Source organism: Sebastes umbrosus, chromosome 19, assembly GCF_015220745.1.
Source record: "Sebastes umbrosus isolate fSebUmb1 chromosome 19, fSebUmb1.pri, whole genome shotgun sequence".
In the NCBI taxonomy this organism is placed as follows: Eukaryota; Metazoa; Chordata; class Actinopteri; order Perciformes; family Sebastidae; genus Sebastes; species Sebastes umbrosus.
Window position 1 is genome coordinate 12,509,784 of NC_051287.1, and position 144,179 is coordinate 12,653,962.

At 41.1% G+C, this 144,179-nt stretch overlaps 1 protein-coding gene and 2 long non-coding RNA genes across 13 annotated transcripts; 2 read left to right on the top strand and 1 right to left on the bottom strand.

Annotated features, from left to right (window-relative positions):
• Positions 1–4,540: 4,540 nt before the first annotated feature.
• Positions 4,541–6,869, top strand: LOC119478798. The gene is made up of 3 exons (XR_005204504.1): positions 4,541–4,682; positions 4,837–4,950; positions 5,958–6,869. It is a non-coding gene; the product is annotated as an uncharacterized LOC119478798 (long non-coding RNA).
• Positions 6,870–26,038: 19,169 nt separating this feature from the next.
• Positions 26,039–99,835, bottom strand: LOC119478139 (netrin-G2). Of its 11 annotated transcripts, XM_037752615.1 has the most exons (20): positions 99,083–99,831; positions 96,978–97,592; positions 79,993–80,636; positions 54,007–54,179; positions 51,600–51,629; positions 50,528–50,677; positions 45,059–45,145; positions 42,929–43,333; positions 39,952–40,047; positions 38,926–38,997; positions 38,690–38,806; positions 38,360–38,479; positions 37,404–38,168; positions 36,891–37,174; positions 35,546–35,630; positions 34,741–34,845; positions 33,673–33,747; positions 31,707–31,874; positions 29,623–29,757; positions 26,039–27,975 (listed from the first exon to the last, which is right to left on the bottom strand). In XM_037752615.1, the coding sequence occupies exons 2-20, from the start codon at positions 97,257–97,259 to the stop codon at positions 27,752–27,754; spliced, it is 4,017 nt and encodes a 1,338-aa protein (XP_037608543.1). In that variant the 5' UTR covers positions 97,260–97,592; positions 99,083–99,831; the 3' UTR covers positions 26,039–27,751. The 11 variants fall into 11 exon arrangements, with proteins under 11 accessions (XP_037608543.1, XP_037608535.1, XP_037608534.1 ...); XM_037752607.1 differs by having other exon boundaries at positions 35,546–37,174; positions 50,528–50,653; positions 99,083–99,834; XM_037752606.1 differs by having other exon boundaries at positions 35,546–37,174; positions 99,083–99,834.
• LOC119478141 lies at positions 77,193–88,710 on the top strand. The gene is made up of 3 exons (XR_005204391.1): positions 77,193–77,454; positions 81,750–81,752; positions 88,673–88,710. It is a non-coding gene; the product is annotated as an uncharacterized LOC119478141 (long non-coding RNA).
• Positions 99,836–144,179: the final 44,344 nt, after the last annotated feature.

Here is a 144,179-nt window from a genome sequence, read left to right on the forward strand (position 1 = left end):
GATAATTCTCCTCTGATATTTGAGCCTGGTTGTTGTACTTACCCCGTCTTTTACTGGTACTCCCTCCATCTCATGTACTTTTTAAGTTTTTTTTACCTTCTTGTTCTCTCTCTGTCCTCCCCCCCTTTTCCAATTCTTTTCAGCTGTTTTCTCCGACCACACACTTACCTCCCAGCAGCCCCGGGCCGTCACTTTCTTTCACCGCCTAACCAGTTATTTCTCCACTGTCTCTCAGCTTTCTCTCTCCTCTTTTCATTGATGCCTTTTCCACATCACACGGTGATGCCCAGTTTCTTGTAAAGAAATCCTATTTTTTTTGCCACGGGGCAGAAATACGGTGTTAAAAGAGCCAGATAACGAAAATGTCTGGACTGAAATGTTATATCATCTCCCTTAAAAAAGCAGAGTAGGATAGTTTGCACCTTAAAGAATAGCATATTAATAACTCAATACATTCACTTGTGCTTTTGCTTCCTCTGATCATATTCATAAGTGAAAAGATGATAACACCCGCATTCCCAAAATAATATAAATCCCTCAATAAATATAAATACAGACGTAAGACCTTTTGGATGAACAAAGCTGAATGAACACATACAAACACGTGTTTTTAGCCAGGATAGTGTGTCGGTCTGTCAATAGGTCTACCACTTTGGCTCAGACTGAAATATCTCAACAACTATTGGATGGATTGACGTGAAAGTTTGTACAGACATTCACAGTCCCCAGAGGATGAATGCTAAAGACTTTGGTTATCCCCTGACCTCCAACACCCCTGGCATGTTGACATTCCTGATTTTTAGACAAATGTTTCAACAACAATTGGATGTATTTGCCATTAAAGAGGACCTATCGTGCTCATTTTCAGGTGCATACTTGTATTTTGGGTTTTTACTAGAACATGTTTACATGCTTTAATGTTCAAAAAACACTTTACTTTTCTCACACCGGCTGTGCTGCAGCACCTCTTTTCTTCTAAAACAAATGTGTTACTTGGTGACATCACCACGTTACATAAGAAAAGGCAGGACTTCAATCAAGGTGTTTCAGGTAGTTCAGGAGCAGTGTTTCTGTGGGGGAGAGTAACTCACTTAGGCGTGGACTTTGGGCTTTTGCAGAACTTTTACATACAAAAAAACTATATAACACACTAAAGGAAAGGGAAAAAGAACAAAAGCATAAAAGGTCCTCTTTAAATTTGGTAAGTATAATAACTTTCGTGATCCCTCACAGTAACGTTTCGTCTAGTGCCATTATCAGGTCGAAATATTGTTCAGTTTGGTTTATGACCAACTACTTGAAAAACTAATGACTACTGATTACTCTCTTATTTTTGTATTATTATTGTTTTTTTTGTTGTTGTTTTGTGTGTGTTTTTTTTGTGTGTTTTTTTAACTCTATTCTTTCTTTTTATCATTATTATTATCATTATTATTATCATTATTATTATTATTATTATTATTATTATTATTATTATTATTATTATTATTATTATTATTTCTTTTCTTAATTTTATTTAAATTTTGAATGTTGAAGTTGTTTTCTCTAGTGTACTTAATGAGTTTGTCTATAAGCTCAACTACTTAAAAATTAGTTTATAAACTATTGTAATTACGAACTGTAAATTGCATATATGAAAACAACCTCGAAAAAATAAAGTATTAAAAAAAAAAGACAAACTAATGACAGTCCCATCAGCGTCAGCTTTACTAGGTATTTGGTGCTAATCAGCAAATGTTACCATGGTAACACGCTAATGGTGAACATGGTAAACATTATATCTGTAAAATATCATCAAGTCTTTTCATGCTTTTTTATGCTTTTATTCTCTACTGAGTTGTTTTTGTACGTTTTCCTCGTGTTACTGACTAAACTCAACTCAAGTCTCCTGCACCACGAGGAGATGAGGCTCAGAGCCAGGAGCTGCAGGTGTTCCTGGGCCTCCCTTATCTTTATAATCCTCACAGTCTGAATGAAAAGCTTGTGATCCTCCTTAATGTTCTTGTGTGTTGTCATCTGTTTATACTTCTGCTCCGTCTTAATGGGGATGCTGATGTCTCCCCTTATATAGCTTCTTATTAACGTGCTGGTTTTTGTAAGGACCGAACAGGATGCTGTCTGACACTATAATGCTTGACTTGGGGTGTGATGCTGTTTCCTGTTTTTACACTAAAAATATCAGTTTGCTAGAAGTTTTCGGTTAATCAGACCACAGTCTTTTGCGTCATGCACTTAGAATCTTTCACTGCCTTTTTGCAAACTCCAGGCTGCTGTCTTCTGCCATCTGGCCACTCTCCCACACAGTCCAGCTTTGTGAAGTGATGCACTGACTTTTGTCTTTCCAGAAAAATCTCTTGTAGCCGCCAAGGAACGCTGTAGTTTAGTTAGACAGGTTCTTGGATCTTAGTCACCTCCAAAACCGGGGATCATTGTTGCCTGTCGCTGGATTTGAGGCTGGACTTCCAGCTCCGGGAAGGAAGGAAGCTTTACTTTGGCCACTTCGAATAGGGCTGTCAATCGATTCAAATATTTAATCACAATTAATTGCATTATTGTCCACAGTTAATTGCGATTAATTGCAACTTAATCACACCTTTTTATCTGTTGAAAATGTACCTTAAAGGGATATTTGTCATGTATTTAATGCTCTTATCAACATGAGCGTGGACAAATATGCTGCTTTGTGCAAATGTATGTATATTTTTTTTATTATTGGAAATCAATTAACAACACAAAACTATGACAAATATTGTCCAGAAACCCTCACAGGTGTTGTATTTAGCATAAAAAAATATGCTCAAATCATAGCATAACTTTAAACAAATTTGCTTTAACGCGTTAATATCGCGTTAACTTTGACAGCTCTAGTAAATGCACAATACAGACATAGTATGTGTCTTGTGCAGTTGGGTTTTCTCTCATTGTATGCAGTGCTTCTGAATGCTGCACTGAGTTAAACAGAAAGTTATTCATGCGGAGCTCCTTGTCATGCTTTGTGTTTAACTGATGGAACGTGTCATCAAGTGTGCACTGATGGACAGCAGGGATCCATTGGAGCGCTGCGGGGAGCTGAGGCCACATGCCTTTCTGATTTCCTCAACATTCTGACAGCATCATGAATATTTGCTCATACTGACAACCTTCGCTGCTGCGACATGTTTTTCTTTTGTTTTTTTTCATTTTGAATGTTTCCTGACTCTCATTAAAATCTAAAAAGCCCCACAGGGTGTGTAGCTTTCAAGCAAGATATTTGAGCAACAGTAGGCCAGCTATTAATATGTTCCAATAATAATCAAAGCAGCATTTAATCCTCATGGTCTCATCTTTGTTAAACATCTGTCATATAAAAAAGATTTTCTCAATCACATTTTTCTATTACTGTATAGCCCAAATGTCCACTTACTCCATCATCTCAAATTTTACATCTTAAAAAACTCTATATAAAACATAACAAAAGCTGGAAAATACATATTTGTTGTAATAACAGACCTTTCACACAGCAGCAGGTTTAACAAACAGCATTAGGGATGGCTCTGGTCCATTAAGGTGTGTCAGTAAGCAGTAAGAACTGGCACAGCTCAATGAAATATAGCCATTATGATTAGTTACACCTGTCACCTGATAAGTGCTATTTATTCACACTGTAGAGCCCGATAAGGTTGTTGTGTGTATATTTTATTGTTTATTAGGGCTGTCAGTCGATTAAAATATTTAATCGTGATTAATCGCATGATTGTCCATAGTTAATCACGATTAAACACAAATTAATCACACATTTTTTTATCTGTTCAAACTATGACTTGTCCCAAACTGCATGTAATTATCATAAAGTGGGCATGTCGGTAAAGGGGAGACTCGTGGGTACCCATAGAACCCATTTTCATTCACATATCTTGAGGTCAGAGGTCAAGGGACCCCTTTGAAAATAACATGACCGTTTTTCTTCGCCAAAATTTAACATAAATTTGGAGCGTTATTTAGCCTCCATCGTGACAAGCTAGTATGATATGGTTGGTACCAATGGATTCCTTAGGTTTTCTAGTTTCACATGACACCAGTATCTTCACTATCTACCTTTAAAACTGAGCCCGCTACAACCTAAAAATCGCAAGTTGCGTTAATGCGTTAAAGAAATTAGTGGCGTTACAAAAATAATTTGCGTTTTTATCACATTAACTTTAACAGCCCTAATGTTTATCCATTATATTTGTCCTTAAGTCATTTATTTGCTTCACATTTATCTTTCGTATTATAGTTTATATTAGCACATTATCATTTTTTATACTGTTATTTTCACAGTTACTGACCTTAATTAGTTATTAATCTTTTCTTGCCTTATAGCCAGCATATGTGTGAGTCAGTTTCACTACATGTTTACATACATTTTGAAATGTTCATGTCTTATTAGTGATTCTCATGGGAGTCATATGACTCAGATCACATGACCTCTTGATGAGTTTTTACATTTGAACACCTGTCCTCTTTACCCTTCACACCCTGGTGGAGACTTGTTGAGCCGAAATGTGTTGGTGGTTATCGGATGTTTTCCAGACTGCCATCTAACACCAAGGACTTCCTTTAAAAGTAAACTGGACAGTCATTGTTCTTCTGATTTTCTACTTGTGTCTGACAAGTCAATGTGTCCACATCGGTCCACATAAACAAACCTATACAGTTCTAAAGTAAGTGCCTTTTTCCATGTCTTCTTTTTTGTTTTTGTGCTTTTAAAATATTTATTTAATCTTTTCATCAATGACACAGATTATTGGTGGAAATGGTCATTTTTACTGTTAATATACGGTATATATGTCTTGCATTTTGCACACTGCATTGCAGATCTAATAACATTTGGCAGAGCTTCAGCTCTCCAGTCCTTTGGGAACCTCCTGGCACCGCCTCATCAATACCACGGCGTGGTGGCAGGCTCAAAAAAACAATGTGTACTGTACTGTATGTTGTATACTGTGACTTGATACTGCATGTTTCTTTTATGTGTTTTAAATGTTTTAAATGTTTGCGTATATCTTGTCTGAAACACTCGATTGCTGCTGACGTGGTCAAGTCTCTCTTGAAAAATAGATTTTCTAATCTCAATGAGACTTAACTGGTTAAATAAAGGTTTACTAAAAAATAAACATAAACAGCAACAGAAGAGATATGTACAGGGAGTGGTACACATTATTCAGCATAGAAAATTCTGTATACTGTTGTATTCCATCTTATATCACTCTCAAGGTCAAAGGTTCAGCCTCAGTGTCATTATACAGTACAATATAGGATTTGCACAGTAAAATGCAGTTGTAGAGCCCTTTCACATTACAATGCAGGTCAAAACAGGTCAAATATTTTGTATTAGAATATAATAAAACAATACAAAGAAATAGAACAAAGTAGAATAAAAAAGTAGCACTGAAGGAAGAAACAAAAAATGAAAAAATATATAAACAATATGTACACTTTAGTCAACAGGTGTAAATTTATCTTTTTGCAGTGTGATTTAATTACCCGTTATGTTAACTTTGTCAGATTAAGAAGAAGATTTAAAAGCTCCACTATGCGTCCTGCACATGCTGATCATAAAAACATAGTCCAAGCTTTACATGTAGGTAAAATCCTAACAAATGTTTTATTATAAAATTGCATTTCATACCGAGAAAAATTCACAGATTATCTACAGATGATCACACTGCAAGATTAGAGGATGCATCACATCATAACATATTAAAGGGATACTCCTTTACAATTTGGTAAATACACTTGTCTGCTGTCTTAAACAGATTTACACGAGAAGATCAATAATAATTTCATCTCCGCACATCCCGTACAGAGAAGTGTTTTGTCTGGCTCTGCTTTGCACAAAAGCTGTTAGCAGGCAGGATAATATGTTAGCTTTGCTCTGTCAAAAGCTGGTTTTTTTTGTGGTAAATAACACATTTTCATTATAATTATGATTTCAGAACGATGTCAACAAAAACTAACAAAGACCTCCGCTTCCTGTTGGCTCCTCTCTGCTGCTGCCTGGCAGCGAAAGCAGAAGTCATGTGCTCCAGCGCGGCCTCATCATCGGTGGCAGTGGTACCGGGTATGATGGCATGGCAGACCCGGTCACAGATGGTACACTTAGGCGCCCCAGAGGCTGCCTGCTGACAGGACACACACATTACACAAGAAACACTGTTATCCTCCGCTTCCGCTTCAGACACTCTGACCAAACACCTCCGTCAGGTCTTCCTCTGTACAAATATGACTGATACACTCTTTAGGTATCTGGCACACTTCTCCATATACCTGAATACTCTTTTTTTTTATGCCTCACACCGGCAATAGTTAACAGGAATATATTAATATTACTTAATATCTAGAAGATCAACAATTCTAACCTAAATGTTTGAACTATGTCAATTTTCTGAGGAGTTAGTGGTAATATAGAAAATCTAAATTTGGTCAAAGATGCCCATAACCTTTTGTGCAGCAGATAATTGCACTGTGGCGTTAGTTCTGAGTTTCTGTTCCCGGGTCTGCAGGGAGATTCTGAACAGGCTCACTTTCTTGCTCTTTCTAAATTGACCTTATTGACTCCATCTCCGTCTCTTTCTTGTGATAAAGTGCTTTTGGCAGATCTCATTAAAGCTAGACGTTACATCTAAAAGAGGCTCATAGCTGATCTCCCCAAGGCCTCGCATCTCTTTAGCAACATCGAAAAGTTCTTGAATCAATCAGAAATTTGAAAAGCCCCCGCCGTTCCTTGTCCCGCCAGTCTTTAGACGTCTTTGGTGGTGGCGGTTGGAGAGTATAATGAGGATATGACCTCCGGCAAAGCCAAATATTAAACTGTAAAAGTAAATAAAAGTGAGTAGAGTGTTAACTCATTAGTATATTGTACTAAAAAAAAAGCATAGCTTGCTCAGTTTAATTTTTAATCTACATTAGGGGTGCGGCTATTTGGATGGCAATGTCGGTTGGTCCACCACTTTGGGCCAGACCATAGACTGTATATAAGAAGTGGACGTAGTCACCGTGATGTCTACGGTTTTGAAGCCTTGTGTTTGGGATTTTGGCCGTCACCATCTTGTTTTGTTGCAACCAGAAGTGACACGAGAGGGTGGAGCTAAGTACAACCGAACACTGAATAAGACATTTTTAGGCGACCAAAATGTTACAATTAACTGTGATAAACTGAAACACGCTGTGAAAGGGTTAAAGTTCTAAGCCGAAAACAAAGAAAACTCCTAGACCGGACAACGCCGTGGTAGCGACCTGTCAATCACAAGGTAGCCCCGCCCTAAAGCATCCCCTGCTTTATGGTCTATTTGACTCTAAATGGGACCATAATTTACTAAATGAACATCATGCTGTATTGAAGAAGACTTGAAACTAGCGATTGAGACCATAAACTCATGTTTACAATGTTTACTGAGGTAATAAATCAAAAGAGAAGTAGCCTCATTTTCTCATAGACTTCTATACAATCAGACTTCTTTTTGCAACCAGAGGAGTCGCCCCCTGCTGGACATTAGAAAGAATGCAGGTTTAAGACACTTCTACATTCACTTTTCAGACCCGGCGGTTGCCGACTGGTCCAGACTGAAATATTTCAACCAATATTGGACAAAAAATTTGACAAAATTGTCATTCATGGTGCCCAGAAGATGAATCCTAATGATTTGGTGATCTTCTGATGTGTTTATTTATCCTATCAAGCACATTTTCCTGCTCATGTCTGTGGGCTCTATATACCTTTAATGTCTAATTTCAATGGCAAGCTGCAGGTTTCACTGCACAGGCGTAAGGGTTTTGAAAACTGACAACCTTTGGGGGAAAGTACCCTGCTATTGTTTCCATACTTCAGAAAATTGTTTCTTTTTTCCATCAGTATACAGTAAATACATAACTGAAGCCTTCAGTTGAACGCTCAGACGTGTGACAGCAGCTGACACGGTGCTCTGTCATCCATGAAGGAAATGCAGGAATGGGATAGCTGTGGAGAGGAGTGTTTGGGAAAGATACACAAGAACAGAGGACACAGAAGAGGTGGAAATATACTTCATAACAGAGTGTACAAAAATGAGAGCGACCCGGGGAGGCTTTTAGAGAACTAAAAAATAAAGACAATCCCCAGAATTTCAATATCACAAAGGAGGGAAAGTTGAATCTTTTCTGGGAGAAATGGTGCTGCAGAGCTACTAAATATAATACAAAATAAATAATAATAAATAATATAAAATTAGCGAGTACACATAGAAGTCAATCATGATATTTAGTTGCTATATCCTCTTGCTTATAACAAGGTTGCTGATACTGTTAAAGGAATACTTCACCCACAAAATGACCATTTGTATATCAATTACTCACCCCGTGTTACCTTAATACGTTGTTTTTCTCACATGCCTCCACATTGATCGAAGAATAAAAAAATGGAGAAAAGTCTCGATAAACTGAGGTAAATGGAGGCCGCGTTTAACAACAGCAAAACTATACCAAAACATCTGTTTACAAACTCTCACACAACTCGTGCAGAATAATCCACGTCTCATTTATCCAGTCCTATGTTCAGAACTCCCAAACACATGCATCTTCACTAAAACCTTACAATTTAAAGTAGGGCTGTCAATCAAAAATATTTAATCGCGATAAATTGCATGATGATTTATAGTTAATCACGATTAATCGCAAATGAATGGCAAATGAATGGCAAATGAATGGCACATTCTTTTATCTGTTCCAAATGTACCTTAAAGGGAGATTTGTCAAGTATTTAATACTCTTATCAACATGGGAGTGGACAAATATGCTGCTTTATGCAAACGTCTGTATATATTTATTATTGAAAAATCAGTTAACAACACTAAACAATTACAGATATTGTCCAGAAACCCTCACAGGTACTGCATTTTGCATAAAAAATATGCTCAAATCATAACATGGCAAACTGCAGCCCAACAGGCAACAACAGCTGTCAGTGTGTCAGTGTGCTGACTTGACTATGACTTGCCCCAAACTGCATTGATTATCATAAAGTGGGCATGTCTGTAAAGGGGAGACTCGTGGGTACTCATAGAACCCATTTTCATTCACATATCTGGAGGTCAGAGGTCAAGGGACCCCTTTGAAAATGGCCATGACAATTTGCGACAAAACTAGTATGACACGGTTGGTACCAATGGATTCCTTAAGTTTTTATAGTTTCATATGATACCAGTATCTTCACTCTAGCGTTAAACCTGAGCCCGCTACAACCTAAAAATCGCAAGTTGCGTTAATGCGTTAAAGAAATTAGTGGCGTTAAAACCAATTTGTGTGAACACGTTAACTTTGACAGCCCTAATTAAAACACTTCAGACTCACACGGACAAGTAGCACGCCTGCACAAGCGTGAGACTGTTTATGTGGAAGTGTTTTAAATAATAAGGCTTTAGTGAAGATGCATGTGTTTGGAAAGTATTGAGCTGGATATATATGACTGGATAAATGAGACTTGGATTATACTCTCAGATTTGTTTGAAAGTTTGTAAACGGATGTTTTGATATAGTTTTAGTTCTAGTTTTTAATTTATGTTTATCACTGTATACAATAAACACGCAGCCCACTGCTTTTTACTGCCTTTTTGTATCACCTCCTCAAAAAGAAGATAGTTTGTTGTGTCAGTTTCTTTTGAAAAGCATGTTGAGACTGAAGCTGTGCCGTCTTCTAAGCAAACCTCTCCATTTTCAAGTAACTTAAACTACAGGTATGTCACTGCTGGAGACGGTGTTTACTCTGCAGAGTCATACACTTCTTAAATGTCAGTGCGTCTTTTGTTGATGAACCCAGCTTCCTTCCTTCCCGTGTGTCACTTACATTGCCAAGTGTTCTTTTGTGTCTGATTTTTTTTTTTTATTTCTCTTGCTCCAATTTCTGTTGACCTCCACATTGCTGAGTGGTGTGTTTCTCTCAGATCTCATTTTTAATCAGCTCAGTTGGACAGGCTGAAATCAGAGAAGTGGGTTTGTGAATTCCCTCCTGCTGCTTGAATTGAATAACTGTCACTGTGTTTACCCAAATTCCTGTCATTACGGTGCCATGTATTTGGGACAGTTTCATACAAAGGACAGAATATTCACCGCTGAGGTGGTTCTTTAAAAAACTTCAGTTGCTTCTCCTCCTCTTCTTCATGTGTTTTCTTTCAGTCTGTCTTTGTGACAGGTACTACTTTACACCCAAATTAGTTTTTAGACGAAGCCATCTGGAGGTGCTGTTTCCTATGACTGTGAGGAATGACGGTCAGGTCCCCGGTGTCCTTTAATGGCTAAAGTTTCTGAATAAAAGTGTCCAAACCTGCAGATGAATGCTCCGGTGTCACCTGTGGTTTTGGCATATCGTTGCCAAAAAAACACACCAGATGTATCAATGATGAGCATGCAAAAATATGCAACTTTCCACACAAAGACTGATATTTATACATGCAATTTGGAGGATTTATTTTGGTATCACACTGTAGAGTTTCAAACAACAACCTTTCCCAGCAGAATTTTGCATGCATTGTACATTTTCATTTGCCTAGCACCAAAACAATGGAAATAAACACTTCTTTAATTAACTTTTGAATTACTATATAAATAGTTCATAATGCAGTCGCAAAATAAAGGCAAAAGAGTGTTACATTAGAAGGAAATAACGTGATAGGTGGTGAATGGAGTCTATGGGAGATTATACCTGCTTGCTTGCTGTCTCTGCGTTTGCCAACCATGTGCCACTGAGAGGTGAACTCTTTGATGTTTGAGTCCTCGAGGCTAATGAAGAGGAGCTTTGACAATATCTTAACTGGGAGTCTGAGCCTCCAGTCACTGAAACCCCTCTGGCACCATGCAGTTGAAAGTAGCAGAACGAGGATGTGCTCACACACACACACACACACTCACACAGCTGGAAGTTGTATGCCTCCTGGAAATGTTACTGCTACAAAATAAAACTATAACAACAGCCAGCGAGTGAGCTAGATGTCTGAATGTCACTCAATCTGTTTGATGCCCTGGTGGTCCTGGAGGGTCCAGAGGAGGCCAATGCCATTTGTGACCCGACCAAAAAATGCAGTGGTAAGCCTGGACACCCTCACTGATTTGATTTTATTCTTATATACACTAACCAACTTGTCCAATCACCCACAAATTTCCCCAAAAAAGAAGAATAAAAGAAAAAAAATTGAAGCATCACAGGATAAAAACAGTAACAATTAATATATTGTGGTCCTGGCCTGCCCCAAAACACAATAACAAAGGCTGCTATTGTACATAAAAAATGTCAATATCACATTATACAAATACTCCAGCACAAGTAAAAGTCCCATATTCAAAACTTTACTTAAGTAAAAGCACTATATTAGCAACAAAGTGTAATTAAAAGTATGAAAAGTAAAACTACTCTTAATGCAGAATGGTGTCAGTGGATCATTGTTATTGATGTACCAATATTTAATCTGTATTTCAATGTTGTAGTTGGTCGAGGTGGAGCTAATTTAAACTTTAATATAATATATAACAATGTGTCAACTTACAAACTGATCCTACGTTTTGTATGTAAAATACCAATATGAAAAGTAGCTGTTAATGTTGTGGAGTAGAAAGAACAATAGCAGCCTACCACAAAATTAAACTTAAGTAATGTAATTGAGTATTAGTTACTTTCCTCCACTAGACTCTGCATACATACATCTACATGTCACAACTGAAGTGAAAGTTGTGATATGCAAATTTAATTATTGCAGCTACAGTAGGCCTATTAGCCTACTCTTTATACAAATAAACTCGGAAAAACCTGGCTGACCTGCAACGAATCCTGGTTGAGGAATGGAACGCCATCCCGCAGCAACGTGTGACCAGGTTGGTGGCCAGCATGAGGAGGAGGATGAGGCGTATAGATCTTCCACCTGCTACTAAGGCTCCTGACGGTGTATTAAATGAATAAAGTGTAAAATTGCCAATATGTTTTGTTTGTTCCTTGTTACTGATAGAGAGTTCAATCATCCAATCCACCAAACAACTCAAAACAAGAGTCAATACTAACAGGAGAATACACTGTTTACCATTGGCAGAGCATTTTGGTGATTTTTTCTTGGGCGCTCCCCACATAATCAGCTGTGCTGCTCATCCCACAAATGCATGATCCTTACAAGTTGGACATCATTGTGAAGGTAAATAAACAGGCTTTCCAACGATGTAAAATAAAATGCCAATTAGCATTGTAACAACAGAGAAATAATCCACCAAACACAAATTTAAAAACTTTTTTTTCCGAGTTTACTATATTTTCACTAGAACACTTAGCACATTCACCCCTCTCTCCTCTTTACACTTCCTTTAATAAAACCTTTTTACACCTGTTTTGAAAAAAACTGTATTTGCTGTAATTTATAAAGCTGTTAAAAATGCTTGGCAAGACACATTTTATGGATTTAGATCAGGGGTCTCAAACTCGCGGCCCGCGGACCAATTGCGGCCCGCAAGACGATATTTTGTGGCCCCCACCTTGATATGAAAGTTTAATGTTAGTGCAGCCTGCAAATTTTTTTTTTTTTTTATAAAGTTTTTTTATTTGGGGGCATTTTTTCATTTTTATTGACAGGACAGTGGATAGAGTCTTGGAAAGGGGGGAGAGAGAGAGTGGATGCGGAAAGGGCCACAGGCTGGATTCGAACCCGGGCCGCCGCGGTCAGGACCAAGCCTTACAGTTTTTCTCAATTGTTTACACACAAATACTGGTACTTGACACACAATGACCACAACATGTAACTCATGCACCAACCCCCTGAACCAATTCTGCTAAACTACAAGCACAATTCCTGCTTTACACTCAAATTGCAGTTCTAAAACACACTTTTTTCAAAACACTACACACAATTCTCTGCATTTGGCACAATTTTCATGAAGAAAATCTCGTTTTCACAAGGAACACACTGTCATTCAAAATTCTAAAGTCAATTGCCCTACTATGCACACTGACTCATCACATGGGCAAACACCTGTCACACAGTGTTACAATTAGCAATCAGAGCTTTAGCATAAAAGGGCAAACATTGCTTGTGATGTGGATGAGGTGCTGTGGCCAGACCGAAACAGAAGAGAGGATGCAGCATAGTTTTTTTCCCGTTTTTTTTTACTGTAACTGTATACAGTAAATTCTTCTGTTGTTTTGTATGTAGACCACTGTATGTGCAACTTTGTGTTGGTTGGGATGTACACTGTGTACATTGTTTTTGTGGGGAAAATAAAATATATTTGTTACCGTGTATTTGTGTGTTCTGAGTATAAAAACAATATTCTAAAATATTTTACAACACACTTATGTATGTACTGTCTGTAGTAAGTGTAACACTGAACAAAAAAAAGGCCTAAGTCATTATGATGAATGGAGAAGAAGTGTTTTCCATTCATCATAGTGTTTTACATTGAGCACATCAGTGTTCAACTGGTTCTTATAAATGTCTATTCATATGATGGTTTGTGTGTGTCATTTGAAAACAAAATACCATTTTGAGAAGAAATAACATTGTTTTGAATGTAAAGTTTCATTTTGCAGGAGAATTGAGGGGTTTTGCCCATTGTGTGTGTGTTTTTTGATTTGTGTGTAGAGTTCTGAGAGTATGAGGCATGCTTTCAGAAAATGTGTGTAAACAATCGAGAAAAACTGTAATACATGGGCGCCCGCTCTACCAACTGAGCTAACCACGCGCCCTCGGCCCGCGAGTTCTATGTGAATGGCAGTTTGCCGTGGAAGGTCCGTTTGTTGCGCGAGCCCGAGCTGAACGAACCTACCAATCACAGCGGGGTATATGGCTCCCGGGGGCGGGCAATCAGCCGGGCTTGATGCAAGCAGAGAAACATTTCACAACAACTATGGCGGCCCGTGTAACATCGCATAAGCTTGATTAAAGCTTGATTTATACTTCTGCGTTGACTCGACGCCGCAGCCTGACTCCACCTCTCCAGACACGTAACTACACGTCGCGGCGACGCAGACCGCAACAGCTGTGATTGGTCCAGTCTCTCAGCGATGCTGAGCGGCCAGGACCAAGTTCTACTTCTCTCTGCCTCCATCTGTTCAATGTTTGTTCACACAAATCCACTCAGATATATGTTCTCTTCTCGGCGTTGCAGTAATGTCAGTAAAAGCTCTGTGGTTCAACAGTTATTAGCTCCAACTGCGCTCAGTTTCTGTTTGTAGTACAAGAAGAAGAAGAAGAAGAAACTCATAGAGACGCCGCCGCCAACTAGCGGTTTGGTGGTGTAATTGCAGAGCAACACAAACAGCAGGCACAACTTTATTGCGGAGTGACACCAAGTGGAATGAATATATATCTTGTCTTTTTCAAAGCCTGCAGTGAAGAGAAAGGTTGGTGACGAGCACAGACAATTTCAGGAAAAGTGGGAGACGCAATAGAGGCCATGTTCAGAAGAACCGCTCGTGTTCTTCAATGTTCCATTCATGTTCAGGACAGTTCATGTTCAGAAGAACCCATTCAAGTTAAAGAACTGTTAATAATGACGTTTGAGAAGATTGTTTTTTTTTTTTAACAACGCTTTTTTTGTGGAATACCTGATGCGGCCCAGCCTCACCCAGACTCTGCCTCCAGCGGCCACCAGGTAAATTGAGTTTGAGACCACTGTGCTACAGTATGTTGAGTTTCTTGAGTGAAACAGCGCCCCCCCGGGTTCCAGCGCTGTTCAATGTCTTCCAGTCGGTGTGGTAGAAGGTGGTATTGCACCCTCAAAGTCGAGTTGCAGTCTGATGAAGGACAGCCGTTCAGGTGCCAAACTTTTGACTCCAGACAGTTGAGGACACCGCCATGCGTTGTGTGTTATTGCTGCTGACCACATGTTCAGTAGGGACAGAGTCTGCAGAGGCTTTGACTATACTGTAGTTTGGACATTTCCCTTTTTGTTTTGCAGCTATTTGTTGCTCATTAGTCTGTTGATTGGTTGTGATTAGTGGTTGTTTTTGGCCTGTGCAGGAAGTCTGGTTTTGTATTGCAGCTGTGCTACATAATGAGTGATTAGTCAGGATATACTGAAGGCTTTCAGTATGCTGCAGATATACTGCAGATTAGACTTGTCTTTTTACTGGTCTTTTTTTTAATTATTATTCAATACTGATCTGTGCTTGTATCAGAGTATACGTTTTGTAGTATATTTGTCTGAAAAGAAAAAATAATTGCAGCCCTTCGAGAGTTGGAAAAATCCTGTGTGGGAGTATTGCAGCTTAACAGCTGTACAGTGTCTTTTCAACTGATGACTGTCTCTTAAACTGGACTTCCTGCATCGTATGTCATGACTTAACCTGTACCTGATGCAATATGCCTCCACCAACGCAGCCCCCTTGCATTGTTTTAACACAGAGCTGTTCGGTATAAGGAACCAGCACAGGCCAAGTTTTTATATCTCAAACAAATCCCCAAAAGGTGGACACAAAAAAACTGCACACACAACTTTAGGATACTGAGTCAGAATCATATGAAGCATGAGCTACACAAATGTTCCAACCTGGATTCATATTTTGTATTAATCTGGTTAGTTTTCAAATCTCAGTAAAGATTTTTGACATCATTTTGTTTTTTTCATAAATGTGCATCTTTGTATCTTAATAGCAGTGGTGCATCACAGATCCTCTCCACAATTTATATGCATATTAGATCTGTGTACGCTTGTAATGAACCAGTTCTATATGCAGTTTCTATATGTCTAAAGGCAAAAGCCTGCCATCATAGAGAGGAATTATAAATCCTACAAAATGGGAACAACGGCGCAGTCTCTGTCGTACACATTGTGTGTGTGACACAAGTGGTTTTGTGAAGAGTAAAAACAGAGAGCTTCACACCTGTCCAAACACTGCGTGAAGTGGACGTGAATGCTGGATTGTCAAATTCGGAAAAGCTTCAAAATAGTCAGACACCTGCCGACGTGGGGAAGGCGTGGGGGGTTTCAGATGCTTTTAGACAAATTGTCAAACACACTGATACCTGTAGAGCGTGATACTTATCCACTACTCTATTCTGTATGTGTCTGCTGAAACTCATTTGATAAAAGTTTGATCAGGGCCAGCTGACAAACCACTGTGTTTTTGAGTCCTGTCAAATGACTGTGGAAAAGACCCCCCCCCAAAAAAGCATTCAATGGTGCGTATACTCTGCTGTCGTATTTAAATGCAAAAACGCAATAATGTCTGATATAGGGTAGGGATATTGTCTTCATGTCTACTCTGTTTACAGCTTGGTCTGCTGAAATTCTCAGACAGATTAGATGGCAGAGGTTCAACTCGGAAACAAACTTAATTTGCCAGCTGAAAGCACGCTGACATCCTTAAAAGCGCCGCGGAATTTACAAAAACATCAAGTACGATTGGAAAAACATCCTCCTCACGGCACACAAACTCTGTCTGTGACAGCAGTCTTTAAAAATGCAAACAAATCTGACTGTGACACTATCAAAGCGTGTAACAGAAATCATTGCAGATGTTTCTACCAACAAATGTTTAAACGTCGTTACAAGTCGGATTCATGAGCTCCAACTGATAGACATCTGATCTCACGTCTCCATGCTTCTGTACGTCTGCAGGAGCAGCGGAGAGGGCAGAGACATCCCAGCGCAACTTTTACAACTGGCGTTTAGAACTCTGATGTCAGCCCCGCTGGTGCACTGAGCCTTACAGCTGAGTGAATTGACAAAGATTTCAATTTTTTGCCTGAAGCACAGGCGTTTTGAGGGTTGCATACTGCACAGCGGAAGCCATTTCTTAGACATGTGCCAACATGTTTGAAATGGGGCACACTGATGCTTCAGAAGTGCATGTGGTGGTAAAGGACAGTGTGAGAAACAGCAGCAGCAGCATGATAATTAGTTAACAAGTAGCAATATAATAATAATAATGATCTCCTAAATACAAATGTGAAGTTGTAGAAACTAATTCCAAAAACAATTTTCTCCAAAAACTAATATATAAATAATTGAAAGTCATATTTTCACCTCCTGAATCAACAATAAAACATACTGCAGCCAACTGGGTGATAGGTAGACAGACGTTAAGGAATTTCGGTCGCCTAAAAATGTCTTATTAAGTGTTCGGTTGCCTCTTGATTCACTCCTGGTTGCAAAAAATCAAGATTGCGACGGCCAAAATGCCAAACTCGAAGCTTCAAAACAGCAGTCCACAAACCAATGGGAGGTGTCACGGTGACTACGTCCACTTCTTATATGCAGTTTATAAGTCAAACCCGCATCGGGGGTCTCTCTGAATGGGTCGGCGTGCATCAGCCGGGTTGGGCATGGGTCGGCTGCTGTCTGGCTTTGGTGAACTGGCGCTTCCAATACTAATGGAAATTGTTTAATTTAACTGATTTTGCAGAAAAAAACCCAAACAATTTCATTTTTTATTTGGTAATTATTTGATGTGATTCAGTGTAATTCAGTTTAGGGCTGCAACTAACGATCATTTTCATTGTCTATTAATCTGTTGATTATTTTCTCAATTAATCGATTAGTTGTTTGGTCTATAAAATGTCAGAAAATTGTGAAAAATGTTTACTGTCATAGAGTTAAGAAACCAGAAAATATTCACATTTAAGAAGCTGGAATCAGAGAATTTAGACTTTTCTTTTCTTAATAAATTATTAATTTAATAGTTGACAACTAATCGATTAATCGTTGCAGCTCTAATTCAGTTGTTTATCATTGAACTACACTGCAGACTGGAGTCTCATGGCCCTGGCTGAAATGTACAATAAAACATGCAATAATGTGAGTGAAGCAGAGCTCACATAAACAGCTAATTCTGTTGTTCACATGTTCAGCAGGGACAAAGCTGCAGGACAGAATTTTTGACTTTTTATAGGCCTTCTGATCTTCATCTTCTCTATGAGCCTTTATATTTAGTCTTCTTTTAATTCTTCTTTTGTTTGTTAGGAGTCGTGCCTATATCCACAGATGACACACTGAACCAATCTCTGCAGTACTGCTGAACTATGTGGGTTAATTTGGCCTGATTTTCATATTGGTAGGTGACTGTGGCGATGCTCATTTTCAGCAATATTATGTTTTTATCAAATAAACTTTTTCCACAAAGCTGCAGAGAGTATATTATATTGTTAGATCAAATTTCTTCACCTGCAGTTATTTGTATTCATGACAAAGATGCCTTCTTACCCGCACCTTCCATGGATTTAAACTTGTTCTTTAGGGAAGTGTGTGCTGGCGGCTTGTGCCCCAGAACTTTTTTTTTTTGTTCCTGTCTGGCAATGCCTCTGGGTGTCTTTACAGATTTCTTTAGCTCAGCCTCAGGCTAGACACATCAGGTAGACACCTCATCAAGATGAATGACAGGAACTTGACCAACTAACGGGCACCAGAGTGGGACTATAATCTGCTGACTAAAGGCATAAAGTTGCATAATGCATATTTAATTTAATCATAATATTCCAATTACAAAACAAACATTGTTAGTGTAAGTCCTTGAGAAGAGGACTATCAGATCTGTGTGTGTCAGTGTTCATTTCGTTAATGAAAACTAACTAACGAAGACTAAAATGTAGTTTAAAAACATAAAAACTTTACCAAAATCTCTCTCTCTCGGTCAGTCCGTCTCTGTCCTTCTTATCTCACACCTCAATCCTGACTTTTGTGCTACTATAGTGCATAAAGTTGGCAGTATGCGGGTTGTTTCGGGTTGTTGAGTAACGCATATTTTTACATGTTGAATGGTTGGATTGGCTGTCATAACGGACTCGTGGGTGCGACTGAACCGCGCATCACTAATGAGCTGTTAATGACTGCAAAGCTGCATTCTTAATCATTCAACCTGTGTTTTTCATCAGATAATAAGATACAATTTGATGTGAAATAAGTTTTAATAAAATAACAGAAAGGATAAATATAATCTGATGACTAAACACAACTAAGATTCAATTAAAAAAAAACATGACAAAATTAAGAGAAAACATTTTGACTAAAATCAAATGACTTTGGTGACTAAACAGTTGTTGTCAACTAAAACTATGAAGGAAAAAAATGACTAAAATGTGACTAAAACTAAGAAGCATTTTCTTTTTAAGACTAAATCTAAAATAGCTGCCAAAATCAACGTTGCTATGTGTTTGTATGTGCATGAGTCGATGTCAAACCTTTAAGGCCAACTGTTGCATCGACATACTAGTTAATGGCATGCAGATGCATGAATTATTCATGCATATTAATGCAGTTTTATTCAGTGATTTTCACGGGTACAACACTGCTGCCGCACTGCTTTGGTGGTAACAGGTGGACTTTTAAAGTTTCAGATAAACACGTTACTCCAGTTGCACTCACTTCACCTTCCATATCTCTTCGCCCGCCTTGTTTCCTCGTTATTACAAACAAACAAAAACTAGCTGGAGGTGAAACTATTTTAGGAGTTTTATTGTTGTTCTTTCCAGTTCAGAATATGGAAAAAAGTACACAGGTAGTAGTTGTTGAGAAATGATGTTGACTGTGTGTAAAGGATTTTCTCCAGACTCACAGCTGACTAGCTAATATTGATAAGCTTTTCTCGACTTGCATGATCAGTTTGCCGTGAAATTTACCTTTAAAGTGTTTTTAGACATTTAGTTTGATACCTGACTGGATGATGAATATTATGCTCTCAACACAACACAAGTTATTTTGCTTCTTCCGTCTCCTTTTTTTGTCTTAACTGATTTTTTGGGCGGTGAAGTTGAACAAGAGTTAAGTGTCAATGGATCATTTGTACAGGAATGCCACACAACAGCATTATTATAACTAACCAGTCATTGTTGAGTGTTTTTAAAAAGATCCTTGAGAATCAGCCACAGGTTCACACAGAACCACAGGCTCTGTACATATTCGTCATTACACTTGGTCGTCATTTCATTGGACAAAATGCGCCTGAAAAACATCTTCTAATCCGTCAGTAATGATGTGTACTCTTGCTGGCAGTTGTGATGTTGCCTCCAGATTTGAGGTGTGAACTGTAGATGAGGTCCAGGGCAGCAGGAGGGACAGCTGGGCGTCATCATGTCCTGCGTCAAGAGGAAGGAGTGAGGTAGATGAAGGCGCTTTCTGCCCTCTCTTCTCTCTGACACACGCCTTGATTGCCTTGTTTTCGAAATTAGAAATTCCAGTATCGTGACAATACTACTGTCTAGAACAATATAATGAAAATATATGCACACGCCTAAAAAGAATGATGGTGTATGAACATTTGTACTTATAGTGACTTTACAGTTACAGCCTGTTAGCTTACATAAGAAAGATTCCAGTAAGATAGCCTCAGTTTAAGTATCGGGAGAGAAAAGGTTGGATCGTTGCATCCTCAAGTTGTCTTAGTAGTATAATAATTATATTCTTAAGAAGAATTACACATGTGAGACCGCCTGATCTGAGTTCTTGATACAAAGTAGGATGTGAGGATGTCGGTGTACAAACAGAGCAGGACTTCAGGTTTTTGAGCTAAATCGCATCCATAAAACAACACGAGGTGCTCAGTCAGGCCTCACCCAGAGGGATCTGTCTACCAAAGGCTCATTGTACCTCTCTAACCCTACATCTTTCTACGAAAGACGATCAAACATGAGATCAGTGAAACCCCGGAGAAACACATGACCCCAGAAGAGAAATCAGGTCATGCACAAGTAAATGGTAGGGCTGTGCAAAGTATGACTGGCAGAGACCCATGGGCACAACATGAGGAAGGCTAAAACAAAGGAAATTTTAGGGCAGTTAAGACGTGGAAGCCTCAAGGACCCAAATCCACAGCCGAAAATACTCCAAACACGAGGCAGTGGTACAGCTGGGAAAACAGTACAGAGATGACGGGGACAAATAGAGACATTCACCAAACATTGAGTCTAATTCAGGAGGCCAAAGAGAAACTTATTCAACCACTGTTCGCCCACGTCTCTGATCTCTTACACTCCAGCGTTGGTAGGTGCTACAGTCAATTTATCAGATCAGATGATAAGTGTTGTATGTTCATGGTATTTGACAGTATGTCCTTGTTTCTGTATGAGCAGTGCTCTCCATCTCTCTGTCAGTGTTGGGAAAGCTACTTGGAAAGTGTAGTGATCTAAGCTACCAGTTACTCTACGTTAAATGAAGCTTCACAAACTGAAGCTATTCTCCCAGAGAAATGTAGAAAGCTAAGCTATAGCAACACGGCAAAAGTAGTTAACTACATCGAAGCTATTTTACTTTTTTTTTTTTTTACATCGAACCAACTTCAGTCCAAGTCAATGTATATAATATAAATATATATATAGGCCTAATGTAAATTATAAAATAATTTAATAATTAGGGCTCTCAATGTTAACGCGATAATAACGCATTAATGCAAAGTCATTTTAACGTCACTAATTTCTTTAACGCAACTTGCGGTCTTTAGGTTGTAGCGGACTCAGTTTTAAAGCTAGAGTGAAGATACTGGTATCATATGAATCTAGAAACCTAATGAATCTATTGGTACCAACCATGTCATACTAGCTTGTCACAGAGGAGGCTAAATAACGCTCCAGAGTCGCGCTAAATTTTGGCAAAGAAAAACTGGCATGGCCATTTTCAAAGGGGTCCCTTGACCTCTGACCTCAAGATATGTGAATGAAAATGGGTTCTATGGGTACCCACGAGTCTCCCCTTTACAGACATGCCCACTTCATGATAATCACATGCAGTATGGCTGACTGATCTTTAGTAGTTTTAATTCAGACTGCAGCAGAATGTTCTGCTGTGCTTGAGCTTCAGAAATGCTTGGGGAAATGTAGCTTGAGTTGACGCTACCTCACGCTACTGAGAAATATAGTTACAACGCTACTTCTAGTGCTGCTACGGCCAAACGCTGCTCTTTTTGTTAATAAACACGTTTGGGTTGTCTCACTGTATGTACCTGACCACTTTGAAATGTACTTATGAATCTCACTCACTCTCTGTAAAGAGAGAAAACATGAGATGATTTAGCTTCTTCTACACTCATTATTCAGCTATTCAGCTGTGAAATAAAAAGAGGAGCTTTTCCTGTTGTCCTGGGTGTTTACTCTCATTCATTTTTTATATGTCTGCGGGTTCATCTCGAAGCAGCAAAGCACAGCGTTGCTCCATTTTAATTTAATTAGGTAGGTAGGGTTGATCTGAATATTCATTTATTACTGTAATAAACCCTAATGATAAAAGTTATTCACAGTTGTGTCTTGAACAGAGGCATCATTTGGCACTTCCAATCTCATTTGTCAGATTTCATTCATGGAAGAAATGAACAGCAGGTTTTATCTTGATTAACAATGTATGAATGGAATATGTCTCATTTGTTAAACGTCGGCACAGATTATTTTGTACACGAAGCCCCTGAATGGAACAATGTCAATGGGTCCTGTTGTGACTTGAATTACAATTGACTTGTTTCAGTATGTCCCTCTTACCAGCATCATATACCGATATCCAGCCCTATTTAGAAGTTATTGTCGGTGTATTTTTTTTTTTCCTTTGGAGAGAGCCAGCCGAGCTGTTTCTCCATGCTTCCTGTCTTTATACTAAGCTGAGCTAAGCTAACTAACTGCTGGCTGTAGCTTCATATTTACTGTACAGTCGTATCTATCTTCTTCATTTAGCTAGTAGCTTTTGGAAAAAAAGAGAAAAAGCACATTTAAAATATTAAACTATTCCTTTAAGTTTCAGTGTGTCGAGCACTGCCTTATAATTTTAGAAGGTAGAATGAGCCCGTTTGTGTTTATATTTATACACATTTACGTATATATATTTGTTTTGATCGCCTTGTTTTACCATTTTACTGTTTTACTGTTATTGATGTGTTCTGCGATGTTCTGTTTTAATAGTTTACTTTTGCTTCATATCTCTGCTTTTATTGTCTTGTGAAGTACTTTGTAACATGTTCTGAAAAGTGCTTTATAAATAAATGTATTATTATTATTATTTTTATTATTTAGAATGAATTAGCCTTTTCCAGTCCGTGTAATTCTCTCATATTTCATGTAATGTATCCAGTGGTGGAAAAATAACTAAGTACATTTACTTAAGTACTGTACTTAAACTACTACTCCACTACATTCCTGAGGGAAATATTGTACTTGTTACTCCACTACATTGTATTTGACAGCTGTAGTTACTTTACAGATTCAGATAAATAATACAAAATGTAAGTAACACATACGTTATGATGTATTATTATACAATAGATTAAGCTTCACAGCAGTATATAAATTTGTTAAAAATTATCCCCACCTTTACTAGCTGCAGAATTAAAGTTTTACACATGAATGATATTAATATGAATCAGAATCAATCATTATAATCCAATTATATAGTGTATGTATTATTCTTAAATGGGCCATTCTGTATAACGAGTAGGCCTACTTAGGCTTACTTGTGGTACTTTAAGTATTTTAATATTTTTGGACTTTTACAATTTTGAATGCATGAATTAATCTTGTAACAGAGTATTTCGTACTTAAAGCGTCAGTAGACAGAATGTTTTTGGCATCATTGAGCAAAAATTCCATAATAACCTTTCAGCATATTGTAATTCAAGTGTTCTGATAGAAAACTAGACTTCTGCACCTCCTCATGGCTCTGTTTTCAGGCTTTAGAAAATCTAGCCTGTGACGGAAGACTTTGGCCAATCACAGGTCATTTCAGAGAGAGAGCGTTCCTATTGGCTGTGCTCCGGCTGGTGGGCGGTGCTTGGTATTTCCTCAACATCTCAACATGGCTGCCGCGTCACAAACTTTCTCATTTTACAGCTAAACAGTACGCTACAAGATGTTTCTGAAAACATTTTATGTGAGAAATAGGCATTACAGGAACAGAATATTGATTAATATTTGATCAGCGCTGCCTAGTTTGACTGTTTGATCGGAGTTAGCAAGTGATTGACAGCTGCTCAGAGACGGCAGGGCTCCAGCTCGGCTCTGATTGGTTGCAGATGCCATTAGGAGCACTGGAGGACACCGGAGGACACAGAAGCACATGAGTTTTTTCAGATTACCTGTCTCACTGTCAGGATATAGTGATCGTTTTATAAAAATAACTTTTTTTAATCATATTTGCTCCAATTCTACCCACTGCTGCTTTAAGCAAAAGATAGGAGTGCTTCTTCCACCACTGGATGGATCTTATAATCATCCAAACTGTATCACATTCCCCTTGGTCACAGGTATGATGTTTGTACTGTATATCATCCATCATAGTACAGTCAGTCATTACTGCATACAATATGCTACTGCAATACACTTTTTGACTACGAGCACTACCTGCTATTTGATCCACAATAAAATGTATTCCTTCTTTACATCATTTCTCGTTGTTCTACATTCATAAACTATTCCCTCCCAAGCCTCAGTTCTTGACACCATTCAGGCTCAGAGGGGATGAGCCCTACACACAGAATAGCTAATACAGGAACCACCAGCTCAGAAAACAGAGAAGTAATACAAGAATCCCTGTCTTGTCATTTCTCACAGGCTTAGTCTCTTTTCTTTTATCTTTGATGTACACTGTATCCTGGTGTAACGCTGCATTCACATCTCTTTATCCACTGTGTACCTGGGCTGACTCAGCAATTGAACATTTCTCAGTGAAATGATGTTATAGTTTTGCTAAGGGAAAAACAAACAAACTTGAAGGACATTTCTGCTAAACACAACCTGTACAGCCGATTAGACTGTTGTCAGGCTATTACATAGGTGTTATCAGTTACCCCATACATGTGGGTCAATAGGGGCCTACTACACCCACTTGTAGGTTTTATCATCTCTTCACTTGGTCGATCACCAAAAGAAGGTCTAAAAGAACACGCCAGCGACCTCTAGCGACCTTAGTAATTAAAACACAGGGTTGAAACCAAAAATGTGTAGTTGGCTTTGTGTTTGTAGTTATTTTAACCGAAAACACAAGTTTTTTTTTTTCTAAACCTAAAGAAGTTGTAATTTTGTTGCCTAAACCTAACTGTTTTATTGCCTAAACCTGAAGAAGTTGTAGTTTTGTTGCCTAAACCTAAAGAAGTAGTAGTTTTGTTGCCTAAACCTAAATAAGTTGTAGTTGTATTGCCTAAACCTAAAGAAGTTGTAGTATTGTTGCCTAAAGCTGTTTTTGTTGCCTAAACCTAAAGAAGTTGATGTATTGTTGCCTAAACCTGTTTTTTTGCCTAAACCTAAAGAAGTTGTAGTATTGTTGCCTAAACCTAAAGAAGTTGATGTATTGTTTCCTAAACCTGTTTTTGTTGCCTAAACCTAAAGAAGTTGATGTATTGTTGCCTAAACCTGTTTTTGTTGCCTAAACCTAAAGAAGTTGATGTATTGTTGCCTAAACCTGTTTTTGTTGCCTAAACCTAAAGAAGTTGTAGTATTGTTGTCTAAAACTTAAGAAGTTGTAGTTTTGTTGTCGAAACCTAAAGAAGTTGTAGTTTTGTTGCCTAAACCTTAAGAAGTTGTAGTTTTGTTGTCTAAACCTGAAGAAGTTGTAGTTTTGTTGCCTAAACCTAAAGAAGTTGTAGTTTTGTTGCCTAAACCTAAAGAAGTTGTAGTTTTATTGCCTAAACCTAAAGTTGTAGTTGTATTGCCTAAACCTAAAGAAGTTGTAGTTTTGTTGCCTAAACCTGAAGAAGTTGTAGTTTTGTTGCCTAAACCTAAAGAAGTTGTAGTTTTATTGCCTAAACCTAAAGTTGTAGTTGTATTGCCTAAACCTTAAGAAGTTGTAGTTTTGTTGTCTAAACCTGAAGAAGTTGTAGTTTTGTTGCCTAAACCTGAAGAAGTTGTAGTTTTGTTGTCTAAACCTAAAGAAGTTGTAGTTTTGTTGCCTAAACCTAAAGAAGTTGTAGTTTTATTGCCTAAACCTAAAGTTGTAGTTGTATTGCCTAAACCTAAAGAAGTTGTAGTTTTGTTGCCTAAACCTAAAGAATATGTAGTTTTATTGGCTAAACCTGTTTTTGTTGCCTAAACCTAAAGAAGTTGTAGTTTTGGTGTCTAAACCTAAAGAAGTTGTAGTTTTGTTGTTTAAATCTAAAGAAGTTATAGTTTTATTGCCTAAACCTAAAGAAGTTGTAGTATTATTGCCTAAACCTAAAGAAGCCTTTTTGTGTTCAAATGTGACGTTTTATTCAGCTTTACAACATGTAAGAACATGTTGCATTTAAGTTTCACTTTCACAACGTGGTAGGCATAGTAGGCCCCTAATGACCCACATCTATGGTGCTTACAGCAACTAATAACGCCTATTTAATGGCCTGCTAACTGACGAATCGGGTGTACCTGTAATTGGAACAACTTTGCAAAGGAGAGTTAGAGATGTGGCCTCAGGGTCAGCCGCTCTCTGTCTCTCGAATGTCGTGAATCATTAAATCTCCACCATTTGTACAATGGAGAATATTTCTAATTAGCCCATCACTTGTTCTGTATCTGCAAGTGACATTTTCAGATATAAAAAGCTCTTTGCAACTTTTATCAGAATAAAATAATTTATATTCTCTTGACAGAAAAAGCAGTTCTTTGTGATTGTCAGACAGACTGCTGGAATAGTCTGTTTGTAATTATGAGCATTCAATACCATGGCCAAAGTGAATGAAATAGATCAAATAGATTACTTTTTTTTTCATCCCACTGGAAAAAAAGAAGATGTTAACAGCATATAATCGCGGACATTTGAATGAATGAAAAAAAGTACAAGCAAGAAGGCAAATAACAGTCATATTTACTGCAAGGTTTACACTCAGTGTAATAAAATGCTCATTTGGAATACTTGTAAATGTCATTTTTTATAATTTATTGTAACTCCAAACAAAAATAATTTCTACAAAAAATATTCAAATAATGTCATATAATATTGATACGTGGTCGATATCTTTTCTCTCTCTTTTTGGACTTCTGATAAGTTAAATTCTGTTAAATTCTGCTTCCTGAATACTGTGTGAAGATTAAATCTCGCTAAGTGTGGCAACAATCACTCATTCCTATAACAACCATAATAGTGACTAAATTTTTTAATAATTCGTAACCCCCTGGATATTATATAATCTGTATAATCTCAGCGACTGTTAGTGGGCACATTAGATACAATGACTGAAGATATAATTTTTAAAAAAAGAATGCAGCAGAAATAGAATAAATGTAAAATCAAGTATCATCTTTTGAAATGAAACCTGGTTAATATACTATGTAGGCCTCAGCAGCAGGATCAAATGGGCACCTCGCCTCCCGACTCGTCCGTCGTGTCGAGTCTGACCACACGCACGTTGGCCGTCAGTCAAACGGAGGTGAGATCCTCAACTCAACCAAGAAAAAAAGAAAAAAGAAAAAGGTCCTTGTGGGTACAACAGCCATTCCCTTTGAAGTGAAACAGTGGTGATTTAAGTGTTTAGTTTATGCTTTTTGGTTTGATGCACATTGCTCCAGCTCAGGAATAAAGGGAACAGTGGTTGGTATGATTATTTCCCCCCTTCGTCTGCATCTTTTTTCTCTGAGGTCGCTCCCCTTTTTTCCTTTGTTTGTCCTTCTCACACCTGAGCACACACTCAGTATCATAACAGTCCTTTGAGGTGTGTGTGTGTGTGTGTATATGTGTGTTTGAAAGGGGCTAGTCAGTGTTGTGTGAGTGTGTGCGCTTTCGCAAGTGCTGCGGTGTGTGTTCATCGGGTCCACGACTGAGGCGGCCCTAACCCACTGTGGGTCACGCCTCGCCTCGCGTACACACACATATACACACACTCTCCTCGGTCTGAGGGGGTTTTTATCGTGGCTCAGTGGGGAGTTAACGTGGCCAGCAGGTGGGCTAGCAGAGTGCAGAGCAGCAGGGTGGCCGTGGTAAGGTGCAGGGAAGAGGCGGCGTTGCAGTCTTTGCCCGCCTCGCAGCGGGAGTGTTGGCACAGCACCCCTTTAAACTCTGGAGGGCAGATGCACTTCTGGCTCTGGTAGCACGTTCCTCCGTTCTGACACAGGAGCATCTCCTCGTCGCAGACGTTAACTGTGAGCGGAGACGAAGGCAGACAGACAGAGAAGCAGAGGAAATGCAGAGGTAAGGAGAATGAGAGTTGGGGAATAAAGAGGGCACGGCAAAGTGACGGAGTGACAGGCAGTAAAAGGATAGTGGGGGAGTAAAAGAGCACAAAGACGAAAGAAAGATGTACGGCGAGGAGAAAGACAGGTGAGGGAAAATAAGGAGGGGCAATGTTAGGAAAAGCATGATGGGAAATAGAGATGCAGGGGGAGGTGAAGAATTCAGGGCAGAAAGAACAAAGTAGAAAAGAAAGCAGGAGGAAGGAAAGAGGCAAGATAAATTCTCCAGTCTTTGCCTCAGGGACAACAACAGGTAACACCTGCCTTTTTCTGTTTTTGCAGTTCTTTTCTCTGTTTTTCTTGAGCCTGCATTTTCTCAGGGTCAAGTTAAAATCATTGTCTCAAACCCAGCAGAAATACACTGCATGGGTGATATTTATTAAGTAATGCTATAAAATTAGGGCTGTCAATTCGAGTAAAATATTTAATCACTATTAATCGCATGATTGTCCATAGTTAATTGTGATTAATAGCACATTTTTTTATGTTTAAAATGTACCTTAAAGGGAGATTTGTCAAGTATTTAACACTCTTATCAACATGGGAGTGGACAAATATGCTTGCTTTATGCAAATGTATGTATATATTTATTATTGGAAATCAATTAACAATACAAAACAATGCCAAATATTGTCCAGAAACCCTCACAGGTACTGCAGCCCAACAGGCAACAACAGCTGTCAGTGTGTCAGTGTGCTGACTTGACTATGACTTGCCCATAGAACCCATTTTCATTCACATATCCGGAGGTCAGAGGTCAAGGGACCCCTTTGAAAATGGCCAAGCCAGTGTTTCCTCAACAAAATTTAATTTATTGGTTGGTACCAATGGATTCCTTAGGTTTCTAGATTCATATGATACCAGTATCTTCACTCTAGCTTTAAAACTGAGCCCGCTGCTACCTAAAAATCACAAGTTGCGTTAATGTGTTAAAGAAATTAATGCCATTTAAAACAAATTTGTTAACACGTTATTATCGCGTTAGCTTTGACAGACCTATATAAAATGCATTAGGAAAAGCAGAGAAGTAGTTGTACTGCTCAAGATACTTGACCTAAAAATGTACTGAGAGGAAATAGAGAGGATCACGCTTCCATGACAGAAAGTAATTACATGAGCTAACATGTTTTATTACACCAAAGATAATTGGCTCCGTTGCATTGGAGTATGTGGAGTAAGATGTCAAATGTAAAACATACTATTTACGACAATATGCCCCATATTGTAAGAAATAAACCCACAGTCTGTGCAGGTTTAATATGTATGTGTGTGTGTGTGTGGAGGGTCTATGTGAGACTGAGGCCTCACTAGATGGTAGATGGTAGAGGAAGGCCATTCCCTGTAATGGGGTTAAAGAGTGACAGGGTCATCAATTAGAGGAGCAGCTGATGCTGCTAATGAGCTACATGATCTATTCCCCCGGGAGTAAAGAAAACATCGGGTGATGCACACGCTAGCTACAGTAAGTGGCACACTCGCAAAGGTCCTGGAAGGCTGCAACATGTGTTCATCCCTGGATTTTTCAGAAATCAAAAATCGTCCTCCTTATACTCACGGTAACAGCCTTGTTTCCAGTAGTATCCAAACAGACAGTCGTCACACTTGGCCCCCGTGGCTCCATCTTTACACTGGCAGAAGCCTGTGCCGTTACACCGGTCATGAACAGAACCCATCTGGTTGCAGTTGCACTCTGAAAAGAAGAGAGGAAAAAGAGAGAGAGAGAGAGAGAGAGAGAGAGAGAGAGAGGCATTTAGAATAGGGATTTGACCTAGAGTTGAATTAAGTTCAGCCCAAAATTTGCGCATTTGTATGCAGACCACAGATTTGTCTTTTGGTATTGATGCCTTTTCAGAGCTGCAGTGCTGTGTAAGGTGGGGTTTCTTCAAAGACGTCCCAATATGCTGCAGAGATTCAGACCTGAAATTACAGCCCTTTTCAGCCAGAATTATTTTGTGTTTTGCCAACCATGCACCAGAAAATTCAGATGCAATGTGTGTTTATTTTTATATATAGAACTCACACAGATAATGTGATACATATCTGGAATGAAAAGTAGTGCGGTTTAATAAATCACATTGCATTTTGCATGTGGCCGACTGTTGCGTCACCTCACATCGCCTTTGTCGTGGCCGACAAGTTGCACTCGAACACACCGCAAAGACTACAGCCGACGGACAGTTAGCACGTACGTCCTGCATTCATCATTCAAAAAGGGATCCCGGCCACTATCGGAGCCCAGTTCTGCCGATAACGATAGTTTGTAGAACGTCCTGTTGGTGCCGATTAATCCAAACCAATTAATCTATCTACCTCTAATATTTATTATCAGAAACACCCTGAACTCTCCCTCCCTACCAATCACAACAACTTGTATATTTTTGTCGTATTGAAAGTGCGAACTACTTACTAAGATTAATGTCAGACAGATTTCCCTCTTTCTTTCAAATAATAAATTACTCATATTTCCGCAAGTAATTATCATTACAAAAACATGTTATTTATAGAAGCTGACTGATATCCAGATCAGTGGAAGCAGATCAGAGACGGTAAAAAACTGCAGAGCTGCATATCTGCACTGCATCTGTCAGTCGACTGAACCAGAGTCAGTTCACTTCAACCCACGATCAAATTAACTCATTTATAATAAAATTATAAAATATTCATACAAGCTAATTACACAACCACAGCAATGCGGTTGGTATCCGTGTGTTTGCGGGTCATGTGCATTAATATTAGGATTGTATATGAGCCACTGAGAGCGAATAAGTAGCTGTGTGCAAAATGCATTAGTGTTTGGGATGGCAAGATGTCTTGCTCTGGAGACGCGTGGTGTGAACTGGTTTCTGTTGCCAGTGTGCTGGCAGATGAGCTAATGGGGCCTTATTTGTGCTGACTCCAAAGCCTGTGTGCGCCCCAACCGCCACGAGTTTACCCTCCAACCCCCTGTAGTCCACCTACAGATGCATCCAAAATCAACACCAGATTTTAGCTCCACAGCTATGCAAACTGTGTGGCTTCTTATGAGGACATGGCCTTAATAAGACTGACTCAAATATTATAACAGTTGTATGTTTTTTTTTTTAAATCATTTTTGCTTGTTATTTTTCTAGATTTGAAATGAAGTGTTGCCTTTCAGCTTAAAGGGTGCTTGAGGGTGTTTGCATGTGTATTAGTCGAACAATGTTGGACTTCTAAACCTTTTTATACATACAGTAGCTCCCTTAGATTAAGGATAATACTGCAGGGCAGTGAGCCTAAACACGTAAATGTTTTTATGTACAAACAATGGAAAGTTATTGACAGACAGGTGAAGATCTGGAAGAAGTGGTGATCTTCACTTTAAAAAAAAAACATCCGAGTAGACACAAACCGTCCCCCTCCACACACTCCACTACCACACTGACACACACAGACACACACAAACCATCCCCCTCCACACACTCCACTACCATGCTGACACTCACACACACACACAAACCGTCCCCCTCCACACACTCCACTACCACACTGACACACACGCACACACACACCCCGTCCCTTTCCACACACTCCACTACCACACTGACAAACACACACACACACACACACACACAAACCGTCCCCCTCCACACACTCCCCTTTTTCCCCCTGCAGACTGACCGATGCAGACGCTCTCATCATCCAGTTCGGCAGAGGCGTTGCGGAAGTATCCCAGTCTGCAGTGTTGGCAGTTCTGGCCCCTGGTGTTGTGCTTGCAGCTGACGCATGTGACGATGTTCAGGTAGTCGATGTAGCTGCAGCGGTTGGAGTGGCCGTAGCACTCACAGTCTGAAAGAACAGAGACATGTTTCTTTTACTAGAGGAACGATAGGCAGTCAATACTTTGGATAGGGTAGTATCTTTTTAAGCATTCTCGTGGGATTCTTCAGGGACAGTGGGAAATGATAAACGACTTGCACTAACAGATATGTCTGATGGTTTTAGTTTGAGACGTCAGCGAACAAATGAATGACTCTGAGTGTGTTTTATGACTTGCCTTTCTGACTCTATATTGGTTCAATAAAGACAGACCACTCCCTCTCCATTACTACACTCACAGGTTTGCTGAGTCTGCTTCACTGGGCTACACTGATTACTGATGGGAATTCCACTATCTTGTGAGTGTTTGTGTGTGTGTGTGTGTGTGTGTGCATGCTTGTTTGTGTATACTGTGTGAGTACAGGCATGTTAATTGTGTCTGGGAATTTAATTGCATTACCAGTTGAGTAGATTATAAGCTACAGAATCATAACCAAGGGAGTTTGAGGTGAGTGATACTGTACAGTAGGTGTTTTCCGGCTGCACCTGACACCACGAAATCGGTCCGACACCACTTAACCTCATAGAAAACCTCCACCGCCTTTCCTCTCTTATTCACTGTTTGTTCATCATTTCCACAGTCTTAAATTCTCTTTCATAAAGCGCCGCACAATCAGAGCTCTTAATTAAATTTTCCCTTTGTAATTCATGAATTATCCGAGAGGATTTGATTGCAGGTTTTTACTCCACATGCTCGTACGCTTGATAAATTAAGACTTCTTCCATATTTCACACCCTCAAACCAAAGCTAAAAAAAAAATAAAGACGCTGTGGAGAATGGTGTAAGACCTTTTTGTATAATTTTTCCTAAGAGGGAGAAATGAAAGCCTGATATCATTTACCGTAGGATCTGCATTGTGCAGAGGGTTGCAGCATGTGTTGCTCTACATTTTCTCTACGATTATCTTGGCTGAGGACGGTACCTAATTAAGGTTTTATTAAGCTTTAGAAGTTGCCTGCAATAGTGTGCTGCAAGGCATCACTGTCCTCTAAAGAGGCGTTTACCAGGCATGTTTATGCAAATACACATTTAAATGCACATTAAAAAGTCGGAGTTTAGCTGTTTAATCAGCCGTCACATTATTATTTTATTATTGTTTGGTTGATGATACCAGCTGAAATATTAATGAGCTGGTTTAAAAGGAAGCCAGCGAGAGCAGCGCCATAAAGTGCCTCTCTCAGCACTGAGGAAACCATGCTAGCAGTGGGGGAAGAACTGCCTAATTAAATATAAATGGCCAATTACTCCACAGACTAGAGAGGCGATGGGACATTGTTCCACAAATTAACGTTACGAGTCAAGATGCTGCTTTATTGGTGTTTATCAATTGTGAATTGTTAACTGTGAAAGACGGTTCAAATTGAGCGAAAGTAAGAGAGGTGCCTGCATCAAAGAGTCTCTGAGGTTGAAGGAATAATGGTACATTTTGCTAACAAGCATCCTTTCAAAAAAATCAATAAACAGGAATGTCAATGTCTGCAATTGTCTGATGGTTTAATATGAATTTAAATTCTCAAGACTTACCTTGATCATGCACATAAAGCAACCAAGAGGGAGTTGCATGGGGAAAGAATGAGCAAAATGAAACACATAAAACATGCAGTGAAAGGAATTTTTCCACAGGTTTTTCTGCTTGAAAGACAGCATCCGAACTTAAGTCAAAAGACAGGAAGAGTTAACAATCCACTGATCAGAACCAAAGAATCCAGAGGATTTAACCAAGCTCGAGTCTCCAGGCTGTATCTTCAGACCAGGTGCTGCTCTTACCTCTGAAATCATCGTATATGATCCCAAACAACTGTCTGGCCTGGGGCTCTCCTGAGATCAAGAGTTTCAGAAGCCCTTGAGGGATGAAGGAATCTTTGTTTAAGATTGATCTCAGCATCATTCATTCTGCTACAGTCATCTACGGCACTAACTATACCTTCACACAGCTGGGGCAGGTATAGGTGAGCATCAGTACTACAGAGAGGTTTTATGGATTAGGCGGCTGGGATTCCCACTAGAGTCTACCTTAAGGAAGGGGATTGCTTTGTTCTATAAAGCTGAAATAATCTTCACCTAGTGCAGTGTTTCTTAACTGGTTGGATGGAACCCAAAAGTCATCCTCAAGATTTTTTTTACAAGAGTCTGTATGCAAGGAAGGAACTACTGTAGTGCTGCACATGACTCAAATATGGTTTGACAGGTTAATATTTGACTTTTTTTAATATCTGGGGTGTACTACTGGAAACTGACATGGCTTGTTTTTAAAGCAAATCATTTTCAAAACACTCCAGAAAGATTAACTTGAAAGTTCATTTTTGACCTTGGAAACTCACCACAGTGGATCTTGTGGTGAGATAGCTGTTCTGGAGCTTTTGATCATACATGGTGTGATATGATCGTTTGTGTCCAGATTGTTTTGCCATCTCTGCTGTTTCCAAAGCCAAAAATGACCTCCCAATCTGGAAATGGAAATTGCTACATCTACACTTCCATGACAACTGGGCAAACTTCATCTGTTGAAGAAAAACTGTTGTGGGAAACGTTCGGGATGGTTTTGTCTTGAAGATACTCCAAGTGGGTAATTCTTATTATTTTCCCTGAAAAATCATACAGACCTATTAAACTTTGCAGCCTCAGGTGAAGAAGATGAATAAAAAATGTCATTTTGAACATTAAACCAAGAAAATGATGATCAACCGTGGGCTCAAATGATTCAAATCACCACATTTAATGGAGCTATAAATGCAATACTGTATCACCTATTAACCTCATCATGATAGACTTTGGGTCCCAATGAGCAACCAGTTATGAATCACTGTGCTACTACAACTCATCTTCAAATTCTACCTTTCCGTTTCTCTCTTGCTCTCTCGTCTCTGTCTTCATCCTCTTTCCCAAAGGTGTATTTCGGGGACCCGTGACTCCCTCTTTCCCACTCAGGTTTGTGGTGCACTACAAAGAAGCAACAACTTGCAAATCAATCTGTATTGACGTAGCACAGATTATCTCTGGCTGTTTTACCAAACTAGAAAGAACAACTACTTACAAGACAACAACATCCAATGAGTTGCTAATATACTGTAGATCCTGTTGACATATATTGTAATTGACTAAAGCAATAAGGTTAGATGCTTATGGGTATTTAGATCATTAAATATGTTTGTATTTTATCTTAAAAGTATCATCCAAATGCTCTGACTATCTTTAATCAGTTGATCAGACAGGAGGATATTTACAGTAAAACTTGAAAACAAATTATTTTGATGCAGAAACTACATTGTGTTTATTTCAAGAGCATTTTCAATGTCAAATTCATCTCCGTTGTCTAGTCTACCCATTTTTCCCACTTCTCCCTCCTGTCTGTTTTTTTTTATTTCTTGCCCTACAGTGTCAGTCATCGTCTCATTTAGAAAATATGGCGCTACAGTTGGTACCAAATTAAGATTTTGCCTTGTAGCGCATGTTGACTGACAGGGTATCATGTAGTTAGAGATAAATTTAGATACATTTGTTGTTTCCTGTTTCAGTTTTTCACAGTGAGCAGCCAATATTAACTCGCGATGAGAGTTTATGTACTGCATATTTACTGCACCACAAATAATCTACTGTAAATCTACAAGAACATTAGCACCCCAACATATAAAAGAAATACCTTCTCCGTGCCCATATGAGGTCGTTGTTTTGTGGCCATGAGTCTCATGTGAGTGTCCATGAGTCTCATGTGCGTGTCCATGAGTTTCTTGTACGTGGCCATGAGTCTGATGTCCCTGGCCGTGAGTCTCTTTTGTGTGGCCATGAGTATCTTGTACATGGCCATGAGTCTGATGTCCCTGGCCATGAGTCTCTTTTGTGTGGCCATGAGTCTGATGTCCCTGGCCATGAGTCTCTTTTGTGTGGCCATGAGTATCTTGTACGTGGCCATGAGTCTGATGTCCCTGGCCATGAGTCTCTTTTGTGTGGCCATGAGTATCTTGTGCGTGGCCATGAGTCTGATGTCCCTGGCCATGAGTCTCTTTTGTGTGGCCATGAGTATCTTGTACGTGGCCATGAGTCTGATGTCCCTGGCCATGAGTCTCTTTTGTGTGGCCATGAGTCTCTTGTGCGTGGCCATGAGTCTGATGTCCCTGGCCATGAGTCTCTTTTGTGTGGCCATGAGTATCTTGTACGTGGCCATGAGTCTGATGTCCCAGGCCATGAGTCTCTTGTGCGTGGCCATGAGTCTCTTGTATTTGGCCATGAATCTTTTGTACGTGGCCGTGAGTCTCTTGTGCGTGGCCATGAGTCTTTTGTACGTGGCCGTGAGTCTCTTGTGCATGGCCATGAGTCTCATCAACGTGGCCATGAGTCTTTTGTGTGTGGCCATGAGTCTCTTGTGCTTGGCCATGAGTCTTTTGTACGTGGCCATGAGTCTCATCTACGTGGCCATGAGTCTTTTGTGTGTGGCCATGAGTTTCTTTTATGTGGCCATGAGTCCCTTGTGCATGGCCATGAACCTCATCAACGTGGCCATGAGTCTTTTGTACGTGGCCATGAGTCTCTTGTACGTGGCCATGAGTCTCTTGTACGTGGCCATGAGTCTCTTGTGCATGACCATGAGTCTCTTGTACGTGGCCATGCGTCTCTTGTGCATGGCCATGAGTCTCTTGTACGTGGCCATGAGTTTCTTTTACGTGGCCATGAGTCTCTTGTGCATGGCCATGAGTCTCTTGTGCATGGCCATGAGTCTCTTGTACGTGGCCATGAGTCTCTTGCACGTGGCCATGAGCTTCCCGTATGAGGCCATGAGTCTTTTGTGCTTGGCCATGAGTCTCATCAACGTATCCATGAGTCTCTTTTATGTGGCCATGAGTCTCTTGTACGTGTCCATGAGTCTCTTGTGCGTGGCCATGAGTCTTTTGTCCGTGGCCATGAGTCTCTTGTGCGTGGCCATGAGTCTCATCAACGTGTCCATGAGTCTCTTTTATGTGGCCATGAGTCTCGTGTGTGTGTCCAGGAGTCTCATGTGCGTGTCCATGAGTCTCTGGTACGTGGCCATGAGTCTCTTGTACATGGCCATGAGTCTTTTGTACATGGCCATGAGTCTCATGTGCATGTCCATGAGTCTCTGGTACGTGGCCATGAGTCTCTTGTACGTGGCCATGAGTCTCTTGTACGTGGCCATGAGTCTGATGTCCCTGGCTATGAGTCTCTTGTACCTGGCCATGAGTCTCTTGTACGTGGCCATGAGTCTGATGTCCCTGGCCATGAATCTGATGTCCGTGTCCCTCAGATGTGTGGGAAACTGAAACACCACAATTGTAATTGAAATAACAAGCAAAAACATCCTATGAGGTAAAATGTTATTTGCTGTCTTTTTGCAACCTAAACAACCAATAAAGCATATCAATCTTTTAAACATATTACTCTTGTCTTTCTCTTTTCTTTCAATCACTCAATACCAAATTTAGATTTAGCAGTATAACTTGAGATCACTGTTATCATGTCACTGAAGAGACATACAAAAGTAATACCTTCCCCGTGTCCAGATGAGGTTGTTTTGTGGCCATGGGTCTCTTGTGCGTGGCCATGAGTCTCTTGTGCGTGGCCATGAGTCTCTTGTTTCTGACCATGAGTCTCTTGTATGTGGCCATGAGTCTCTTGTACGTGGCCATGGGTCTTTTCTGCGTGGCCATGAGTCTCTAATGTGTGGCCATGAGTCTCTTGTGCGTGGCCATGAGTCTCTAGTGTGTGGCCGTGAGTCTCTTGTGTGTGGCCATGAGTCTCCGGTGCATGGTCATGAGTTTGATGTCCCTGACCATGAGCCTCTTGTGCGTGGCCATGAGTTTGATGTCCCTGGCCATGAGTCTCTTGTGCGTGGCCATGAGTTTGATGTCCCTGGCCATGAGTCTCTTGTGCATGGCCATGAGTTTCTAGTGTGTGGCCATGAGTCTCTTGTGTGTGGCCATGAGTTTCTGGTGCATGGCCATGAGTTTGATGTCCCTGGCCATGAGTCTCTTGTACGTGGCCATGAGTCTCTTGTACGTGGCCATGAGTCTCTTGTACGTGGCCATGAGTCTCTTGTACGTGGCCATGAGTCTCGTGTACGTGGCCATGAGTCTCTTGTACGTGGCCATGAGTCTTTTGTACGTGGCCATGAGTCTCTGGTACATGGCCATGAGTCTGATGCCCCTGGCTATGAGTCTCTGGTACATGGCCATGATTCTCTTGTGTTTGGCTATGAGTCTCTTGTACGTGGCCATGGGTCTCATGTACGTGCTCCTCAGACTTGTGGGGGACTGAAACACCACAATCTTTATTAACATTAACAACAAGAAAACATGTTGATACATTTCTGCTGTTTCCCTGTTTCCAGGGCTAGGTTTAGCTTGTGAGGAAAGTTTATCTACTGCATATTTGCTGCACCACAAGTAAACTACAGTATGTAAATCTTGGAGAACTTTGCCTCTACTTCATATAAAAGAAATACCTTTCCTTTCAGCATTTATTTTGTTATGCTCCTCATGCTTCTTTTCCTCCCCGTGCCCAGATGAAGTTGTTGTTTTGTGGCCATGAGTCTCATGAACGTTTCCCTCAGACTTGTGGGAGACTGAAACACCGCAATTGTCATTGAAATAACAAACAGAAATTTACATATATATCTGCTGCTTCCAATTTTTTTTAGGGGACCATGTTTTGCTGTGAGTTGCCAAGTTACATTTTTCTACGGCACGTCTGCGCAAAAGGCAAACCACAGTAAATAAATCTACATATGCTGTAGTAGATTTATACTTTTTGCCTTTACATATAGAAGCTATACCTGTCTCCTCAGTTTTTCTTTCTTTCTCCTCCTCTCTTTTCTCCCCGTGCCCAGATGAGGTTGTTGTTGTTTTGTGGCCATGAGTCTCATGAACGTGTTCCTCAGACTTGTGCGGGACTGACACACCACAATCATAATTAACACAGTTGCACAGATATGAGACAGTTTTGCATATTTCTACCACTACAATTGACTACAGTTAGCTACAACCACTACAGTACATACAAAAGAGATACCTTCCCCGTGTCCAGATGAGGTTGTTTTGTGGCCATGAGTCTCATGTACATGTCCTTCAGACTTGTGGGAGACTGAAACAAACAATATACATACATTTCTACTGTTTCTATTTTCTTTAGGGGACCATGTTTTGTAGGGCTGGCATGATTCACCTATCTTGCGATTCGATACTACCACGATACTGATTCGATAATTGAGATTTTCAAGTATTGTGATCCAATATTACGACTTATTGCAACTTTGGATTTAAAATGGGAGGGTGCAGGTTCTATCCATGCCGACCCTCCGCCCATTTGTACTTTCTCGTTGCGTCCGACTACGGTTTGTTTTGGTTGACGGATACGGAACGGATATGACGTCACGTTACTCAGACTACAACAATAAAAGCAGTAACTTCCTTCTACCTCCACATAGACTCAAATGAAGCAAATATATCGATTCTGAAATTAAAAAATCAATTCCAAAACCGCAAAAAAAATTGCGATACATTGGTTTTGTTGTAAGTTTAACTCGTGGTGGAAGTTTATCTACCATCGCTACCACTACATACAAAAGATATACCTTTCCTTTCAGCATTACTTTCCTCCCCGTGCTCAGATGAGGTTGCTGTTTTGTGGCCACGAGTCTCATGTACGTGCTCCTCAGACTTGTGGGGGTCTGAAACACCACAATCATCATTGAGATAACAAGCAAAAACATCCAGTGGTATGAATTTTATATGCTCTTTTCTCAGCAACTCGCCCTGAACAATAAATCAATTCTGTATCCATTTCTACTTCATCCTGCTGTCAGGCAGATAAAAATATGACACCACTATTGGTGCCAAAATTATGATTTAGCTCTTTTGCTTATGTTGAGTGACAGACTATCATGTCAGTGACTTTTCCATTTTTAGGGTCCCAGTATTCACTGAGCTGTCAAGCTTAACTCACAATAAAAGTATATCTACTGCATATTTACTGCGCCAGACTACAGTATATAAATCTACAAGAACATCGCCACTACTACATATAAAATAATAATACCTGTCTTTTCAGTTATTCTTTCTTTCTCTTCCCCGTGCTCAGATGAGGTTTTGTGGCCATGACTCTCATGTACGTGTCCGTCAGAATTGTGGGAGACTGACACACCACAATCGTTATTAACACAACAAGAACAGACATCATTTACATGCTCTTTCCTAAGCAACCCCGAACAATGAGAACTGTATAATTAGGCTGATACTGCAGTGGGTAAAGATTTCTGATATCGTCTGCCTCTCTCTCTCTCCCTTCCCGTCTTCCTCCGAGACCTTGTTTTCCTTTTCTCTTCCTTTCTCTCTCTGTCAGATAGTGGATTGCCCCATCAGGGGCCTCAGCCCTGGGCTTGGGGGAAAAAGCTGTGAGAGTCAGGGAGGCTTGAGAAACTCCTTCATCACTACACTTTCACTGTGGGTGTGAAAGAAATGACATGCACTTCCTTTTATCTGAATGTCATGAAATTTTCTGACAAGTACTTGTTCTCTTGTTCTAACTCTCCGCATGTGCTCGTTTCTTTGTTCCCTTCCATAATAAAGAAAGATCTGTTCTGCTGTTATTTCTGCTACCGTATATTTAATATGAATATTCATAGGACGCTATATACTGTCTTCTTATGGGTGGACCTCCTTATGTTGAGATTTAATCTGTGGTGCACTCTCACGAAAAATCTCAAATCAAGACCAGAGACAACCTAGCACACGCATCCCGGTTTTACTGCATTTTTAATCATCGCTTGCTCAAATTTTTCCTTTCCTTCCCTTTTTCTCTGCATGTTCCACTTTCCCAGAGGGCTTTATACCATTCCCAGGATCCTTTGCTTCAAGTTTTCAGGGCTACAAATATAAGAAGAGAGATGTGAAACTAGTTCAGTTTATGGATCAAGCCTCTTCTTCCTTTTACCTTTTTTATTCACTGCAACACGGGCACAATTCAATAAATCAAAACACCACAATCCTCCTCACAGAGGTGATTAAAACTAAAAATATAAATAACCAATCACATGAAGCGAACACACTGTGCACGTCATTTAGGGACTAATGATCATCAGACCACAAGAGAATACAATGCTTCATGCATCCATCTGTGTTTCCCCTTGAGGTGTTTTTGAACAGGCGATGTACATCTTCTTCAGAGGGGGGCATCCTGCAAGCATCCTGCTCCCCTGCAGAGCGTCCCCCTCCAGGCTATCTCCCGCCCACTCGCTCCCTCGTCATCCCTCCCCATCCCTGGGGCTCCAGCGAGACAGGACGCCAGCAGCTGTTCTCACAGCACCCTGGACCATTTCACACAACTGGCATCATGCCATCATTACATCTCATCAAAGTAACCCCGGCCTTCCTCTACTCATGTCCGACTCTGGCCCCACTGGACCTACTCTCTCACACATCTGTCACAGCTGCACACACGTGCATACACACTTGAAAAGATACTCTCTAGTGGGAGCGCAGATCTCTGAATCACAGTTGTTTCAAAAGGCTGATGTAGCACAACAGTGAGCATAAATGCATTTAATCTCAGTAACCCGTGCCGCCTTGGGGGTAGGAGTGATTCGAAGTGTTCTTGGCATTAATCTTAATCAGCGCAGCCCGAACCGCCTGACATCAGACACTGGCAGACGGAGCTTTCGGGGTTCCCGCTTGCTCTACGTTGACTGACAGAAGGGACCTTGAAGATCACGTGATTGTTTTATTTATATCTTGACACTTGACACTTGACACTTTTGCTATGTATCTATACCGTAGTAAGTTGAGGTTCATGTCAAGGGGGATGTTTTGGGCTTAGTCCTGATTCTGTCTCTCCTGTTACCTCTTCATGTCTCTCCGTCACTCTGATCCTGTGGCTGATGCTCCACAATCCTCTCAATGTCTCTGGATGATGCAAAGACAATGTTCGCAAACCTTCCACTGCCAGCGCTCACACTGCCTCTCACTCACTCATCCACATGAACTAGATTTCGCTGCCACTTAGAGCTGGGCAATATATCTATATAATATCCATATTTTGGTTTGAGACTAGCTATCGTCCTAGATTTTGAATATCGAAAATACTGTGATATGGCATAAATGTTCTTTTCCTTGTTTTAAAGGCTGCAAGTGATGTCATTTTCTGAACTTATCAAACTGTTCTAGCTGTTCTATTATTCGCATTTACCCCTTTAGTCATCATATCCACATTACTGATGATTATTCATCAAAAATGTCATTGTTTAAATATTTTGTAAAAGCACTGGTGGTCAACCCTACAACATTTTAGCCAAAGACAAAGGCGACGTGAGGCGATGCAACTGGTGGCCTTCGTCGCCGCTAGTTCTTTGATGTCGACTTGGTGTGTCCCCACCTTTAACGTTATGGCTCCCTTATAACATTGTGTTTAAATCCCAAATATTACCAAATGGGTGTTTTTGCTTGACACCAAATCCTCCACCATCGTCTTGTCTGTCAACTCTCTCTCGTCCCGTGTATGTGAAATCTGACTCCTGCTACGCTGTACAGGGCAGACACATTCGCTTTCAGTTTTTAGCATCCGTCGTCCGACTATGTATTGATAACACAGCGCTGATATGCAAAAATGAACTAAATTCGTTCTATTTCTTTAAGAAAAGCAAAACGATGGTGGGGGTGGTGGGCAAGTAATGTAATTTGTGTATGCCCGAACACCGTGTAACACCGACTACTGCGACAAACCTATCGGAAACCTTCCACTGCCAGTGCTCATACTGCCTCTCACTCACCCACATTAATTCGATTTAACTGCCACTCGTAAATTGAATAAGCGTCTCTGACATGCGATATGATGCCGAACAACGAGATCATGAAAGCTTCTGTATACCAGTCACTTTCACCTCCGGAAAATTGTCCATTTCCGAAAGGTTCCACACCATAAAAACCATCCCGCTGGCTGGAAATTAGATTATTCTATTTTCTGGCAGCCTCTACTCTACTCTATATCTACTGTCATCTAGAGCTATGGGTGTGTGCCTTACCTCCTCTCTCACTATGCCTCGGCTCCGACTGTTTTTCAGTTTCATGCAGGCTTGTGGGATGGTGAAGATGAGTCAAGACGGAATCTATTGTGATTGGATGGTGTTGATGATGAGGATGATCAACGGCCGAATGATGTGTGGACTCCTTTGGGACCGTGTGAGACAGATGTGAATGTTCGGGGATCGTCTCTGAAGGTGTGAACTGCTCCGGTGTCAGGGAAACTCGGTGCTCCTCTGACGGAGAGGATGCTGAAGGAGGGTGAACCTCTGCTGTAACAGGAAGTGTGTCAGATTCTCCCATGGGTACCAGTGGAAGCTCAGACAAAGGCCTGGTGTGTAACACGTTGTCTGTTAGTGGGGTTGAGCTGTCTGTAACTCTGGCTTGTGCCGGTGGAGCTCTCGTGTCTGTGGCATCAGTTGCATGAGGACAGAGAATGTAAATGCAATGAGGAATGAGCAGGCTAAGACATTAGCATAAGAGATGCAGCCTCAGATTGTTTATCCAACGAAAGCCTAGCTTTCCTTTTTTTTCCTCTTCAAATGTGCACATACACACACACACACAAGAGCATGCACGTTCACACACACAGAAGTGAGAACACACAATGATAAGTGTGATTTCACACTGCTGAGATAGGCTAAACTCAAAAAGCTGTTCCACAACCCTTTCAGTGCTGGAGAATTGTGTTTTTTTCCCCTGCAAAACACAGTGACTGTTAAAGGTGTGACTATTGTTAATATGGTTGTAAAATGAAATCACACAGTGTTTGTCAAAGTGTATTACTCTGTTTTACACTTACAATGTTGTGTATGGGTGTGTGCATATGTGTTTGCACACACTCAGTTTTGTCATCTCTAAATCTGAGAGATGAAAAATAATGGACATGTTCATCTCTCACCTTCACAACGGCAATGAATTAATTACTGAGTACGGCATAATGTGAATACATAAAACTACTGGTATACGTTTCCCTGTTTAAACTGTTCTGATGTCCTGGCTGATTATCACGCTGTTTCAGCTTGGTCGCACGAGAAGGCATGTGAATTAGGGCTGGAATCGCGTGAAGGAATCGCCCCTGCGGTGATGATGATTGGCTCAACAGCGCGATATGTGGTATTAATGTCATTTTTTTTGCAAATGACTTAATTTATCCTGATTTTAATGCTGTATAAATAAGCTTTATTTTTAGGCTATCATTAGGTATATTGTTGCTCTTTAAACGACAAAGATGATCATTTTAAAACGGATTAAATACTTGTTTATTGTTAAATGCAGAACGTAGACGCTTTGGTTGTGTCTGGTTGATATGATACGGAATATTCGCCGAAGTAAAAATGTCTGCACACGGTAGAGTACTTGCTCTGGATACATGCGAAATATGCGGCGCGCCCATTGCAAAGAATCTGAAAAGAAAAAATGTGAACATAGCGGTTGTGGCGGTTGCTTGCCATCCCATGCGTTTGGCTTGTCAACAGCGCGGTATTGCAATATTGCAGTTATTGCGACAGCCCTAGTGTGAATGACATGATAATGCGCAAGGCAAAAGCGTGCAATAAGAACGCTCTTCCTCAGAGCTAGTGACATAAAATAAAAAGGGAGAAAGACCGCTTATGATGGGTGAGAGGGGAGGTGGATGGGTCCAACAAACCCAGGGGAGCCCGCTCATTTGTTTTTTAAGTTACGTTAGTGACGCTTGTCATGTGTTTTTATTACTGATCTTATGTTGTTTCCGTACGTTGGAAGTTTTGGCGACCCCTAATGCTGGGAACCGGTGACTTGAAACACTCATTCAACATCCAAACGACTACGTAGAAATGTAGTTCAAATCATTCTGCTCCCTGGAGGACAGCGAGTTGTCCACCATATAAAGTATATATATATTTTTTTTTATTAAACTAGACAGTGGGAAAGCAGAGATGGAGAAAGTCTAAACCAGGCACAGGAAAGAGGGATCTGGCAGGCTTTAATCTCGGGCTAGCGGGGGATTTGTAAGCTCTATACATCATCAATGAAAGCAGGAGTTTACGTAACTTTTAACCATCATACTCATATAGCTCTCTATTCTACTATAATCACACTACAATCATAACTAAATTACAAACAAGTCTACCTATTTTGCAAGTGCCTACCTTCACTTAGATCTGAATGATGAGGCTTTAGAGAGCTGAAATGTGAGTCTCCAGCCACAGAAACAGAACCGCTGGAGGCAATGGACTCTGCATGTAAAAGTAAAAGGTAAAAAAAAAAAAAAAAAGGCCGGGGCCAAGGTCTTAGAGTCATTTTCAGCCATGCAACAGCGCCATCACTCTCTCACGCAATGCATAAACAATCTAATCTGATCCATTACATCATCCCTGGACATGTGCCTGTCTGTCTGTACAGATGGACTCACTAACTGTCCCACGACACACTCTGACACACACACACACGCAGCGAGCATACAGCGTGCAGTCCGTGCTCGGACACGCTTTTAGGTGTCTACCACACAAATGCATTTGCATATAATGAGATCATTTGTCACTTGTATTAATGTAGCAGGAGAAATGATAACAATAACGTTTAATGCCACCTGTCAGTCTCAGCATTCTCATCATTTATTACCGGAGTGCTGGACGTTGATTTAGCTCCACACTAATAAAGCCATTGTGATTCAGGACCAGTTAACGTTTTTGCCGGAACACCTAATGGTGGCGGACGGAGTGACAGCATGCATCTTATTAATATGTCACATGATTTTCCAGACATGATCCAATCTCTCTCAGTCTGAGGGCAAGTTCAATCTTTATAAAAATGCGAGGATGGGAGTGAGATGAGGATGGTGGATTGCGGTTGCATGTTATTCTACAGCTCTGGGCAGATGAAGTCATGTGGGGTCATGGCGGCTGGATAGGTAGATGTATGACGGGGTTTTAGGATTTGGTTCGTCTGACCTCCCCTCCCCCTTCGCCAAACGCCCATCTGTCCAGCCGACCAATGAGCTGCGGGCTCCGTGGATCAGACTCTCTTGCCAATAGATTGCTAATCCTCATCTGAGCATGCTCGGTGACTTAACTGGGACAGGGACACGATGACAAAGGGTGCAACTACTATGACATGCTGTCCAACCCATAAGTCCTGCTGTAATGTGCATAAGGATGCCGTTAAAATCGTATCATTGATTTTACTGTAAAATCCCACAATACATACCTAAACTGGGATTTGCATTTTAAAATTCCTGGTGAAAGTAATAATATGATTTATATAACCATCTTTTATGGGGATGTAAATTTGAAAAATAAACTCCCAGGCTGCTTGAACACTTTTCTACATAGTTCACAAATAAAGTTTCTGTACGCGTATTGCTGTAATTAATATTTTTTTTAAATAACATAACAGCTTTGAATGCATATTCAAATGCAGTTGAGAGCCAGAGACGATTACTGAGATTACATATGATATTATTCAAGATAACTAATGTTATGTGATCTAGTTATTAATGTCACAGGACCTTCAGCCACACGATACGATAAAACCTGCTGTGCGTGTGTGTGTGTGTGTTAGTGTGTGTGTGTGTGTGTATGTATCAGCAGTGCATGTACAAACAGTAGTGGCGGCCGCTCTGTGAGAATGGAACCTAAGACCTCAGATCCCCGGGAGGAAAAGGAGGGGATGAAGATGATTTATGGGTTTCACTGAACTGCACCATATGCCCGCCATAAGTCCACACACACACACGCGCACACACACACACACACACACACACACACACACACACACACACAGATAACAAGGGTTTGCTCACATCAGGGTCAGGTTCAAGCCAAATACACTTCTCTAAACCTGGGATAAAAAAAGGCAGGAATACTCTAGGATGGTATGATCTTCCTTTCTGGTGTCCCTGAAGTGCAGCTGAGTAGTGGTTATGTCTACGTTTAATATTAATATATTGAAAATTGAATTACGTTAATTAAATGTATATATTTTGTGCATTCATAATTTAGAAGTGATTTATGAATTTAATATAGGAAAAAAGATAATAACAATTTATGTTAGACTGATTAAAGCTGCAATGATTATTCGATTAATCCATTAGTTAATTGACAGGAAATAAATCATACAATTGAAAATCAATACAATGCAAAAATTAAGTGTATATATATAATTAGTGTTTTAAAATAATGAAGTATCGATATATATCGATACTGAATATTTAAATGGTTTCAATACTCATTCTCTGCAGTATTGATAAACGGGTACCAGCGGCACTTTCTGCTCTCTCTCCTCTCCGACAGCGAGTTGACACACACACACACACACACACACACACACAGCTATTTATCTTTCAATAAAAATCAACAATTTTATGCTCAAAATGTGCCCCGTGGTATCGGAAATGGTATTGAATATCGATATTTTTCAAGGTATTTTATCGAAGTTAAAAGTTCCAGTATCGTGACAACACTATGACCAATAATAGCCCTCGTTTTCCATGATAGTTAATTGAATATCTTTGGGTTTTGGACTGTTGGTACGACAACACAAAAAAAATTGTGACGTGCATTTTTCACCATTTTCACAAAATAATCCTGTACATTAATTGACAATGAAAATAATCGTTATTTGCAGCCCTGTTATGGAGGTAAAATATAGTTCAAATGATCACATCATGACCGTTAACGTCTACATGTGATGTTCCGTGTCCTTCACAGCGAGCTCTAAAAAAGCTTACAAAGGACTGTAACTCTGTTTGTACGACGTTAAAGCTTCTGTCAGCCTCTTCTAAATCACAGCTAATCAGTGAATTCTTTGACTTCCCTTACCGATGTCAGCCAAACAACAAAAGTGCTGCGCTGTTCAACAAACGCTCCTAATGGATTTCCTTCAGAAAAAAAAAAGAAAGAAGAAAGTTTGACGACATCACAGCGGTGCCGAAATCCCGGCTCCTCCCACGTCCTAAGTGCTTTTCTGGAGGAACATGAGAGGTCCGCCGCTGACTAAGATGGCAGGTTTAAATTTAGCATGAGGGCGAGCCGGGCTTTGAGGTCCACTTTACTGTACATTCAAGCGGCTGACAGAATCTGTTCACATCCATCCTGGGTTGCTTAAAATCAGTCAGTCAGAACAAATAACGTCTAAATGTCCGTACAGTTTGACGGCCTCGCTCTCAAGACGGGACAACCCGCGTCTGGCATTAACTTCAGAGTTCTAGACGACCAGAGAAATGTACAGCTTCAGACCTCCAGCAAGTTGCAAGGATGAATTATGTATGACACAAACACAAACACACAGCGTCTATAAACACAACCACAGGCACACACACACATTTGCTTACAAGTGTACAGTAAAGGCCTTTTGCACACCAAATTGTCGCACATTTATAAATAAACATGACCTCACGTTGTTTTAATCACGTTTACACGCCGAATCAGAAACTTTCATCCGTCATTAAAGCTTTCCTAACAGGTTTGATTTTCTTTCTTTTTTTTGCATCCGTCAAAAGGCAAAAGAGGGTTGATTGACCACTCAGAGCCACTGTTCGTCCAAACTGGCATCTGATAAACGTATTCACTTCTCCCGGCACAAAGCACTTTATGATGAAGAAATACAAGAATACAGAGATGCATATTTAAACATAGGTTGTGTCCGGTGATTGTGCTTTAGGCAACTAAATTATAGCATCTTGCTAATGTCAGTTGTATTGCCAATTTTTGCAACAAAGAGAATAATAAAACACATCAGACTCAGTGTGCAAGGTTTCTGGGTGTAAAGATTTTTATCCTATCAATGATGGATAAAACAAAACGCATATGAAAAATACAGACTTGGTGTGCAAAGGCCTTTAATCTCCAATACACTGCTACTGCATCACTTGACCAGCTGTGGCCAGTAGTGGAAGAAGTATTAAGATCCTTTACTCAAGTAAAAGAAGCAATACTGCACTGTACAAATACACCAGTACAAGTACAACTTATGTAAAGGTAAGCCAGTTTTGTCACCATAATGTCCCCTTTCATAGTGTTTTAATATTAAATATAATTGTATTATTATAAGGTATGCATTCACCTATAAGCAGCATTTTAATGTTAGGTAGTCAACGTGGAGTTAATTCACCACTTTATGATCATATTATCTTTTGCTCTGCAAAAATAAATCATCCTCAGAAATGAATATAGTTATTGAGTCCTATTTTTTCTCAAGATAATAAAGAGAGGTGAATCAGAGGGACGTAAGTGACATTTTAGGGGAAAATTAGTTTAATATATATATATATATATACAGTATATATCAAATGTGCACTCTCTCTGCCAAAAGGGCACACGTGAAATCTTGACCAATCCAGGATTATTAATCAAAAATCAAAAGACCTAACACTGATTATGCAGAACTATTCAAGGTCAAAATATATATTTTTTTGATAAATGTCAAAATATTTAAGTATATTGTCACCCACGTGTTTATGAAGTTTTAATATTAAAGATTGAATTTAATAAAGTCAGGACAACGTATGGTAATTTTTTCTTTTGGCTTTCCTGTAAAGTTGGTAAAATGTCACCTACGCCCCTCTGATTCTCAGCCCTCAATAAGTGAAAATATCTGCCAATGTAGTTAGATTATATCAACCTGTTTATTATAGAAATCAGCTTGTTTAAATTAATATGCTTATTCGCTTTCTGGTGGAGAGGTAGATACAGGAAGTTCCCAGTTTTTGTGCTAAGCTAAACTAAACAGCTGCTGGCTGCAGCTTCATATCTGACGGACAGACAGGAGAGTGGTATCGATTTTCTCATCTAACTCTCAGCAGGAAAGTGAACCAGTGCATTTCCCACGATGTCAAACTATTTGCAGAAGAAGTGTGAGAATCTTGAAAGGAAGACAGAATAAGGGGGAAAACGACACCTTATTTTAGAAATTTCATGAAACCAATTGACTTCTATTGAAATAATGTCTCTGAAACGGCAGATGTCTTCACTTGTTTTAAGAAAATAAGACTCTCAGGGCTCCGTAACAGACAGATTTCTGCAGTGTGTGCAGTATAGAATATGTTTATCACAGGGTTGTCAAAGTTAACGCAAATTTGTTTTAACGCCACTAATTTCTTTAGCGCAACTTGTGAATTTTAGATTAAAGCAGGCTGAGTTTTAAAGCTAGAGTGAAGATCCTAGTATCATATGAAACTAGAAAACATAAGGAATCAGTAATAAGTACCAACCATGTCAGACTTACATGTCGAGAATGAGGCTAAATAACGCCCCAAACTTATGCTCAATTTTGTCGAGGAGAAACTGGCATGGCCATTTTCAAAGGGGTCCCTTGACCTCTGACCTCCAGATATGTGAATTTGTTATGCTAAATGCAGTACCTGTGAGGATTTTAGGACAATATTTGTCATTGTTTTGAGTTTTTAATTGATTTCCTATAATTAATATATACATACATTTGCATAAAGCAGCATATTTGTCCACTCCCATGTTGATAAGAGTATTAAATACTCTCACTTTAAGGTACATTTTGAACAGATAAATCGCAATTAACTTTGGAAAATCATGTGGTTAACTATTTTAATCTATTGACTGCCCTAGTTTATCTACAAAGTAACTACTGTACTAGCTGTCAAATACCTTCCCGAGGGGCTGGGGGCCGTCCAGCTTCTGAGATGGTTGTGGCGCTCTCTGCTTCGCCCTTGGGTCCACCTTCACCTTGAGTTTTACCCCCAGCTTTAGCTCCACCCTCTGTCTCATCTCCACCTTGAGGGGCCGTAAATGTCGTGGCTATTCATCAACACAGGTAAAGATGTGGATTAACAAACAGAAACTGAATCTGTGGCAACCTGAAACCGAACCGCTAACCTCATTATCAGCCCATTAGCAGGCATCATTCTTCTCTTTTGATAAATCATACCCATTATTTAGTATCTAATTGTGAGAGGAGACCTTTTAAGAGCAGACTTCTGCAGTGCAGTCCAATTGCTCAGTCTATCCATGCATCAGCCTTTTACTGTCCGGCCATGTGGAGAACAGCCCAGTGCTGTCAGGGTTGATGTTGCCACTTTGCCGATCGTTTCTGTCTAACAGCTCGGAGGCTGAGAGCCTCTCCAAAGAGAGAATCCCTAATCAAATTCCCTTTTATTCCTGCCTCCTGGAGCTCCTCACCCGGAATCACACTGCATTACAACACACTAACATATGCCCACATCCTTCTCTACCATTTCTCTCTCTGTCTGTCTCCTTTCTCTCTCGGCTCCCATCGCTGCTCCATCCATCCATCCACCGCCCATTCTCACCCAACCCTCTCTCTCTCTCTCTCTCTCTCTCTCTCTCTCTGTTTTCTTCAATCCATCCGCTGCAGCGTCTTTAGTCTAAATAAGAAAAAGCAGAACTGTGGAAGAATTCCTCCTGTGCAGGTTAGTGTGATGTGCTGTGATGAAAGGACATGGCGACAGAGAGGCCTATTAATAATGAAGCACACCGGGCCCAAGCTGCAGCACTGAGAGAGGAGACGCAGGAGAAATGACTGACTAGAGAGCCAGCTGAACATCACAGCAGAGAGGGAGAGTTTAGGAGACGTGCAGAAAGCGACGTATGGGGTTACATTTCAGAAACAATGCAACAAAAAAAAGGGTGAGAGACGATACAGGAAGAGAGCGAGAGAGAGAGTGGGATACCACCTCCTCTGCTTTGCATTATTACTTACTAGAACCGGAGGGGGAACCAGCAATTGTACCTGAAAGAGAATAAGAAAAGGGAGAGGAGATGAGAACTTGTTTATTTATGCATTCAATTTGCCTAAAGACTTGACTCTGCCTCATTCATCAGACTCAGGTGGCAGAGAGAGCTTAAGAGCTGTTGTGCAAAATAAGGGTTTGTCGTAGACCACCTCTCAGAGTATAATTACTGGATCCGCACCGCCTCCTCCCATCCTCCCTAATTCACCCCGTCACTCTTTCCCCCCCGAAATCCCCACATCCAGAGATCCCTCATCATATATGTATGTTTTAAGAGAGCGCTACCGCTTCACAACGCTTGACTCGAAACCCTTTTTTCTTGCATGTTTTCCCAGATTGTATTTATAGTTAGCTTAGCTTGGCATGCATAATGCACTCTGCGGAGACCGAAGCGGTTTCGTGTGAGCCGTGGTCATTTTGCGTAGCATTTAAAACCGAGCGTGTTTTAATTTTTAAATTCCGCTAATGGGATTCAGGAGTTTAAAAGGGAAGTGACGGGCTCTGAAGCTGTGTGTCTGCATTAGACCTGAAGCAACAGCATGATTTATAAAAAAAAAAAAAAAAAAAAAAATGGGCTGACAATAGAGCCATTCTTTGCAGCGTGTGTGCAGGTACAGGTGTATGTGAGTGTGTTTCTCTCTCTCTGTGAGTGTGTCTGTTTGTTTGAAAGGAGAAAAACTAGGGAGGGGCTGCCCTAGATTATTATTTTTTTCATAGCTAGCTACTGTAGCTGGCTACACTCTCCAAGAGGATTCCCCCCCCACACACTCCCACGTTGTTCCACTGCTCTGATCTGCTCTCTGCACCGAGGTGACGACAACTCAGAGAGCTCTGTCTCTCCCAGCGTCTTCTCTCAACTTCTCTTGATCCTGCTTTTCAATCAGGACTTCAGAGTGATGACAAAACCTATACATCCATCAGTCAAGGATAGGCCTACTGGAGAATTTGAAATAACTGCATGTATATTCGTTTTGAAATAAAAATTTTATGTCATGACCCATCAACTCTGATTAGAACGATTGAAATAAATTACTTTGAGGCCACAGGAGGACCTGGGATTATTACAGTTAAAAAAATGAGAGTAGAATAAGAGAACACAAGTGAATAAACTGAATATTGTCACTGTGAGAGACTAAAGTAGGATTGAGGATGAACACTACGGTTGCGTCTGAAATTTCATACTAACATTTATTAGGCTAAAACAGTTTGTGAGATATTTTAGTATGTAAGAAACCTTCGTATGAAACCAATAGTGCGCAAATTACATACTATTTCCGGTGAAATATTACGGTATGCAAACACTGGACACAACAGCGGCATAAATATCCCACAGTGCAATGCGGTAGTGACGACGATGGTCATAACAGACGTTGACGGACAGCATCAACGCTTCAATTTAAGTTTAAGATTAAGTATAAGATTTCACTTTGCTAGGCGTTATATATATTTTAAATTAATGAATTCATTAATTCATTAATGAATTAATTCAGTCTTTGATTCTCACAAACCGTCGTTTTGTTCACATGAGGTTGGCACGGGTTACCATGGTTACACATCTCCACACAGCAAGGAGGCTCTCAGGAAGTGACGACGTAAATTACAGCTCAGTGCGTCCGACACATACTACTGTTTATTCGCACAAAAGTATGTTGAACGATAGTGCACATATTTGGTATGTATAGTGCATACAATGCGATTTTTGGAGCGTTTTAGCATCTTTCAGCTCATTGTTTTGGTTTTACAGCCTGCAGCTTTACTGTTTTGGTTCACTCACACCGCTCTCATCGGCATCGTTTCGTCTCACTTCAGTGAAAAAACTTTTTCGCTTTCTTACCGAGAGTTAGACGAGAAGATTGATATCACACTCATGTTCTAATCTGTACAAAAACCAAAGTGTAAATTGTAAAGTGTAAACATCAATTCAGCGTTTTATGCAGGGTTATGTGCTGGACTTTTTCCAGCTGACGCTTCAGGGAAAAATTATATACCATATGTTAATTAGTGAGCTTTAGAGGTGCTGGTGAGAGGATTTTGTCACCTTTTGACAGATGTTTAAGGTGTTAAACTAAGCTAATCGGCTACTCGCTTCTTATTTACAAGTACAAACCTGAGAGTGAAAAGAACTTTTCTTTTAAATGCAGAATAAATCATCCTAAATCTGCAGCAGACACATCCCGTCTGCAGTAATGTATTGCGACATATTTAAGTGTGGCATTTAGATCAATTAATTGCCGTGCATAATACAGTAAAGCAAGCTGACAGACATCCATAGCTAAGGCGTATGTAAAGAGTCAGCAGTATTGTATCTAACTGTGTGTCAGATTGATGAGTTGGATCAACACAACAGGAACGGATGAACATGTTTTAGGTACGTACAGGTGTTGGGGGTTCCATTGGGTGTTGGCAGGTAGGAACCAGCCTTCCAGGACTTGGCTTTGAAGCCCTTCTTGCAGCGCTGGCAGTCCTGGCCGGTGGTGTTGTGTTCACACTGGCACTGGAGGTTCCCTTCCTGCAGCAGGCACTGGGAGGCATGGAGGTTACACTTACACCTTTTGAAAGAAAGGAGAACACACACATGACATATAGGTGAGATGAAATGACATAAGGCAGAAAGTGAAAGTTGTAATCACACGCTGTAAGTGTTAATGATGTTGGAAACTATAGGGTTTTTACACCAGGAGAAAAAAAAAAGAGACAAAAGCAAGTGGTGAGTGTTGAAGGTCTGATGCAGAGACGGAACACAAATCTATTGTGGGTGTAATGCATTATAGTAATTAATGTAAAACAAGATTAAACTAGATTAAGATCATAGGATTAAGGTACGTACGGTTCCACGTAATTTGTTGTTTACTGGGCAGACGGTGTGAATTACACTGCACATCTGACAAAGAGAGTAAAAAGTAAGAAACACTTATGTGTGTGTGCGTTTATACTGTACGTATGCTGTAATGGTGTATAGTATAGTATCACGAATGAGAGTTGAAACACTTAGAAATATATGAATATGCAATGGCATGAAGATTAATTTGCTAAAATGCATTTACATAAAGAAAACTATCACAGCTACTATTTTAAGTGTTATTTTTTTAGGTCTCAAATTCAGTTTTAGTCTCAGAAGTCTCTGGCAAAGCTACAGCGCCCATTTCTATTTTGATGTTTGCTAGTGCAGTTTGTACAGTTGCCAGTTGATCTGATTCTGTATCATTTGATTTCACCAGCAGCTTTACTACTGTATCTACACCCTAATATATATATACAGTATACAGTATGTATATATTATAATCTAATAATATTTCTAATATCCAGCAGGGGGCGACTCCTCTGGTTGCAAAAAGAAGTCTGATTGTATAGAAGTCTATGAGAAAATGAGCCTACTTCTCACTTGATTTATTACCTCAGTAAACATTGTAAACATGAGTTTATTGTCTCAATCGCTGGTTTCAAGTCTTCTTCAATACAGCATGATGTTCATTTAGTAAATTATGGTCCCATTTAGAGTCAAATAGACCATAAAGCAGGGGATGCTTTAGGGCGGGGCTACCTTGCGTCAAAACCGTAGTCCACAAACCAATGGTTGACGTCACGGTGACTACATCCACTTCTTATATACAGTCTATATTAAAGCATCAAAAAGGAATCAAACTGTTTTTTCCAAAATGTCGAAAGTCCTTCCGAAAATCAAAGGTCCTGACTGACTGAACGCAGAGCTGAGTCTATTAATTGATTCATCAAGTTGTCGATTAACAGGGACCAGCTTCTCAAATGTGAGGATTCGCTGCTTTTCTTCATCGGATATTATAGTAAGCCGGATATCTTTGAGTTTTGCTGATCACATAAAACAAGAAATCTGTAGATAGATGCCATCTTGACTTCTTGGAAATGATATTGGGCACTTTTTATTCATACAAGAAACAATTTATGTACTAATTAAAAGAATAATCAGCCTAATAATTGATAATGCAAATAATAATTACAGCCCTAACTGAATGTTATTACGTTATATTTTCAAGAGTTTTCAGTTTACTTTATATTTTCTAAAGAGTAATTTCATTTCCATACAGAAAGAAGTCATAAATATTGCTCTCCTCTTTCTAAATAATTCTGTAGCAGAGGAAAACATACAGCAGGATGTAAAGTGAAAAAAAGAGAGTACACTTTCCAAAAGTTGAATGCAAAATATTGCAGGTACAAGATTGTTGGTAATCTATTTACCCACTCTCTATCCAAGATCGCCATTTGGGAGCAAATTGTGTTTACAATTACCGCCTGCTAAATTCAAATGTCTGAGTGTGTGAGTGTGCGTGCTTAAACATGATGTGTGCATACGCGTGTGCACGGTGCGACCTCCGCAGAGGGCAGGGCCCAGGTGGGCTGATCCAGAGGTTGAAGTTCTGCTGAGAAGGAAATGAGGATCTTAAGGACATTCGGCAGCTACGACTTTAAATTACAGCCTTTTCCAGATGAGCGACTGGACTCCAATCCAGTTTGTTCCACTGGAGTGAACAGCTATCCGTCTGCATCAAATATTCAAAGAATGGCCCCTGTATTCTGGCGAGATGACGACTTCAATCTTCCTTCCTCACACTAATCTGCGCCTTCTCATTATTTTTTTTCTTTTTTGTGGTTTATGCTGTCGTCCTCCCAACCTCAATCCTAGTTTCATGACGTTACTGTACACACAGAATCACGATGACCGAAACTTAAAAACACCGTAAACTTCACAGGGAAAGAAACGGCGACAGTCGATCATGGCGATTTGTCCCACATTGTTGCTTGCAGTCCTATAAATTACCCATGGTTCTCTCTGATCACCTGGACGAGCTGACAGGACGTGCCAAGGAGAATCCATCCTTCGACAAGGCCTTGTTTCCTGCATGCTTTTCTGAAGGACACGAGCTGTCCACTTAGCGGAGAGGGAAATTGAACATCTCTTTTTCATGGAGGAAAATGGAGAGGGAGCGAGTGTGTGTGAAATGAGACAGGTGTGTTTCTGCTCGCGTGTGATTGTGATGCATTTGTCCGAGAGCGGCGATGACAGACAACGGATCACAGAAGCAGAGGCACGGTGACTAATGCCTGGCTTGAGTGACTGACAGCGCCGAACATATCACCGCTTCTCATCTCCCGCGTCTTCGGTGATAAATCTCATTCTGTCCCGTCTTAAAAGTGGAAGCGCCACTGAGTGCAGTGTCTAGAAGTTGTAGTTTAAAATCAATACTGAAGAACAGAGTGATTTTCTAGGTATGCTGCGGTGCAGTTTGTGTCTTGCAGGCCTAATGGCTGCAGCCTACTATAGAGGAAATGGCCTCCTCCTTGTCAATTATCTGGACAGTTGACATATAGTTGAGGTTAACGCCTGCATGAGTAGATGAGTGTGGATCCAGGAAATGTCACTGGGGTTCTAATATTAACTAAATCATCTCCTAATCTAATCATTAAAGCGACATTTTGAGTCGCTTAGTCTTGCAGGTTGAAACTTTGCGGACACTCCGTCCCCTTGACCCGCTTTTCTGACTCCTGTGGCAGGAAAAAACAGGAGTACTTCTAGCCTTGCACTCCTTCCGCATGAATGATGTGACACTCCGACTTTTCAAGTGCCGTTTCTCTTTACCTCTCTCTCTTTCGGATGACAGCTTGCACTGGGATTTCTCCCGATCCCCCTCTTCGGTCCCTCCACACACAAATAATACATGGGGCACAATCATATGTTAATGTGCAAGATGTCTGCCTTCACTGCAAAGTCATCAAAGTGGGAGTAGCAGCTCTGAGCTGAAGGAAGTTAAGACAGGACAGCTGGATCCATCACAACCCTGTCTATTTACTTAGAGAGAGAGAGAGGAGACGTGAAATTAGAGAAGGTGAGTGGAGGAAAAGACAAAGAAGGGCAAGAGAGAAAGCTGGGTGTGAAAGGGAAGTGTAGGAGCAGAAAGAAGTAAGTGATTCAAATGTATTCCAGTCTGCATTAGAAACCACACACACAAGGTGGTGGTTTAATTAGCTGGCGTAATTATGGGTCAATACTTCTGTTTATCAGTCTGTTGGAGACTGTTCTCCCAAGAAAAATGAGAGTATCATTCGTTTCAGCAAATGGGCAAAAACAGCTTATATTTACGTTTTAAGCGACAAAGCCCTAGAGCAGCCATATACAGTAGGAATTATGACTCCTGTCCGTTGGGAGCAAGAGAGGATGTCGGGTGACGTTATTAGAGAGCCACAAAATCTGCAGAGGAAGGAGGTCGGGGTGGATGGATGGGTTGACAAAACATCCGACTTTAAAGGGATAGTTTGGGTGTTTCGAAGTGGGGTTGTATGAGATCCAAAGTCAGTGTATTACCAACAGTAGATGACGGTCGGCACGCCCCCAGTTTGGAGAAACAGACGGGTGGAAAAGACTATTGTCTGACAGAACTGAGAGTGAAACGTTACTGTTTTTGTCTACTGAGTCTGGCTGGCTTTGAAGAGGGCATAGTTCTGTTCATCGTCGGCAAGAGCCGTCTGACGGCAAGATAAAGCGGTGAAAATATTCTAAATATAGCTGACACTTAAACGCGTATTGATTTTTTTAGGATAGCCTTACCTTTAGGTGGCTAAAATACATTTTTTTTGCCGGCACCGTCCACAGCACTGTATTGCTTTGCTCGCATGTCGGTAATGCAAAAAATGCAAAAATGCCGGCCAGAAACGAACGTCACAAATTGTTATTACTGAAAAAAATCAAAGACTAGACAAGTAACATTCTGCTTACTGACCTACATTTCTTAATGAATCATTCCTGATTAACTCTGAATCAGCTGCTAAATGGCATAACAGTTAGGAGGAAGTGGAGACGTGTTGTACATCGTTATATACAGTGTATGAACTGAACGTCACTGCAGAACATCGTATGTCATTTGTTTTTTGACAATATCTGCTCTTGCAATACAATGTTCACTTCTGGCATCTACTGCATGATTACCATGTTAATGGTTGTGTTTAGGCAACTCAAAGCACTCTTACAGGTGAAGGTAAGAGAAAAAGTGTGGTCTCGGTTAACTTAAAAAAAAAATCCTCAAGACGGGAGATTTGTACTTTTTCTATATTTAAAGTCATGATCAAAGTGTTTTTGAAACCCACACCTAACCATGTGCAGGATGCTGGTGTCAAAGTACTGGACTACAAACCCCGACCACCTCCCTGTGATGCCTGTGTGGTACAAAAGAATAAAAAATGTTGCCAGCAGCGAGCATAATCCAGCCAGCAATTATGTGTCCTCTAAAAACATATAAGATATTTAGTGGGATATAAACGTGATTCTTCAGAGACAGGATTGCAACATTTGTAATGTATTATCTTCATATCTGCATGCTCACACACTATCGTATGCCTCTAATCAATGATCTGTAGTAATGATCTAATAGTCACGTACAGTAGTTGTCAGCCTAACTGTGTCTGTGTGTTTCTCCGTCCATTCTCCTCTCAGTCTGTCTCTGTGAAGTCATGTCGGCCCTGTGTATTTAATGATGCGAGGGCTGCCTGTTTTAGACAGCAGAGACGCAGCAATTAGGGGAATAAATAATAAGAAAGATAAACAAACATCAAGGGGGAGTCATGTGGTGGCAGAGCCGGAGAAAGCAGCTGGAAGCAGCAGTTAATGGGGCTTTATCTGTCTCTTTACTGTAGTCGACGCCTATTCCTCTATTTCTCTCCGGGGACACAGCTATCACTCCCGCTCTCTTTATTTTCCGTTCTCCTCCCTCTGTATTTCTTTTTTTTATGCGTTTACTCCCGAATTCCATCCACTGTGACCGTTCCAGTCCTCCAGTCTTTCCTCTTTGATCTCCCATTTTATCCTCCATCTCTTTCTTTCTTTCCCCCGTCTGTCTGTCTATGCAGCCTTTACTGCTTTTAGCTGTTTTGCAACTGCCCGTTGCACCAGTGCTCACTTAGGAGAGGGTAAATTGGGTTGTGGACATGTGTTTGAGAGGAGTAGAGAATCGGAGGGAGGTGTAGACGATGCAGGGGGCTGAGCAGTCAGTACAGCACGGAGTAGGGCAGTTGTGTCAAAGCCCTGACAGTCGGCCTGCCTCCGCGAAACCACGGCGGTGAGACTCGGAGGAGGAGCAGGAGGAGGGTCCGCATTGACGTGCTCTAACCTGTGATGACAGACCGCATCGATGCGGCTCTGACCCAGCAGGAGATCTCCCTCCTCCTCTACTCTGTGTTCGATCAGCCGTCACTGAGAAGGCCCACTCGCTATTCACAGCAACTCCCTCCCCTGACACCACAAAATACACAACCGCCGGCTACACAACCTGCTGGAGTAATAGTAGAGTGAGAGCCTAATGGGCAATGAGTGTCGGTGCTTTTGTCTGAGAGACTTAACATCCAAACCGGGGCTGATTGGTGACATGGAGGTTTCATGTGGAAATGCAGGGGACGAATAAAATAGTAGAAATGACATTACAATAGCTTTACAGTTAGCCCCACATTTGTGAAGTGTATAAGACACAGAGGACTTGATTCAACTCGTGTTGTAAGTTTTGAGGTTGTACTTTGTTGTGGACACATCTTCTTTCAATTTCAATCTTTTTGTATTATTGTTACTTCACTCGGATGTTTGACCTTTTACTGTGCAGAATGATGTATGTGCAAAGTTGGACACCAGAAGGCTGTTTTCACATTCATCTGCTGAAGTGAGAAAGTTTCTCTGTATCTCCGAGTTTAAAGGGATAGTTCGGGTGTTTTTGAAGTGGGGTTGTATGAGGTACGTATCCATAGTCAGTGTATCACCTGCAGTAGATGACGGTCGGCGCCGGCCTCCAGTTTTGGAGAAGCAGACAGGAGTTACCGCACGGGAGCAAAGCAATGTACTGCCGTGGACGGGGCCAGCAGCAAAACATGTTTTAGACACCTGAATGAAAGGCTCTTCAAAAAAATCTATATCAGTTCAAGTGTACGCTATATTTAGGTTATTTTCACCACTTTATCTTGCTGTCAGATAGCCCTTTTCCGACAGGGGAACTGAAGCCGGTGTATCATCTATTGTCTCGCCAAAGCCACCAGACTCCATTGAAATTTTTTTTAATTTTACTACGCAGAACACGGGAGTTGGGAGTCTATCGGTTAGTTTGTTTGTGCTGTTGTGTGACTTTAATAAATCCGAACTAACCGATCGAGGCAGCGGTAGACCAGTAACCCTCATGTCCTGCGAAGTAAAATCACTGTTATTTTACAATAGAGTCTGGTTGCTGGTCTGGCTTCAGTTCAAGTGGGAAACATAGACGGTATACTGTAGCTGTCTCATGGCAAGGTAAACCGGCAAAACTATTTTAAATAAAGCGTACTTAAACTTTATTTTAGGTGTCTAAAATCCGTTTTGCTGCTGTTCCCGTCCACAGCAGTATGCTGCTTTACTTCTGTGTCTGATTATCCAAACTGGAGGCGTGCCGACCGCCATGTACTCTCGGTAATACACTGACTATGGATAGGTACCACATACAACCCCACTTCAAAGCACCCAAACTATCCCTTTAAGACATGTATGTACAAGCAGGATTTTGTGATATCGCAACTAGTTTGAAAGCCAATCATTGTCTAGTATGCAATTTACACATGTGTGAAACATTACAGTGAAGAAGGACACATCTTGTTTCCAGTATTTAAACAGAAAGGAACATTATTTCCATATTCATAGATACTGGATTCTTCAGTAAGGGAGAAGGAGTAGATAGAGGTGTGCAAAATACGTCTTATTTATTGATAGATCATGAACTTTTTGTTGTTGCTCTGTGTTTTAATTGTGTCTATATTCTGTTTATTGTTTGCTGTGCTGTACCACAAGTTGCCCCTTTGGGGACATTAAAGTTTTCTAAGTCAAAGATGTCATTTTAACTAGGCAATTGAACTTTTTTGTGGAAGAGCCATATCAGACATAAAACATGTCTGGAGGTGATGTATGTGAGTGTGTCCATAAATCCAGATCTGATCGGTTGAAGAGCCGAGCCCTCCGACACGGTGTATCCCGAGCGCAGCGGCGAGCGACCGAGCGAAGAGTGGGTGTTGCGTGAAGTTGGGATCATTGATCAGCAGCACGCCTTATTGGCTTCTGCTGAAGTCTTTATCACCGCGTCCCCTCCCACTTCCTCCCTCGCCTTGCCTCGTAAATTCAGAGCAGCTAATTGGACATGACTGCGTTTATGTTCCAGCTTCATAAATTTCTTTCTCTGAAGGGAGAGGATCGATTTTCCTCGAGTGCAGCCTCCCGTAGCAGGGGAGCAGCATGAGTCTCTTCAAACCTTCCCTCTCACCTTTCCCCCCCCCCCCCCGCCCCTCTCTCCACCAACCATCCTTCTTCTCACATGTTCGCTCCTTCTCTCTCTCTCTTGACTAAACAGGTAATCTATAACTGACCTCCCCTGCAATCATGTGGTGAGCAGGGATTACACCACGCCTCTGTTCATAACCATAATAGTTCTTTCACACGTTTCTATCAACCCCTCTCACTCTCATTCATTAATAACCGAACTGATGGATAGGGCTGTGTATCGGCAAGAATCTGGACAACCCCACATTCACCGCCGCCACACACACACGGTCTGTCGGAAACTCACTGAAGTTACGCCGCGTTGACAGAGTGCATGTGTGTGGCTACGGGGAGAACGAAGCCACTAGCAGAGCTACAGCTGCTAATGTAGCACAAACACAAACACTGTTTGTCGGACGATCGCTATCGTTAATTCGGGCAGACAGAGTACCGTTACATTGGGCAGACACACAGCGGACAACCTGCTAAACTAAACTAGATGTGTGGTGGAGGGAGACTGGGAAAGTGGCTGCATGTCTGTGACACTACATGCAGCACCGTGGCTGCTAAGTTAACGCTCCTGACGGTGAACTGGGGACTCAGTTGTCTGTTGTGCTCATACACTGCAGCTGGCGCAGTGCTGCATGCGACGCACTAATCTTGTCGGTTAACGGTTAATAATCGGTTAACGAGGGTCGGTTATCGGTTAAGACATTTTTTCAAAATTAGCATCACTATACTGCATGCAAAAACTGCATGGTTTTTGCCCCAAACTGCATGTGATTATCATAAAGTGGGCGTGTCTGTAAAGGGGAGACTCGTGGGTACCCATAGAACCCATTTTCATTCACATATCTTGAGGTCAGAGGTCCCCCAAGGGACCCCTTTGAAAATGGCCATGCCAGTTTTCTCCTCATCTAAATTTAGTGTAACTTTGGAGCGTTATTTAACCTCCACGACATGTATGACATGGTACCAATGCATTCCTTAGGTTTTCGAGTTTCATATGAGCCTGCTACAACCTCGGACGGGAGAATTGATACAGTATCACTCAACATAATATTGTGAATATTCAAGTGTATTAATACTTTCTTACAACCCTACTGATGGCATTTCTTTTAAACAAATCATTCCACCCGAGCTCATTATCTGTCATTATTTAATGAAAGTTGTTGACTGCAAAAGACCACAAATATTTTAGATACATTTCCTTTCATGTCGTTCTCCCTCCATCTTAGTTTTATATCTTTTTCGAGGGCATATCCTAAAAGCCATCCATCCTAGGGACAAAGCACTTTCTACTGGAGCATTAAAGCCACTGTGCGTTACATACATGCACTTACTATATACAGTACAGTACGCTCAATGATGAGAGGTCACTGCATGTTTTTGGCCTTTGAAAAAAAACAGGGGAGTGAAATTGTCCAGCAAAAAGACATCTTAAATTATTCAAAGCGCAGGAATGACCTTGATTGTCTTTGCAATCCACACCCTGTGTGTGTTTTGTAGTGAGTGAGTGTGTGTGTTTCTCTACTATGCAGTGTACGGGGATGTGTGACCTCCCCGGTGTGTACGTGGGATGATTCATTATATTAGCACAGTTTGCTCCCAGTTAAAAAAAAGTGTGTCTTTTAGTTTGTGTTGCACTAGATAGAGGGATGGATGGAGATAGAGAGAGAGAGAGATATTGTGTGTGTGACTAAGCGTACTTGTAAATTATTTACACAGGATACAGTAAATGACTATTGCGTGCGTGCCCAGTGCTGAGAGCATCGCTCTGATTGGTTGGTTTTGGTCGTGTAAAGAGCAGCAGGCAGAGTTAGCCCCACTTTGAGCTACCTGCTCTCTGAAGTATGTACTGTATGCACAGGACCAAATAACTAAATAATGGAGCCTGGGCACATCCTGTTCTCCAGCCCAGACCTCAGAGGACCGCTCTCATGAGCACAGCACAGACTCTCTCTGCGTGTGTGTGTGTGTGTGTGAGAGATACAGGAACAGTCCAGGTGTGGGTTACATGCCAGCTGTTTAAAATGTACTGTTTCTGCTGGCCTTTCAAACTGCAGGGGTAATTAATATGTAGCTTTCAAAGGATTTTGTCACCCTGGCTGTTTCCAGTAATACTTTGTGTATGAGGACGAAACACAATTTGTAAATAACTTTCTCGCTCACTTAAACAGTGGGCGTAATCCTTGTTTTAAAGTCTCAGTGAAACGGAAGTCTTCTGTACTGCGACGTATTCCCCAGTGAAACAGAATATTTGAGCGGTGTACAGTTACGAGAGGGATTTAAATCAAATCCCGTATAGGATGTAGCACGATACATCAGACCGTCACTAACTGGTACGTCACGAAAGTCAAGGACGCACCCCCTTTTGGGGGATAGAAAACCGAAGATCCCATAGACTTCAATGCAATTTGGCGTATCTTTGGATTGTAATTTTGACAAATTCATATGCATTCATCTCTTGTCATACAAATATTAATTATTTTGCGACCTTGCCTGAACCTGAGCGTTGGCGATACCTTAATAAATGAAAGTTGATCGCCGCCATGTCCTTTCAGTGTTCTCCCGTCCAACACAGTGGCCGGATATCGCTTATCCAGACATCTGATTGAATCCCGTTAGGCTAAGTGTTGTCTGTAAATAACCAACGTATTAATAACCAGCTGTTTGATCTATAGGCTGAGATTTAGTTGGGGACAACAGTCTGATGCTGCTATAACGTTAATGTATGACTGTATTACGTGCAAGTTCATATTCCACGTAGATATTTCTACTGTTTACTTCGTGACTGTCACAACAAAAGTTAAAATGATTGCAGTAATGACTTCTTTTTAGAGTTGTAAAATGTTTCTCCCACAGAGTATTATAAGTGTGATATGTTTTGGTGTCTGATAAGCTTTTAATTTCATGGATCTGTTACTCAAACTGGACTTCCTTGATCATATTTTAGTTTGTTTTTTAACTTGCGTGTTTTTAAAACAGGTCTATTTTTTTATCTGAATACCCAAGTCATTCAAATGTTATCATCATAAGATTTCAGGTCAGAACGAACTCCGAAAACTAAAACATAAGGGAAAACATGACACAAGTGCCCGTACAAATGTACAAATATCTACTGATCATCACTCAAAATATTAATATCAAAAAAGTTTGAGTCAAAATGTTCTTTTCCAGGTTAAACACAAACAAACAAAGCAAACAAATGCACAATTTAAAAATAAACGTAATGCATTGTATTTGCATGAAGTGTTTGTATTTTATTTTTTAATTCTCTTTTTTTAGTGACTTTGTCACTTTTATTGCCTAGCAACTGCTTCTCATTGGTCCAAAAATATTTTCTACAGAATCTGCAATTTAAATCAATATTTCTATTTGATTCTTTGTCAAAAATCAAAAAAATTCTTGCGCAAAATAAAAAATTCCAGTAATGAATTATGTGTGCTTAGACGTAAATTAAATACTATTATAGTATGAAAGCCCAACATCAGCAACTTCCTCTAGTTTTCTCTGCTTGTCTCTAAACAACCCTAATAAAAAGTTGTCCTATAAATAACATTTGCTGAGTGTTATCACCTATGAATAGACTCACTGACCACTGTGGTGGGTGACCCTTATTAATTCATCCACACAAGACATATTTTACTGGCATTTGGCACTTGGCGGGTGGTAATTTAAGACTCTGCACGCCAGCATTGTAATATTCATGCAGCATGATGCAGCATGAATGATGCAGAAAGGCTGACACCGTTCTTCCTGAAGCAGCCATGTCACTGCATCTTAAGGCGTCTTCCACTAAAGAGTGTTGGGTCTCGCTCCGTCCGGCCCTGGATCGTCCTGAGATCGCCGTGTAACAGTGCTGGATATTAGTAACCTCCCTGCGGAGTCCTTACTGCTGCTGAATGTGTTTTAATGAACACTACAGCAAAGAGTAACACCTGGGGAGAGAGGAAATTGGGCGTGAGTTGGAGGGGGGGGGCGTTATTATACATCCTCGTCTTATTTAAGATATGACCGAGGACGATGAAGTAAAGGGAGTCGGGAGGCGAAGGGAGGAATGAAAAAGTGATGATGACACAGAAACTCTGGGACGACATGGGGTTTGGTGGGAGGTTCTTCCTGTTGTGCGGTCCCCCACAGAGTCTTCGGACCCCCAGGGGCGATGTGGATCTTTGTAGGATCTGTTGTGTGTGTATCTCAGAATGAAAAAAAATTTGGAAGTGGAGAACAAAATACTCTCGGGGCCTTCTCTCTGAGACAATATGGGCGCCACACAAACTTTAGAGACACACTTTTGAACCTCTAATATGTAAAGACGTGATTTCATTGTAACTGCGATATTAGGGCTGCACACTTAATCAATATTTATCAAGATTGCAATATGGCCTAGTGCAATTTTTAAATCGCAGGATGAGGAAGAAATCACAATATTTGTTAAAAGCAAAATGTGTGTCAAACATGGCAACCTGCAGCCCAACAGGCAACAACAGCTGTCAGGGTGTCAGTGTGCTGACTTGACTATGACTTGCCCCAAACTGCATGTGATTATCATAAAGTAGGCATGTCTGTAAAGGGGAGACTCGTGGGTACCCATAGAACCCATTTTCATTCACATATCTTGAGGTCAGAGGTCAAGGGACCCCTTTGAAAATGACCATTTCCTCGCCAAAATTTAGTATGGCATGGTTGGTACCAATGGATTCCTTAGGTATTCTAGTTTCATATCATGCCAGTATCTATACTCTAGCTTTAAAAGCCTGCTATAACCTCCGAAAGATTGGCGGCCTGTTGGATTTTTGCGATTACAATTCTCAAGTTGCGTTAAAACTTTAAAGAAATTAGGGGCGTTAAAACAAATTTGCGTTTACGCGTTGCTATCGCGACAGCCCTAATTTAAAATATTCAATTCTAATTGAATTCTCATGTCGTCATCGCAATATTGAACAATATTATTGCACATGGCAGGCTTAAAAGGCATGTTATTATAAATTAGCACACCAACACACACATACCTCGCAGTCCTTCACCCATCTTCACCCGTGCATCGAATGTTTTCACACAAACACAATTACTTTACTTCCTCTCATTTTCTTAGCTGCATATATCCGCTCATTTAATTGATAAACTCATTTGCAGAAAGTCTCCTAAAAGTCACCCAAACTTCACCAGCAGACACAAGCTAATGCAAAACCCACGTACGACTCGCATAATGTGCGTTCCTGTATCTCCGTGTGTGTGTATTAGTGTCTAATTCTGGTGAGACCGCGAAGGGGAGGATGCCTGGGGAAGAGGAGCTGAGCTGGGATCAGCCAGAGGACAGGGGTTAATATAATTATCCTGCTAAAACCTTGAGACTGAGAGAACATCATTAGTCATAGAGAGGAGAGAGTTGGCCGAGCCGCGGGCCAGAGGAGGAGAGGAGGTGAGGAGGAGGCGGAGGAGGGGAAGGAGGAAAGGAGAGCTTCAAAACACACCAGTGCAGTTAGCAAGACAATTAGTACAAGGACTAAAACTTGGGGGTCTTTGTGTAAAAAAGCCAGAGAGGACAGTGTTTACCAGCTCTGAGCTCCAGCAGAAACTGCTGCTCAGCTTATTCGCTAATTATGATATTTTGCTTAATAATCTCCATATAAATTAATTACTTGCGGTGAAATGGTTTAGAAATTGGATTCATATCTGACCTGAACACATAATGATACTCTTATGTAGTAAAACCCAGCATTATTTAGTAATTAATGAAATGGTCTCTGGTTGGTGCATATTAAATATGAAGCTGTAGTTACTGAAGGACTCAATATTGGCGAGCAAATGAACTGATGGGTAATAAAGCACTCAACTAAATGCATCTCTGTCTTTTCACCCTGTACCAGATTTCAGGGTTGGGGAACTTCAATCAAACTGCAACTACAACTGATTATTTTCGTTATTTACTCATCTGGCAATCATTTTCTCAATTCATCCACCTTATAATAACCATCATTCATAAATGGTAAATTTATAGTTAATTAAACTTAGTTATTTTACTGTTAACAAATAACAAAATGATAATTAATAATGTTTACTAATTATTAGTAATGCTATAATTTATGTTATTTTATCATTAGTTTGTGTAATATGAAATAGTTTGGATAGTATAGATTGTATCATAGCTGATAAGAGACGATAACTATTATAATCTGACTACATTAGTAAAGTATTAACAGTTTATTGTTGCACACAACATTTGATATACTATATTAAATATTTGTTAATAATTACCAAATGATTTGTAAACCTTTAATAAATCATTTGTAAAACATTTATAAACAATACATACGTTGGATGGAGCAGAAACAAAGTATTAAACATTGTATTAACTATCTAAATAATGTTTACAGATGCTTTACAAAGTATTTAATAGCCATTTAACAAGGTATTATAATCATCAGTTGCAATTTTATAATAGCCATCCAAATAGTGTTTATAGACAGTTTACAGTTTACAGTTATTAGCCATTAACAAAATGTTAAAAATATCTATCAATGTAATGTTCATAGATGTTTTACAAACATTTTTTTTTAATTTTACAAATAATATCTTAATCATTAACAAATAAATGTATGTATAAAAATGTTATAACATGTGCAACAATAAACAGTTTGAATAACGTAAATTATAGCATTACTAATAGTAAACATTCATTGTTTTTTTAACAGTAAAATAACTATTAACTAAGTTTAATTAACTATCAATTCACCATTTATTTATATGATGGTTATTATTAAGTGTTACCCATCCATGAATTGTTTGTTTGGTCTATAAAATGTCAAAAAGAAGTAAGAAATACTTCATCAAATCAGTTTACTATCACACAAAACAATGCAAATCCTCACAACTGAGAAGAAACAGATGAACGTTTGGTATTTTTGCTCAGAAAAATTACTAAATGTTTGATTATCACAACAGTTGTCGAATCGAATAATCAATTAGTTTACTAATCGTTTCAGTTGTGGTCTTTTTCTGATTGTAGTTTAATGTTACATTAATGAATCCAATTTTTAGGATTTGTTTTTAACCATTCAATCAAACCATCAAGAAAGTAGCTTAGCTAAGGTTATCAATAATGATGCATTTCTCCTGAGTATACTGGGCCACTTTACTTAAGGAGACACATAATAATAATACCTAAGATGTCCATAATAAGGAAGTAATGATTACTTATTGGTTTCCTGCCATTTAGCAGCTGGTCAGCAAGTAGATTCACATAAGCTAATCATTACACTGGTCCATTATCACAGTATGACCCTGATATTTCAATCTTGACCTTGGGAACAGTAGCTAACAAAACACTCTCACCCAAACCTCCACCTACTCGCTTATTACAGAGCTTTCGACTATACCACATGGTTTTCATCAGCAGAGGAAGCAGATTAAGATCAACTTTTATGACAGCGTTCACGAGACATTCAATAGAGAACTGAGCAAAGTCCAAAGACCTTGTGATGCAGTCAAAAGCTCTGGAACAAGTTATTTGGTCTTGAGTTGAGATTGTTTTGTCAATTACCAACCGTGTGTCCTCCAAAATGACGTTCCCATACAACTGAACTGCATTCTCATCTCAGTTACGCTTGGAAGGAAACATATTTTGTTGCGGATTTCGGTCGCAGTTTTAAACCGTTTTAAACACATGACGTGTTAACGTTGGAAATTGAAACAAAAAAAAACGCAACATCACTACTTAGTAAGGTTTAGACAACAAAAATACTGGGTTAGGTTTAGTAAAATAACTTCTTGGTTTAGAATAAAATGACTATGCTTTATCACAGGACACGAACACTCCTGGGGGAATGTCCGGTGTTGGTTGATTTGGAGCGTTGACTAGCCTCCTTCGCGACAAGCTAGTATGACGTGGTTGGTACCAATGGATTCCTTAGGTTTTCTAGTTTCCTATGATGACAGTATCTTCACTCTAGCTTTAACACTGAGCCCGCTATAACCTAAAAATTGCAAGTTCCCTTAAAGAAATTAGTGGCGTTAAAACAAATTTGCGATAACGCATTAATTCTGACAGCCCTAGTTATTATTCCACGTAACTTTCATTCACAGTCGCTCAATATACTAAGTCACCTGCTTCGCGTGTTGCTCATTGTACTACGTCACTTTCTTCGGCCTACCACGGACTTACAAACGTATTTGTGATATGTCAAAGACGAACGTAATCCGCAACAAATGTCCAAACATAATTGAGTTGCAGTTTAGTTGTAAGGGAACATAGTTTTTAGGAGACAGGGTTGAAATTACAGTACCATAGTATATTCCTCCAGTCACTAATAATGATCAACTCTATAGTGCTTTGAGAGTTGTTCTCTACATGTAACCATATAATGAGTCAGGAACAAAACAGTCAATTAATGAATAAGTTACAACAAAAATCATGTCTTATTCCAAACTAAACAGCGTTCACCATGACATCACCTGCTGTCGTGTTTAGCTGGACTGAAAACTTGCAGACTTTCGTGCCTCCGCAGCTCACGATGGGATAAAAAACTGTGGTAGAAGTGAACGTCTCTGACATCAAAAAAGTGACTGATCACAGTGTGAGCCGGTGTGTTATTCTCATTCTCTTATTTTCCGTCCTTCGCATTGATGAGTTGTTTATCCGTGCCCATCGACATGCTTGTAATGACAGCGACAGTTTAAAGACGCCGTGTGTTTTTGAACACACCATGCCTGTAATAATGCTATGCTAATTAATGTGGCTGACTGAGAACAAACCATCTTTCCAAGGACACCCTCCCTCTACCTCATGTTCTCCCACTTACAATTCCCAGCATGCTTTTCAGCTTTAAAGCACGCTTGCGGTATCAAGAGATTCCCCTCTCACCAGATGCCGGGTAAGGCACAGTGCAGGCGCTAGTGGGGAGAATTCTTTATTGTATTTGTGAATTTAAAAGGATATTTATGGGATGAGTAAGACGAGGGGTGGGAAGGTGGAGGAAGAAAAGAAAAATCTATTGAAGAGGGAGGGGATGAAAAAAGAGACGTTCATCTGCGAAACAAAAGACGGGGAATGAAAGGAAAACAGGCGAAATCGCTGACTTTAACTTTCTTCCCCTTCTGAGGGGAAATAAACTGTGATTATCAAATCAGTTACAACCATTGTGTCATAAATCATCGCATATGAGAGGAACAATGACACATTCCTCATTGCGGTCCCTCAGCTTTCTGCATGCCTTTCTTTTCCGGGGAGTGCTCATGAATGATTTAAAAAGTGATCTGTTTCCGAGGCTCGGCTGCCTCGGAGGAAGAGGAGCTCGGAGGGGAGGAGCCTGGACGGGGTGGGCGGGACTACGCGTGAAGGCTTCCTGTCTTCGCCGAGAACACAGACCTCATCACACATCAAGTATATATTTCATTCATGAGCGAGAAGGTGGCAGTATTCAAGTGCAAAGCGGTTTTCTCATGAAACAGAATACACGGGAAGTTTTCAACCGAGGGCGGAAAATCCGGAGACTATGTTACTCTGCTCTGGCGCGGGCCGTGTGAACTGGAGAATAATATTTACAGAGCATCACACCTCACATCATTCATCACAAAATCACACACCCCAGCTAGTCCCATGAAACTAGGAGTTAATCCATCATCTGCCTCCCTCTTTTCTTTCTCTCCCTCTCCCCCTGATCCAGGCTTATAGCTACCATCCTCTCACCTTCACTCTGCAAAGGACACAAAAGAAAAAACTTTGGTGTAATTCAAAAATAGTGGTGACAGTCTCCAAAGTCAAAGTCAAAAGACTGGAGGCTCCAAAAAAGGGGAGCAGAGGAGAAGCATCTGTTCTTCCTTATTCTCCGGTGGAGATGATGGACAAACCTGGAGGCCGCGGAGATTAATGCTTCCAGTACAACAATAAACCTTTGTAACAGGCCACAATTCAGAGTCTAATTAGTCCATCCTTCAGGAGGCAGCGTGACTGCAAAAGCACAGATCAGGGTTACTGAAGGTTTCTGATTTCCAAGTTTAAATGAGTCGACGTATCCTCATACAACAGTTCATATGATATCTTACAAAAAAGTTATTTTTTTTTGTGTGTTTTCCTTCAAATGTCCAGCAAACGTGTCAATTTCCGCTTGTTACATGCATACAGGAAAACAGGAAACAACTTGGTTAGGTTTAGACGACAAAACTACTTTGTTAGGTTTAGGAAAAGATCGTGGTTTGGGATGAAATAACTTAAATACGGAAGTTACCTGACAAATAAATCAATGTTGACTTCTGGTTTCACACAGGACACGAACAGCGGTCTCCTGGACGAGAGTCTGGTGTTTTTGACCCACCCATACAGCACGACCTCCTCCTAACACGGGGTCTGTCTCTCTTTATACTGATTCATGATTACGTGGATTACATGCGAATTGATTTCGTGGGATATATATGAATTACAGTGCATTACTTTCCGTAGATATATCTACGAACAGTGTATAGTTCAAGTTTCTATTTAATTTTTTCTAAGACATTTACCTGGTAGGATTCGATTCAAGTTTTAATGAATCATAATAAACTTGATCCAGATGTGGTAGGGCTGGTCGATATGGCCATGGTATTATTTTCACATCTCGATAATGATATATATCACGATATAACATGTTTTCTGGTAATTCAATAAATAAATAGTTTATATGAAATAACCACATGGTAAAGTCTATTTTTTGTCTACTCCTGTCTGAATTAAATACTTGACAAATGAAAAGTAAAAATTATTTACTCATTTTAAGAACGTCAGTGCAAAAATGAACATAACAGTTTTAAGTGAAATTATACAGAAAAAAATACATAAATATAAGCCCAGCCTATAACGCGATTAAAAACAGTATAGAAAAATATATACAATAGACATTTTTATATCGTTTTGACGATATACTATATCATCATATTGCCCAGCCTTAAGATGTGGCTCCACATGGGCCAAGAAAGAGTTACCCCTTTACCCTGTTTAACTGTACATCAGTATCTGGAGAAGAAAAAAGAAAGTGTAAATACATACAGAGCACATTGTGATCAGACTGCGATCGGATCGGCCAGACCACATCTGAATTTGCATCATATTCGATCACAATACGTGTGGAAGCGAGATAACGAGAACATTTACGAATAGCAGTAAATTCAGAGGCCTTTGAATCATTATGTAGATAATGTATCCAGATACAGATCACATGTGATCTTGTTGTCTTCTGGTCACCTCGACATCATATTCTCAAAATCAAATATCACTCAGGCTTATATTATGATCTGATTTGTAGCTAGTCTGCACATCTACAAGCCACAAAACACACATGAGCAGTGTGTGCAATGAAAAAGAGCCAATCTGATGATAGATGTGTGTTGAGCTTATGAGGCCCAAACACACGGTGATGTATTCACATAAAACAAAATTCTCGCGTGACACCTTCACAAGAAAAAAGTCCACCCAGCAGGTTGAAAGATCATTTAACTCCATCTCTTCCTGGTAGGTTGAACAAGCCCAGTAAAAGCTGCAAGTAGCAGCAGAAGCTAGCTAGTCTTTAAAGTCCACCAGCTCCGCCTTAATAATTTGCGTATTGAGATCTGATCACAATGCGGGCAGAATTGAGATAACGAGAACGCTTATTAATACAAAGGTGTGAATGCAAAAGCCTTTAGATCAGATCAGAGGTCATTATTTAAATAATGTATCCAGGTATGATCACGTTAAGTGTAAACTGGACCTTAAAATCACACTGAAATGTGCAACTTCGGCTTAACAGAACAATTCCAGAGACATACTGAAATATTTTCCTGAATGTTTGCATACCTTAGCTTTTAAAAAAAATTTAAACGCAGAACTAAATATAATTTTTTGATAATATTCATGACTACAGTTGCAAATTATGTTGTTTTTATATTTTACAAAAGCACTTCTGCTGCTCCGGCTGTCATGATATAAACACAAACACCTGCAGAGAAATGAAAGAAGTCATAAGAACTGCTCTGACTGTCCTTTCTCAAGTCTCTACAACATGTTAATAAACACCAGTAAAGTTTTTCAGTGCCAGTCTGTTCCAGTCTGTGAGGAGATGGAGAGCTTAAAGCTCTCAGCACATTAGCTGTATCAGCGGGGGGGCAGGATGGCACTGAGAGAAACACACACACACTACGGATAAATGAGTCAAGCAGGCATGAAACAACATGACCATGTAAAAACACTCCGAGTATCATTAGTGTTTATACGGCTCGTTTTCTGGCAGCACTGCTTAACTCATTTTCACGACTGGAAAATAATTACTCCTAGACAAGACCGGGCCTATCAAATGTAATTAAGGGTTAAAAAATGAAGAACTAAATCACTACATTGTTTTATACTTCTAGTTGCAGTATTAGTAGTGGTGGTATTAATATTAGTAATCCTCTTTCCACATTTTAAGTCAGGCTAGCAGCTGTAGGGCTGGCAATGTCGGTCTGTCGGTCCACCACTTTGGCACAAAATCTGTGAAACTGTGAAATTTCTCAACAGTTTTTTGTCATGAAATTTGTTACAGAAATGCATGTTGCTTTCAGAATGAATTGTAATAACTTTGGTGATCCCATCATCATATCATCAGGTCAATATTTTGATTTCACTTTGGTTTATTGATTTCCCGAATGCTTCGAGTAAGTAGCCGTGTAATAAGCGGAATAATGTACAGCTAGGGGGTCATTGTTGTGAAATAAACCACGGGTGATGCAATGAAGTTGTTTATTTTACAACAATGACCGGCTCGCTGTACATTATCCCTTACATAACATTCTCATCAGCCTCAGTTGTACTAGAAAATGGTGAACATTTTAAACATTACACCTGCTAAACATCAGCTTGTTAGCATTTAGCATAAAGCACCACTGTACATGCAGTACACAGCCGATACAGAGCTGCTATTATAGCTGTAGACTCTTAGTCTTGTTACAATTTACAACAGAAATTATACATGATAAAAATGCACTTATTTCTCAAGAAAAATGACCACAATCAGCAAAATAGTGGCCCTATTATCATATATATTCCCTCCAGTTTGTTCTGAAATGTGAATCCATACTGGCTCTAACACTGTGCTGCTCCTCTGGTTTGCTATACAGTTTGTTTCTTCTAATTGTGTTTTGGCTGGAAAACAAAGTTTCCTTCTTTCTTCACCGTTTGTTCAGTAGTTTGCAGAGGCCGGTTAGGAAAAGACAATTTTCAAAAAATCAATACTTAAAGTGATACTTGAAAAATATTTATTGTCTTAAATGCCCATTGTTGGTTCATTTTTTTATAAAAATGATTCGACTAATCGTTGTTTCGGTCTTTAGTCGATTAGTCGTTTTTATGCTTTTTTCATGCTGAATGACTTATTTCCAAGAAACTTAAGAGCACATCTCTGGTAAACACAAGATTTAAAGTGGTGCTTTTGTGTAATTCTTTGTGGAGAAACTCAGTTTTACAGATCTGTCGATTAAATCAACTCATTGTGTGAGTGTTAGTTGACTAAGAATTTCTTTGGTCGAGCACAGCCTCCGTCAAAATGTAAATTTCAATGGAAAAATGATCAGCGGCGGTGACATAAACCACAGCAGTGCTGTAATGTTCATGAGCTGAACGTTTCTTTGCGCAGTCGACTGACGTCTGGGAGTAAGAGACCCTCGAACTGCATACTTGGCTTCTCTTAAATGTCATTCTTCCCCCGTCAGCCAATCAAATCAAGTCGAGAGGTCGGGGAGAAGAAGACCTGATGCTGCAGCGATCACCAGCCAGGAGAGAAAAACGATGCAGACTTTGTCTTCCCCCTCATTCTGCTCCATCTCCTTCTCCCCGTCTTGGCCCTAATCCACTTAGTTGGCTCTTCCTGAGATACAGCCTTTCCTTTATTCCATTATAAAGACCCACCGTACGACCTGCTGCTTATTTCATTAAAAAAGGCCCAATCCATGACCCCACGTCTAATCCATAATGCAGACTACAGGCTGGCCTATAGTCCACACCACAGTCCAGCAGGGCGGCTGACAGATGGGACCGAGGGAGCGGGGATGGAGAGATGGAGGTCCAATGAGGGGGAATTTGAGAGCTCCGCTTATGAGTGAAGCTTCCCGGTGAATATGATTTCACTGATGTAAATGATGATAGAGCTGAGGCTTTGCTACTTTATCTTTGATGGTTAGAGATGGCTTTCCCGTGGCCCATCCGTCCGTGATATGGAAATGGCCACATCTAAGGGTTGAAAATAGCCTGTAAAATGAGCATGAAGCCCGAGGCTTTTAAAGCCCAAAACACCTCGGCTTAGAGGTGATATCGTAGTGAGTACTGTTGCTCATTACAGTTAACCCTGGGAGAACTTTGCAACACAAAGTACTCTATCCAATTGCCTCCTTGACCTTCTCCTCTCTTTAAAATCCTCGCTTCACCTCGACCCTAAATGCCCTCTCACAGCTTGCTCAAGATCCAGTTTGCTGAACGTTTGCTGAGCGTTTGCTGAGCGTTTTCATCGCGTCCACAAATCTAAATTTACAACCTCCCCTCCTATCAAACCTAGCTTCCCTGCGTTTGCACTTAATGGCCTATCAGGTTACGCATTTATTGATAAAGCAGCACTATTTAGCCCTGAGTACCTGGCTTCCCGCATACCTGCGCCAGCTCTTTAGAGCCCGGGCCAGTCACTCTCACAATGCAGCGTCAGATAAAAGACACACGTCCCAAAGAGGTCTTGCACCGGTTGATGGAGAAAAGGGCTTGTTTTGCTGTCTCTGTCCAGGCTCAGCTCAGGTCATTAAGAAGAGTTAACTAATAATAATTACTTTTAACTGGGTTCAGCCAGAGAACCACAGATAGAGGCTTGGGGACATACAATACGGCCAGGAAGTGACTACAACCCTCTCTCCATCGATAACACCAGCATATCTCATTACCGCGGCGACCTGCGGTACACTGCCATTCGGCCTTGATCATATAAAACCCATTTCAGCGCGCCGTCCCCGCCGGAGCACCAGCGGAGTGGAATATTCATTATTCAAATTTTAAGCATTGGAAATCCCAATATGTTACTAAGGCCAGATGAGATGAGATGAAATAGCTTAGCCTTTTGTCCAGGGAACATTGACTAATCGTCTCGCTCCCCCAAAATCAATTTCCCAGCCGTAAGCATCAGACACTCTTGATTGTACTGTACTGTTGAAGACCCCCCACCACTATCACCTAATACTCCTGCTGGCTGCCCAGAATAACTTATTGATTAGTGATTATGTTACGGGAGGTGTGGGTGGCCGGGGCGGAAGACGGACTGGCCTCAGTCATCTCCACAGGGCTAAATTTGGGTCCTCTTGTTACCAGATCCAGCACATACTGACACTATCTACAGCTGCCACCAGCCATCAGCTCAGCTCTCTGGATGAGGAGGGAAATTAAGAAAGTTTTCTGGAAGTATAAATATGAAAAGAAGCTTAACCCCTTAAAACTCTGATAACATCGGCGGGCCCGGCTGCTATTCTGTCTTTCAGAGGTTGTTGCGGGCAGAGTTTTCAAGTTAGAGTGAAAAATACTGGTATCATATGAAACTAAAAAAGGAATCCATTGGTACCAATCATGTCATGCTAGCTTGTCGGGAAGATTGCTAAATAATGCTACAAAGTTACGCAAAATTTTAGCAAGGAAAAACTGGCATGGCCATTTTCAAAGGGGTCCCTTGACCTCTGACCTCAAGATATGTGAATGAAAATGGGTTCAATGGAGTCTCCCCTTTACAGACATGCCCACTTTATGATAATCACATGCAGTTTGGGCAAAAACCATGCAGTTTTTTGAAAGCACACAAACTAGAGACCTATAGGGCATTCAGAGGATGGATGGTTTTCCTAGCTAGATTGACAATAAGGGGGTTTTCTGAGCAGTTTACACAAGAGAAGTGTTCGCCATCCAATCGCCGAAAAATGCAATTCTTGCGGAAATCTCCAAATGTCAAAAGTTTTTGATCCCAAATCACAGCATGGCTTTTTTTGATGGTTTTCCTCAAGGTCTTGGTGTCTTAATGTGGTATTTTGGAGGGATTATTATTATTGGGAATTGGGAATGACCATCACACTTCTTGTTATATGCTCTTCTACATTTTTTATTTTGATGGATAAAATCATTTATTAATTGTTTTTTCTTTATTTCTGATTTATGACTAGAACAAGCTCATCTCAAATTAATCTTCAGGTTCCCAGCTTTCAGATGATGTACACCACTTCTATGTGACATCTACGGTTGACCTGCTATCTCCACCTGAACATCTCCGTCCCCCACCGCTACCCCTCTAAAAAACAGGGCTGAATGGTAAGGGGTTAACAGTGTAGGAAAGCGGCACAGCAGGGAATACGAGACGGATGATAAATTCTTAGATGTGGTGCACTTGTGGACTACTAAATAAAGAAATAAGCACAAATATTTCAATGCAGGCATGGTTGATTATTAAACAACGTGCTGGTTGTGGTGGAGGTTCTGGCGTGGTGATGGACTGTTTCACCCCCAGGGTATTGGGCTGAGCTCCCCCTCGCTCTCTGATTCTGTGCTGAGCCTGAAAAGTGGCTGTGATCAATACCTGCAGGCCCTTTCCACAGTGCCAGAGGGCTGTTTATGTGTGTGTGTGTGTGCATGTGTGTGTTTGCTGTGTCAGCATCCACTCAGGACTTCATCAAACAACCGACTCCACACACACACATACACACACGAGACGCCCACATAAGCCAACGCCCCTCTCAAACAGTCGCTCATTTTCACTTTCCCCCCTCTCACCCACCATCCCTATCACACACACACACACTTTCACGCCTCCTTCCTCCCGGTGCAGGCCATCCCAACACGGATGTTAAATACCATTCAAATGTCAGCCTCCCGTATTGATTGGAATGATAATTCTGAGAGGTAGGAGAGATGGCTTGTTGATGCTAAGCAGGCGCGTGACGGCCTCGAGCATCCTTCACTGTCACAAAGTTGCCATGTAAGGGTTCCCGGCTCCGCTGGCAGAATGTGGATGGCGGTTTACGTTAGACCACCGAGGCCGTATGTTTCTGTCATTAATCATTGTCCTCTCGGGCCGGTGACAGGCAGACCGGGATTCATGTTGAGAGAGATAGGGTCACTATTAACGCCCTCAGATCAGAGACGCCGTGTGTGTGTGTGTGTGTGTGTGTGAGTGTGTTTGTCAGACTAAAGGGTTTGTTCATCACCAGGTGGTTTTCCTTTATACATGTCATGTTTGAGTGTGACAAGAGACATTCGAGAATGTACAGGTTGCTTTAGGATTAAAAGCTGAATCTGCTAAATGCATGTTTTGTTATTGTTTACTTTTGGCTGGTGTCATTTCAGCAGATATACATGAACAATGCCTGGTAGTGTCTTGTCTTTAATGTGTAAATAGGAATTATTTTAGGAGATATGTTGAAGTGGCCAGGTGTGTATTCTACTCACACCTGTGATACCTACCTACTGTAGTCGCCATGCAGATAGTCCACAGTATAAGGTATGATACTTCTCACTATACATTCAGACAGCACTACAAAATGGTGAACTCATTATATAGTGAGTAGAGAGTGATTTCGGACATAGTCGAAGTGTAAATAGTTTTCACTGAATCTACTTCCCGCTGAAGAAATAGTCCCTGTGGAATTCCTTTAAACGGTTGCATCAAAAGGAGCCTTAAGGTGGGGAACGTTTTACTTTCCTGACACTGTGCACATTTGTTGCATGGCTCTAATAACATCTTGGTCGCAATTGCAAGTCACAATCTTGTCAGACTGTGCGATGAATGCGTGGTGAAACTGGCGCTGCGATGTAAATATAAAAAAGTATATCATCTAGGTAGGACCACTGATGACCAAAGATTTGACCACGTTTCTCTCACGAGTGTCAACTTTTGTTGTTCAGTGTACCTGTTCATTCATTTAACTGAATAATATAGCACTCATTTCCTCGTTTTTGTTATATGAAAATGTAAACAATAGATTATATTGCATGGTTCCATTTAGCTCCAAGTGAATCATGTCAAAAGGAGTGAACATGTGTCGGATATGCATCCCAAAAACAAGACAACATCGACCCTCACCTGGAAGGTACCTCGATGTTGGAGATGGCATAGAAGTACTTGAGCAGGTTGTCTCTCTGGACATAGGTGCCTCCGAGGGCGGGCCTGAGAAGCCTCAACCTAAGGTTGGTGAAGGTGAAGAAGTCCCTCAATCCCTTCATACTTTCCATGCGAGTGTACAGGCTGTCCATGTTCTGCAGCTTCGGCCCCGCAAAGACCGCAAAACGCGCCCGCACCTCGAACTTCACGTTCTTGTCGCTCTTGGAGCCGACCCAGCGCGAGTACTGCTCGGTGCAGATGACCCGTGTGATGTTGGCGGGCGAGAGGTCGCGCACACGCTTGGGCTGCATGTTGAAGGCGTCCATGCAGTCGTCAGCGTAGAACTGGTAGGGCTGCCAGGAGCGACCGTGGTCCATGGACTTATCCAGTACCATGATGGTGGGACGGCCGTACTCGAAGGTGAACAGGATGTCGTCTGTGAGCTCCAGAGTCTTGTTCCAGGACATGCTGATGTTGGCCAGCAGGGGCTCTGGGTGGCGTCTCCATGTGACTGTCTGCCAGTAGGTTAGTAGACCGTTGCGTTCTTTGTCCTGCATCAGCTGAGGAGGGTGGGCCAAGTCTGGGTTTGAGGCATCACACTCATCACTGCACAGGTATGGGTTCTCCTAAAAGAGAGATGAAGACAGAGCAGCAATACATCAGTCAGGGTTTGAGAATTAGTCTAATAATAGCAGCCTTCAGATTATAATACTATATAGTTAGTTTGTAGCGGGCTCAGTTTTAAAGATAGAGAAGACACTGGTATGATGTATGGTGTGATGATGGTATGACTCGTGTTCTGTTTTGCAAGTTATGTTAGTGACTACACGTTTTGGCGTGATATCGGGTTGTATAAAAACAATTATCTAAACAAATCACAGACTCTGGGACATATTAACCTATTAAGGGGCCCTGGGGCAAAGTTAAGCACTGGGCCTCAATTCCCAGCTTTCCCCCACTCTTTGTGCATTGTGTTGCCTCTAAGTACCCATCAGGTACAGAGCACACAGCGGACTGCACAGGGCAGCTTAATTACATTTTGCCCAGAACCCCAGAAACAAACAAGTACTACAATCCCAGAATATTAACTCTCTCCCGTTTTGCTTGTTATTCGTGGTAATTTCACCAGACATAGTTTTATATAAAGTCAATACGAACTGATATAATAAAGGTGATAATGCTCTTATTATTTCAGTTCATAATGTCCTTTGATGGTACATAGTCCCCCACCAAAGAATTGCAATTAATCAAATTACTGTGAAGTAATTGCCACACAGTGAACAGTGAGCCTTTGGGGTCCCTGGGGCAGTAGCTTGCTTTGCCCATTTGTTAATCCAGCCTCACACAGACTCTGTCTGAATGTAATTGCAGCTAAAATGTCTCAATTCATGAGAAAACAAAATGTCTTGCAGCAAAATGTTTTGCTCTAGAGTGGATTTGTAGTGATTTCTTTAGTCGATTAGTCACTTTTTATTATTTTTTTACCTGCTGAATGACTTATTTCCAAGAAACTTCTGAGCACATCTCTGGTAAACACAAGATTTAAGGTGGTGCTTTTGTGCGATTCGTTAAAAAAATTTATCAGTGTTAGTAGACTAAGGCCGGGCACACACTACACAAGAATCAAATCGATTTTGGGTCCGATTCTCACCTCCCGACAACGGTCACCAAAGCCCTGATAGTTGGATGTTTCTAAAGATTATCTTTCCAGATGTTCCTGTGGTGTAAGGTTTCTTAAGAGTGTTTTTACATTCCCCAATCTGCTCGGAAGTCCATCTCGGCCGCACTGATTTCAAATCACAAATATTAAACATGTTCAATCTTTACAATCGGATATCCTGTTGTGCGTGGGGAACCCCGAGGACAGCCGATGACGCGGTCACGTGGGAAGGAACGACAGCCAATTGAGAACCAAGCTGACTGAAGAATGAAGGAAAACAACCGCCGTCGTGGCGACCGCGGCTAAGATAAGATAATGCAAAATGTGAAGCATAAAGTAGCAGTAAGATGGAGCTCAGAAATGGAGGACCAACTTGTTGGTTTGAGTGTTTATTTAGCGTGTCTTCATGACTTCATCAATTATTTTTCTTTTTTATTTGCGAATTTTCAGTACAAAGTAGTGCAACACCTAACATCGCTAATTCTTCCTGCCCGTCGTCGGTCGTGTTTGTTTACACTAAAGTCACGTTTGATCACGAGAGATTTTACGAGATTTCGTGTGCTGTTTTTGCTAAATCGTTGCTCACCACACACTATAGGAACAAAACTGTTTTAATTTATGTGTGGGGTCTCTCACATTTTCAAAATCTGTTAAGATTTGAAAAATCTTTTAGTGTGGGCCAGACTTAAGAATTTCTTTGGTCGACAGCAGCCTTAATTTGTAGTTGCAGTCTCAGTTAAGGCAACTGAAAGTGTATGGGTGTTCCCCTTTATGTAATCAGTACGGATTCAAAAGATATGAACTTTTTCGGCTGCGTCTGACTCTCCACAAAAACGTCCATATTGTTCCCACAAAGGGTGGCGTGTATCTAAATGAGGAGTGCCTTCGACTCCCCACTGAGGGACAGAGAGCTTAAAAGTAAACTTGCCAAACAACACAACAGGAAGTGTGAAGGTCAAGAGGATCGTGCATCGTCACTGTCTTTGCATAGACAGCAGAGTGCTGCTGCACTTTTAACTCCAGAGAATTGATCCTCCTCTTCTAGCGATGCCAAGATTTTCAAGCCACGGCCCCTCTACAGAACTCTGAAGTCAACTGGATTATTCACACACAGAACCTCTTTATACCCGCACTAAAAAATGCCTTTCACTCTCTGTCAGGACAAATTTATTATCAGATTCCTACATGTCCACGTCCCAAAAAATGTCTACCTCCCATGACCTTTATTGAGAGTTTTCAACCAAACTTTGTGAATTTTAAAATCCTTCCCCTCAGATAAGATTCCCTGAATCCCTAATTCCTCCCTTGCTGGCTCGTCATATTGAGGCATTTGCCGACATTTCAGTAAAAGTGATGTAGCTTACTGTTGTAAGCCAGTTGTCTGACATCCACATCACCACAGAAGTTAAATATTTACACAAAGAAATCCCAGAGATCCTCACAGTCATCTCTCCTGGTGCTTAATTTGCAAAACGCAGCCCTGACGCTGTTTAGATAGTATCACATGCAGAAGGCTCGTCGTGCCCTCAGGATGTACTAATTAGACTGATAAGGGCTTATTATTTTCTCCGATATTTAGTCACAGACCTTCATTGCATCAAAGGGGTCATTATTGGTATTAATTGTCCAACAATTCACTTTACAGCCACTGAAAACTCGAAAAATTCAAGCCCCAAAACTGTCATTTCCATCTTTGCCATCACAAAGGCTGATTTATTTAATTTTACAAAAACTGTTTTCTGCTCTAAATACAATACATTGATTTTATTTAGGTTAAAGATTAGCAGCTGATGCCTGTGAAGTTTCCACTCTCCTGTTTTCTACAAAAACTGATTAAATTTTATAGCTGATGTTATCCTTCTTCTTTTATTTATTGGGAATCCAATAGTCTTTCTAAATTTTACTGCATTCTTAACAAGCTCTTGATGGAGTGCAGAGTACGTCTTAAAATATCCTTCTTTTTTTCTTCCACCTCCACCTCTTCCTCTGCTTCTTCCTCCCCTTTCTTCTTTGTTTTGTTCCTTTTATTATTTTTTGCTGTCGGTGTTATTACTACTTCTAACTGTAGTGTTTAAGACTGTGACCAGCTCATCTTGAAATGCTGTTTGGTACAGCAGAAAAACAACTACAGAAATAAGCAGATGTACTTCAGTAGATATTATAATATACAAATCCAGTTTGGTGTGACGCTGGGCCCTTATCCATCAAACTGTTAAGAATTAAACTCAAGAATGCTCGAAACAACTTAGGAGTAAAAAAAGTGAATAATAATAAGACGCATTTCTAAAGCGACTCCTGCTTATAACAAAGAGTAATGGTAACCTTTAAGAGCAGCCCTCAAGTGATCATATGATTGATCACGTGTACACTCAGAGCAGGAACAGCCAATCAGAGACGAGGATTTACTTTACATTCGCCCCTTACATTTTACTCAGCGATACAGTATTCATACAGTTATTCTGCAAAAACATATGTGATTTTAGTTAAATTTATTTGTGTGAAATCCTTAATATCTCCAGTAGCTATTAACAACAATCTAATATTTTTTTTATGATATACTGTATTAATAGAGATTAATAAATAGGGATGGGGGGGGTCAAACAAACACAAGACTTTCACCCAGGAGACCGGTATTTGTGCCCCTTGTGAAACTAAAACTCAACGTTCACTACTTCACAGAGTAGTTTTTTTGTTTTGTTTTGTTTAAATTTATAATGTCAACCACGTGATTGAAACTGTTTAAAAGTGCAACCATTATCTGGGAGAAAATACTGCTTTTGCGAAAAACCGGACTTTCACCCAGGAGACCAGTCAAAGAGTAGAGAAGCAAAGAGACGAAACTCCAGTTGCTGCCGCCATTTTGGACTGAAATCAAATTATTATATTTATAATATTTTATTGTTCAACACAGGCCATTTCGGTAGAATATGACAATAGAATATAAATTATTTTGTTTTACTTTTGAACGGCACTTATTAGGCAAACGTTTTACTGGTGTCCGGTAGTCGCATTCAGTCCTCAATGGCGGAAGCATAGCTTTGCTGCTGGGCGCTGATGTTGCAATGGAACGAACAATTAACTTTCACTTCTTGCCAATATACGTTTTTTGGACCGGTGTTCATGTCCTGTGTGAAACTAAAAGTCAACGTTCACTTATTGTAATCATGATGTTTTTTTTTACAAAACCTAACTAAGTAGTTTTGTTGTTTCCTTTTTTAAATTTGTTTTGTTTCAATTCAACTGGTTAAAACTGCAACTTCAAAATGTAATTGAGAATGCAGTTTAGTTGTATGGGAATGCAATTTAGTAGGAGACAGGGTTGCATTGACGAGTACAGACAGTTAAGATGCATGAAAAGTGAATTCTGTATTACACATGTTGATTCAGTTAACATATTATTCACCGCGACCAATTTACAATCATTTCAGAACAGCTCGTAGAAGAAGTGTGTGTCCATTATACAGCCATTTAGCATCCATCTTAACCAATTTAAGAGACCTCTGGAGCTCTCTTAAATTAAACAGCGTTTTAAAGCCCTGAGAAGTTTGATGAAAAGCTTTTATTTTATCTTTCTCTTAATTGCCAAGTTTGATATTTAGCCACTGAAGATGAATACGGGCCCTGATGATAATACGCTTTATTAATGTGTCTTTTCCTTGATGATTTCTAAACCATATAAAACATTAAACTCAATTCACAGAAAGACACGTCTTAATGGGTGAAAATCGGGGGCAATATAGAATGAAAAGTTTTATGCAGATTCGTGCTTACTCTGATTAGAGTGATGCATAACATTTACCCACCTACTTAGCCATTTATCAAATTATTGCTCAAGATACTGAAGTTACACTGTGAACATGAATTACCCAAATTGATGGAGCACTAATATAATGTAATGCTGCATCTGCTTTAAGTTCGACACAGCAGAATTAGATGCATAATGACTGTTAAGTGATATTCCCTCCAAAATCTATCTTTAGAGTATCAAACACTCACGCCCCGAAGGCTTTAAAGGTAGCTGTAAATAGTTTCTAGTCAATTAGTCGACCCAAACTGTCGTTTTGGTCTCAGTCGACTAAGATCTCTTTAGTAGATGTGTTGTTTTTTGTGCTTTTTTCATGCTGAATGACGTATTTCTAAGAAACTTATGAGCACATCTCTGGTAAACACAAGATTTAAAGGTGCTCTAGATGATATCCAGAGCATTAAGATAGCAGTAGGCAACGATTGTCTATGTAAATATATAGAGGAGTAATGTCTACCTGAGCAGAGAACAAAGTCTCTCTCCCTCTGTGTGTGTGTGTTGCAATCTGAAATTCTCCTCGCTTTGTTGACATCGCCGGGCCGGCCATGAGTGCTTTTAGTGCATGTTAGTGCATGTGAGCGTGCCCCACTGGCTAGCTCACAGCCGCTGCTCTGCACTGCTCTCATACGGTGGTTGCAACTGATAACGCCGTCCCGACGCACGCCGTTTGTCGCCGAAGCGTAGCACCCATCCTCCGGTTCCCCCCATGTTAACACCGTTAGCTCTGTCAGCACTGTTGCCTTTGTTTTCACTGTTAGCGCCGTTAGCAATGTTAGCTCTGAGCCACCGGCTCAGCTGTCGCCATGTTGAGAGCCATGCAGAGGCAATAAAAATCTCGTATTTAGCACCTATAACGCAAAATTAAGACACAAGTTGTGTATTTAGCCACATTTTGTGAGGAAATATGAGTGTTTGTAACATCCTGAGCATACAGATGGAGAGAGGATTATGAAGCGCTTTGAGAAGTTTCTATGGACGTTTTGATACTTTTCCAATGTAACTAACATGAATTCAAGCTGACCAAACTTTCCAGAGCAACCTTTCAAGCCTACAAAGGCTGATTGTTCAATACTCAAAGGATTTTTGGATGGAGTATCACTTTAAACAGCAGTTTCTCCTGTATGATGTAAGCTCTATCGTGAAAGCAATACTGCACAATATCGACGCACTGTGCAAGCACAGATCATGTGTCGCCGCTCCTTTTCAGACGTTCGCTTTCTCACGTGTATTGCCAAGAAGCAGCACACGGCTCTGCCTTTTGCATACAGTCATTGGACTGCACCGAGGGGGAAAGTGAGAAGTCAGTCAAACCCACTCTAGTGGTCTAATAACAAAAGCAAAAGTTACAATCCTGCGAGGCCGAGATTATAAATCATCTGATTTATGGTGACAACGCAGAGTGGGAAAACTCCAAACATAAGCAAACGCTGAGCCGATGCTGAGGGAAGCACAGAAAGACACTATAGAGGATCATAATGCGTGTGAAGACGCAGCAGTGAAACTACAGTATCTCTGAACCTGCTGATAATCCATCTCTCTCCTCACTGGAACGACGTAGTAGCATTGTCCTCTATCTGATAACCCAATTATCTCCCTTGCACTGACTCAGATAGAGATCACTGTCGGCGCAAACGCATTTAGGATGATAATCTGCAATGCTCATAAACAACTGCAACCGGAAAACGTAATGAGAATTAGATGAGGGGTACTTTTACTTGCTGTTAGTCAAGAGCTACTCCGCACTGTGGCGGCCCCCGCTGCTTTTGTTCCCTCCATTAGTGCGTCCCCTGACCTTAGTCCAGACACACGTTTACACACACGGGACGGGATTAGTAGGCTGTTGTTCTGGGGATGACCCTCGACCTACAAATCCTATTGAAAATGATCGCACTGTCACACTGTCCCAGATACAACTCCGTATAGCCGCTGAAGTGACGGTGTTTATGTTTCCGAGATAACGCGTGTGTGCGCAGACGAATCCAGAAGATCAATGCAATATATATTTTTACGTCTTGTTGTCTCTTTGTTAGATTTGAGCGTCGGGTCAAAAAGCTGCATGTTGCTGCCCATCAGTCCACCCTGACCTCTCCGAGCCCATTAGGATTAGCTACAGTGGAGGTGATATGTATTGTAATATAGGCTTTTTTTTTTTTATCCCCCATGAGAGACTTACGCGCAGGGTTATGTTTAAGCCCTTTGTGTGCCCTGTCCTCCTTATCCCACTCTGCCTCCTGCCACTACTCTGCCCTGGCCCACTATATCTATGCCAGGATACACACACACACCCGCAAACACACTCTCACACACACATACGCATACATATACACACACAGATCCCGGCCAACTGCTGCGGCAGGTGGCCCGCACTGCTAAGCCCCTCCAGCAATTATCCTCGCTGGGATCCCGTCTCCACGACAACAGCCGCCATGATGCCTCTGCCATGAGTGACTTCCTTGTTTTCACTTGTGGGATAACAATGTGATTCACTTAATGACTCCTCAAGTGCTAAAGTTTGCCTCGCGCAACGGCTGCGAGGACTGATTGTGAGCGAACCTCTCTGACCTCCTAAGAAATCATCTCGCACAGTGCGTTGTTTCCGTGTTTGGACACAACAGCAGTAATAAAACATTTCAGGTTTGACTACGGAAATAGCAAACTGCCGTCATGCGTCTACACAGGAATAAAGCATGAAGAAAACAGTGCTCTGCATGCCCTTCCCCGTCTCTTCCATCGCTTTTATGACCATTTCTGTCCCCCCCCCACCCCAAAATATTTTCTGTCACCGCCGGCACCTTGCCTTCTCTCTCCTCTTTATTTCTTCCTCCACTTATAGGAGGTTCTATGTTATATTGCTAGCAAGGGGAATAAAGGTAGGGACACACACTCAGAGAACACAATTTATTTTGTTTTGGAGAAACATCGAATGAAATGACCCTCCCATTAAAAAGGCCACGGAGGGGAAGAGAAAGGGATATTGCTTTTTCACTTATAACGTTAATCTTTTATTTCGTTGGATGTTTTTCCATCATACTGGTTCTTGTAACCCTGAGTGAAGACGATGTGTGTGTGTGTGTGTGTTGCCTGAAAAATGTGTACATACTAGGACTGTCAAAGTAAACGCGTTAATACCATAACATTATAAACTTATTTTAAAGCTAGTGAAGATACTGGCATCATATGAAACTACAAAACATAAGGAATCCATTGGTACCAACCATGTCATACTAGCTTGTCGCAAAGGAGGTTAAATAACGCTCCAAACTGACACTACATTTTGGCAAAGAAAAACTGGTATGGCAATTTTCAAAAGGGTCCCTTGACCTCTGACCTCAAGATATGTGAGTGAAAATGGGTTCTATGGGTACCCACGAGTCTCCTCTTTACAGAGCCCACTTTATGATAATCACATGCAGTTTGGGGCAAGTCATAGTCAAGTCAGCACACTGACACATTTACAGCTGTTGTTGCCTGTTGGGCTGCAGTTTGCCATGTTATGATTTGAGCATATTTTTATGCTAAATGCAGTACCTGTGAGGGTTTCTGGACAATATTTGTCATTGTTTTGTGTTGTTAAATGATTTAAAATAATAAATATATACATACATTTGCATAAACCAAACATATTTGCCCACTCCTATGTTGATAAGAGTGTAAAATACTTGACAAATCTCCCTTTAAGGTACATTTTGAACAGATAAAAACTTTGATTAATTTGCGATTAATCGTGATTAAATATTTAAATCAATTGACAGCCCTTGTACATACATGTGTGTGTGTATATAAGTGAAGTTCATGTATAGAATAACAAATCCTTTTACTTGATTACCTGAAATGGTGATTATTCGTTCGCTGCAAAATGTCTCGCAAAACAGCGGTCGGCAAGTGTAAATGTGTCTTAGGTGTGTGTTTGCGTGGGTGGGTGTTGTTTATGTGTGTGTGTGTGTGTGCGTGCGCGTGCAAGCTAAAAGTAAATGTTGACTGTAGGCATGTGTGACTGTGCTGGAGGAGGAGAGAAGAAGGACAGAGCAGGGACACCATGCTGCTCCAAAGCAGCAGCAGAGCTTGTCCCGCTCAGATCACCACAGTCGCACCAGGACAAGTTATATTAGGAACTTTTCTTAGAATTCAGCTAATGCTTACAGCAGATGGAGAGCACTGAGAGAGCTAAATATCAGGGAGAGATGCTTTTTTTTTGTTCTTTTGAGTGCACTGATGAGGTGAATTCAGGTAAAAGCTATTATCTTTTATTGATGTCTGTTATTAAATCTAAACCAATCACGAAAGAGGAGATGTAGATAAAGGGAGGCAGACGGACTGGAAAAGGATTTTAAGCTTTGAGACAAATGACGTGGATCATTTAATAGAGATCTTTTGATTATTTTTTTTGTGTTTCTTAAAGAGCGCTCCACCGATTTGGCATTGTACTCCTATAACATTATAGGACCACAGACTGTATATAAGAAGTGGACGTAGTCACTGTGACGTCCCCCATTGGTTTGTGGACTACGGTTTTGAAGCCTTGAGTTCGGCATTTTGGCCGTCACCATCCTGGTTTTTGGAACCAGAAGTGACACGAGAAGGTGGAGCTAAGTACAACCGAACACTGATTAAGACATTTTTTGGCGAACAAAATGTTAGAATTAACTTTCATGAACTGAAAACACACTGTGAAAGGGTTAAAGTTCCAAGACGAAAACTCAGACAACTCCCAGAACGGAGAGTGGTAGCGACCTATCAATCACAAGGTAGCCACGCCCAAACCACAGCCTGCTTTATGGTCTATTTGACTCTAAATATGGCCATAATTTACTAAATGAACATCATGCTGTATTGAAGAAGACTTGAAACTAGTGATTGAGACCATAAACTCATGTTTACAATTTCAACTGAAGTAATAAATCAAGAGAGAAGTAGGCTCATTTTCTCATAGACTTCTATACAATCAGATTTTTTTTAATTTTCAGACTTGTAGTCTTCAGACCCAACCGACGCCGACTCATGTGACATCACTTGAGGCAATTTATCAGACTTCACGCAGCTCCCTCTGCAGCCACAAAAGGATTTATACAAGTTTTTCACATGTGAAGTACAGTAATACTCCTAGATTCAATATATTGCCATATATTGCGATACTGTACAGATTTTTTAAAATATAATTTTAGGGAAACGGCCATAGTATAGAGAACACACCACCATATGCATATAATCTGAGTGAAAACGTTTACGTTTTTATGTAATCAGAACAGTGGGATCTGCATTTGCATTCATCACAGTCCCTGTAACATCCTATCAAAGCATCATAGCACTACTTTGAGAAGGCTGAGAAGGCACATATCTTTGTAAATAAAATAAAGTGTTTAACTGAGTTCATCTCTGCAAGCAAACTATTAATTAAAAATACTCAATATTTTTGATATTTTCTTACACCACTAGTAAACACACTTGATGTGTAAAATCAGCGTACTTTAATTGAGGAGCTGTGTTTAAGATGTTAAAGGGACATTCTGGTATTTGTCAACCTGGGTGTTGTCATCATATTTCCTGGTTATGATTTTACTCACCACTTCTATTGTACAGATTTTCTGAGAAATGCGGACTCCAGGAAGAACAATGTCAATTGTTGTCATCATATTTCCTGGTTATGATTTTACTCACCACTTCTATTGTACAGATTTTCTGAGAAATGCGGACTCCAGGAAGAACAATGTCAATTGGGGCAACGAGCTCATGTGTCTCCTATAGATTCCCAGAAAGTTTTAAATCCCCAGAAATCATCTCAAAACACTTGTCTTTGAGTCTGACTGAAAGTAAACACATTAAGTATCCCCGTAGAGACTCATGCTCCTCGCTCTGATTTAAGATAGTTCTTGTTATAGCCCACATTTCTACTTGTAAAGACTTGGGAGAATGTGGACTATACTGCAAGTAGTCTAATAGTGGCAAAGAGTGTGAGTATCTTACAGCTTTCCCAACATTTACCAACAGAAATCATCTCAAATACTTGTCTTCAGGCATTTCCAGGGGACTTCTTTCTGTCTGTATTTTTGAGATGGATTTTGTTGCATTGAAGTTTTGTTGGAAAGCTACATGTAACAGGCTTCCTCACATTTGTCTGTTTCCCAAAAACTCTACAGTGGAGTAAAATGATATCATGAACAATACTCATAAGAGACACAAATATGATAACAACAACCAGGTACAAATTTCCCTTTGAATTATCACTCAAATATGTTGGCCAGCCCGTCTCTCACACATGTACAAACACACCAACATGGCTGTAGCTTCTGTGCTTATGGTGTCTCCTCTCCGAACAGCCATCCGTCCTGAGATCCTGATGGACGAGACAAAGCAGTTTGCTGAGTTCACCTCAGGCAGTCTAAGCCCCTGCGGCCAATCCCTCTTAGTATCACCTCAGTCAGGGATAAATCTCACTTATAACTATCCTCCCGTTCTGCCAACACATCTAAACACTCTCTGATCACTTTCAACTGTGTCCTAATGGGGAAGCAAGCCATGCCATTACATCACTACACCCTCCCCCACCTCCCTTGTTCGTACAGTCGCTCTCTCTGTCGCTCTCTGTTTCTTTTCTCTCTCTGTTCCCTTCGTTAATTATGCCCTGCACTGTCAAAACCCGCTCACGCTGCGTCCAAATTCCCCTCCGAGGGTGTATTATTAGGACGCTGGCCACCTGGGCGAGCTCGCACCCCAGGGAGGTGCATCAGGGATGGCCCGTTGCTGGGTGTGGGTGGCCCGTTTGCATGGCCTCGATGGTCCACTGCTGGGCAGGGCAGGCCAGCCGGGGCCTGGCAGGGCTACACTGGGCAAGGAGGATGAAGTATGGCCATAGGCCCAGTCTGGGAAGCACTGATCCACGCTACCAGCTGCCATCTTCCTCCCTTTTCCTGCATGCTCCCCTTCCGCTGCTGCGCGGCTTCTCTCTCTTCTCATGTCTATTTTTAGAGCTGGCAGATTTCTACCTTCTAAAACGGGCAAATGTGTTGTGGAACAGGAAGGTGTGCGTGTGTGTGTTTTTTTTTTTTGTCTTTCTTAGACATACTACCGTGCGCCGTCGGCCAACTCGTGCACATGTTTCACACACCCCTGCTGATCCCCGCTAACGTCACGGCACACTGTACATTCCCGTACACATGCACGCGTCCCATTTGCATTTCGGAGGCTCTCTGTTCTCGGGACCCAAGGGAGACGGTTGATTGAAGGTTTCGGTTCAAAACCGAAAAAGCGAAATAACAAACAACAGCGGAGCTTTTTGAACGCACCGTTTTTATACCGACACTGTGTGTACTACTGTGGAACTGTGGTTGTGATTTCATCTTTCTGCTTAGCTAAGCTTGGATCTTCCTCACCTCTCCCTCATCATTAGCTATCCCCCTCTGCAACACACTGCCTCGCCCCCCTCAAAACCTCTTCACTCCATCATCCTCAACTGCAAGCTAACTCTCCAGCTATCATACAGAGAAACTACAAAGAAACTACTGAAGCTCCTAACACGGCACTAGTGACAGTAGCATCTTTGTCAAAGTGCTGGAAGCCCGTCATGTTGAAAGAAGCCAACATGCTGGCCTTTTGGCTGAGGAGGAAGGATGCTGCATTCCCAGGGAACAAGAGAGATAAATAGAGTGGAAAAAAATGCATCCCTGTGGAGATGGAGGGACCAAAAACTACTGTAAACCTATGCGAGCAGGGAACGCTACAGTATGCCTCAAAGTCAAAACCCACAAATTCTCCCATAGTTTTGAGGAGCGCACTGTAGCATTCATAGGGGGAAAAAATGATTTTGCATCTTCCGCAGTATGTCTTAAGTCTTATTAAGGATGAGCAGCTCTGCGCATTGGGTGATGCAGTCTTTTTTTTTTCTTTTTTTTTCAGTGCCCCGACTTTCCTTTGACTTGTGGGATAGCTGAATGAGTGAATGTAAATGTACACCAATTAGATGAGAAACCAGCTTTTCTGTAAAGCTGCCAAATCCGGGGGGCAAGGGGAAGAGGAAAAAAAAACTGCTGCTTGCCTGAAATGATCTGTATACCAATAACCCTCAACCAATACTCCGTCGGTGCGTCTAAGTAAGTAAAAGTAAGATGGAGGAGATTTAATGGCCTTGATTCCCTGCTGATGCGTCTTTGTCAGGAGTAGATAATATATAGTAATTCCTATAACCAAGTTACCGCTTTTATTGTTGTAGTCTGAGCAACGTGACGTCATATCCATTCCGTATCCGTCAACCAAAACAAACCTCAGCAAGCCGAAACAGAAAAGTAGAAAACAGCAGAGGGTCTGTGCGGATACGACCTGCACCCTCACATGTTAAATCCAGCGTGGTAAACACTACACATCCAGTAAAGTATGAAAACACTTTGGGTTTCACACATTACAGGAAAAGCAGAGCTAGACATCACGCCTAAAGCTGCATGCTAACTCTGTCACGGACAGGAAACGTTATTGTATTGCGGTAATGTGTGGTCGAGCCGGCCGTCACTCTCATCTCCGTGGTCAAATGGGCCGACGCTACAACTATAGCGCACCCATATACTGACATTTATGTTAAATGCATTCAAACGGCCCCGATGGAGCTGACCATGGATGTATAAAGAGAATGGAGCTGACGGGAGAGCTAGCGACGACGTCCGGTTTTCAAAATAACATGTTAACAAAGGGAACTGTAGATACAAAATACATATGTGGAAATAAGATTAAAAGTATAAAACATTACATGTCCCTTATAAATTAAAAAATACCACTAATTTGTGAGGGAAATGTCTTAATGTGTTGAGTTTTGGGTTGTTGTACAAAAAGTAATAAATAATTCCTGACAATGACTGATATATTTGACATCTCTGACTACATACATGCTGAAACTCAAACATTTTTAAAGTATTGATTTAGATATTATCCAAAGTAAAGTGTGTGATTCAACTTGTTCTCATGGTCTAGTGTTAAAAAAGTGCAACGCAATAAATCGGAATATCAAATCGCAATACTTAAAAATTGCAATGCATATTGAATCGGCACTGAAGTATCATGATAGTATCGAATCGGGAGATAGGTGTCTTAGCCCTAAAGAATATGGATTATTAAATTCCAGAAACATTTTTCTTTGCTCAATAGCCCAAAAAATGTATAATATAATGATCTAGTGACAGTATTAAATCTACTCTGCTCTCTCATTATGTCGGTATTTGAGTCTGACATCCCTCACTTCTTAAGTAAACTTTCATCTCTCAGCTTTTTCACTCCTTAAATCTCCAGCCAGCACACTAGGGGGGCCTGGTTCAAATCCCCGCAGCCACAAATGACCTGAGAAGAACCAGAACTTTCCACTATAAAGACCCCGTGCGAAGTAAAAAGTGCTGACTAAGACCAGACTCCTTCCTGTCCCGCCCTCTGTCGCTCTCTCTCAGCAGCCTAGCAGCGCACTCTGGATCCTTGGGATGGAGCAACGCCGGCCAACCCTTGTAAGGAAGCCCATTAAGCAACCCATCAATATTTCATCATTGCTCACTCAGAAACATAGTTATAGAAGTTTCCAGGCCGGGGCCATTAGGGGGCAGACGTCAATACGTTATGGCAGCGAGCATCTCTCTTCAATTCTCCTCCCCCCTTTGCCTCCGTCCGTCTCCCCGTCTCAAGAGAAAGTCATTGGAGAGGTTTTCTCAAGACGACAGTGGTTTCCGCTACTTCTACATTAAACAAATCATTAACCATTAGGTATCCAGGGAGCACAAGATCCTTTCCTGCTCCTGTCAAATGACCTTAAGTTATTAGTCTGGGTGAGAGGAAGGGAGGGAGACCGGGGGTGGTGGGTTGTTTGTATTCTGCGTGACTGGAGATTTGTTACCTTAAGACAGATTTTACAACTAATTAACAGCATGACATGATTGTATAATGCGATGTAGACGGGCTTAAACACTCTCCAGAAAACACTTGTTGTGAGATCTTGACTCATGGCTGTTGAGACAAAGTCTGGCACCTTCAACTCAGTGAGTGGACAGTGGCGATTATTAAAGAGGACGAACTTGCAGTCTCGCACACAGTGAGTCAAATCTTATGAGTCAAATATAAAACTTTTTTCCTCTGAAGAGGCAGGAGGGGGGGGAGTTTAATTGCAGTCTTCTTAGGATTACAATGATTTTATAACCCTTATTTCAAATTATTACACTTGCATTAGCCGGGATGGGAACTAGCCTGCAGGCTAAAGTGTGTTAAATACTGCTGTGGCAGACATTTTAACGAGTTTTCCTGCAGCTCACCCTTCAGTGTCCTTGGAACTAAAAAGGTCCCGCTATATGCATTTTACCAGGAGGAAATGTGAGGTCGTCTAATCAAACCGGATCCCAGGCTGCCAAGTCCATACTAATGTAAACAACACCTCCGGACCTCTCTGAGGGAGGTCGAGTCATGCCAAGTCATTGCACTTATGTCATCCCTTTAAGGTCCCCTTTTAGCTTTCATAGTGTCAATCCGGCTCTGACTTTAATTAGACCTTTTTTTTCTGTCATTACTTTTCACTGCTGTCACTATTCAGCTTATACCAGTATGACCCTGTGACCTTGTTGATTTCCAAAATAAAACTTTTTATACTATATTTTAAAGGTCCCATATTATGCTCATTTTCAGGTTCATACTTGTATTTAGTGTTTCTACTAGAACATGTTTACATGCTGTAATGTTCAAAAAAACTCTTTATTTTCCTAATACTGTCGGCCTGAATATGCCTGTATTTACCCTCTCTGTCTGAAATGCTCCGTTTTAGCGCATTTTGACGGAATTGCAACAGAATTGCGTTGCTAGGCAACAGCTTGGGTCCATGTGTACTTCCTGTCAGCTGATGACATTCACATACACCGCAACCAGGAAATAAACTAGGACACATTTAGAATGTTTACGTTTAAAACTGTGTAATGGTCTAAATATTGTATATTCGTGACATCACAAATGGGCAGAAATCCTGACAGCTTGTTTCAAATGCAGAGTTTCTGAATATGGCTGTGTGTATTTCCCTGTGGATTGAGTGTTTCGATACTTTCACAGTATTTATATAGAACTTACCCCTGCTTTATAATAAAAAGAACTTGAAAATCTCACTTTTTTATAATATGGGACCTTTAATGAAGGATGTGGAGCATCGTGTTTCTATTGTGCACACTCTCTACACTATTTTTTTTTAATATACATTTTAAAGTTATTAATAAAAGCTGTAAGTCCCGAGATAAACCATCTTTATTCCATGGTCTTCATGACACACTTTTACTTGACAAGCATACTTTGTGATGTGCTCTTGTGTGTAGCTGTGTATTGTGCGTTTTGTATGTTCTTTCTTGTATGACTGTAGTATGTTCTCTTTGTTTTGACCTGCCAAGGAACTACAGATGTGAATTAGCTTAAAGCTATAATCTGGTAAACGGTGCATCAAATGGTGACATTTATGTTTTAAACTGTACATGGTCCCTTTTAAATAATTAAAAAAAAAAAAAAAAAACTCACCAGAGTGCAGAACCTCTCGGGCGGATTCCCACAAGTGATCCCCGGTGGATCCACCTTGATCCGCATGTGATCTTTCATGGACGCGGTTTTGGGCTGGCACGCGTACTGCTCCCACACCGAGCCCTCATCCGTGCTCACCAGGGACTTGCACGAATCGTACTGGGCCAGAGTGGAGGCCAAGCAGCACAGCAGCAGCAGCAGCAACACGGCCTGGAGGAGCATGGCAGGCTGGGGTGGGTGAGGGTGTTCAGTGGAGCTCAGAGGAAAGGTGGTGAGGCGCATGGAGCGGTGATCATAAGGAGATAGTTGACATCTTTACCGCCATGGTGCTGTAACTGTGAATGGAGAGGCTGCAGGAAAAACTCGCCTCCAGGCTTATAGATTGTGTGGAGAGGCGGATAATGTTACAGAGATGAATCTCGGCATGCACTTTAACCATAGTGTTGCAGGGGGGAGTTGTTGGTGGGAGATGTTAACGCGGGTCCATGTCCTCAGAGAGCTGCGTCCTGCGGGGAGACAGTGAAGCTGGTCGGTGAGGAGGAGGAGGATGATGATGAAGAAGGAGGCGATGCTGCTGCGTCTTCAGGTACATCCATTGGAGCTCCTGTGATTGTCCTGGAGGCGAAATGAGGACAAATGTGAGAGAAGTGGGGAGTTAGTGTGATGTAGTAATGTGTCCTCATCGATTCAGCACCATCACCATCCTTAATGCAAGGATCTATTTATTTTTTTATCAGAGCTCAGCTTGAGATGAAATGTAACCAAGTCAAGTCAAATGTATTTCTATAGCACATTTAAAACAACATGAGCTGACCAAAGTGCTTTACAGACATAGGCAGAATAAAAACAGGTCAACAGAGCAGACAACAAAATCTCACACATCCACAGACAGAGACCAAGATAAAATCCATGAGTAAAAGACTGTGACCATGCATGGTATTTCTCTCTTTTGCATGAATAAAAAGTTTAATGTCAGTGTTTGAAATTATAACATACACATGGGGGATAGGTGGGTTCTTAGTTTGTAGTATAATTTACTCCTCAATTATTATAATTTAGCTTGGAGAGTGAAAAACAAACATCACATTCGTCTTCAGACTATATATGAGGAGATCTTTTAAGTGAATTTGTGGCACAGCAGAGTTGGCAAGTTGGTTAAACCCGGCTCTAAACCAACGGGGGATATTTAATATGAAGAGTTGCACATTAAAAAAACGCACTATAAAAAAGCGCGCATTGTTTTGGATAACCTTGTGCGTAAAAACACGTGCTGCTGCTGCCGGGTGAGTTGTAATAGCTCTCCAGTGCTGGATGGACAGGCTACAGATATGTTGTTTTTTAATAGTTGCACTGCAAGAAATATCAACCTGAAAGAGATATTTAATAGCCTTTTATTACATGTTTTTCTTTTTAAATATTAGAAAATGTATAAAAAAAGGAGTGGGAGACTTTTACGCACAACTTCATTTTCTTGTATTAAGTGTCATTTACTTGGAGGTTTATTGATTTTTTAGGCCTATATGCTCTGTCTTATTTCAGCATACTGTCATTAATTTAATAATAAACTTACTGGAAGTAGTTATTGTCAGATTTATTCACTTAAAATTATAATTCAATTTTGAAAACTGAATACTTGAATAAATGAATACATATGGTTGACATTTTTTTTTTTTTTGCAGCGTTGATCATAATCCTCCTGTCATCCCACACTGACAGAAGCCATGCAGGTCCCTGCTCAACTCTGTCCCATGCACACAACCCACCGTGGTACTCTGACTTAGTTCAGCTGACAAGTGAAGTCGCCAAAGCTATTCCCCCCCCCCCCTACTGACTGACAGTGTTTGTAGGGGTGTGTCAGTTTCTACAGGATAGTGCACCCTAACCGTGCATGCATCCTTCAAACACTACATTTGTGTGTGTGTTGCATATTCACAATATAATGCATTAATGCAATTTTGTGCAAAATAGAGTGAAATGAAGCTGGAAAGTGCACCCTCACCACTCCGGGTATCCTGGAGAGGTCCGGGTATCGGTGCACACTTTCAGAGAGCTTTTGCAAAAAAATGCATCGATGTTTTTTTTTTTTTTTTTATTAAATCACTTACTTCTATAACGTGCATCCAGGCAGAGACAGGTCAGCACTTTGGGAGTACGTGCACGTCCTCCTCTCTCTCTTTTTGGGCTGAAACAGATCTCCGATCATCCACTGTACTCGTCCTCCTCACTGTATACTCCCGTTATCTCTGCCTGATCCCGGCTTGTTTTCCTCCTCTGCCGGATACTTTTTGCTCACACCACCGTGGATGGATGGATGAGCTGCGCGCAGTGGTTTGATCGGTGTCCTAGATAGATCTGGAAACGGGCTGCTGGGGGGAAAAAGAAGGACCGAAATCCAGCGTCAAGGAGTATCAAAAGTATAAAATATTGACTTTGAGGAAAGGCTTGTGCCCGCCCTTCTTCTTCTTCTTTTTCTTCCCCTCCTCTCCTCCTCCTCTTCCCACTTTACAAGCTCGGGTTTACCCGGGATGCTCAAGGGCAGAAAGAAAAGCGAGAAAAAAAGGCTTTATGGAAAATATCACCCTCCCTCCTCCTCCTCCTCCTTCTCCTCTCTCTCTCTCTCTCTCTCTGTTTCTCTCTCTCTCTCTATCTCTCTCTCTCTGCTTCTCTCTCTCTCTCTCTCTCAGTTAATGCCCAGGCTAAATCCTTTTACCATCACTTTCAATCACTATCTGAGCTTTTATCTGCTCCAGCCCTGCTGCCTGAACCAGGGCGGTGCAACTTCTCCTCTCTTCTGCTCCAGCTCCAAAACTGTTCCCCATCAGGAACCTTAAAGGAAACTGGGTCCAGATGTTACTGTACTCTTTCCAGATGTGTAAAAAAAAAAACTGTTTACTTGGAGGGTGAACTCACAGTTGTCCTTGCATCATTTCATGAAATGGAAAATTACATTGTATGTCGCAATGTCTCTTTACGCAACAGTGGAAAGTTACTGCCTGTGTGCTCTTCGTCTCATGTAGTGGGAAAAGTACTGAGTGTTGACTTTTACTGGAACACTGTCTGAGTAAAACAACTCCTTATCTGTGCAAAACAACTCCTTTTCTCACAGTCCCTGTTGTAGATTTCTATATAATCACATTGTTATAATCTCCTGCAGTGCACTCTTCTGCAGACTTTGTGTGACTCTGTGTAACCAGTGCCTCTTCTTGCAAGAATGAAATAGACATTTCATCTGTTTGAGATCTTTATTTCAACGTTCATTAGGACTCATCTTGGAATGTTGACAGAATTTCCATTACATTCTCCAACACTCCTTTAGGGACTTGTAGTGCGTCTGCAGATTATATACTGTGACCTTATCCTACTTTATTTATCTCTCACAATGGTGCTGTAAAATTTCATGTAACATTCCTCATAACATCTTACAGATATTAACTTTTACTGTGTTTTTTTTTCAGCCTGCAGTACATGTAATATTTATTATGGGGTTATTATTATACAGGATTGCCACTGTTGATCTGAACTCATACTTCATACAGTATATGGGCTCATTCAGATGCACTTCAGGTCAGGTGCAATGCTGCAGCAGAGTGGTTGCGCTGTCCGTTGTGCTGATATGGCTCCTCATGCAGAGAACGCCACATAACTTAATCTCCTTGTTGATGTTCTCCATGGAGGAACAAAACCATGCATGGTATATATGGTAATTCCATGGTTCCCAACTTGGGGATGCAGCTACTGTTTATATATGTTCCTTTAAAGAGACACTCCACCTATTACAATGATTACGCATTTAGTTCAGTTTACTCATCAGGAGCAGTACTACTCCAAATTAGTTGCATAATATCTGTAGCTCTGGTACCATAGACTGTATATAAAGATGGACGACTCGTCTCCACTTCCTCCTAACTGTACAGAAGTGAAGCCAAAATATCCCTGATACGGGAGCTGACATCTTGAGATTTTGACGTCATTTGGAGCCAGAGTCTGCGCAGTAGTGATCGGGAGGTGGAGCCGAGGTATAGGTATCGAGGTCACATGCCCGAACCAATCGCGAGCCGAGTACGACCGCAGCTTGTTAGCGAGAGAGACTCACAGCTGCCAATCCTGACGTTTTACCCCCTTTTTATTTCATCAAATAACTAATTAAAACCAAACTGATCAGAAAAATGAACACCTGAACATTAATCAGCGTGATAAGAACTACCTAAAATGACAGAAACCATCTTTGGGGAAAATGTATTTGACGTGTACTTTGACTTTTTAGTTTGGCCCATGTCCCATCCGCTAACATGGAGAGAGGCAGGTTTTATGACCTATACTGCAGCCAGCCACCAGGGGGCGATCCATATGTTTTAGCTTCACTTCTGGGGGAGCTGTCATGTCGTCCATTTTTATATATAGTCTACAGTCTATTCTCTGGAGGGAGCTTTTAAAAAAAAAATGTAAAAAGATGACCCTGCTGATGTCATCAACTTTTAACACAAATCTTTTTTTTAATAAACTGGGGTCAAACAAAGTGGGCATTTAGGAAGTAGAGGGGAGTCTAATGAAAGACACGTACATGCAGCTTGCCCCATACTACAGACTAGACTAGAAATTAGAATGTCATGGCCTCTGTGGCCTCTGTGAACATCTTGCTTTTGCTGACCTCCAGTGGTTTAACTTCTCACCATGCTGTGGTAATGTAGAAGTGTACTCTGGGATGTGTCAGTACACCGTGACATCACTGTTGGGTGTGGTTGCAGACAGTGGGCAACCTCTGGGTCTGAGAAGTGAAGCCAATGCTGAAGTGCCTTAAACTTGCATTCTTTCTAATAGCCAGCAGGGGGCGACTCCTCTGGTTGCAAAAAGACGTGTATGAGAAAATGAGCCTACTTCTCACGTGATTTATTATCTCAGTAAACATTGTAAACATGAGTTTATGGTCAATTATGGTCCAATTTAGCATTTAGAGTCAAATAGACCATAAAGCAGGGGATGCTTTAGGGCGGGGCTACCTTGTGATTGACAGGTCGCTACCACGGCGTTGTCCGGTCTGGGAGTTGTCTGTGTTTTTGTCTTACAACTTTAACCCTTTCATAATGTGTTTTCAGTTCATCAAAGTCAATTATATATAAAAATGTCTCTGTGTACTTAGCTCTACCCTCTCGTATCACCTTTGGTTGCAAAAAAACAAGATGGTGATGCCCAAATGACAAACTCAAGGCTTCAAAACGGCGGTCCACAAACCAATGGGTGACAACACGGTGACTACGTCCACTTCTTATATACAGTCTATGGCAACAAAGCACACTTCTAACCCCACCCAGAGGTGACACAGGCTTGAAGCTTTCAAACTTTCTGCTCTACCTCCTGATTTTAAGTTACTCTTTTAATCTGTCTCATGTGAGTACTTCAACTTTATGGCAATACTAAATCGCTGAAGTACCCTTTTAATTATGAATTTTTACCCATGAATTACTGGATAATTTGACCTCTTCAGTCCTCTGGATTTTTTTTCAATAAAGCAAAGAAAAAATCATACTCAAGGTGTAGCTGGTGACAATGGGTCATGAGTAGACTTTTCATTGTTTTAGGGGATCCCTCATTCTGCTGTGACATCCTCAAGAACCCCAAAGGTCCCTGCACCTCATTTCGGAGCCCACTGAAGTAACTAACACCATTGTACTGCCAACGCAGGAACAGATGTGTATAATCAGTTCATAGTGAGCCAGGACACTGTAATTCACACCTCAGAGGTGAATGACATGCATTTGGGCTTACATAATTCACACCTCTGGTCACATTTTAGGGCAACAGAAGAGGCCAAAAGACAAGGGGGGGCAGAGGGAGAAAGAGATGTATGATTCAGTGGAAATTATGGACCTCTGTATAAAAAAACTGGCAGTACACCCAGGAGAGGATCGATAGTTTGTCCTTGCAGGGCCTTCCCCTCCGTTTTCACTTCTTTGAGATGAGCCTTAACCGTTTTTGTACTACTGAGGCGTCTCTAGATGGAGGACCCCGTCTCCACTGCACTGTGAACAGGGGCCAGACTGAAAGACAAATTCCCCCCTCGGGAATCAATAGAGCATCACAAATATGGCATTCGCTGCTATAACAGGCTCTTGATATAGAATAACACAGGCCTTTAATCGACGCTGCACTAGGGCAGAGGAAAAAAAGAGGCCTGCTGAATTTGTCAAAGATGAAACACAAACTACGTGGCGTTTGTTAGAGGTTGAGGAAAAACTAAAAAGCCTCACTTTTGGTAGGCTTTCAAATGTTTCCACAGAATTTGGGACCTTGTGCAACAAACAGGAATGTTTTTTCTTCCTCTAGCTTGCTCGGTGTGAGTGATTTAAAGCAGATGTTGCACAAATGGATTACATGTGTAGGCAGTGATTGCATTTTGTGTCTCTAACAAAAATCCTGATCATATTTAGCCAACTATATATGCTTTTACACTTAACTAAATTCACTTGAATGTGCATCAATAACTTGATAGAAATGTCAACCCTCAACATGATGAATGAGTGATATTGTATTTTGGAATTCAATTATGTCTAACTAAATAAGAGCATCAATAACAATAGAAGAGCCTGTCCTGGCTAATAGACCTGTACACACTACACTGTGTAGCACAACAGGGCATTGCTGCATTCATTTCCTGCAACAATGTTAGTGACCATGCTGTGTTCAAAGTGGCAGTGTAAAATTAGACCTCCTTTTTGAAAACAAACTTAATTGTGAATTGGCTGCATGCGAATATTACGTAATTTCTGTGATTTATTGAACAGTTTATATAGAAATCTGCTCCGTGAATCATTCGGCTCCCCGCAGTGCGCTCATCGAATCTGAAAAGTTGTGTCAAATGCTGAGTGTCAGTAAGTGGCAGAAATCAGATGACGAGACTCATTCTCTTGTTTGTTTTTTTGTCACTCCCATCTTTCTTTATACTCTCCCTCTCTTTCACTCGCTCCGTGTTTGTGTTTTGGCAGAGGATAGAACTGTCAGAGTAGCCTGGCTGGCAGACCTTGATAAAAAATATACCCTTCATCGTGGCAGCCTGCAGAGTTTGGACAAGGTTCAGGACAAGCCTCATCCCTCTCTCTCTCTTTCTATTTGCCGAAAGGATGACGCAAAAGTCAACTTGTGCGGGAGTCACGCTCTCACATAAATCAGTTTGGAACTTTGGGAAGGCCCCCAAACAAGTTGTGCATGATCGGAAATAATTTATCTATCCATCATGAAATGCTTTGAGCAGATGGCCGGACCGTAATCACACACACAAACACAAACACAAACACACACACACACACACACACACACACACACACACACAGAGTACAGTATACTGCTTGTACACACAGACTGATGTGTTTAAAAACTCCTGAGATATCTATGAGATGATATATTTAAAGGGGAACTCATCTTATTTTACACACCACAGTGTTTACAAGCTTGGGTAGTGCTCAGGTGGCAACCTCCAGGTTTGAAAAGTGAAGCCAATGCTGAAGTGCCTTAAACTTGCATTATTTCTAATAGCCAGCAGGGGGCGACTCCTCTGGTTGCAACAAGATGTCTGATTGTATAGAAGTCTATGAGAAAATGAGCCTACTTCTCACTTGATTTATTACCTCAGTAAACATTATAAACATGAGTTTATGGTCTCAATCGCTAGCTTCAAGTCTTCTTCAATACAGCATGATGTTCATTTAGTAAGTTATGGTCCCATTTAGAGTCAAATAGACCATAAAGAAGGGTATGCTTTAGGGTGCTGATGTTGCAATGGAACGAACAATCGGCTTTCACTTCTTGGCGATATACTGTACGTTCTTTTGCTCCGTCCACAGACGGATTTCCGTCAAAAGTTAATAGGTTGTTCCGACGCAGTCCGTTTATTTTTACCGCTAATGCCAAAGATTTTACGCATATTATTTGCTTCAAATAATACGAAAAAAATACAATAAGGCAGAGTTAGATCCTCATGGAGGCCGCCATTATTCTCGCCATTAGGGAAAGAGACACCAGTCAAAGCTTGTTCCTGCTTCCCGTGGAATATGCATACATTTATAAGTCTATTTTATGGCAATTTTATTTAATGTGCACTTATTTCTTGGTACTTTGTAACGTTTTGGTGTAATTTATTATCACAGAATCTCCTCTGCTCTCTGTGTCAGGACTGATATGGAAGAAAATGCATGAAATAAAAGACGATATGCTGCATCAATTATGATCCTTTTTTCTTTTTTTTTTAAACTGTCCATATTGAGTCTGACAATGTCAGTGATTTAATAGTTAGTAAGTTAGTTCACCTAATGAAGAAACACTGAAATCAAACCATGTGTCAATATTTCTTTTATATATTTTTTTAAAGTTTAAATTGGTTTCATTTCCAACATTTCATGCCCCCTTTTTTTCCATTTTGGTCAGTAAGCCTCATGTTTGCCTCCCAGACTACAGAGCACCTGTCACTATGAACATATGATGTTCTTTAAACAACCAGATGGGTCCTCCAGAAAATGAATAGACACCCAGAGCGAGAGAGACATACACAAGCATGCACACACATGAACACGCACACATACACCAATCATGGTCTCCTAGCAACTCCTAGTTAGTGGTCCTACCTTGGGAGTGATGCTCTTTTCACTTACATCAGGTGTTTGCCCACCAGGGAAACCAGAAATAACCTTGGAGTGACCCTGAAACGCAGACACATTTCACCTCATTCCCACAAACCACATCTAACCCTTTTACCCAGTCAACCCCTAAACATAAAACACCACAAGCAGTTTTTCTTCCTTTATATTTGTTGTGTGTTAGTTTAGCTTTTATTTTTTTACCCCCTTCTTAAGGATGTAAGAAAATATTGATGCACATGAGTATCGCGATATTATGCTTTGCAATACTGTATTGATTCTCCAAAATGCTGTATCGATTTTTAATTAACCTCTTAAAAGTCTGATGGACCTGGCTGCTATTCTGTCTTTCGGAGGTTGTAGCGGGCTCCGTTTTAAAGCTACAGTGAAGATACAGGCATCTTGTGACACCAACTATACTTCTACTGTATGTCGTAAAGGAGGCTAAATAACACTCCAAAGGTACGATAACTTTTGGCGAGGAATAACTGGCATGGCCTTTTTCAAAGGGGTCCTTTGACCTTTGACCTCAAAATATGTGAATGAAAATGGGTTCTATGGGTACCCACGAGTCTCCCCTTTACAGACATGCCCACTTTCTGATAATTTCATGCACTGTTTTCTTGCATGCAGTACAAATGTGTTATTTTCACCTATTCTAAAATGGTATATTTGAATATTTCTGGATACTGGGGTCCATAAACAGTCTTAGCATTGCATAAATTTTGGTATGATTTGAAAAAAATTGCAATATATCGCAATGTATTGAATCGTTACCCCTGCATCATGATAAGTATCGTATCACCAGATCCTTGCAAATACACAGCCCTACCACTTCTACGACCACGTTAATAGAGTTTTAGGTTGACCTATCTGTTGATTTTTTGTCCTGAAAAGTCTGATGTGTTTGAAAAAAGGAGGCAGTGGTTAAGAATCCAAAATATCCGTAACGAGCAGGAATAACACCTGAGGGCTCATCCTTCTACATCGCATAGCAGTCGCTTAATAAGGAGGGATGACAAGCCGTCGACTCTGAGATTTAACAGCATCTGAGGAGGGCCCAGTTGGCGTCCTGTCCCACACTGGGCCAGCAGCAGAAACACTAATCTACTGTGCTGTGTTTGTGTGTGTGCTTGTGTGTGAGAGCGATTGAGCATACAAAAGAGGCATTGTTTATATCCATTTTGTGTGTGTATGCAGCGATGCCGGGGTGTGGAAGGTGAATCCATGTGTGAGGTACACACTGTGTGTGTGTGTGTGTGTGTGTGTGCAGGTGCTGTACAGTATGTGTGTCATGGCCTCTTTTCTGCTTGTCGGCGGCGGCACGACTGAACCTCCTCAGTGTCCCCGTGTGATCCAGTGATCGATGCAAACCTCTGGAGGTGCCTTTCTCTCTCTCTCTCTCTCTCTCTCACACACACACACACACACACACCTCTCTCCGCTCTTCAACACTGCAAAGTGTCTGTCGCCACTGAAGGTTACGGTAACAAACCCAGCCTTCTCGCTCACCCTCTTACTCAGCGGATCAATCAATAAGTCATTCACGTCCTCATTCCTCCTCACTCACTCATCTATAACACGTCACCAGATGTGAAAATGCACTCGCCATGTGACATGACTGATGAACAATCACACTGCTCACTTCCTCATTCATGTGTTGAGTGAATGAGTGAGCTCATTGCTCACTCATTCACTCACTCACTCTCTCAGTAAGTAGTCAACGGCGGCTCTGGGATTGAAGGTCTAGTTTACATATATGTGGATGGTCGTACTGCTGAGGAGGACGATTTATTGAAGTGGATATTACTGTATGTTGTTATCTTTGTGTCACTGATGTGCTGTTGTCTGGCGATACGTGTTGTATGAGGCTAAAATTGTATAGAATATAGAAGCAATGAAGGTGTGAATGAGTGTGTGAACATGGTGGAGGTGTGGTGTTTTAAAAGCAGGATAATTTACACTCTGTAGAGTTTCAGTTATTTATCTTAAATACTGTATGCTTCAAAAGTCAGACAGCCATGTACTGTACGCCGTGACTTTCCACAATCTCTCACTCATTCATCCACTTATTTCCTCCCTTTTTGTCTTGTAATTTCACCAGCTCATTTGCCATTTTTTTTTTTATTCCTTTTAGTCATTTACTCACAGGGAAGACTTACTTGCTCAATTTCATACTACATATGGATTAGTGTTGTCACAATAACAATACCACAGAGAAAAATTGACACAGCCATGGAGGGCATCACATTTTAGATTTGTATTAAGATATAAATAGCAGTATGTGTGTGGAGGGCAGAAGGTAGAAGAGTAGTTGGTACCCGTGTATCGATACGGTGAAAAATGAGCATTGAAACAGTCTCAAATATTCAGTATTCATATTTTGATATGTTTGACAACACTAATACTGATTGCATACATAAGGGTACCAACGCAGTCTTAAAAGTATTAAAGCATTGAATTTAATATTCTCAAAATAAGGCCTTAAAAGTATTGAACTTCATTTTAAAAGTTATTCTTTTCTTAAAATCCATACCGATTTTCCATTATAGCCTTCATACTTTTGCCAGTATGGCCGCAAAGCTGGCATTAAATTTTATTCTAAGTGGTATTAAAAAAGTCTTTAAAAGTCTTGAATTGAACTTGCAGAACCCCGGGGAGAGCGCTGCATACAATATGTTTTATATACTTATCGTTGTAGTTAACTATTTTTACGGTTAGTGTACAAAAAAATCTATATTTTAACCATTAAATACTGACAGGAAATTATGCAAAATGTGCACCAGTGCAATTTTATCAGGCTAAAGGTAAAATTTGTAATAGTTATTTTTGTTTTCTCACCACCATCCACAATTTGTCTGAATTAGTTTCCTCCATTTCCTTTTATTTATATATATATATATATATTTATTTATTTATATTCTGACTTTTTAGAGCATACTTTATTTTACCACTTTTCCTGTGTGAACATACTAAAGCTTAGAAATAGTATCTAGTACAGTATTGAATTGGGACTTACTTGTTCACTCACTTATTTTCTTGTTCTTTGTCTTCTACTCGCTGTCTTGCTCTGTGACACTTCAGTAGAAAAGTAAATTGTCAAATTGAAAAGGAAAGGTTCGTAAAGACAGAGCAGAGTATCAAACCTTTATCTAAAAGATTTAATACGGCACTAAAAAAAGAATGGTTAAAAAGTCTATGTCGTAGGTATCCTGACTTTTAGTCCCTAGTATGGAACCTTTTTAATCTTTGTAGGTTGTTTTTGTATTTTTAATTCAGTTTTATTCTCCTTCTTTCCCTCTGCTTTAACAGCCTGGGTTAAGAAAATTAATATTTCTTTACTTAACAAGACATAACTAAGGAATGGGCTCATTAGCCTACTAATAAAATGATGATCTTCTAATAATCAAACAATGTAAACACCCATAAACTTGGTATTATATATGACAGGTAATTTAAATAAAAAACACAATGATATTGCTTTTAACAGTCTGTAACAGCGTCAATAGCACAAGTGGTAACGATGATGAATGGAAATAAAATCATATTATTTTTTTTAAATACTTTTTCATATTTATAAATGATCAAAGGGCTGGTTTGAGGTTGTTAAAGGGCCGGTTTGAGGTTGATAAAGGGCTGTTTTGAGGTTGTTAAAGAGCCAGTTTGAGGTTGTTCAAGGGATGGTTTGAGGTTGTTCAAAGGCTGGTTTGAGGTTGTTAAAGGGTCGTTTTGAGGTTGTTAAAGGGCCAGTTTGAGGTTGTTCAAGGGCTATTTTGAGGTTGATAAAGGGCCGGTTTGAGGTTGTTAAAGGACCGGTTTGAGGTTGTTCAAGGGCCGGTTTGAGGTTGTTCAAGGGCCGGTTTGAGGTTGTTCAAGGGCCGGTTTGATGTTGTTAAAGGACCGGTTTGAGGTTGTTCAAGGGCCGGTTTGAGGTTGTTCAAGGGCCGGTTTGAAGTTGATAAAGGACTGGTTTGAGGTTGTTAAAGGGCCGGTTTGAGGTTGTTAAAGGGCCGGTTTGAGAATGTTAAAGGGCCGGTTTGAGGTTGTTAAAGGGCCGGTTTGAGGTTGTTAAAGGGCCGGTTTGAGAATGTTAAAGGGCCGGTTTGAGGTTGTTAAAGCATCAGAGGAGTGCCCCTTTAATGCAGGTTTCTCAACTTCGGGGTCATGACCCCTTTCTTTTGATATGCAGACTAGTTCATGATGTTTATTTGACATATTTTTGAACTGGAGATTAATTAATTTGGTGTGGAACACTAATTATATCTCTGTCCATGCTCTTGAAGATAGAATGTGAAAGTCGAAAGACCTCAAAATGGGATTTCAGACGAGAGAACGTTGAGAAATCCTGATTTAACACTTTCAACTTTCATTGACTCTTTCCTTTTCATGGTGGTGGTTATTGATTTAGTTTAACATCATCGTTACATCAGCATGAAATTAAGTGCTTTTGCTCTAACGCTGCATTGGAAATATTGAATCCGAAAAGTTCATGTAACCAACGATGAACACATTATTTGCCATGTGCCAGCATCGCCACTTATATTCCGATTTATAACTCGGGTTTAGCAACGAATTAAAGTCAGGTCTAGAGGAGGATCAAAGATTTACAGTCTGTTCTCCAGAATGGTCCGCTAACAGGCGTTCAGCCTACTCACACCATTATATCCTTCATTAAATGAGCTGTAGAGGAGAGAATGAGATTTATCCTGCTGCTCTCGGGGCAAACAGGGCACAGTCTCTTCTTCAGACTGATGCTCCGTGTTGACATTGGGGGGGATAAATCCAGCAGGATCAATAGCAGCTTTTCGTCTCATTGATTTGCTCATACAACCTCGCCTTCGTCCCACCCAGAGGTTCTTCCGCCACGCTGACCCCTCTCCGTCACCTGTGGACGCCGTTCATTCATCTATCTACATATAGTGCCTATCCATTTCACCGGCTGGAGACGGTGACATTGTACAGCGAGAGCAGCTCTTAGAGGTCTCATGATGTCATGTTTTAAAAAGGAGGTGAAGGAATAAGTCAAAAGGGATTGTAGGAAGTTTCATCTACTTTGTATATCTTGTGTGTACGCACAGTGCATTTGATACTTGTAAAGGTGAACAGCTTTTCACCAAAGCTTCATATCACTGTCTATAACCTGTCGGTAATACTAATCTCAGACTGAACTTCAGTATGATATAATTGATATGTGTAGATGTGATTTCTTTCATTATTGAGACAACGTCACAAGTGAACATCACTCTGAGTTTTTTCTGATTGAAAGCCAGTGGGCACTGAGCAGGAAGACGGCCACTCTGACCTTTCACTGCGGCGGTGTTTTGTTTCCAACACTCGATCAGCGGTGGTCTTTGTTTATTTCTGTCCTTCCTCGGGGGTGAATGAGACCCCGCTCTGCCAGAGAGGAGCCTGGGTAATGAGGCTTGTGTCTTTGGAAGCTCAACATCCAACAGGTCATGGGTCAACTTCGGGGATACAAGGGAAATGGATATGAAATTGGAGGAATCTATTTATATTAGATTATATCATATTTCTGTGTGTGTGTGTGTGTGTGTGTGTGTGTGTGTGTGTGTTTTAGCATTATGTCCTGTAATAGTATCCATGCCAGTCGGCAGACAACACTTCATAAAATAAAATAGCAAAACCAACACGACGAAATGTTAGAAAGCAAAAACTCAAAATATGAAAACATCAGCAAAACTAAAGGTGGGTTTTTATTAAATTGTGTGCATAACTTTTCAGAAATGTTCTGTGTTTCAGGCTTAAAACTATACATGAAATACAGTTTTAAAGTAGCATATATACTTTAAAAAAAATCTCTTGTATTTTCAAAACTAACTAAAGGAACAGTGTGTAACAATAGGGGGATCTATTGGCAGAAATGGAATATAATATTAATACGTTTTCTTTATTGTATAATCACCTGAAAATAAGAATTGTTGTGTTTTCGTTACCTTAGAATGAGACATTTATATCTACAGAGAGAGCGGGTCCTCTTCACGGAGTCCGCCATGTTTCCACAGTAGCCCAGAACGGACAAACCAAACACTGGCTATATGTAGCGCCATTCATGTTTTCGCATCGGCCACCGTAGTTCTCCTACACGCTTGGCACACGGGAGAAGTTTCAGTTGGTTGCAGTCTGGAACGTCCCCGCTAAATGTCGCCAAATCCTTCACACTGCACCTTTAAATATTCTGTAGTAAAATATTTTGTCTTTTCTAAACTAATTACCTTTAGATTAAAGCTAATGCCACAATAATTAAAATCATTGAGGTCCTAAATGGTGATAATTGGTTATAGTAAAACATGTTTTTTTTTTAAATTGATCATTTTAAATAACATTAACAGTATTTTTGGGGTTGCAACGAATGATTATTTTCATTGTCGATTAATCTGTTGATTATTTTCTTGATTAATCGTTTAGTTGTCTGATCCATAAAATGGTGAAAAACATCGATCAGTGTTTCCCAAAGCCCAAGAAGACGTCCTCAAATGTCTCGTTTTGTCCACAACTCAACAAGATATTCAGTTTATCATCATAGAGGGGTAAAGAAACCAGAAAATATTCACATTTAAGAAGCTTGATTCAGAGAATTTTGACTTTTTTTTTCCTTAAAAAATGACAATGAAAAGTTGGCGATCAATTTAAACACGCATATGTTGCAATCAATTAATCGCTAAATTGTTGCAGCTCTATAGTGTTTGCACTCTGAAAATGTGTATCACACATCAAAAGGCAATCCTCAGTTCAACTTTCTCTTTGATTTTATACACAAATTGTTTTGGCGGATGCTGCCGAACATCAGTCCTGACCATGCAGTGTTTTGTTGCCTTTTCTTTTTCCTCTGTGCATCAAAAAAATCTTTAAACATCCCTGTGAACATCAACATCAACAGCAGCTCATCAGGACCCGATACCACCAGTGCCAGTCTGTGATGGAACCTAATTACCATCAGCCCCAGCACCCTACAGCTGTACACTGCTGGGGCTCAATGTATGACTTCAGTACCGACCAAAGGTTTGCAGGATTTAAAAACATTTCTTCCGCCGCTCTCTGATATCTCCCTTATTAGACCCAGACAAAGAACATTGATCCTCATGCAATTATTTTTTCTGCTCCACCACAACTGGATGTTTTTCCTTCATGCTTTTTAAGTCTGTCTGCCAGGGTCATGGCTCGTCAGAGAGTGTGTGTGTGTGTGTGTGTGTGTGCGTGTTTCCTTCTTTCACACAGCATGTGCTCTTCCCATACATACAGTAGCTTCACTTTAATGTTTTTCACCTTTTCTGTGCTGTTTCTATAGAAGTACAGTCACGTGTACTTTGATCAGTCGGAGGCTTTCTTGTATATTGGAGTATTTTCCCACAGCATGCAGATTTGGGGTGATGGGGTGATGGGGCAAAGGTGCGTGGTGGGTGTTAGTAGGAGTACCTCTCCCGTCCACTCACGGTGGGAATGAAGCAGGTAGTGGGTGGAGGTCTGGCCCGGAGATTAGCCCTCCTCTGTCTGAGTGATCCCATGGACTGCAGCAAAGGCAGGGCAGGCCTCTCCTCTGCAGCTCCTCACGTACCTCTTAATGTAAACACGATCAATATGTTTTGTTGTGAGACCTGCACAACTAAAAGGAGAGGATGAAACCACAGAGCCATGAGGTGGGAACCTTGCCTCATTCTCGCTGTCTTTCTATAACCCATCACATCTCCATGTCCTTTTTTCTTTTGAATGTACTTACTGTACTGTATTGTATACTTTGGGTGTCTAAATTATTCAGTTTAAACACTTTTAAGCGCCTGTCTGGCTCCGAAAGCAGCAACCAATACAGCTGACTGTTGAAGCAATGCAGAAGTACATGAAGTCAGGTCACCTAATGGCTGCTGGATGCTTTTTTTGAAGAAACCTGTATACTGAAAACTGATAAAATCAAGAGAAAAACTCTCAAAATATAACGTCAATAACCGTAGGACTTTTTGTCTTCAAATTTCTTATTCATTTAACTTTTAACGTATGGAATATTATATCATAAGATGCTTGAAAAGGGAGCACATATGGCATTGTAACTTGGTTTCACTCTCTTCTGAAGTCACTTTTCTTCAAACTTTTTATGCCCGCAACAGCCGCGGACGGATGCATTGTTTCCTACGTTGACTCAAGGATGAACTGATTTGGTGGTTGAAGGTCACTGTGAGCTCACAAAACACGTTTTTGGCCATAAAACAAGAATTCATATGCTAATTATGACAAGTTCACACAAATGTGTAGTAGTATAAAATGCTGAAGTGATGACATTTTGTTTTATTTTATTGTTTTAGTCCATAATCTCTGTGCTACACTGTTCAGTCCTCTCTGTCCTGTCCCCCGACAGCAGGGGACAGCTGCTGTGCTCTTCTTTTCTGCATGCAGTTGTGATAACCTCTCACCCGGGAGGATCTTTTTATGGTTTTTGGTCGTCATGGGAGACCGCAATTCATATATTCATAAGCATTTTCATTGTTGTGTGTCACTTCTGTAGCTCCATGCTCAAGTTCACAGGCTTTTTTACCCAGAGAAAAATCTGCTTTTGAAGGTTCGGAGCGTATTTGAACCTTAAATTCCCAACAAGGTTGTGTTGGTTATTATTCATCCAGTGTGCCAGGTTTTGTATGTGAGTATTAATATTCTGTCTGTTCTCAAAATGAAAAAAGCGGACACTTTTCTGTTGTTTGTGACCTCTGCAAGCTTTTGAGTACAGTTATGGTTGTCGGTTGGGTACAGCTATTGCTTGTTCAACATTAACAACTTGACATCTTAATAAAGCTAAAATAATGTAATCCTTTTACACTTGAGTTTGTCAGACAGATTGTAGTCAGTACTTTGAATGACAGTCATGGTCACAGCTGGTCTGTCCTCTCTTGTCGTCTCTCCTGCCATGTCTGTTTTTTCCGTCTCAGCCATTCCTCACCTGTCCACCAGATGCCCTCGGTGTCCCCTGTCCCTCACACCTGTGACTTGTCCCTAATCAGCTGTGATCTGCTGCCTGCCTTCCCAGCTGCTCCTCCTCTCCAATTACTGCTCCTGTTGCCTCTACCCTCAAATCTGTTTCCTGACGTGTGCTACCTGTTGTCCTCCTGCTGCCTGTTTGAGTCTGCAGTACAGTGACTAAAGTGACATTGGGAATATCATCTAAATCTGCTGAATGGTGTGTGCACTTAATTCTGTAGAGACAGTCTCTGCTTGGCTTCGCTGCGTACAGTGTGTGGGTTTTTATGTTGCTATAACTATAATGCAAATTTCAAAAGAATCAGTCAGATTTGGCTATTTAACAAGTTGCTTTTAACAGCACACTGATAATGTAATAATAACTTTATTAAGGGTTGCATCCCACTTAAAGCTGTTTCTCACCAGTGTGATGTGAAAATGTGGTGCGGGAATGCAGAAAATCCGCATTGGAATTTTCCACACTTTGCAAACCGGGTCCGATGCAAATTATCCGCGTTTCCGTGCTCCATTTTCGTCAATAGCCGCGTTTCAATTCACACATTTTTATTCACAATTTGAACTATCACATTAGAAAATGCTGTATGGATGCGGCAAAATTTGCTTAATCTTCCTCGATTGCGGAAAAAAAAGTTCTTACGCTTGCTTGAGGTGTTTTTTTTTGCCTTTGTCAAAAAAAGAGTCGATGTGCTAAATGGGGTTATGGAAACGCCTTTTCCAAATAAATTCTGATGTGGCGAACATTTAACTCCCATGACTGATCGTCTGTTTCTGCTGTCGGCGTCTTCTCGGATATTTCGATAACGTGCAAATGCTTGTCTTCGTCTCCAGACATCATCAAACATGACCAATATCAGCCGACATGAAAGAAAAATTAAAACCTGCCCAATTAGAACAAATTCCTGAAGACCTCTCTCTCTCTATAGCGTCATCTTCTGGCAAAACTACGCTGTAACCATCAAGCCCAGTTTATTCGTTACAAAACAGTTGACGGAAATGGGCCAAATGCGCTTTTCTATTTTTTGCGACATTTCAAAAGTCTCTCTCCACAAGGCAAAAACCTATCTCAACAGAGAACGTCTAAGGGGCTAACGTTAACTACACAATACATCAACTGATCGGACCCCAAATGTGATGCTAGCTGTTGTGTCTAGCCCCGTTCTGTGACAGTAACAGATAACGTTAGCAAGAGCATATAAGCTTCATTACCATCTTCATCGTATTCCAGCTGCTGGGTGATCCCAAGTCATATATTATCCTTTATTTGGTTGTTGAGGTAGTAGTGTTTGTTGTACATTATTGGGTGTTGATAAGGGGGCGGCCCATTGTTATTCCGAAACACCAATAGTTCAGAAAATGTCCCATTGGACCAAAAAAAGCCCATTTGTCGAGAGTTCTAAGGCCTGAAAACACACACTCTCCATGCAACAAACAGAAGCACATCGCTAACTATTATGCAGAATGACAGCGATCAGTTGGAACAAAGGATTTCATTGGTCAAACATTTTCTTCCGCAGTCGTAAATTCACTGAAATCGGGGTCCGTCTGAATATTTTTCCCTCCAAAAATCAAACAAAATCAGTTTTTAGAAATTTCCGTGAACATTTTTCGGATGGAAATCCGTGCTTGGTGTGAAACGGCTTTAAGTTTTGACAGTTTCAAGGCCCTCGTATAGTCCATGCTTTCCCATTGGCTTACTAGAACAAATAAGTCAAATGGCTCCTTCATGTAAATTTCAAATCCAGTCAGATCTCACCGTCAGCGTGTCCCAGCGTCCTTCCACAACCTTTGAGCGCTAGTCTGAGAAAAAGGAGACATATTTTCTAAAGGTTGAGCTGCTTATCCACGCTCGTTCTCATGGCGTCTTGTGGGGATTGTGCTCTAACAATAGACGCTCAGAGGAATCTGATGGAGCTGTGGCACGGTCCGATCTTTGTTATGTGACTTGTGGGCCCCGGGAACATTTGTTCTCCTTCATCCCTCGATATGTGTGGGATGAACAGATCCTTCCCAGGAGACTCCAAACTGTTTGCTTGCTTCAACTCTCTCCATCTATCTGCTTCATCCTTCTTGCCATCCTTTTCTCTCTCTCGCCAACCTTCTTACTCTGTCTGTATCTGGTAAATCTCTATAATCTTTGTCTATTTCTATTTTGTTTGATTTAGCTTTCTGTCTGTCTCCTTTCACCTCCTGTTATTACAGTTTTGTTTGCGTGTAATCATGTGAGTGGAGTACGCACAGGAACACATCCACACCAGCAAAATAATGAGCATGGATTCACTCGCACATCACACAGGGTTGCTTTTATGAAGCACTGTTGAAATATGACATGCCTGGCTTCCTAGGTAACTTGCATGAAGCTGAAACCTGAGGCTGAAATCTGGAATAATATTTGGCCATGCTCGCATTCTCTAAGGATGGTAACGTTGGTTAGTCGATTGGTGGAATTTTTCTAGCTTCCATTTACATCCATCGCTACGTTTATGCTCCTCTGGGAAGCGGCCGGGTAAAATAGTTTAATAAATAAGTAAGTTAATAAATAAAAATATATAATGGTCTGCATATATATATAATATTTTTATTGTTCAACACGGGCCATTTGAGTAGAGACATTAAATATATGATAATAGAATATAAATAATTTTGTTTTCCTTTTTCTATGGAACTTTGTAGGCGGACGTTTTGCTGGTGTCCTTTGATACTAGCGCAGTCGCCTTCAGTCCAAAATGGCGCTAGGTGAAGCTCTCCTGCTGTGCGCTGACGTTGCAATGGAACAACCTGTTCACTTCTAATCAATATAAGTTCTTTGGTACAACACAGAACTGCTAGTGTGGCCGTAGACTGTTAAAGGGACTGTTTGTAACTTCTTAAACGTATAAATGTGTAAGATAAATGTGGTCGGTGTCCCATGCGTGCTCGCGTGTGGCTACGCTGTTCAGACTCCAACACAAACTACACGGAAGCACCGAAACCGCAAAGTTATATCTAGTGAAGCCCGTCTTGCAAAACAGTGTTGGAGAGACGCGGGGGAGACCAGAGCTTTGGTCTCCAGGGCCGGAGTCTCTGCTGTACTCTGCTCCTCTGCCTGCTTGCTTGCCTTCACTCACACATCACGCTCGTTCTCGCTATTGCCCCTGGCCTGAATTGGTGTCGCAGCTTGTGATCTCATGGTCTCTAGTTAATATACATTATTATTTATTTTCTTGTTAATTTATCCATCAAACATACCCCTAACAGTAACAGAACATAACCCCCATTAAGAACCCATTTTAAATGCAGTGAAACTAAGTTTGGGACACCAGTTTTGTTGTCAGTGAGGAAAGCTGTCCCCAATCAACTGGTTTCAAGTCCAAAATTTGTCCCCAGTTGCAGTCTAAGACAGAAACACACACACACACACACACACACACAGACACACACATACACACCCCTCAGTAAGCCAGTGACATTCCTCTGAGCGCAGGGTTTCTCTCCAGAGTCACTAGATCACTGTCGGATTAGCCCCCTATTTCCCTCCAGGCATTTGGGGTGCCCAAAGTGTGTCTGTATTTTTCATTGTGTGGGTGTGCGTGTGTGTGTGTGTGTGTGTGTGTGTGTGTATGTGTGTGTGTATAAAGGCAGGGAACATGGTGATTAACACTGGATGTGTGGTTGCTCCCGGCGCTGGCACAGTCATAGGGAAGTGCTGAGCCGTGTAAGCACCTGCTTTATTCCCCCCCAGTGAGACGACAGAATAAAGACATCAAGCGAACCCCCCCTCGCCTCACACCCATCCGCCTCTCCCCCTTCTCCTTCACACACTCACATATATATATACACAAATATACACACATGCTGAGGTGTATGAACGGTGTGTATTCAAGCTGAATCTCTGCCATATTGGACCTGTGTGTCCGCACCATCTTTCCAAACATGACCCCCGCTGCTGGCCGAGTTGTGCTGGAACGGAACTGTTGTCCCACCTTAAATGCACCATTATTCAGATCTATGGTCGACTCTGTTCCGGCTCTGTGTGCCGCTGGTCCTTTCACCCAACCGGCAGACTTCAGATCACAGTGCCTGAGTCTTTGGCTTGTCTTGTAGAGTCTGGCAGTGTGTTTTAAGGAATGAGAGTTTGAATCAAACAAAACAAGCTGAGATGAAAACACAGAAATCCTGTTGGGATGCTCATAGCGAGTAAAAGAAAGAGGTGGAGTAAGAAGAAGGGGGAGCTCGGGGGGAGGGGGGTGCGGTAGCATGTTATTCAGTGCCGATGTTGGAGCTGACTGGCAGCTTGTTTATATTTTTCCCTTTTAAGCTGACCGGGAGACTTCTGAAAAGGGGGAAGATGAGTAAAAGTTCAAGTCAAGGCGAAGGGAGACACTAATACAGAGGTCCAACTGTGTTGAAAGATATGTCATCCAAGCCTAAGGGCATGGTCACACATGCTGAATGTGGGCGGTGCCAAGTGGGGTCAACCACTATCCTGTGACTTTGGCCAATCACAGGTCATTTCAGAGACTATTGAACGTTCCTATTGGCTGTTCTCCGGCTGGTGGGCGGTGCTTGGTATTTCCTCAACTGTTCTCAACATGGCAGCCGGGTCAAAAACGTTCTCATTTTACAGCTAAACAGTACACTACAAGATGTTTCTGACAACATTTGAAGAGAGAAATAGGCTTTACAGTAACAGGATATTGATTCATATTTGATCAGCGCTGCCTAGTTTGAATGTTTGATCGGAGTTTGCGAGTGATTGACAGCCGACTCTCGGTTAGCCCAAATACATCATGCTGTTTATGGACTAGAGTTATGCTTTTAGCACAAGTATTCTGTACTGTAAAACCTGTGTTTAAAGTGAAATTCTGGTACATTTCAACCTTCCTTTAATCTGAGGTCTCTTTGTATTGATGCTACGGAGGTGTATGCCAAGTCCATATCGCCACTTTTCCTTTTGCGGATGACACCTTCTTATTCACTTAATATTCGACATTCACTTGTGCACTTTTACTGAAGTTACTTTTGAACTTATTCTTTGTATCAACGTTGATTCATTTATTTTCCTTTTTTTTTTAATTGAATACAATCGTAATTGTTTGAACCACAAGACTTTCATACACTTATAAATTATGTCTTCCTCCTATTCAGTCAGTTTATCATCTGCCGGGCTGCCTGCAAAAGCCCTCCGACCCTCAGATTTGGCTTCATTGTCTTGCAAGGCCAGTGAGGCTTTGGTAGCATCTGGTGCCTAAGCAGCAAAAAAAAAAAATAGATGGAGTGTGGAGGCTTGTACTGTGGCTTTACCTGCATGTGATTTGAAACTGCATCACTACAGGGAGTCGACACAATTGAAACATAAATCAATCATTATGTATAGTATACTTACAATGCATTTTAATAGATTTCTAATGTATATCATAGTCTCCATTCTTTGTGGGTGTGACGTTTTTTTGACGTGTCATCCCCATTAATATCTATACAACCAATGTGTTTGATATTAAATTGTTTTTAAGTGCATAAAGTTCTTCATAGACTTGGCCTCTTAATTTTGCTGTCAAAGTGCATCTAATTGATGCATTTAACTTTAAGATGTAGGCTACAAAATGTTCTTCTAAATGCATGATGTGTCTCAAGTCAATGAGTCATCGTGTTAAATAATCACTAATTATGATTTTTGCCATAGTCAAGCATCCCTTTTACTGGCTATGTCATATTTCCTTTGCACGAATAAAGAACTATTACAACTTCTACTTAGTCTGAAACATGTTGCTTTATCTTTTTTTTCTAGACTTCTATGTATTTCTCCATCCATCTCTATTTATTTTAGGTGTGCAGATGTGCGACTGCAAAAACAGAATTGGTGAACTGCAGGTTATGTGTCATGCTGAGCAGAGCTCTGTGCAGAAGCGCTGACAGTGACGGGGTCTAGCGGTGATACTCGGGCACTGGAGGTCTCTCAAGTGTCGCCTAGAGCTATGGCCACATAATTTGATATAGCTGCAGTGGTGGGAATGAAGGGGAAAAAAAACAAAACAAACAGCAACCTTTAATTATGCTGCCCCGGCTACTTCTCAAAGAGGGGAGTCTCGAGGTCAGTAAATCTCATCATTTTGTACACAAGAGTTCCAGGAGCTCATTTATCGGGTTAATTCTACGAGGAACTAGAAGCTGAGTTTCTGATCAGCCCTCTCCCGTGTGCGTCCTATCGCTTTAATCAAACATAAGATCTTTTCTTCACCTCAGATCTCTCCTCATGACATTTCTTCAAGGGTTAATTTGCCAACAGCCATCACCAGACATGTCAGTCTGTAGTCAAATGATCTCCCTCGCACAGGAGTGGTGCTTAAAATTCACTCCATCTCCCTTGTCAATCACTGATGGCTGCATCAGATCAGAGTTTTGTCTGAGCCGAGACTGAACTTGGTGGAGATCAGTGGTGTCAGAGAATTCCCCTGGCCTCCCTCCATCCCCAGAAGGTCACTTTGCCGCAGGCTCTCTTTTTCCCTTTCTTTGGCTGTAAGAGTTGCAGGAAAGCTAATGTGCCTGACTAATGAGGGAGAGAGAAACAGGGAGAGGGCAACGGGGAAAAAGCAGCCGACAGATTAGCTTCACATTTCGATTTAAAATGTTAATCTGTTGTCTAAAGTTGAACTCCGTGTTGTGGCAGAGTACCAGTGATCGTTCCGTATTTCCGAGCAGCACGACATGTTCTGCCACTGTTGCTGCCTTTTTTTTTCGCGGACCAGCTTTCTCCTGAAAGCTGATCAAAAGCTGTTTATTCGCCTGTGTGTGTTGCGGCACCACTGCAGATTTCATCTTCATCTTTGTGTGCTCGCTTGTATGTTTTTTCTGCGTTTGCCCACACACACACACACACATGTTTCTGTCTGCCACCGCTGGCTTTAATCATCTGTGGAGCGAGGCCATGGGCAGAAGTCAGTGGTGACCCACCCACGCTTATTCAGTGTGTGTGTTTCTCTCTTTATGCATCGTTCCCCCTTGTGCTGCAGTCCTGCTCCACTGCTAATGACCCAGCAAAGCACCTTAATGACAAGGAACACATACTCCCTGCTGTTCTGTGAGCCATAACTAATAAGTTTGGTCAGTCGAACACACAAAGTAATGTAACCACTTTTAAAAAAGAAATCAATGAGAACACCAAAAAAAAATACAAGCTGCAACGAGCCAGTAAGGTTTCACAGCTCTGGTGTTGAGTGAAGAAATCTCCCATCACTCAGATCTGTTCGGGTCTTTGATGGGGAAGGGGGAGAGAGGGGGGGGCGGTGGGGGGGGGGGGACGAGGATCGTGGCGGAGCTCTGCAAGCCGAGAGTGAATAGTAAAATCAGAATTTGTTTGTTTGTCTTTTACTGCTAATTCCTCATTAAAAGCGGTCAGAGGCAGCAGGGGCCCTTTGATAAGAAGCAGCACAGTGTTTGCTTTACTTCTCTAAGCGCTGGCATCTGGCGGGCCCGCTGTGTGAGCTGGCTGCCGACACCGAGAGATTGTGTTGATTTACCTTATTCAGAATGTATCGTTTTCATACCTCCATTGTTTTGAGCGTGGCTAACTGTTCGCTCAGTTGTAATCTGGTGAAATCGGAGCGTTCAGGCTTTGTCTCAAGTCTTTGTTACTAAGCGGCACCCTGTCCTCTTCCATCTCTTCCATAAAATACTGTTCACGTAATTGCTCCGATGCTTGGCATGTGCATGCGTGTGCGTAGGATTGCATGAGCGTGAGTGTGTGTGTGTATATGCGTGTGTGCAGCCCACACTCTAACTCTATATGTGTGTAACAAGGGCTGTATTGTATTTAAAGACGAGGCTGTATTTCATAGGTCATTTCCCTCCGTTCCTCCAGAGCTCAGTACACCCGGACCGCGTCTATCTAAAGCCGAGATTGAGTTCAGCTCATTTTTCAACTCATGTCCTCATGTCCAGGTTTTAATAAAGCCAGTCGAAGTGTTGGGGGAATTAGAGGACTGTTGGGTGGAGGGGGAGGAGGCGGGGGAGGTGGAGGTGGTGTTGTGAGAGGCACTAATTCCGGCGTCGCTTGGTGCTGGTTTGGGAACTCATTAGTGCCGTGTTGTACTGTCACACATACGCGTCCACTTGCTCAATCATAGCCAGCAAAGACGTGTTTAAATCCGAAATGAGTTTCTGGCTACAAAGTCTGATTTATGGGTTGGGGGGGCGACCTGGAAAATACCACAGACCTCCGTCTCGTTACCCCCATTTTTTATGTTTGGAGGTTGTTGTTCTATATGACTCCGGCGACAGCCGTGGCCAAAGGCAGAATGTTTTCGGCTTGTCCGTCAGTCTGTCATTCCCATTATCAATGCGATATCTCAAGAACACCTGGAGGGAATTTCATTACATCTGGTACAAACGTCCACTTGTACAAAAAATGAACTGCTTAGAATTTGGAGGTCAAAGGTCAAAGGCACTGTGACCTCACAAAACGCGGTTTTGGACATAACTCAAGAATTCATACATTAATTATCAAATTTCACACAAATGCCTAATGGGATCAAATAATAAAGTGATGACATTTTATGTTTAAAAGGTCAAAGGTCAACTTCACTTATCCGGCCATTATTTAAGCCATAACTCGGGAATAGAAAGGGAGATTGTGCCGCCCATCTTGAAACTGTGGTGATTGTATAGATCTTCTGTCCTGCTGGACTGAAGATGTGTGTCAATTTCCGCTCGTTACATGCATGTCTTTTCAAAATAAACTTCCGTCTTCACAGGAAACAACTTGGTTAGGTTTAGGCAAGAAAACTTCTTATGAACTGATTTTGTGGGATATATACGAATTACAGTGCATTACCTTTTGTCGGCATAGCTACGAACAGTGTATGAGAACTGCCTGTATCGTTAGATTTTAGTTTGATTTCTCACCATTTTTTTCTCATCTTGTCATTTTAAATATCTAGGAATTCCTTATAATGCCTTTAATACTGAAAGTGCTTGTGTAACATGTACAGCGTCTTAAAAACAGAAAGCTGTAAGATACTGTAGACATTCCACTGCAAGCTTGTCAGATTCATATTAATAAGATGAGCCGGGTTATTCCTCTCTCTCGCTGCGAACATGATCTGCAGTTCAAACCACGAAACAGCCTCTCATTTGGCCCTCTCTACTGTAACAGTGTGTACCTAGCTACAGTATCTCATTTCCCTGTACATCAGTATCCTCCACACTCTCATGAAGGGGCCTGACTATCCTCTAAATCCGCCAGGGTTTGATCATTAGGACGTACAGGAGGAATCAATCCGGTGAGTGAATTCACATCACATACACCTCCAGCTCTCATCAAATGACCTTGACTGCTGCCTCCGCCACCGGCATCACTTGGTTTTAGATGAGAGGCTAAGTATGATAGTAAGATGTGTGATGTGCAGATGAAGTACGGTATTTGCACATTAGCGGGTTCCAAGAGATAAATTCAAGCAGGCTAATGAAGGTGCCATGCTGACTAATTTAAAGTTCAGCTCCCATGTAAAGGTAATGAGAGCAGCTGCACACTTGCAGCAGCGGCACACTACAGTCCAGGGTCGCTGATTTGAGGTTGGACATCTGCAGCGTGAGAGGACATAAGGGTGGCGCAGGTTGTCTCAGAGCTCTTAGTTAACGGTGTAGTTCACCGCGCTCGGGTCCCGATGGTGATTACCTCGTCAGCGTGACACCGCCTGGTCTCCTGTGTCAGCTCCCAGAATGCAGAGGCCTCATCCCTAGATGTGGAATTACAGCGAGACGCAGCTTTGCACTTGTGCTGTCACCTCGCCGAATGCATACATAGACACTAAAACACGCTGTCACAGTGCGATACTGCAGGCCTCTGCTCCTGCCAGCTCGGCAGCTTTGTTAACATCTTTGCCTACTGTACTACACCAACTTCCATATGCAGTACATCCCGCTAATAAAACGAGTGTCACCTGCATGTGACGGAGATATTTTTGTAGGTGAAGATGGGATATCCATAGCCAGCAGTTCTGAGAATGCAGGTGGTTCGGAGGTAGAGATGAATGTGCTTCAGACTGGGGCAAATGTCGCTGTTACACAACTGAAGAGTAATAACCGCGATGAGGGCCAACTCTGTTTTTTTTTTCCCTCCTCTGCTGCTCTGTGCAGGAGACTGGGCAGAGTTTCAAAGCCTCCTCTTTTCTCACTGTGACTCAGTCGGAAGGAGAGAAAAGAGAGAGAGAAAAAAGTGTCCTTCTCCCACATTCACACAGGAAATTCATCATTCTGTTTTCCGAACGCGGACTAAAAGAGTCCAGGAGTGAAAGACGATTGTCACTCCCTCCATGTCATTGTCATCGTACCTATCTCACTATTCGCTCATACATGCACTTTGACACTCCCCTGAGACTCTTGTCGCATCAACGCCAGTGTGACCGATGTGCACGCCGTATTCAAAAAGTACTTGTTTAATCTATGCATGTACTTTTCTTATTTATTCACCTTGTAATTTATTTATTCGCACATTTTGTTTTGTGAGTATACGATCCCCGGTTCTGGAGCCGGGAACATGCATGCTGCAGCAAGATGTCGGGTCCGTTTTAACTAGGCTCATTAGCTGCAGAAGGCGGCACCGGTTAATTAAAATAATTCCTTGTTATCGCGGCTGCTTTGGTCAGCCAAACGATACCGGGGGACTGCTATGCAGCACAGACTACTCTCGCTTGGCGAACAGCGCTCCTCGACCACAGCTAGCACCTAATTAGCGCTGGAGGAGGAATATTTTACCGCGAATTAACATGCCTCGCTTCGGCCTGCGCTCTAATTGACGAGCCTCATCTGAGGGCCGGTGGAAGGCTGCGGCTGTAGGGCGTTCGCAACTCAAGCGCAGGAGAGAAACACGCATAGAATGTTTAACCATTTCATAATTAGTGAGAATCAAAAAGGCTGCTTGTTTAGTGGCGGACTTGCGTTGATTTTTATGGGCGTTGCATGCTCAGCGAGAGGAGGGCCTCCCTGTGTTCTCCCATGACCTCCGCTGCTCTCGCTCCAGCATGAAAGCAGGTGTGGATGTTGCACAGGTTAGAGGGCAGCAGAGGTAAATATCCTATAATCCATGTTCAGATCAAAACTCAAAGGTCTACTCTAATGAAAGTATTTGGACGAGGCATAATCCAAAGTAATAGGAAGGGATCCAACAAACACTCTGCTCATCAAGTCACTCTGTGGAATAACATTAAAACCCCAACAACCTTCAAAATGCATATTTAAAACCCTAGGGTAAGCTTTAGCACATAGCAGCGTTTTGAAAGAAAACTTAACCACACTAATATTTGATTGGAGTTCCTTGCTGGGCAGTGCAGGCTGTTTATATGAATGTGGGGATCAAACTTAAAGAACAGCTTCACAGTTTTTTCTTGAATCAGCACTCACATGCTCATTATGTCAGCCCGTTCACACGAAAAGGCGTATGAATGACACGATAATTTGCAAGGCAAATTTAGCGTGCAATGAGAACGCCGTTCTTGCTTTTGCCGTGTCATTTGTACGCCATGTAGTCTGTGCTGACTGCAGTGTAAACACGTCTGTGTAAATATGCTACGCTCAGAGCTAGTGAATAGAATAAATAGTGAGAAAGACTGCTTATGGTGGGTGGGAGGGGAGGTGGATGGGTCCTACAAAAACAGGACTTTCAACCAGGAGACGTTTGAGACCGTATGTATTTTACTGAGATTAAGCCAAGAATTTTAACACCAACCATGACATTTTCCTAAACCCACGTGGTTTTGTTGCCTAAATCTAACTGTGGACATTACCAAAGTATTGTTGCGTGGCATACAAATGACACAAAAAAAGCCTAAATTGCGTTCTCATGACATGTGGAATGTCCTTGTAATGTCAAGCTATTTATACAATGGATGTATAAAGAGAACTGGATACAGCGTTGGAGGCGCCCGTTCATTCCTGTGAGAGTTGCTCAGTGACGCATGAAGACAAAATGGCTCAGCTGCCGAGTGACAAAGTACCCGGATCATCCGGCGATCTTCTGCATCCATTGGGTCCATAGAGCAGGCGCTGTATTGTTTCCTATAACTCCGCCTCCCAGCCCTCGCTCCAGCCCTCGGTCTGGGTCTCATTCACATGAACTGAGGAAGGGAAATAACTTTGGATTCAGCTATAAGTGCATTTTACAACTTTTAGGACCTAATGTTTTAAATAAAGGTTATTCAAGTGTTCGTACTGGAAAGCTGATTTACCTAAAAAAAAAAAATTATCCGCTGAGTGACAGACGCCTCTTTCCCAATGTAAGTCTATGGGGAAAAGTCTTTTTGGTTGTTGTAATGACACCGTTTGGCCACTACGAAAATTGGCATCAAAGCCCGGCGCTCTTGATTTATCTGCCTTCCTGTGAGATCGGGTTGCATATGTACGTTGACAGATCCCATCATAATATAATTCCTATGTAAAAGAGGGAGGAATCAGGACTAAAATCGGCTTGATTCTTGTGTAGTGTGTGCCCGGCATAATATGTATCAAGCTACAAAAACTCTGGATCCTACAATCCCTATAATGCAATCGATAGCGTATTTTTCCATCTCCATGCCCAAACTGAGCTAGCTTCAATGACATCACTATTATTACAGTAATGATGCTGTTTTTCTCAGCCTTGACACAGAAGACATTATGCAACTGTTTTTACAGGTTGAAGTTGAACTCCCCATGAGTAGTAAACTGATTTTGATTCCGCAAATAGTCAGAGTTTCCCTTTAAATTCATCAGTTGAAACTTTTACCCGCTGCAAAAGAGCTGCAGAGTATCATGGACCAAAATCTATTTATTAACAGCTTACTAACATTTACAACTGCAGACTTGATGGCTTATTATTAAGTGAGTAAATCATCATTAATGGGTCTCTTACTTGCTTCCTGAGAGGGTGAAGTACTGAAGAAGTTTTCACAACTCCATGATTTCATGTGTGTTTCATTTACAGTACAGTTTATGCAGCACAAACACATTTCACTGTGTGTATTATGGGATCTTGTGCAGATTAGTGGAGGTTATGTTCCTGTAATCAGTTCATAAAACTGGAAACATTTGCCCAATATTCCCTCTAATGATATGTGTGGTGTATCTAAGATAACTACTGTGACTAATACATTGCTCTTTCCAGCAGGAAAGATGTCTCTTTTTCTCTCCCTCTGTTTTTTCTTCTTTTGTCTCTCTGAGCAGAGCTGTAACAACATTGTCACATTTTAACATATTGGTTGCGAGGAGAGTGGGTGGGAGTGCCGACTCTTCTTAAGAATGTTTTTTTATCCGTCTATTTGTATGGTGATGTTTGTTCTCGGCATGCTAATCTAGCAGTCAACAGTGGTAAAGCCCGAGTTGTGTATTTCAGAGACCCGGGAATCTTTTGATCAGACCGGCGCTGCCTGCTGAGTTCCCTTTCGCTACCCTACCGAGGCTTGTTTGCAGCTGCACACACTGTATGCACAGTGTGCTGGAGTAGAGGGGTTTATACTGTATGCTTTCACACACACACAGTTATTAGTGCATTTTACAACTTTTAGGACCTGATCATTTAAATAACTATTCAAGTGTTCGTACTGGGAAGTTGATTTACCTAAAAAAAAATTATCCGCTGAGTTACAGATGTCTTTTTCCCAATGTAAGTCTATGGGAAAAGTCTTTTTGGGCCCACCTAACGGACACGCAAGTTGTAGTACCACCGTTTGGCCACTACGAAAATTTGCCTCAAAGTTTTGTCTCCCTGGAGGCTTGGTTTATACGCCTTCCTGTGAGATCAGGTTGCATATGTACATTGATAGATTCCATCATAATATAATTGCTATGTAAAAGATTGAGGGGGGGGAGTCCTTGCTACAAAAAGATTTAAATCTCGCTTCACGTTAAGCATTAGATCATGCATTAGCCGCGGTGGTTGTCCTTCATTCTTTAGTCAGCTTGGTTCTCTATTGGCTGTCGTTCTTCCCCACATAACTGCGTCATCGGCTGTCCTCGGGGTTCCCCACACACAACCGGGTATCCCATCGTAAATATTTAACATGTTTAATATTTACGATTTGAAATTGATGCAACCCGGATGGACTTCCGAGCCAATCGGGGGTTGTAAAAAAACACTCTTAACATTCCTCACACCACAGGAATATTCTCACACACACACACACACACACTTGCACATTAACGTCTCTCCGATAGGGACAGAAAAATGTCTGATAATGAAAGCAGAAACATGAAGGTAGTCCTGCACATGGCCGCCTGCACACCCACATGCATCCATTCAGCGGGGCTCGGAAAAACATACTACCATTCAACTTTACCGTGCACTCTGTGGGGTTGACACACACACACACACGCACACCCACACACACATTTGAGCCCACTCACTGACACATGAAAGCAGACACAGAGACGAGCAGCCTCCGCGGGCCTCAGGGAGCTCTAATGGCCTTGTAGAGTGCAGTCAGGGAGAGTGAGGGTGAAGGTGAAGGCGCCCTCTTCCAGTTAAACACACACACACACACACACACACATGCACGTGAACATCTGTGTGCTTAGACACATTGTACACCAGCACTGTGAAAAGTACAACCACAGAGAAAGCGCACAACTAACAAACATGCCACTACAAGCAGAATTCAGTGCAACACACACTTTTTCTCTCTCTCTCACACACACACACACACACACACTGCATTGCTACAGTCAAGCGGCCCTGTCCTGATGAAGCTGCTGTTTCTAAAAGGAGCAGAACATGAATTATGCAGGTTCGTCTTCACATGAGGGGGTTTTTCTCCTTCTTCGCCGCATTCCTCTAAGCCAGCTGTTTTCTTTTTCCTTCCCGACTTTCCTCCACTCTCTCTTTCACTCTTTTAAACTCATCCTCTCATCTCAAACACTTCTATCTTTTTCACTTTATATCATGTCTCCCCAAAAAAAACCAAAAAAAACCCGGCAAGTCTCCCTCCTCGCTCCTGCATGCTGCCCCCACCCCCCGGGCTCCCAACGCTTCTCCTTTTTCTGCTCTCTACTGCACCCACTAACCCTTTTTTCCATCTCTTTATCTTGATGTTGCACTCACACTCTCTCTCTCTCTCTCTCTTGCTCACCATCTCTCTGTATTTCTGCTCACTTATCCACATGGATGGAGTGCTGAGCAGAGGAAGGGAAGAGGGCCAGTGCCGCTCCAGTCGTATCGGATTCTCATAAGTGTGTGAAAGAAGAGAAGCGGAAGTCTTACAGTTTGTCATCGGCCACCCCCCGCGGCTCTAGTTTCCCTATTAAAGAGGCCGGTGACAAATGTCCAGAAATGATCCGCGACCATCACATTGTGCAATGTTTGTTTGTTTGTGAAGAAGGTGGTGTGTATTTGTGTCAGTGTGGCGACAGAGAGGGTGAGAGAAATTATAATTTTACACCTTATCTAACAGCTACAGTACATGAATCTATATGTGCGTGTTAAAGGATTGATTAACCCCTCGCAGCAAATTTTTTAAAAGTCCAACAGAAACAATGTCCCTGTTACCACTGTAACAAGGACACTTACACTGTGAACATTTGTCACTGGAGCTAGACCCTGAGAAAACTATTCACACTCGGTTGTGTGGCTTATCTAGAACAACAGGGACACTGTTTCTGGAAAGTATAAGGCTGGCAATATTTTCCCATGAAAAGACCAACATCAACAATGCGTTTGTGCCTCTCTCAGTAGAGAGAAAAACCTCATTCAGAATCACATACACGTTTGTGATAATCCAGCCTTGGAACATGGTAGTGCTCAGAAGTATGTTGTGCAGTTCATTCAATTTGTCTCGACAGGGATAGTAACTAAAACAATCTAATACCGTTTATGTAATATTTCTGTTTTTAGCAGACAGACACCATTTCCCACAAGTCAATTCTAACTATTTATGTAGCTGAAGCACAAGACCTTTGTGGGTTAAACGTCACCAGCTCGATAGAAGAGGCCAGTCGAGTGGCCATGGTTGGTCCAGACATGGTTGTAACAGGGAGGACTTAATGGCTCTATGGATTGCAATGTCTTTGGTCAAGACTATCTCAACAACTATTGAATGGATTGCCCTGCAATTTGTTACAAACATCCATGTGCCCCTCAGGATGAATTCTAATAACTTTATAGATCCCTTGACATTTAATCTAGTGCCATCATCAGGTCCAATACTTTGGTTTAAGACTAAATATCTGCAAACCCTAAACTAAGATGGTGAACATGGTGGACATTTTATATGCTAAACACCAGCATGTAAGCATTGTCATTGTGAGCACCACACTCGTACTCCAGGTACCATGGGAACCGGGGATCAGGGCTCGAGACTAATGACATACCGTCATCCCAGGGACGATAGAAAATGTCCCTGATAATGCCACATGTGAATGACAAATCCAGGTTGAAATCAGCAGGAGGAGAGCTGGCTAACGATAGCACATTCCTGCTTGGTTACATAACAGAGCCAACAGCTAACGTTAACTTAGTTTGCATTGAGATATAATATGATGCGTTCATGTTCTATTCAGTAAACTAGAGTATTGGATGAAGTAAATAATAACATAATAATGTGTTCAAATGTAATATTGTAAAATTTAGTTTTTGGCGAGAAACTTGAGGCGGATCATCAGGAATTAATAATGAATTTGCAAAAAACAGTATGCAAACTATAATGATCATACTAATACACAATAAAGGAGTGTAAGTTGAAGTACATTGGATTTATTGTTTTGTTTTTGATTTTTTTACTGTGGTATCGAATTGTGTATCGAGAATCGTGGAATTTCACTGGTTTTGGTATGGACTACTAAATTTCTGGTATTGTGACATCGCTAGACCTACAGTACATCTTTCAAATTTAATCACAAATTGATAGTTTCGTTTTTTTAGAAAGCTAAGAAATATCCTAAATCAGTTTGATTGTATTCTAAAATAAGAGTAAATTGTGTATTTGTATTTGTGAATTATACATTTGGGGTAGGCCTCTTTAAGGCAGCAGGACGGTATATGTGGGATTGACTCATAGACTGTGTATAAGAAGTGCACGTAGTCACCGTGACGTCACCCATTGGTTTGTGGACTGACGTTTTGAAGCCTCGAGTTCAGCATTTTGGCCGTCACGATCTTGGTTTTTGGCCGTTGCGATCTTGTTTTTTTGCAACCAGAAATGACACGAGAGGGTGGAGCTAAGTACAACCGAACGCTGAATAAGACATTTTTAGGCGACCAAAAATGTTATAATTAACTTTCATGAACTTAAAACACACAGTGAAAGGGTTAAAGTTGTAAGACAAAAACATGGACAACTCCCAGACATGACAACGACGTGGTAGCGACCTGTCAATCACAAGTGCCCTAAAGCATCCCCTGGTTTATGGTCTATTTGACTCTAAATGGGACCATAATTTACTAAATGAACATCATGCTGTATTGAAGAAGACTTGAAACTAGCGATTGAGACCATAAACTCATGTTTACAATGTTTACTGAGGTAATAAATCAAGTGAGAAGTAGGCTCATTTTCTCATAGACTTCTATACAATCAGACTTCTTTTTGCAACCAGAGGAGTCGCCCCCTGCTGGCTGTTAGATAAAGTTCAAGTTTAAGGCAGTTCACCATTGGCTTCACTTTTCAGACCCGATGGCTGCCCACAGGATTGTATCAAAATAAACCACAGTGCCCATGTTCATCATATGGTGTCACTCATATATATATTTTTAATAGTTTTTGAACAATAATGCCGGCATATGGAAGCAGTACGTGTTAGCGGGATGATTTGGTGACATTAAGTAAAATATACAATATCCCCAACCATATCCCTTTATTGTATTTATAAAGCTATGAGCAAACAAAATTATATTCACCTCCATTGGGTTGGATTGGAGGCAGAAATTCCAGATCAGAGCAGCTGCTGGGATTCAGAGCCAAAAAGGTCACCTCTCTCTCCCCAGTACTGTGGTGAGAAGTCACCAGTGGGCCAATCACCGGGGCCATTTTCATCTCTCTCTCAAGGCAGCTGCTTTGTCCTTGCGGGATCGATCCAGAGTGGCATTGTCGGGTCGGTTCTGCTGTGCCCCTGTCAGCAGGGAATCCAGGCGTCCCTAACAGGAGCACGTCACACGGCCTCGGCTCGCCTTCGGGGTCCAGATCCAACCAGCTCCAGAACACATGTGGCCTGGCCCACTGCCATCTCCAACAGCACACACATGACCACAGTACGGCTGAGTCTGACTGTGTGTGACAGAGTGTGTGTATTCTGAAGTTTGTGACCTTGCGTGTACCTGTGGGATGACAGAAGGCTCGCATTGTGGGGAGCTTTTGTGTCACGACTTGCAACTAAAAAGTTTACCCCTTTTATTCTTCAAGGGCAACATTTGAGTTTGGACAAGATTTCCCTTCTGTCTGCGCACCGAGGGTTGTTGTCTTTACAACACAAAGGTCTTTTATACAAAGAATGATAAAGACGTTGAACAGAGTGTGTCATGATGAACTGATTTTTTGCGCTGCCTCCTTAAACAGGGAGGAGGGTTAAAGGGATAGAGAGATGAAAGACTAGTGAGTGATGGTGAAGATCTCTGCATTGTTAACCTCAAGGCACCCTGTTCTCCTCCGCTGGAATACAGACACGCTGCTTCCCACTCAGTCCCATTACCTCAGCTGACCTTCTGTTGCCCCAATAACACTCAAACTCATATAGTCTCCAATTATGGGGAAACAAGCAGAGATAAGGTGTTTACACACAGGTTAGATGTACAGATAAAACCTTGTTCTGTTTGTTACCTTTCTCCCCTCTTCCTCACCCCTTCACTCTCCTCCCAAAGCAGCCTGATGCAGCACTGGGCCCGTAATTTTTCCAGCTCTTGTTCGGACATCTTTTTGTGTTTAATCGTGAGAGATTGAGAGGATTTAACTGGAGATTACGTATGGCGGGATTACACTGACCCCGATATCAGGAGGCCTCTGGGACGGGATGAGGGGGAAAGAGGTGCGGCAAAGGGAGGTGGAGGAGGGAGAGAACCATGGGACCTGTCGGGGTAGATGAGGGTGGATAAATGACGAGAAATAGAGGAGCCAAGAGGGGGTTGTTGGGAAGGGATTTGGGAGGTAATTTGTGTGGGATCAGAGATGTGTGAGGAATAGAAAAGATGGATGGGTAACGGAGTAAAAGATTTCACTGGGTGGAGGCATGAGAAGGGAAAGGGAGGTAGATGAAAGTGTTTTTTTGAGAGGCGTCGCACGCACAGAAGGTTAAAGAATAGTTCTGGTTTATTACAACTTGGGTCTTTTGACGGTTTTTACCATCAAAGATTAAACTCACTCAACAAGTTAACATTGCTAAAAAAAGGTCAAATGGGGCGAGAAACAGGAGCAGTCAGATGATCATACAGGTTTTGAATAAATCCCCAGGTTAACCAAACTTAGCTGGAAGACACAAACTTTTTCCTGTGTTACTTCTGGTTTTTACCGAGACATCAAATGTAAAGAATTAATTCACTAAACTAAGCTGCAAATGTTATCATGTCTGACAAACTGGGTTTACTTAGTTTTCATGTTTACTTGCACAACAAGGCTTAGGAAAAGATGGTGGTTTGCGTTAAATAAGTCAGTAAAATAAGTCAACGTTGACTTGGTTTTAACGGGACATGAACAACGGTCTCCTGGGCGAAAGTCTAGTGTTTGTTTGACCCGTTCGACTACACCTCCCATTGGCCCTACTCAGACTTTCTCACTCTTTATACTTCATCAGTTGCTCTGACCGTCTAATAATAACGCGGGTGTTTTTACATTGGAGTAAGTTGAAAGCCTGGACTAACAGCCAGCAGGGGGCGACTCCTCTGGTTGCTAAAAGAAGTCTGATTGTATAGAAGTCTATGAGAAAATGAGCCTACTTCTCTCTTGATTTATTACCTCAGTAAACATTGTAAACATGAGTTTATGTTCTCAATCACTAGTTTCAAGTCTTCTTCAATACAGCATGATGTTCATTTAGTAAATTATGGTCCTATTTAGATTCAAATAGACCATAAAGCAGGGGATGTTTTAGGGCGTGGCTACGTCGTGATTGACAAGTCGCTACCACGGCGTTGTCCGGTCTGGGAGTTGTCCGTGTTTTTGTCTTACAACTTTAACCCTTTTACAGTGAGTTTTCAGTTCATGAAAGTTGATTGTAACATTTTGTTCGCTTGAAAATGTCTTATTCAGCGTGTACTTAGTTTCACCCTCTCGTGTCACTTCTGATTGCAAAAAAAACAACATGGCGAAGGCCAAAATGCCGAACTCGAGGCTTTAAAACGGCAGTCCACAAACCAATAGGTGATGTCACGGTGACTACGTCCACTTCTTATATACAGTCTATGCTTGAAACAGGTGTCATTTCAGCCGGCAAACTGGCAGTCCTGCTTTCGTCTACGTCTGTGTGAAGTCAAACACCCATTTTTTCAAAATTTTGCAAGAATTTCTAAGTGGTAAATCTGCCACCGTTAAGTGCATATGTGGCGTGCTAGATTGGAAAGTCACAGCAGCAGTGACTACAGGGTCAGGCCGAAGCGAAGGGTCAGTTACATTGAGTACAGTCTTATCATAACTAATAGATATGAAAGCAAAAACTACAAAAAAAACAAAGATTTCAGTGGTTATAAACCAGATTTCTCCTTTAAGTTTGACGTGAAAGATGCTTACAGTGTTAACAATATTCACTGAATAATTTAGCCATATCATGATTATTTGCCCCAGTTTGTTTTTCCATTGAAATACAATATTTGTACACGATAGAAGCCATTAATACAGTTGAAATTAAAAGTTGCACTGCAGCCGGTGAACTTGTGCGTGCCCTCGTCACCGACACACGGAAAAAAACGCATTCACACTTTCATGTTCTCACGTAAGCAATAACACATGCAGAGACACTTACATGCACACACAAACACATACACCCATACAGAGTGGCTTATTACAAACCCACATCCCATATTGAGGGGATTTATTCATCACATTCTGTGTCATCGCTGCTTATCCATGTTTCATTCATTTGGAACCCGCCAGTTTTGGTTTAACTGGGAGTCGGAACAGATTTGTCGGAGCTATACGGAGGAGAGTCATTATGATGTGTCTGGACGGAAAGAGGGGGAAAGTGAGAGGAAAATGGAGAGACACTACAGTGGTAGCGGATGGAGATCTTGAGTCTGTAGCATCATTCATTCACAATTGCTGCATCATGCCACAGTCATTGTATCCACAATGAGTAAGAGTCTATTCATAAAGTGACTCTTGAAAACTATCTGGTTGTGGTTGATAATGTAGGTCAAGTTCATTCATTCTGTAATAATAAATCATTACCTCTGAGCAAATTAACACAAAAAAGCATCTTCCTGCTGTGAAATGAAGTAAAGAAGATTCTAACATAGCGTGCAGAGTGAAGGCCGTTCAGTGACGGCAGACTGACAGGCACTTCTTCTGCATCCACATCCTGTCCTCCTTGTTTACTCCGGAGGCTCTCTTTTGCATTGGCTACAATACCTTGATGTCACCCATCGATTGTCAGCAGTTAGAGAGACGCGCGCAATGCCCTGATTAGCATACAATTAGGATTGACCTGCTGCCCCTGGGACCGGACGGAGCGGGGGATGGATGGAGGGCTTTAGAGGAAGGGAGGGAGGGACGGAGGGAACAGCAGCCTGACACAGTGGCTTCTGTTTCTGCTGACACGTGCAGGACACTGGTGGGGTCTCAGAGGGCACCGTGGGCCAAGGTGTGCCAAACCTGTATTGACGTCTGGGAGAGGTGTCTCGGCCGCACTGACGGACGCCACTATGAGGGCTTAATGACCGTCCCAGCCGGGGAAAAGGTGTATAAATGTGTGTGTGTGAAGTAGAGTGGTGCATGTTAAGAGAGTTAGAGAAGTGATTGAGGAGTTTTTAAAAACAACACTTTGTCCAACAAATATATATATATATATATTTATATATTTGTCCCGCCTTATTTGTCCGAGATTTTAACCCTCCGCGAGCGTAACAGGGCTTTGTGGTCATCGTGTCAACTTTTTTTTAGAAGTCCCAAGGTCGAGGTATAAACAGTGGGATGATCGTGCTTTTGCTGTCGCTGCTCCTAAACTACGGAACAAGTTACCCCCTGATATTCGCACCGTCACTGACCTAGTACTTTTTAAATCTAAGCTCAAGACTTTTTTATTTAGATTGGCTTTTAATACCTAGTAGCGCTATGACATTCTTCCTGTGCTTTTTATGTACCTTTTTATGATTTTATGATATGTTGTGTTTTTATTCCTGTTATTTCTCGATGTTAATGTAAAGAACGTTCGGTACCTTTTGGTTACTGTAAAGGGCTATACAAATAAATGTTGATTGATTGAAATATAGGTATCTGCATTTGGAAAATACACTTCAGGCGATTCTTGGGCGGCAACTAACCATTATTTTGTCTATCCATTAATCTGTTGATTATTTCTCTGTTCATCAAATGTCAGAAAATTGTGACAAATCATCACAATTTCCCGGAGTCCAGGGTGACACCATCAAATAGCTTGTTTTGTCCCACCAACAGTACAAAACCAAATTATATTCAATTTACAGTGATATAAACCAGAGTAAATCAGCAAATCCTCTCATTTAAAGGGCAAATTTGGGTTCGGATATCTGTGGTTACCAGACAGTGTATCACAACCATACATGGTTGGGAGAGGTGGACGTAGTCAAAGTGACGTCACCCATTAATTTGCCATTTTGAAGCCTCGAGTTCGGCTTTTTTGGCTGTTTTTGGCTTGTTTTTTTGCAACCAGAAGTGACATGAAAGGGTGGAGCTAAGTAAAAACGAACGCTGAAAAAGACATTTCTAGGTGACCAAGAAGTTGTGAACTGAAAACACACTGTGAAAGGGTTAAAGCTGTAAGACGAAAACACGGACAACTCCCAGATCGGACAACGCCGTGGTAGCAACCTGTCAATCACAAGGTAGCCCCGCCCTAAAGTATCCCCTGCTTTATGGTCTATTTGACTCTAAATGGGACCATAATTTACTAAATGAACATCATGCTGTATTGAAGAAGACTTGAAACTAGCGATTGAGACCATAAACTCATGTTTACAATGTTTTCCGAGGTAATAAATCAAGTGAGAAGTAGGGTCATTTTTACTCGTTTACTCTCTGTGTTTCGTAACGTGACTACTCCACTGCTCGTTAAGTTGTTACTACAAAACCTCACCTCAGTGAGTCTGCGACTTGCCGTTAGTCTGTTTAGTTTATACGGAGGGTGTACATAAAAATCCTGCAACGTTTATTTGAATGGGAATGTCCATTCTACTCCAATTCTATTTCTATGCTGTAGACGCTTGGTCTTGTTGAACACTCATATCATCTAAAATAGATACTAAACATTGAGCGAGGTGCCCAATGATTGAAACTTGCTCCTTACTGTGCAGGCAGTTGTTTTAGTGTTTCTTGTAACAGCAAAAAATAACTCTTTAAACTTAATGTGAGAAGACACAGAAATACTCAGTCATGTCATCAGAGTAAATTATTTGAACTCTGCCTTTTGTGTTAAATGGTTGTAGGTGAGTCACTGCGGTGAAGATATGCAGCGCTGGCTGTCCATGAATTCATACGAGCAGAGCATGCTGAAATATAAAAACGTTCCACTAGAATGAAGCATTGCTTTGGGAAACTGTTGTAATTCTCCCGCTGGCCTCTTAATGACCTCACATGCCTGTACTTTAATGGAGATTTATATGTTTGAAGATTTGACCTTTCTATTATCTCCTCTGGCGTGATCCGTTGTATAATCTCACTCTTCCCGTTCTCGTCTCCTGACACACCTATACCGGCTACCTCTGCAGCTGCAGCAGTGAAGCCTTAATCAGAGGTGCGTATCAATAATATCGAATCCAGAAATCCCCTCATGTCCCGTGGCGTTTGTTCTGATGCATTGATGCACTATTGACGGAAACAGGACGGCCAACGGTGACAAATTAAAATGTCAGCCATGGCAAAGGTGAGCCTCGCCTCGCCTCTCCTCGCCGCGTCCTTAAGGCGGGGTGACAGGCCATCAGCTGAACGATTCCTGATAAAATGCTGACACCTCACTCACACACACGAACAAGGACATCGGTGACATGGGGAGTTGCATATTGAAAGGAAGTGAGTCAGGTGAGAGGACAAGTAGGGGGATAGGCGGTGACATAAGGCTTTAATAATAGCGCTCTAGTTAGTGATTCTGGTTGTAATGGAGCTGAAACCGTCGGCGTGTCTATTTTTTAAAAAGCAGCGCCGGTAACACTCTATAATAACCATAATTTATAAATGCTTCATTTTTAGTTCGTTAAACTTAATTTATTTACTGTTAACAAACAACAAACTGATAATTAATAATGTTTACCAATTATTAGTAATGCTGTAATTTATGTTTGTGTAATATGAAATAATTAGTTTATAAATTATATATTGTATTATAGCTGATAAGAGACAATAACAATTACATTGTGATTACATTAGTAAAGTATTAACAGTTTATTGTTGCACACAATTTTTATATACTGTATTTAGTGTTTGTTAATGATTACCAAATGATTTGTAAACCTTTAAGAAATCATGTGTAAAACATCTATAACCATTACAGATGGACCAGAAACCAATTATTAACCATTGACAAAGTATTAACCATCTATCTAAATAATGTTTACAGATGCTTTACAAAGTATTTATTAACCATTTAACAAGGTATTATAATCATCAGTTGCAACTTTATGTTTTAAAAAACAATTTACAAATAATTTACAAAAGGTTTACAAATAATTCCGTAATCATTCACAAATAACAAATATATATATATATAATATATAGTAGGTCTGTAGTAGTAGGGCTGTTAAAGTTAAGGCGATAATAACGCATTAACGCAAATTTAATAGAAAATGTAATAATGTGTGCAAAAAAAACCTGTTAAAATAACAGAAATTATAGCATTACTAATAATTAGTAAACATTATTATCATTTCATTGTTTGTTAACAGTAAATAACTATTAACTGAGTTAAATTAACTATCAATTTACCATTTATGAATGATGGTTATTATAAAGTGTTACCGCAGCTCCTGATTCACAGGAGCCCCTCCTAGTAAAATATGATTATGGAGTACTGATGAACACTGTAATTACACATATCATGTGAGAGCATTTTCCGAGTATTAAATTACACAAATTATAGTGCTGGTGCACAGTTGTGTCATTTAGCATGAGTAGGCTTGATGCACGTTGATTTCATGCAGCATGTTTGGAGGAGTGAAGTGAAACGGGAGACAGAGTGACGGAGGACACGAGCGCCAGGCATGCTGTCAACGTTTAAATATCATGAGGCCTTGTGCGTGCGCTCCCACCCGTCTACCCACACACTCGACACACACAGAGTATATGATAACTGTAAAATCACTGATGAAGCTTTGCAACAACTTGAGCCTCCTCATCTCTTCTGACTCGTCTGACTGTTTTGACAGTTGATCTGGATGTAATTGCGGCTACTTATAAATGTACTCCTCTGCACAGTAATCTGTCAATGTCATTCTCCTGATGTTCCAGCTGTTCTGCGATTGTAATGGATCCGCGTTGTTGATGAGCGTTAAGTCTGACAGCCAACTGTCCAACTGGCCCGGGACGGCTGCGGTAGCCCGGGCCTCGAGAGAACCCCCATCAGCCAACCGGGGTCAAGGACTGCCGCTGATTGACAATTTCCGTTTAAGTCAGATCTACATTAAGTCGCCGTGTTTACACGCCATGCATCCTAACTTCCAGGGACTAACGAGTGCCTCGACTGTAAGGGTGTCTGGTTTCCCAGGCCAGAGGACCGCTCTGATATCCTGCTGTTGTAAGTAATGGATGGAGGGAGTGGTACCGTTGGTATCAGGTTTGTTTTATTCATGTTCTCTGTTGCAATATTAAGCCCGCTATCGAGCCATCCTTGACTGACCTGTACTGACGGGAGCCTCTGCAGTATGAACAGATCAACTCCTCGCCTCGCCTCGCCTCGCTCCTCCTGTGTAGCCCAGATTCATCCTGATCAACACGAGCTGCGCTCTAATTTATGCACCGGCAGCATGCGATTTACACAACAACCATTAGCATAGCATCTGTCAACACAGTCCTATACATCTTGGAGAAAATGGTTTCATATGAGGATAAATCTGCATCAGCCTGCCTGTTACCTAGAACAGAGATAAAACATTGTTTTGCAAAAGGCATTGTGATATGATGCTCATGCATTTTGAAAAAAAAAAGTATGGCGAGTAAAAGGCAAAGGGGTCAGCTGCTTCTGCCCCCCCGCCACTGCCGCTCCAATCCCTGATAAACAAACAACTCCGCGGTTTGTTCTGTCCTCTACTAAAAGTCACCTGTCATTGAAAGTTTAGCATCATCCACTTGAATCAATAAAATAAATATCTCCCCACCTTCCCCGTGTGAACATTTTAAAGTTTGTGCAACATTGAAATGCTTTTAGTGTGCGTCAGACATTTAATTTCTTCTCTCCTCCATGATAAACAAGTTTGAGGTTTGGCATGACTTTGATTGTAATTATACTGTCCTCACAATGAGTAGTCCTTATTCCAAAGCTCAACAGTTACCTACTGTAACAATAAGCATTTATTGAAAATTCACCACTGTAAAACTGCAACAAAAGCACAAATCTGAATCAAACAAACAAAGTTAGTTTCTCCCTGTTTCCAGTCTTTGTGCTAAGCTAAGCTTCATATTTACCATACAGACATAAGAGCAATATCAATCTTCTCATCAAACTCTTGACCAAAAAGCAAAGTATTTCCCAGATCTATTCCTTTGAAGCTCAAAAAAAGGGCATCATATTTCTCTAAACAGCTTGTGCAACACAATCTGAGACACACACTTAAGCCAGATTCAGACTACAGGAGTTTTGGGCCGATTTATCCCTGATTCACCCTTCCCGACAATCGGAGGAGACATCTGGTCTGGGACCTTGGTCGGTACCGATGTTTGGCTCAGATTATCTAGTAATGTGAGGGGTTTACAGATCCAGTCTTAAGGCCTTTACACACCAGGGGTGTGACGAATAAACAACACAAAAATTGTAGATACTCGCATGCAAATGTCTCGGGCTTTTATTGTGAAAGTTGAGAACGGAAGAAGGGGATCAAGTATATGCTGCCTTTGCCAAGGTTGAAAGACTACACTACCTCCGTGATGTTGTTATATAATATAGGCGCAACTCAAACCGTTCCGCACAACGTGATTGATTGATGCCTTTATTCGCAATGTGAAAGCTCAGGAAAAAAAAACCTTGTTCCGTAAAAACTTTTTGCTTTTTCGTTATGTAATATTCATGTTCTGTGTGAAAGTATTCAAGACAAAAACAACAGTTTGAAAACATACATTGATGTACGAATTAATGGTATAAAAAATACGACCCCGTGGTGTAAAGGCCTTTGCACTTCCAAAACAGTTCGCAGACTCTTCAGGGCCCTCCCGATAATTTCAAGCATGTTTGATATTTAGGAGTTAAGATCTGGATGATTACATCAGTACTGAGCGGGACCACAATAGCATATGAGAGAGAGACGAGCCGGAGCAGCTGACAGGTAAACATTCTAGTACTTGAGGCTATAGCATAACGTTACTACTGTTGACAGATGTTAAAATACCACCTCCAGTTCTCGCTGAAGAATAAACGACCAGTATTGACCGCGTCTCGCCAACCGTTACTCATCCAGACTCGTCTAACCTTCTGCTTTTGTTTTTTTTCACTGCAAAGCATTAGTTGTTGCACCACGTCAGGCTCAGTTCTGTTTACATCTGCTTCCCACAAGATCAAGTGAGATCACGTGATCACAATTTCAAAAAAGGTTAGGTTTTTTTTTTCTGCATGTAAAAGGTCTGCAAAGTTACAAAGCCCAAAGTCCACATCAAAGGAAGTTACTCTCCCCCATAGAAACACTGTTACTGAACTGCCTGAAACACCTTGCTTAAAGTCCTGTCTTTTCTTCCGTAACGTGGTGATGTCACCAAGTAACACATTTACACATTTTTAGAGCAACGTTCAAAGAGTTTGGTTTGGTTGACCAATCACAACTATGGGTCAGCTGACCAAAAACATGTTCGAGTAGAAACATAAAATACAAGTATGCACCTAAAAATAAACATAATAGGTCCTCTTTAAAACTCCTGTAGTCTGAGCCCAATCTGACAACGCTGTCTACGTGTAAAAACAACATTAGGTTCCAGCTTGTTTTCGTAAAGATCTCACATCCATCCCCAAAAACAAAAAAAAGAGAAAATACAGCAACATCTCTGTCTTCTCATCTCCTTTGGCCGGCAAACGTAGCAAATTTGACTAACATTGCATGAGGAGCGAGTGGGTCAACGTTTTCCAAATGAGTCCAGATAAAAATGTGTGGGCGGGTTCTTGCATTTATCCACACTGGAGAACGTTGTAAACATTTTTGGGGTGTGAAAATTGCCAGTTGAGCAAGCATTTAGCGAAGGGAATGTGCACACAGGTGTCACTCAGAGACTTTTATACTTGTACAACCATGAACAGATTTTTTTCATGTCCATTTTGAACACCAAATTAAGCATCTTGTAACGCAACAAATTGAAGGACTTCATTATGAGTTAAGCTCCTCACATCTCCGACAGATTCTGTATCAGTGAGAGTGTGTGTGGAGACAGTCAACTGATCCCTGGCTCAGTTTAGACAGAAGTCACAGCTGTGATCGGGACACCGGTCACTTCTATTTCTGTATCTGTTCTCCGCCCAGTTTCAGTCCTTCTCCCCTCAGTGTGACAAATGGACACCACGCAAGCCCATGAGTAATTTTCCAACGATTCATTTACGCTCTATATTTTTTTGCAGTAATATTTGTGTGGCAGTAAGTCATTTTAGCTTGTCATAGTGTTGACCAGTGTGGTGTTCATCTTATTTTTGGCAGCTTGCACACACACACACACACGCACACATGCAAAGTGCTGTAACATCTCTCTGGGAAGCTTTTCAATTCTCATGGTGATGTGATGTTTAGTTTTTTTTTTAACACAGAGAAGAAAATAAAAAAGATTTGACTGAGCTGCAATAAATAACAACCTGTCAAAACTAGTGTGTTATAAAAATGAATGAGTGATGTTTGATTGCATTAGAGTTTGAAGCTGTTTTGAATGTCTGAAACTGCATATAGTATGACAACTTAGCACTAAAGGTCTGTATTTCTCTGCTTGGCAAGGCTAGTGGACATGCTCCTGGCCAGCCACATAAATAATTAGCATGTCTGGCCATTGTTAACATGACATGCATTCACCTTGCATACTAAAATCTGCATTTTTTTTTTTTTTTTTGGCTACTTGGAGTCAGTGGGAACAAGCTGTAAACTCAACATTGACATGTTACTTTTTATTTACACATCCAGCAGTCACGGAGCAAAATTAGCATTCATTTGGAGTCGTGTTTCTGGTCACTTGATGACTGTATATCCAATATTCATTCTATATTAGCTCTGTTTTTGGTCTCTTTAGCTGCTAAATGCTCCACTGTGTTCACCAGCAAGTCACTAACCTGCTTACCAGTGAGCTACCTCCAGGTCTGAGTCAAGTGAAGCCAATGCGGAAGT

What these genes read in the sequence shown, in the direction of transcription:
- LOC119478139 (XM_037752606.1), bottom strand. Translation starts at nt 97,259, where the DNA reads ATGCGCCTCACCACCTTTCCTCTGAGCTCCACTGAACACCCTCACCCA. An exon ending in CAATGGAACCCCCAACACCT is followed by an intron (nt 51,630 to 54,006) that starts GTACGTACCTAA and finishes ATTCTCTTTCAG; the next exon opens with GTACAATTGCTGGTTCCCCC. An exon ending in AATAAATGCTGAAAGGAAAG is followed by an intron (nt 38,169 to 38,359) that starts GTATTTCTTTTA and finishes GTGGTGTTTCAG; the next exon opens with TCCCCCACAAGTCTGAGGAG.